This window comes from Oncorhynchus clarkii, chromosome 17 (assembly GCF_045791955.1).
Source record: "Oncorhynchus clarkii lewisi isolate Uvic-CL-2024 chromosome 17, UVic_Ocla_1.0, whole genome shotgun sequence".
NCBI lineage: Eukaryota > Metazoa > Chordata > Actinopteri > Salmoniformes > Salmonidae > Oncorhynchus > Oncorhynchus clarkii.
The window spans coordinates 39,304,012-39,448,190 of record NC_092163.1 but is presented as its reverse complement, the minus strand read 5'-3'; the positions used below and the strand labels follow the sequence as shown (position 1 = coordinate 39,448,190).

The 144,179-nt window shown below is 41.8% G+C and overlaps 4 protein-coding genes across 8 annotated transcripts in view; all 4 read left to right on the top strand.

Moving 5' to 3' along the window:
• The window catches only part of LOC139370810 (WNK lysine deficient protein kinase 2), a 68,930-nt gene extending 46,539 nt beyond the window's left edge, over positions 1 to 22,391 (top strand). Inside the window, exons 18-28 of one of the 2 annotated variants that reach the window (XM_071110592.1) lie at positions 4,937 to 5,137; positions 5,516 to 6,429; positions 6,782 to 6,839; positions 6,995 to 7,062; positions 8,432 to 9,036; positions 9,555 to 9,781; positions 11,380 to 11,598; positions 12,122 to 12,196; positions 13,876 to 13,920; positions 15,589 to 15,932; positions 21,816 to 22,391. In XM_071110592.1, coding sequence (XP_070966693.1) covers positions 4,937 to 5,137; positions 5,516 to 6,429; positions 6,782 to 6,839; positions 6,995 to 7,062; positions 8,432 to 9,036; positions 9,555 to 9,781; positions 11,380 to 11,598; positions 12,122 to 12,196; positions 13,876 to 13,920; positions 15,589 to 15,932; positions 21,816 to 22,154 — 3,095 coding nt within the window. In that variant the 3' untranslated portion in view covers positions 22,155 to 22,391. Of the gene's footprint in view, positions 1 to 4,936; positions 5,138 to 5,515; positions 6,430 to 6,781; positions 6,840 to 6,994; positions 7,063 to 8,431; positions 9,037 to 9,554; positions 9,782 to 11,379; positions 11,599 to 12,121; positions 12,221 to 13,875; positions 13,921 to 15,588; positions 15,933 to 21,815 lie in introns of both variants that reach the window. The other variant, XM_071110590.1, reaches the window with a different exon arrangement.
• Positions 22,392 to 38,832: 16,441 nt separating this feature from the next.
• On the top strand, positions 38,833 to 73,851 carry LOC139370809 (inter-alpha-trypsin inhibitor heavy chain H3-like). Of its 2 annotated transcripts, XM_071110588.1 has the most exons (24): positions 38,867 to 39,517; positions 43,211 to 43,327; positions 49,759 to 49,922; positions 50,079 to 50,183; positions 50,535 to 50,697; positions 50,875 to 50,985; positions 51,256 to 51,384; positions 51,468 to 51,584; positions 51,753 to 51,921; positions 53,965 to 54,075; positions 54,964 to 55,145; positions 56,346 to 56,525; positions 56,754 to 56,875; positions 64,419 to 64,639; positions 65,861 to 65,893; positions 69,543 to 69,572; positions 69,697 to 69,747; positions 69,831 to 69,905; positions 70,040 to 70,111; positions 70,310 to 70,417; positions 70,572 to 70,746; positions 71,079 to 71,227; positions 72,727 to 72,808; positions 73,560 to 73,851. In XM_071110588.1, the coding sequence occupies exons 2-24, from the start codon at positions 43,250 to 43,252 to the stop codon at positions 73,672 to 73,674; spliced, it is 2,742 nt and encodes a 913-aa protein (XP_070966689.1). In that variant the 5' UTR covers positions 38,867 to 39,517; positions 43,211 to 43,249; the 3' UTR covers positions 73,675 to 73,851. The 2 variants fall into 2 exon arrangements, with proteins under 2 accessions (XP_070966690.1, XP_070966689.1); XM_071110589.1 differs by lacking the exon at positions 69,831 to 69,905 and having other exon boundaries at positions 38,833 to 39,517.
• Positions 73,852 to 75,507: 1,656 nt separating this feature from the next.
• Positions 75,508 to 85,125, top strand: LOC139370808 (interleukin-17 receptor C-like). Of its 2 annotated transcripts, none has more exons than XM_071110586.1 (14): positions 75,508 to 75,763; positions 79,700 to 79,868; positions 80,055 to 80,164; positions 80,250 to 80,361; positions 80,485 to 80,526; positions 81,165 to 81,298; positions 81,409 to 81,465; positions 81,661 to 81,727; positions 81,867 to 82,099; positions 82,283 to 82,336; positions 82,486 to 82,537; positions 82,815 to 82,916; positions 83,450 to 83,488; positions 83,661 to 85,125. In XM_071110586.1, the coding sequence occupies exons 1-14, from the start codon at positions 75,647 to 75,649 to the stop codon at positions 84,257 to 84,259; spliced, it is 1,887 nt and encodes a 628-aa protein (XP_070966687.1). In that variant the 5' UTR covers positions 75,508 to 75,646; the 3' UTR covers positions 84,260 to 85,125. The 2 variants fall into 2 exon arrangements, with proteins under 2 accessions (XP_070966687.1, XP_070966688.1); XM_071110587.1 differs by having other exon boundaries at positions 75,517 to 75,763; positions 80,253 to 80,361.
• Positions 85,126 to 89,142: 4,017 nt separating this feature from the next.
• LOC139370806 (protein disulfide isomerase CRELD1) lies at positions 89,143 to 116,818 on the top strand. 2 transcript variants are annotated; one of them, XM_071110580.1, is made up of 7 exons: positions 89,143 to 89,363; positions 110,517 to 110,744; positions 110,974 to 111,057; positions 112,109 to 112,204; positions 112,453 to 112,596; positions 114,540 to 114,800; positions 115,899 to 116,818. In XM_071110580.1, the coding sequence occupies exons 2-6, from the start codon at positions 110,579 to 110,581 to the stop codon at positions 114,758 to 114,760; spliced, it is 711 nt and encodes a 236-aa protein (XP_070966681.1). In that variant the 5' UTR covers positions 89,143 to 89,363; positions 110,517 to 110,578; the 3' UTR covers positions 114,761 to 114,800; positions 115,899 to 116,818. The 2 variants fall into 2 exon arrangements, with proteins under 2 accessions (XP_070966681.1, XP_070966682.1); XM_071110581.1 differs by having other exon boundaries at positions 89,252 to 89,363; positions 110,555 to 110,744; positions 115,899 to 116,259.
• The last annotated feature ends 27,361 nt before the right edge of the window (positions 116,819 to 144,179 follow it).

Genomic DNA, 144,179 nt, shown 5'->3' with positions numbered 1-144,179 from the left:
TGATAAAGTAGTCTACAGTACTACTGCCAAGAGATGAGCTATAGGTGTACCTACCATAGGAGTCCCCTCAAAGCCTACCGTTGACTATGTACATACCCAGCGTGCGACAGAGCTGCAGGAGTTGTGACCCGTTTTTGTTGGTTATGTTGTCATAGTTGTGCCTAGGGGGGCATATGTGGGAGGGAATGCTGTCACCTCCAGGCAGGTGTTTGTCCCCCTGTGTGCTGAGGGTGTCAGGTTCTTGTCCGGTTCTGGCATTTAGGTCGCCACAGGCTAGTACATGTCCCTGTGCCTGGAAATTATTGATTATTGATCCCCTCCAGGATGGAGAAGCTGTCTTCATTAAAATATGGGGATTCTAGTGGGGGGATATAGGTAGCACACAGGAGGACATTTTTCTCTGTTAGGATCATTTCCTTTTGAATTTCTAGCCAAATGTAGAATGTTCCTGTTTTGATTAATTTAATGGAGTGAGTTAGGTCTGCTCTATACCAAATTAGCATACCCCCTGAGTCCCTTCCCTGTTTCACATCTCTATCTCTATCTCTCTCTCTCTCTCTCTCTCTATCTCTCTCTCTCTCTCTCTCTCTCTCTCTCTCTCTCTCTATCTCTCTCTCTCTCTCTCTCTCTCTCTATCTCTCTATCTCTCTCTCTCTCTCTCTATCTCCATCTATTCTATAGTGGATACTATTCAACTTGTTACAAATGGTGCTATATATTTTGGAACATATATAGTAATGAAACTTAGCATTTTGAGCCTGGGACACGGTTCACGACTAAACTGTTGTCATCTGCCTACAGTTCTAAGATCAGTAAAGCTTATGGTCGATGTGTATTGTCCAATCACTGTTGTAACCTTTTCGCACCTTCTGATATTTCATGGTTTGAACAATTGAATATGTGAATTTTCAGGATGAATCAAACCACTGTATTTTTGATTTACCAATATATTTTTTTATGATTCATAAACACTTTTCTAATCCTAAAAAATCTACAAGGTCAGAGTGTTTTTAAATCTATTGGTGCTAAAAAGGATGGCTTTCTTTAGTTTTTCGTTATTGTTCGTAACCCGTTTTCTCTCGATAGCCTATATGCTAATTAATTCTGTTGTGAAAATTCAAATTAAAAGGTACAACGTATTTAAAACCTTTAAGATGTAAAGACCTGCGCGTTTCTGGTACCAGTTCAGACATATTCGCTGTAGATCGATTTAGACCCCTGAAAAGGTTTGCACTGAGTGGTAGCCCTGATTCTCACGGACAGAGGACTATGTCCACAGTTAGAATAACGAGACAGATATTTCACCGGATGTATAAATGTGAAGCATCCAAATATGGTAGTGAGAGGAAGCCCAGTGGCCAGCATTGGCAGAAGATGGAAGGAGTTGGATTTTGGCAGACATTCTGCAAATTTTGTCATCGATTAAACATTTGATCTCAATACAGTTTTCAGTTCCCAAAACTAGAATCTGTTTTGAACAGAGCAGATTACATTTTTTTAGACTTTACCCTTTGCCAAAGTTTTTAAAAATCATGTCATTCAGAAGGAGTGCACTGGCAAATTTAGTTATTGCACACACGCACTTCACAGAGTAGGCTTTCCCTAACATAAATATGCAGATTCATGCTAGAACAGGAAAATAGGATCTCGCTGGCTTGTGCTTGGCTCTGCCCACCTCCTGCCCACTATGACTCTTTTGTTTCCATTGGAAGCGACTGGCGGTGGTCTATCTTAGTTTAGTTTAAAAAATCTTTGCTATGTCTCTTTTGCCTCTTTAAAGCAGGATGTGAATCTGACACCACTTGAAGCTGGGATGTCCCTCCTATCATTTCATTCGCTCTTCCGACTGTCCATCAACCTCTGACTGAACCATAATTCACAGACACCAACATGCCAGGAATCCTTACATCATAGCGCAAGTGGTTTCATCGTCTACCACATTCAGAAATTGATGTATAGCCAGTAATCTAAAATAATTCATACAAAAACACACTTTCTGTTTGTCATAGACGGACAAGAATAATATGAGATGAAAGGCGAGTTCCTAACGAGTTCAGAAAGCCGAGTTCCTAACGAGTTCAGGAAGCCAAGCTAGGGCTCTGTGAGACGTTTTGATCAAGCGAGACCTTAAAGAAAATATGCACATTTACTCTGCCACTAAACAAACAAATACATTTTTTTTTACAGTTATAAGGAAGGTGAAATCTTATAGTTAGTCATTTTATAATTTGATAATACTGTATTTAGAAAGCATGTATGTCATTTCAAGCCTTATTCATACAGTTTTGTTGAATAGGAAATGCATCATATATAATATTATTTTCATATTTTTATTATATGAGTACTGTGTACATGAGCTCTTGCCCTCAAAGTGATAACACATCAGCAACTTTTTTTTTTTTACCAGAAAGTTGAGATGCAGTATTACTAGTTATTGTTTATGGCCCTCTCATAATAAATAATACTTTTTGGGGAGTACTTAGATTACATTTTCAATTACATTTAGTTACGTTTCACTGTTTTTTAAAGACCTCCTCTGAAACTCGGGGGACTAGTAAGTATTTTTTAAACCTCCATTTGGGCTGGATGTGGCAATGTGTAGTTCTACATCCATAATCTATGAGCAAAATTACTGTTTTACCCCAATTAGCCAACAAATCCCTAATTTGGGCCCTAGCAATTTGTGTTTCAGCCAATTAACTTTAGCCCCTCACCATTTGAGTGACAGCTAGCAAGATGCACACATAGCAAAGCGAGAGAGAGAGAGAGCAATGATGTGGTGCACATATAGTATGTGAGGTAGTATGCAATTTTCGGGGACCAGTTCTGGCTTTTGAGTACTACTTTCAGAAGTACTGGCTAAAAATTATAGAAAAGGATGGTTGAATTAAATGTATTCAGAGTGCGCAAGGAAGCAACTCCTCCAAAACCTGTTATGCACCTTGGTTATTCCATGTCGTTTCAGCAAGCCACGACACCCACCAACCTCAGTTTTTTCTGAAAACTTTTTTGTAATTAGAAAAAGCATTCCTGTAACATAATTTTGTTTAAGTTTTATTCGATTTTTTATAAATTAAGCTAATTGATTGCAGCCAAATTGGCCCTTTTTAATTGACATAATATTGAAATAAATAACCACCCACGGACCCCCACACCAATCCCACCCCAACAACCAGTATATATTATCAGTTCTCTGTGTCTGAAATATAGAGCTGCAGCTTGGAGTATTGCTTCTTCATCCCTTGTAATGTATTCTGTGTGAATCTGGTGATGTTTTGTCCCCGTTTGGAGAAATTAGCCAGTGAAACTTGCACCAACTTTTGCGACTTCGCTTGCATTATTTACCAATAAATTTATGTGAAAGTTGCAGATTTTTCCCACTAGATGCCGCTGCTCCTGCTACTGCCAGCACACCTTGTTGTCCATTTTGCTGGTCTCTTGTGTTTAATAAATGGATCAACTTTGGGTAGGAAACCAATAGCTTTTACTCATGATGAATATAAATTGTGTGGTCAAGCCATTCCTCCATGAAAGCAATTACATTTGTCCTTCTCTTAGCAACCTTTTGCTTCAACTCAACACCCCTTGAATAGTCCTATAAATGGCAGCTCTCTGAGCTCTGGTGCAATTCTCATAAAACGTCCAAAACTTTGATGGAGAAATGGGCTAGTGTCTAAAATGTTGTGACAACCGTAATAAAATAATACAGTTATAAACAATTATTTGCCCACTAGATGCATGGCAGGTGTATGTTTGTCAATATAATTATTAGAAAACATCTATATACAGTATGTAGTGTGATTAGTGACATATACCATTAAATCCAACCCAAATCCATTACCATTGCAAAACACTGTGTAGGGACTTTTTTTTTGAAGCCCGTTAGAGACTATAACATTGAAACTATTAGAACTACTTTAGCGTAATGGTTGCTTGTTCACCAGGAATGGTCTAACTAATCCAGACCTTTTTGAAGGGAGTAAACCACACACAGAGGGGCCATTTCCTGGACACAAATCAAGCCTAAGAGATGGACAAACGGAATTGCTTTCATGAAAGACTGGCTTGAATTGTAAAGATGACCATACCATTTGTTTTTCATCATGAGCAAAAGCTATTGGTGGTTTTCTGGCTAAAGTTGGGAAAAACATTTGTGGTCCATTTAATTAACAAAAGAGACCAGCAGCAGGAATATCGGACAAAACTTGGTACTACCATACTCATTTATGGTAAATAATGCTAGCGACTTCAATGGCTAATTTCTCTGAACAGCGGAAAAAAAACATCACCAGATTCACAGGGAATACATTACAAAGGATGAAGAAGCAATACTCTTAAGCAGCAGCTCCATATGACTTGTCAGACATAGAGAACTGATACTGTGTACTGGTTGTTGGGTGCTGGGATTGGCGTGGGATGTGGGGGGGTCCGTGAGTGGTTTTTGATCATTGTATTGGATTCCTCATGTCTTAGTCATTGTTAGGAAGAGGTATGTTCCAAATCGGATGTTAGGTACTATATTTATGGACGATTATATGAATCATATCGATTAAAATGGCCAATTTGGGCACCATCAATTAGCTTCATTTTGCAAATATCAAATAATTTTTTAGGACTGTTAAACTTATCATTTTCTAACTACAGAAACGATTCCAGAACAATCTGAGATGGTGGGTGTCAAAATCATCTTTCTTGTGTTTTTTGAGGTGGAATGACTCACCTGCAAAAGGTAAGTCTGAACTACTGAGAAGTGCTTAAATCAAAACGATTAAAAAAGGCATAGAATTTCTAAGTCTGAATCGGCCCCATAGAGAGTGGGATGTCTGTGGAGGAAGTTTTTTAAAGGAGGGCTGTGTGGGTGGGCTGAGTAAATTTGGTTGCTATTTCTGTTTGACTGGCCTTTCTCTTCCACTCTCTTTCTCTATCTTTCTCTCAGTGCTCCACACAGGGAAGAGATGGTTCATCATCTGCCCAGTGGAGGAGCCTCCTACCTCCAGCCAGGATGGAATTACAAACGTAACTGCTGATGGGACTACAACTGCTCAGCCTGACAGGACTACAATTGCACAGCCTGATGGGATTACAGTGCCTGGCCAGTCTGCTGAGGGTGGAACTGCAGGGACTGCTTCAGGCAGAGGTGACTTTGTTTCCATGTGACCGTTTGAACATGAAGCCATCCTGGTCGAGCCATGCTACCATGCTGCCCTCTAGTGCTCAATGAATGAACAACGTTCTGTCAACATCTGTAGTCAGCCAATTGTACAATTGTAAAAGAAGGTTCAGGACAGCATCTTAGAGAGTGTTGTTTTTTGCTGTTGCATTTCTGTGCAAGCTCTTTTGTCAAACCACTTTTGCAACACTGTCATAATGCCACAAATACAATATTGAGTTGTTAAGTTGAAATATTTGTATGTCTTTGCATGTGGTCCTGTTGTAGAATGGTTGATTAAGAGGATGCTAGTCCTATTGCCTTTCTGTCTATAATCTTCTGTCTTCTTTTGCTTTTGTCCTGCAGTATCAGCGTCGTCCTCCATAGCTAACTCAGTTTCTGGGGGGAGTGGAGGCTTCGCCTATGAGGGCTATGGCCTCTGTAGCCCTCCCATCCTGTCCTCCACAGACCCTCTCCTCCTGGCCATGTCCCATGTCCCAGCCCCCTCTGGCCCTCCATCTGTCCACCCAGGACCTCCTCCAGAGGGCCAGACCCACAGTTCTACCCTTCCCAGGGTGCATCACACCCAGCCAGCCTCGGCTCCTCCAGTGGCCCCCTCTGGAGGTCGCCGCAGCTTCCTGTCCGGAGAGGAGCACCAGGGAGGAGGGCGTCTGGGTGCCATCTCTCCCATCCATGCTGCCCAGCAGATGGCAGAGATGGCGTGCACTGCCTCCATGGTGGAGGAGGTGCCCTGTTGCCCGCTGGTCATGCCCCTGTCCCTGAACGTGAGTTGTGATGCCCAAGGGAGCTCAACTCCCCTCACCCCTCTGCCCCCCCAAGACCCCACTACTTCCTCAGCCAGAGAGTCCCTACAACTCTCCTACCCCTCTGTTTCCCGCGGCGACCGCTCCCAGCAGCCCGTGGTGCTCCATCAGCCTTTCTCTTCAGTGGGTGGAGCCAAGGCCCCCTCGTTGCCCCAGAGCCCGGCTCCCCACCAGCACACGGCAGGGGGGCCCAGTGAGTCGGACGCGGAGGGTCGAGGGGTGGGAGGTCGGGGGGGCTTTGTGGACAGCACCATCAAGACTCTGGACGAGAAGCTGAGGAACCTGCTGTACCAGGAGTACGCTCCTATGTACCCATCAGGCACTGCCGCGGAGACACCAGGCTCGGGGACAGAGTACGTCCAGTCCCCTCCCGGGCCCGACAGTGCCACCTTGGGGTCAGGAAACAGCACACCTGGACCCATGGGGGAAGGGCGCTACCGGACAGGGGAACAGCTGGTAAACATAGAACATGTCATACATAGAACTCATAGAATGCATCCCAAATGGCACCATATTTCCTGAATAGTGCACTACTTTTGACAAGAGCCCTATGGGCTCCATTTGGGACTCAAACATACTTTCCTTTCTGAGATTAGAATTGTTTTCTTTACCCACACCCCAGACAACATGTAAAGTACATGCAATCTATCCATGCCATTCATCCTTACGTGTTGGCCATTCTCCCTTTCAGAAACGACTGCATTATATTACCCTCATACATTATATTACCCTCATACCCTCTCTTTCTCTGCTCCAATATTTTACCGTTTCTCTTTTCTCAACCCTCCCTCACCACTTTTTCTTTCAGCCTCAGATTCCAGAGAGGATGGACAGTTTAAGCGCGTTGAGTGATTCTGCCATGGGTGGTATGTACACTCTACTGTGTTGTATGTAGGCTACAACATTACAGTTGCAATTATTTTCTTTTAACTTGTAGAACAGCTGTTGTGAAAAATCAAAATCAAGTTATTGTAGTTATTTAGATACACTATGTCATCTCTCTCATTCTCTCTGTCTGCAGCCCCCATGTCTAGGAGAAAGAACATACTCCACTCTACCTCCTGCTCGGGCTCCAGTGGCCGGTCTAAGGTACTTTACTGTATTACATACTACACAGATCACACACGTCGTTAGCTAGCAAGCAAACGAGCTAACGTTTGCTAGCTAACCAACAGTATGCTTTAACTTGCAATAAAAAAGGACTTTCTGACTAAATTAGAAACTTTATATCTGAATATGGAGCTCGACTCTTACCCGTATACATGGATGAACGCTTCACGGCGGACGGTAACCATTTAACTCTATTTTGTTTGTAGCTACATCTTGTTTGTGTCAAGTCACTCCGGTTCACACTGACTGTGGTGTGTGCAGAAAGTAGCCCATCACGTTTTCGATAGCGCCTGCTAAATTCAGGGCATCAATGTTGAGAAAAGTAGCACAACTTTTGTAGATCGATGGCTAACGTTATATATTTCAAAAACGGCGCGGTAGAAAGGACTGTTAACACATACTGAGCAGCTCACGTTATAAACAGAAGCATGCTACATTGCAGACGAATCCAAACTCATCTCCCGGCATGTCCAGCCCATCCGTTATCTCAGCCAATCATGGCTAAAAGGAAGGTTCCTGTCTTTTCCGTAGCTAAACCAGCTAGGCACCTAATTTAACAATTTTATCCGTATTTATGGATGGAATACAAGTTTGTTATTAAGGCATATGGAAGTTCACATGTTCCAAAAGGCATTTCAGCTCAAAAATGCAGTATATGTTCAAATGGCGCTCCTGTGAAGTAGTGAATTGCAATATACGGCTAGTTTTTTTTATAAACAAGTCACATATGTCTGAGTGTAGTGGGTGAGGAGTCAGGCGCAGGAAGCAGAGAGTTCAGGGGAGTGCTATTTTAATGCACAGAGAAACGGCGAACATAAGCCAACCCTCACGAAAACACAGGGCGTAAATGAACAAACAAATGCCCCAAACAGGGGGACTTAAACTGTCCAGAAAAACCCCACAAAATGGGAAAACACAAAACCCATAGACGTGCACACAAGTACACCAAACCGACGGTCACAATAATTAATCCCGCACAAGGAACCCTGCGGGCCGGCTGACTAATAAAGCCTACTACTAACTACCTAACTCAAAACAGGTGCACTCAATAAACACATAAGGAGGGGGAGGAAATAATCAGTGGCAGCTAGTAGGCCGGCGACGACGACCGCCGAGCGCCACCCGAACGGGAAGGGGAGTGTCCCTCGGTCGGAGTCGTGACAACATATTTGTTCCCAATAGTCATTTCCACTACTACCTCTAGAGGTGCAATACCTAGTTAGTTTTGTAGAGGAAACGGTGAATGCAGTATTTTAGACCAATATCATAATTACCTGCAAAGGTATTAACTTGGAAGTGGCTCTTTAAACAATAACTTTATCATTGCTGTTGTCATCCGTGTCTGTAGATTATCATAGGCCCTCCTGACATGGTGACACGAGGAGAGCTGAAGCAGAGGAGTTGGAGCAGTGCTGCCTCCCCAGCACATCCTGCTGGCCACTCAGACCACCGCAGTGCCCAGGCAATGGCCATGGCCCCCTCCACCACCATCGGACGCTTCTCCGTGGTCAGCACCGAGGACGACGTCACCCTGAGGACCCGCAGCAGCCGCTACTCTGCGCCGCCCGATTTCTACCTGGATACACCCCCCTCCATGGCCAAACGGGGGTCACTGCCGCGCGCCTCCACTACCACTTCCATGTCTGTTGATGTTACGGTCCACGCACACCCACGCTTCCTGTCATCAGACTCGGGGGCGGAGAGTAGTCCCGCCAAGCTGGCTCCGGCCACACCTTCACGGCACGGCCACTCGGGGGAGCGGAGAGGAAGTGACCTCATGAAGAGGGCGGTGGCCTTCTTGCGCCGTTCGGGCCGCCGCAGTAGTAGTGTGCAGAGCTCTGATTCGCCGAGCCGGCAGGGGGGCGTGCACGGCTCGGCCTATGTCAGTAGTGACAACGACTCCGAGATGGAGGACTCGGATATGAAGAGAGAGCTTACCAGACTCAAGGAGAAGTAAGTTGTGTGTGTTTAGAACAGGGGTTCCCAAACCCACCAATTTAGTGTCTTTTGAGTCGCAAACCACCATAAGGGTAGAGCGGTGAAGAAAAATACACAGACCAAATAATATATATTTTTTAATTGCAGTTTGAAAGCTAATCTCTTGCAATTCCACACAATTCTATAAATGGCTAATGCTGTGTTCTTATTCTTAAACATTATAACAAAATCAATGAGGGACTGATTGTTTAGCTTTTACTTTGTTGATTGTAAATTCTCATGATCTTTTCTACATACTTTCTATTAGATTATAGTCATTTATGTTTACACTGAAAGTGTTTTTCTTTCACTTATTTTAATTACATTTTTTGGGGCAATTTCATCTCGCGACCAACTTGGACATCTGCCGTGACCCAGAAGTGCATCCCGACCCATAGTTTGGGAACCACTGGTCTAGAAGACCATTATCTGGAGGAATCAGGCACCTTAACCTTTTTCTAAACCTATCTCTCCTCCCGCTCCCCACCACCCAGGCATTTGAAGGAGATTTCGGAGCTGCAGGCCCACCAGAGAGGGGAAATAGAGTTGCTGTACCGAAGGCTGGGTAAAGCCACTCCACCCCCCCTAGGTTTCTCCCACACAGCTCCCCCCAAGCGGAAGAGCAAGCACAAGCACAAACTGAAGGCTGGCAAACTCCTCAGTCCTCTGGTACAACAGCTGAGGAACGTTACCACCAAAACCAGTGATTCTAGCAAAACCAGTGAGTATGAGGGCACTGAAACCAGTCACTCCACTGATGTTGTTGAACTGAGAGATACACCTGGGATTGAAACCAGCTTGCAACCAGCTTGCAACTTAAGATTGCATCAGCCCACTAAAGCCTGGGCAGGTCATCAGGTCTGAGGCAAGGTAGCAGGTTTAAATGATAATATATGGGCCGTGGTCAAAATAATTGACCTAAATAGGGAACAGGGTGCCATTTGTGATGCACTTTGTCTATCTGTCCAGGTTTCTGTGTGTAATATTTACAGTTGAAATCGGAAGTTTACATACATCTTAGCCAAATACATTTGAACTCAGTTTTTCACAATTCCTGACGTTTAATCCCAGCAAAGATTCCCTGTTTTAGGTCAGTTAGGATCACCACTTTATTGTAAGAATGTGAAATGTCAGAATAATAGTAAAGAGAATGATTTGTTTCAGCGTTTATTTCTTTCATCACATTCCCAGTGGGTCAGAAGTTTACATACACTCAATGAGTACTTGGTAGCATTACCTTTAAATTGTTTAACTTGGGTCAAACGGTTCGGGTAGCCTTCCACAAGCTTCCCACAATAAGTTGGGGGAATTTTGGCCCATTCCTCTTGACAGAGCTGGTGTAACTGAGTCAAGTTTGTAGGCCTCCTTGCTCGCACACTCTTTTTCAGTTCTGCCCACAAATGTTCTATAGGATTGAGGTCAGGGCTTTGTAATGGCCACTCCAACACATTGACTTTGTTGTTCATCAGACCAGAGGACATTTCTCCAAAAAGTATGATCTTTGTCCCCATGTGCAGTTGCAAACCGTAGTCTGGTTTTTTATGGTGGTTTTGGAGCACTGGCTTCTTCATTGCTGAGCGACCTTTCAGGTTATATCGATATAGGACTCGTTTTACTGTGGATATAGATACTTTTGTACCTGTTTATTCCAGCATCTTCACAAGGTCCTTTGCTGTTGTTCTGGGATTGATTTGCACTTTTCGCACCAAAGTATGTTCATCTCTAGGAGACAGAATGCGTCTTCTTCCTGAGTGGTATGACGGCTGCATGGTCCCATGGTGTTTATACTTGCGTACTCTTGTTTGTACAGATGAATGTGGTACCTTCAGGCATTTGGAAATTCCTCCTAAGGATGAACCAGACATGTGGAGGTCTACAATCTTTTTTTCTGAGGTTGTGGCTGATTTCTTTTGATTTTCCCATGATGTCAAGCATAGAAGCACTGAGTTTGAAGGTAGTCCTTGAAATACATCCACAGGTACACCTCCAATAGACTCAAATTATGTCAATTGGCCTATCAGAAGCTTCTAAAGCCATGGCATCATTTTCCGAAATTTTCCAAACTGTTTAAAGGCACAGTCAACTTAGTGTATGTAAACTTCTGACCCACTGGAATTGTGATACAATCTGAAATAATCTGTCTGTAAACAATTGTTGGGAAAAATGCTTGTGTCATGCACAAAGTAGATGTCCTATCCGACTTGCCAAAACTGTAGTTTGTTAACAAGAACTTTGTGGAGTGGTTGAAAAACGAGTTTTAATGACTCCAACCTAAGTGTATGTAAACTTCCGACTTCAACTGTATATTGGTCTGTGTAGGTGAGCCTACAGTGAGTCTGAACGGGTCTCCAGCAAAAGCTCCAGTTCAGTCAGACAGCCGAGCCCATTCAGGTACCAGTCACCTGGTTACCTCCACCTCTGAGCCCGTCCAGACCCAGCAGCCCTGCTCCCTCAAGGGTTCCCTCTCCTCAGACAACATTTACGCTGGAGCTGGACTACACGGAGAAGGGACAGGTCCACAGACTCCACCAAGCCAAGGTGACCCACAAACTACATGTCCCAACATGCAAAAGGAGACACTATCAGAGTTTCCAAATTCCGGTAACTTTCCAAAAAATTGCCAGGTTTTCCAGAAATCCTGGGTTGAGAATATCAGATTTCCTGCTTTATTGCCTCCTAATTCTGTGAATATTCCAACTTGGATTTCTGGAAAACCTGAGAATGTGGGGAATGTAATTGGAATTTTGCAACCCTAACTGTCTGTTTTATTACTTTATTACATTCGTTTCACCCAAATGACAAGCAACAGATACAGATCAATATTGTGGGTCATACTCATGTTTAGAGGAAGTGCTGCAATAGGATGCCTTAGAAAATATGTTTTAAATGATGGAACACAAAGTTACCTTCATTGGGCATCTGTAGCCTTTAACATATGGCTCTGACAGAGGTTGCTGTTCAAACTCATTTCTCAAGCGGGTTCTGGTCAGAGCTGTGTGCTCTTCTTACCCTGATGTTCTGTGTCTCCTCTCCTCCTTTCCTCTCCTCCTCCTCTCCACAGGCTGGCCTGCTTACCCTCCACCACCTGAGAGAGTGACCTATAAAACCAGTAGCAAACCACGCGCTAGATTCCTCAGTGGGCCTGTGTCTCTGTCTATCTGTTTGTATCTCCTCCTCTCCTCCATTGCTCCACCACTCCCCACTCACTCTGCTTCTTGTCCTCCTCCACTGCTCTCCTTCCTCCCCTCCATTCTCCTCTTTTCATGTCTTCCTCTTCTTCTCGCCTCCTCGCCTCTCCTCCTCTTTACCCAGGGAGCCAAATTACTTTGAAAAGATGTAAAGATGATGTTGAGATTACGTTCATTTTCTGTTCTGAACAAAAGTAGAAAAGACACATTTTCCCGGATGTTGAAATTACATTTATCCAGACATAAAAAATACATATTTTTGGTGTTATTGTTTCTATGGTCTAATTTCAACCCTACATAATTGAACATATAATTCTTACTTCATTAACATTTAAATATATCAGATTACAGGAAAATTGAGCAAAATGAAGATTGCAGTATAGAATATTTATTATTACTCCCATCTGTCACCTTTTCAAAAGCTTCAGAACTGGATGTGATCATGTTTTCTGACAACCAACAGAAAGAACAGTTCAACCACGACAACATTATCAGTAACCGTTACAGAAATTCTTTACTTGCTATGACTGTGATATGTTTGTCGACCTTAGTTGAATACACTGACTGTAAGTTGCTCTGGATAAGAGTGTCTGCTCAATGAACTAAATGTAAAAATGAACACACAACTGGGTATTATTCAAATGAGCTCCGGTCGTTCCGGACTCTAATGTGCAGTCCAAACCTGTGAAACATATACGTCTATGATTGGTTCAGATTTGGTACTAAAAATCAACGTCTATGGATGTTGAAATCAAGACTGGTTCTGGGCCGGATCAAAAAACGACGTCTGTGGACGTTGAAGTACTGACCATTTTTAAACTATGTCCGGATATCCTCATCCTGTAGCTCTTTTATTTTTTTTCTCCCCCTCTTTTTCCTTCCTCCATCCCATCCTCTCCCCTGTGTCTCTCTGATTCTCTGAACTACAGTGAAATGTCTCTCTCTGTCTGTTGTGCTTGGCTGATGAGTAGTGGATGCAGTAGTAATAGTAGTAATGCACTGCAGCAGTACTGTGTACTCAGCTCACTCTCTGCTCCTGTCTGTCTGTCTGTCTGTCTGTGTAACTCTGCCTCTCTGCCCCTGCAGTCCTGCCTAGTGGACCCTGTCTGCATGGCTACACACAGCCACTGTTATTTTGCGCCATGTTGGTTACGAGCTCTCTCTCTCTCTCTCTCTCTCTCTCTCTCTCTCTCTCTCTCTCTCTCTCTCTCTCTCTCCCTCTCTCTCCTCTCTCTCTCTCTCTCTCTCTCTCTCTCTCTCTCTCTCTCTCTCTCTCTCTCCTCTCTCTCTCTCTCAGACCTCTCTCTCTCTCTCAGACCTCTCTCTCTCAGACCTCTCTCTCAGACCTCTCTCTCTCTCAGACCTCTCTCTCTCTCAGACCTCTCTCTCTCTCAGACCTCTCACAGTTCTGTGGCTCACTTCTTGAGGGACTGCATGATTGGCCTGTCCATCTGTATTCAGATAGTTGTCTGAACCGTGCTTTCCCACGGTGTTATGTGTGTGATGATGCTGCATCTGGCTTTTGAGCAGATCTTTGTAGCAGTGTGACTGTATGTTTTTAGACGTACGTCTATGTGTGTTTATGTTTTCCGTGTTGCTTGGAGTCCTAACTCTGTTTATCTCCTAGGGTCAACTCTGAAACGTCTCTGCCTTGGTAAAGAGCGTGGTAGGGGTAAGTATAATTTGCAGAAAAGACATTAGCCATTTAGAGAAACCCAAACTATTTATTGTATTTATCTATTCATGAATTCATTGATTTTATTATCGTATCTACTCATGTACCTTGTTTTCTTTCCCCAAAAGCTCCTCTCATGAGTAAGAGTAGAAGTACATTTCATTAGATTAGAATGCATTTTACAAACAAGAGGGGCCTGAGAGTGTTCATTTGAACTACATTTACTTAGATAACACGTTTCAGCAACTGAGCTAGTTGGGACCGGAGTATGTAAGCGGAGTTCAGCGGTCGGAAATCCCACTCTTTCCTCAGCTCCACATCCTTTCCAACCACTTCCAACCAGTTCGTTAAAAAAACACTCCTTCCTCACAGGAATAAAAAAAAAAAAAAAAAATTTTGCTCCATTCATTAAAATCACCATTGAACCAACAACCATCTATTTCTGTCCCTACCTGGACCATTTGGTTTTGAAGTACTGAAACCAAACCATATGGTTTGAATTGAAAATGATTTTAATAAACAACATGAAAAGGTGACTGTAAGAAGCGCTAATCATTTGAATTAGGCTACATGTCGTATTAAACGGCATATACACACTCTAAATAGGTCAGGAGTCAGACAAGTATTGTATTATTTAGGCTATATTATTAGCCATTTATTTCAATTATTTCAAGGCCATACCCTACAAAGAAATACATTGTGAAGCATTTGCAAGTGCAACACACTAGGCTTGGCAGGAACACTATAGCGCTCAGCGTTTAAACAACATTTTGTTGTATTAAATCATTTTAGTCAATTCATTTCCCATATAGTCTGACTTAGAATTAGATACAAATGAAACTAAAAATGCCTTATTAGGCTCAGTCTACAGTGCCTTTGAATTCATTTTTAGAAACATGAAGCCAGAGTCTGGCTTCAGGCTCATGCGATGGTGCCTGGAGAGCAGGTCAGCAGCGGAGAATATCCTCTTTGCGTTTGCAGAGCCACTGTGGATGCTAAACACCCCTAAGGCTACTCTTGCTTGGCAGGGATGCAGAGTTTTTATTTTTCTATAGGTAGGTCTAAAGATTTTTAGGCAAAATAACCCTATTAAAACAGAAAGCTCCTTGAACGGGTAATGTAATATGTCAGGCCTATTGGGCAAAAATGTATTAGACCCCATTGTATAGATAATATAACATTTAAGAGATCACATTTTTTTGTTTATAAATCATTTGCTACAATGACACACTTAGCTCGCTACCCACCTCATTCCTTTCTGTTAGCATGTGCATGTAGTAAGTACACCATCATGCTTTTGGGATAGGTGTCTTTTCAGATTCCAAAATGATTATTTATCTGTGGACACTACATCACTGCATTCCCTCTCTTGCTCTTGGTTTCTTTATGAAAATATTCAGCCAACTCCATGACAGCAGCTAAAGCAAGGGGCAGTAGCAGCACACAATTAGCCTACAAATACATGCTGGGCCGGGCATTTCCTGAGCTCCTGAAGTGAGTGGTACTGGAGCGAAATTGGAGCAGGTGAGAAGGCCGAGGCTCCAGCCTTTGGGAATCTTGCTCAGCACTCCAGTCAAATTGGGCACTCCTCGCTCTGCTCCAGCTCCGCTCACATACTCTGTTTGGAACTTGAGGCAGGGTCTGAACAGTATGTCCATCTCCCAGGGACTGGATCAGGCTCAGGTGCATCCAACCAGCCATCCCAGCAACAGACAGCCAGCTCCACCCCTCCTCCCCACCAGCCAATAGCAGGGTTGGCCCAAGCCCAGGCCAACAACAGCAACAACAAGACAGGCACCTTCACTGGCACTTACCCTGGCGCCTACATAGGCTCCTATGCAGGGTCCTTCACAGACGACCTCCACAGACTGGTGGATGACTGGGCCATGGAGGCTCTGGCTGTCTCCTGGCGGCCGCGGCCCAGTTCCCTCAGCCTCAGTGGGCAGCCGCGCTGGAACGACGACCCCATGGGGCCCAGAACCAGAGCCAGACTGGCCAGCGCTCCAGATGTGAGTAGTTGTTGGATACGGTATGTATCTGTGTTTAACTGTTTATGTACTATGCACTATTTATTAGTAGGGGTGTAGCTAAATGGGTTCAACTAGTGTTTGTTTTCTTAAAAATTATATATTGATTTTTCTGCACTTGATTGATCATTTCTGGCACAATAGAACCAGGGTGGGAAATTGACTTTTTGGTCCACCAGCCACTGTGGTAGGTAGATCAAAAAAATCTACTAGCCAATCAGATCTTTCAAAAGCCAAAATATTTTCCTTTACTTACACTCCGAAAAAGTTCCTTTTCATACGCAAAAAAATCACTAATAACTGATTATTTATTTGACCAAGAAATATATTACTAGAAATAAGTAATGTGGTATATTGCTCAATTTAATGAAATGTGTGTGACCTGAATCTTTTATCCAATGTACAGTATGTTAAAATGAATCATTTAGATAAAATAGTACAAACAGATTAACAGTTCTATAACTGAGTATTAAGCATCGAGTCATGCAGTTTATTTGATTGATTGTTATAAACTGGGTGGTTCGAGCCCTGAATTCTGATTGGCTGGCAGCATTGGTATTTCAGACTGTATACCACAAGTACGACAAAACATGTATTTTTACTGCTCTAATTACGTTGGTAACCAGTTTATAATAGTAATAAGGCACCTCAGGGGTTTGTGGTAAATGGCCAATATACCACACCCCCTCGGTCCATATTGCGTAATTATAGTCCAGGGCTCTAAACTGACATTTGTTACACGGGGTACATAAATTGACATTTAGAAGCACACAGATAGGTGTAGGAGCACAATATAATAATTTGGGTGTTTTAGTGATAAGAATTAATAAGAGTTTATGAATAAAAGTTGTTTTGAGTCTTCAATACTCAGTTAAGCACAATGTACCCCCAAATATTTGAGTCATTAGGGGTGTGTTCATAAATTCACTCTGGAGTGTCCCTTAGTAAATAATGCGTTTCGTCTTTGCTGTTCTGCCGCCATAGGCAAGCCAAAAAATATCGCCCCTCCCCCCACATAACTAGTATAGTCCCAGTAAGCAAAATTATGTTGAAGATACGTTTAAAATATGTATTTTCCAGACGTTGAAGTTAGGTTCAATTTAGGTTCTGAATGAAAGGTGAAAATGTATTTTCCAGATGTTGAAATCATGCACATTTGTGGTTCTGAATGAAAATGGAAATAAGTCATTTATAGATGTCTATGTTTGGGTCAAATCAAGGCTGGTCCAGACCAGACAAAATCTGAACCAAACATAGACTTCTGTGATTGGTTCAGATTTGGTCCGGACCAGAAACCAATGTCCGTGGATGTGGAAATCAAGGCCTGTCTGGATCTGCACCAAAACAAGACCAAAAGTCCAAAAGCTTCTGCGTCAGTCCGTGCTTACTGAGGTGTAGCCTACAGTGTTGCTTGAAATTGAATTTTATGAGTGCCCATCTATGTGGTAAGCTTACCATTTGTAAAACACCAAAACTCTACTTCCGGACAGGACCAGAAAAAGATGTCCAAAAGACGTCAGCTCATGCTTACTGGGGTGTAGCCTAACATGCCATTGCATTGACTTAGTTAGTCTTGATTCCTGTGACTAATCAGTTTGGCTATTTAAGCTCTGAATATCAGCTACCCAACTTGCCTATTTGCAATGTGTTTACACAGTGGGAAATTCAGAAGTATTTTCTTTTTAAATATGATCAGCTTGTCAAACAATGTATGGATACAAACTTGAAACCACTGATCATGACAATGCAACTCCTGGACAACAGTTGTGATTGTTCATTCCATATTGTCCATTTTACTTTGACTTGTCCTGTTTTTAGGACATGTTCTTTGTTGACATGACAGCATATTTTCTATTTGATTGAGCGCCATTCAGGTTAGGCTATTAGTTTGGAGAAAACTTCATGATGTAAAAAGTGTCCTTCTCATTACATTGTAATACATTTTATCTCTAGCCTGAAGGCTACAGAAAAGACCACATAGTCTTTCTACCATATCCTATATCTTCTACATGTTTTATGTTAGATTATTTTTGACCCAAACTTTGGTGGAGCGCTGCAGAGATGCTTCTCTCCAACAGCACCCTGGGAATGGACAAGTAAAATATTTTGCACCCCTGCCTTTGACAAAGTGGACACTGCTTATCAAAGGGTGTAGTCAGCGCTCACCTAAAGAGCCCATATTAAAATCATATCAAATCAACATTTATTGGTCACACACATGTTTAGCAGATGTTATTGAGGGTGTTGTGAAATGCCACTGGTTTGGGAAAAAATGTCATTGTTTTTGGGCAGAATTATGTGAGGTTTTATGTGTTGTTGTTGGAGGTGTGCCTTGGTCACTTTAGCTCAGAAAATGCCGCCTTCCTCAATCTACCACTATGGGCGGCTACCTAATCCTGCCTAATGAGTGGGCCGGCCATGGCGTTTCGCTCTCGCGTTCAGAGCGCACACTGGACACTGGCCGAGGAGGAGTAGTGTTGATCTGAGTGTTCTGACCTCACAACATGAGTCAAGCACCCAAGCTAACTGGCTAAAGTTGGCTAGCTTGCTTTATTATTTCACCTTTATTTAACCAGGTAGGCTAGTTGAGAACAAGTTCTCACTTGCAACTGCGACCTGGCCAAAATAAATAAGAGAACACCTCACTCTGACCATTTACTCACCCCAGCAGATTAGGCTGTTTTCATGTTATCTAGAGCGTTGGTGACTGTAACTGTGCTGCTGGCAACCACTACATTTTTTTTCTTTTTTGCTGTTTACTGACAGCGGTGTTGCTCGTCAACGGGTGTTGCTCGTTCGTATATTCATCAGTTATTCTGCACTCTGGCACACTCAGAAGGGAGTGCTCTGAAATCGGAGTAGATAGTGTGAATTTACGAACGCACTCAGTGAGACAAACAAAATTGTTATCTGCCCCTTTAAAAACTTCTTATGGCGGCAATCCCGTTAACGGGATCATTTTCATCAACAACCGCTGAATTGCATAGCGCCACATTCAAATAATATTACTAAAAATATTTATATTCATAAAATCACAAGTGAGATATAGCAAAACACAGCTTAGCCTTTTGTTAATCCACCTGTCGTTTCAGATTTTGAAAATATGTTTTACAGCGAAAGCAATCCAAGCTTTTGTGTAAGTTTATCGACCGCTCGACAAAACATTATGAACACCTAGCATCAAGTAGCTTGGTCACAAAAATCAGAAAAGCAATAAAATTAATCGTTTACCTTTGATGATCTTTGTATGTTTTCACTCACGAGACTCCCAGTTACACAATAAATGTTCCTTTTGTTCCATAAAGATTATTTTTATATCCAAAATACCTCCGTTTTTTGGCGCGTTATGTTCTGAAATCCACAGGAAAGAGCGGTCACGACAATGCAGACAAATTCCAAATAGTATCCGTAATGTCCACAGAAACATGCAACATTTTTATAATCATCCTCAGGTTGTTTTTAAAATATATAATCGATAATATATCAACTGCAGCTGTCTTTTTCAGTAGGAGAGGGAAAGGCCATGGCTGCCCAAACTCTGTTGCACATACAAAATGCTGCTGGCACCCGGCCATACAATGACGTGATGTTATCGTTCTCGCTCATTTTTCAAAATAAAAGCCTGAAACTATGTCTGAAGACTGTTGACACCTTGAGGAAGCGAAAGGAAACGGAATCTGGTTGATATTCCTTTAAATGGAGCAAAGGTAGGCTATGGAACATGAAGTTTTCAAAATATAAGCCACTTCCTGGTTTGATTTTCCTAGGGGTTTCGCCTGCATTATCAGTTCTGTTATACTCACAGACAATATTTTGACAGTTTTGGAAACTTTAGAGTGTTTTCTATCCAATACTAATAACAATATGCATATATTAGCAACTGAGACTGAGGAGCAGGCCGTTTACTTTGGGCAACTTATTCATCCAAGCTACTTAATACTGCCCCCCAGCCATAAGAAGTTAAGGGGTGGGCTGTTACCGTAGTAACGGCCACTCGATGTCTGTCAGAGATGAGAATCTCTGTCTAGTCCCAGTCAGGGTTGCAGTTTTTGCGGGTTTGCAGTCAAATTGGGTTACATTGACAAAAACATGTATTGGTTGCGGGTGGCGCATTTTTGGGCTACTCCTAAATTGAACCGCTGCCACCATGGCATTTGTCTTTAAAAATATATATATTGCCTTATTGTTTAATCATAGCAGTCAAAACAAGTTAAATTGACATCCATTGATAGAAAATTATCTGGAGAGATTAATAAGGGCAATTTATCTTTTCTCTCGATAATGTTATGGGAAAAGGGTTTATTGGATAAATGCTGTGGTAAAAACATGTTGGGATAGTTTTCAGGCCTTGTGGGCAAGTTTTCAGAGGTCAATGGGCTCTAAATTTTAGCTGGACCTGGCAACCCTGGTCCCATTTGGTATTATATTGAACATCCTGGCCCTGCCCGCCTGTGGGGAAAACATGTGGTTACCTAGGTTACCCCATTGACTCACAGCAGAAACTTGACTTTTTTCAAAGACAATTTTCTTGTTGTCTGCTTGTTTTAGTCATTTACAAAACTACATTTAAGAAAAGTACAACATGTCTAAAGATTAATTTTCAACATTGCCTGCTCCCGAGAAATCTTACTACTTACTACTATGTAATATTGAAGAGCTTCCCCCGAATTTGTTCTTAAATGACTTGCCTAGTTAAGTAAAGGTAAATAAAATGTCCCTTTTCATGAAGGTGCTAGCAGCCACGTCAGTGCTAGCTAGCTAACGACCGGAACATTATGTTCGCCAAGAGCAACTTCAAACAAACTGACTATACAGCTACAAGGAGTGAGTGGACTTACAAATGAACTATACTAAACAAGTTATATGTCTTACATTGTAGAATAAAAGTGAAGACATTAAAACTATGAAATAACACATATGGAATGATGTAGTACCAAATGATAAATTATTTTCCCCTAACCCTATCATCCCTCCCCTAATTGGAGTAAACTAATGGACAACAATACTTAGACTTCTACGTCCAGCTTATACACATTTATATATGATATATACGATATATATATCATATATGTATATACATTTTACAGACACAGTATACTTTACATTAGTTATCTTTTGTTTGTTTTTAGTCCCATCCTTCAGCTACCCTCAACCCCTCCCATCTATCTCTGAAGACCATCCAGTTTTGATTTCTAGCTGCCATATATTTTTTAACTGTGCTGTGATGTTTCACAACATTTCTGAAACGTTCTATTCTCATCGTTTCTACAGATTCTAAATTAAAGATAAACATTTGTGCGAAGAGTATTATTATATTATTATATCAATTGACTATGACATTTCAAATCACCCAGTAGGGCTATTTGCAGAGTTAGCTCCAAGCAAATGTTGCAATTTTTCAGCCATTTGGACTATCTTATTGCTAGCAGCAGACAGTTGCAGAAAACTCAAACCAATATTGAAAAACAACATAGCGTGTTAACAAAGTACTGTAACTAGCCATGAACATGATGACAAAGTCACACTTTAGTAGCCTTTCGGGTCAATTTGACTTTTCATTGGAAAAAACTGTTGTCAAATGCTCTGTGTGACAACCTGCCAATATGGCTGGTGAAATAGGCGTTCTTACCTGCCAATGCCAAAATGTCCCTGCATTTGACAGCTGGTGGGTGTTCATTTCCCACCCAGAATAGAAACAATGGACTAGTCCCAAAGTGCAAAACCTACCAGCTGGCACTCCAGACAGACCTAATCACAGGTTGAATTCATTTGAAAGAAAACAATTACTATTTGAAGCCAGGTTTGGAATTGTTAAGATGAAAGCCTGTGGTGACTGAAAGCTCACCTATATATCTTTCTCCTCAGACACCTGCCAGGACAGCCCCTGGCTTTGAAGGCCCCCAACTCTCCCTGTCATGGCCGATGATTGACAGCCAGGCCCAGGGGTCAGTGATGAGGACCAGCTCCCCGGGACAAGCAGGGTTCCATCCTAGCTATCTGGTGGCCCATCCAGCCCCAGACCTGTTTGGGGGGCTGCCACCTTCGCCCCTCTCACCCTTCTGTGTAAGCCAGTGGCCTGAGCTGCTGTCCTCCTTGGGTTCAGGGGTGTTTGCTTTCCCTATCATGCCCCCAGCCTGGGGCACCCCCACCTCCGCCCCTGCTCCACCCTACGAGCCCCCCGACCCCAAAACCAGGACCCTCTAATCCTCTAACCCCTGTAGCATCATGTCTTCCAACTATGTTACCAAAAAATAAGTCATATGTAGTTAGAGCTGTGGTCTACTCTACGCACAGTATGTAAACTGTATATATTTAACCAGCATGTATGTATATAGTAAGCATTTGTATATATAGCCCATATATGTTGTTATCAATGTGTGTGACATTATCAACCTCAATTTACATACCTCATATGTATGTACATAAGGGACATATGTATATTTTATCACCTGTGTGAATGTGTTGTACTGTATTTAAGGTGTGTAATACATTCATTATATTTGCATAATCCATTCATTTGTTTGCGCATATAAGCTTTCTGTGTATTTAAATGATCTATTCCTATATCATTCATTGCTACTGTAAGCCTTTGTACATAAACTGTTTATGTTTGTGTGTTTATCACCCATATGTGTGTATGTGTACCCCTGTGTGTGTGTGTGTTTTTGTGAGACAGTGTGTGTCCAACATGTTATCCATATGTACAGTAGGGCCTGCAGGGCTCTATCCTAACCCAGACGAGAGCCATTCACCATCTTGCCGTCACTGTGAAGCCTCGTCTACCTGGTTACCAGCCTGGTCTCCCTGGTTACGAGCCTTGTTACCCAGGTCACCAGCTGTGTCACCCTGGTTAACAGCCTGGTCACACTGTTGGTTTCCCTGGTTACCAGCCGTGTCACCCTGGTTAACAGCCTGGTCACACTGTTGGTTTCCCTGGTTACCAGCCGTGTCACCCTGGTTACCAGGACCGCCTGCTTTATTACTCTGACATTTATGTTGTAATATACTTCCTTCATTTTCATTGAAACTCTTACAACGCTAGTGCTTGAAATAGTACTAGGAAATGTGGAAGAACTTGAACTTAACCTTCAGGAGAAATATCCTGCAAGAGTGCCTTGAACAGTAGTTTCAGTTAATTCTGGAGACAAGCATGAGGCCATTTGAGATAAGTCAGGATAATGGGGTCATATTATGTGTGTGGTTTTGTCTTTAAAGGTACTAGGTATATTTGTGTGAATGTTATATTTAGGAAAAAAACAGGTTGGTTATATTCAGGTTGCCAATTTAGAATGTTGGGAGTATGACCATGGTATTGGTTGTTTTGTGAATATTATAGTAACAGATGGGACATTATCTAATGTACTACTGTAAGATTCACACAGTGCACTGAAGCTATGTGTTGGCCTCTTTGTCCAGAGGCTTCTACAAAGCAGTAGCTATATACGATTTTGCTCCACTGAACACGGCCTGCATGAACACACACTAAAGCTTGCACGGGATAAGTGCAAGAGTTGGGGGCATTGTCTGGGTGAGAGCTAGTGTTACTTGGCCATCACAAAACGGGATATTTCGTACTGTACTGTACAGTATGAGTAGAACTGAAGGGTTTCTCAGTATGGACATTCCTACAGTATGCCTTATTGTAGGTTTGAATCATTCACCCGTGTGGTTTCAGTATTAAGTGGGTCATTCCACGAATAGTGCCTTTCATGGCCTTGTGACGTTGTGTGTGTGTGTACATTTTTATAAAACACGTAATTTAACCGTTAGTTCACATACTTCTCCGCTCTTACTGAGCTAAGCACTCAATTTAACAGTCGGTTCACAGAAGTCCAATAGTAGCGTGTTTTCATCAAAGTAAATTCCCATTTTGGCATGTCCCACATCCTGTTTGACAATTTTAACCCGCTTCACCACAAACATTCCCAAAGTTTTCACCATCGTTGTAAAGCCGTAGTTCTTTTCTTGCTTTGACCAAGTACCAATGGGTCCCTCAGGTTTAAGGTCAGCCCTGTGACATGAACTGAACTCTCCTTTAAAAAGAAAAATGTAACATCTAATAGTCAAAGCATAGTGTAAAAGCAGGTGAGCTGGTGCCCCTCTTTTTGTCCATTTCCAGTGTTTTGTGGTGGAAAACTGAGCGATTCGATCATAACACGTCAGCCTCGTTACCCCTAGACAGATAGGCGACACATGATTTAACAAGTTCGCAAGTTTGGTTAATCTTGCATTGAATTGCGCCTCTCTGTTCCATACCCCCTAAGTTATGGCTTAAGTAAGATGAAATCGTCAATGCTGTTACTTTAATTGGCACTTTTACAGCCATTTCTTTTCTGAGATGGGAAAACATGTTTTTATGTAGTTTAACATTTACTCTTTATGACGGAAATAAATGTGTATTTGTGTTATTAGACTACCGACAAGGCACTCTATTCGTGGAATGACACAAGTATGGGTTTTGTTCATGCACAGTACCTTATGACATATATGAATGTTAGAGGCCGGTATGATATATAAGGATTTGTAATTTATCGCATGACCTAAACAAGTTGACTCGTCTAAAGCCCATGTAGTAACCAACGGATAAAATGTGCATATCATACGGTATCTGTGGAGGTTGTTGGTTAAAAAAAAGTCATAATGTTCAATAAGGAGTTTGATCATTGACGTAAGATCAGTCATAATCTGTATCATAAGGATAATAAGTATGCAGTTATACAGTGACTAATGTAGTGCTGTGTGTTGATGACAGAGAAGGGGCTATGTCTTCTAACTGCGCAGTTCTTCCACTTTAGTCTTCTGAGATGGTCAGAATCACAAGACCAGCCCAGTGTATATCAATCAATACTTCTTTCATTTTGGTTTTGGGTTGTATGACGCAATCATTTAAATCCAGTATAACACACATCATCTTGTACAATAATATCTATCAACAAAGATCAGAAATCACATGACCCAAACAATCCCAGCAAAGGCTCCATACCCGGGATGTGAGATAAATAGTGTCTGTCACTACTACACCCATTCAGCCAATAGCTTCCTTTGCCAACCAGTTGGCAATTCTTGCAAATAAATAATTTACTTGTTATGGTTTGAAGCGTTTCCTAACTGTACAGTCCTTCAGTCAGTTCAGTTTGAATTGAACTTTTGTAGACGAATAGTGCAGAATGTTCTGCTCTGAATCCAATCTCCATCCCATGCAAAGCGAGACTTGTGTTCTCTGTAAACAGCACCTGGCCTATGTAGCTATTGACAGGACTCATCATGCGCTCACTATACACAGCAAGGCTTTCTCTGAACTCTGATCTGTGATGCTTGCAGTAGAAGCTCTGCTCTCTGTACGATTGCTTTTGCCTAGCTTATACTCTCCCTTCACTTTCCTGACACACTGGTCAGTAACGCTCATCTCGCTCACAAAGATTGTACATATTTGAAGACAGAAATAAATAATAAACTTGTTTTTGCTTGACAACATGTTTTCTCTGCGTCTGTTATATTCAGTAGCGGTGCGTGGGTAAAATCACTGGGTGAAGGTTCTGATTTCTCTGTGTGTGTGTGCCTTTGTGAAAGCAGAAAAACATGTTGACTCAACCTACTTGTAGAGAAACGCCAATGCCATCCTCCTCTCATGTTGACAAAATGGTATATCACTATGTTATACACTCTACAAATAAAAGTTTCCTAGAATATCCTTTAGGGCAGTGGTTCCCAAACTTTTTATATGCCCGTACTCCTTCAATCATTCACCCTCCAGCTGCATACCCCCTCTAGCACCAGGGTCAGCACACTCTCAAATGTTGTTTTTTTGCCATTACTATAAGCCTGCATTTATTAAACATAAGAATGAGTGAGTGGGAAGTGACAAAGAGCTCTTATAGGACCAGGGCACAAATAATAATATAATTCACAATAATTTTGCTCTTTATTTAGCCATCTTACATATAAAACCATATTTGTTCAACAGAAATTGTGAATAACTCACCACAGGTTAATGAGAAGGGTGTGCTTGAAAGGATGCGCATAACTCTGAAATGTTCGGTTGTATTGGAGAGAGTCTGCCTTAAATCATTTTCCACCCAGTTTGTGCCTGTATTTCGTTTTCATGCTTTTTTTTCAGGCAGGGGATGAAAGGGATAACAGATCCAGTTGTTTGTGTCGTCCGTTTCGTAAAAGTAACTGCGTAATTGCGCACCCAGCTCACTCAGGTGCTTCGCTATATCACATTTGACATTGTCCGTAAGCTTGAGTTTATTTGCACTCAAAAATCATACAAATCATACAATGATGGAAAGACCTGTGTGTTGTCCTTGTTAATGCAGACAGAGAAGAGCTCCAACTTCTTAATCATAGTCTCAATTTTGTCCCGCACATTGAATATAGTTGCAGAGAGTCCCTGTAATCCTAGAATCAGATCATTCATGCGAGAAAAAAACATCACCCAGATAGGCCAGTCGTATGAGAAACTCATCCTCATGCAAGCGGTCAGACAAGTTAAAATTATGGTCAATAAAGAAAACTTTAAGCTCGTCTCTCAATTTAAAAAAAATGTGTCAATACTTTGCCCCTTGATAACCAGCGCAGTTCTGTATGGTGTAAAAGCGTTACATGGTCGCTGCCCATATCATTGCATAATGCAAAAAATACACAAGAGTTTTAGGGGCCTTGCTTTAACAAAGTGAACCATTTTCTCTGTAGTGTCCACAAATTCTTTCAAGCTGTCAGGCATTCCCTTGGCAGCAAGAGGCTCTCAGTGGATGCTGCAGTGTACCCAAGTGACGTCGGGAGCAACTGCTTGCACGTGCGTTACCACTCCACTATGTCTCCCTGTCATGGCTTTTGCGCCATCAGTACAGATAGCAACACATCTTGACCACCAAAGTCGATTTGATGTCACAAAGCTGTCCAGTACTTTAAAAATATCCTCTCCTGTTGTCCTGGTTTCCAGTGTTTTGCAGAAGAGCATGTCTTCCTTAATTGACCCCCCATAAACTAACGGACATTTACCAGGATCTGTGCCAGGCCCGCCAGGTCTGTTGACTCATCCAGCTGTAACGCATAGAATTCACTGGCTTGTATGCGAAGCAGTAATCATCTCCTGCCATGTCACTGATGCATCATGAAACAGTGTTGTTTGATGAAGGCATTGTCTGTCTAGTTTTTTGGGCTTCTTCTCCCAGCATTTTCCCAGCCATATCCACAGCAGCAGCAGAAAGAAATAAGTCCTCCACAATAATCTGGGGCTTGCCTGTCCTAACCACTCGGTAGCTCACCGTATAAGACGCTTCTACCCCTTCTTATTAATGGTATCCGTTGCCTTAATACATGTCTTACTACTCGAAAGTCCTCTTTACTCTTGCTCCAAAAACTCTGGTGGCTTATTTTTCAAATTCTCATGTTTCGTTTCTAAATGTCTGCGCAAGAGTGAAGGTTTCCTGCGAGAGAGTAACGGTTAATGTGATTGGAGTTTAATTATTTGACTAGGCTACCTGTATTTGACATTGTGTTGTTATTTTGCTTAACACTGATGGTTTAATAAAATGTTGGGCAGTGAAACGAGGCTACTCAGGCAAGAAAAAACCTCACCCAAATGAATAGCCCCGTTGGATGGTATGGTTTGACAACCATCTAGTGGACGGAATTGCAGAAAATCCACCTGAGACCTGGATGGAGTCTGGGGACAAAGTGAGGGAAATTATCTCTGAGAAATTGAAGATAAACCACAGGAAGATTGAGGTGGCGCGTGTTCACAGGACTGTAAAACCCACCACCGGCCCAGGTGATAGGCCCAGGCTGATAGTGGTCAAGTTCCTGAGGTTCAAGGACAAGGTAGCTGTTCTGGAAAGAGCCAAGAACTTGAGAGGAACGTATATCTTCCCCAACGAGGACTATCCTGAAGCTATGCGCCGGAGGAGGACAGAACTGATCCCAGCCGTGAAAGCTGCCAGGGGGGGTGGGGACATTGCTTACATCCGCTGTGACAGGCTCATTGTCCACCCTCCCTCGCAGAAGCCTGGAAGGGATGAGAGAGCCAAGCCTATGGGTTCGTAGCTTCAACCCTGCAGGGCACACACACCAATTGATTAATGGACTGCTGAATGCATGTTTTTTTCTCTAGCTTTTTTGCTCTTTTCAGTATTATGTCTTTCTCTGATAAACTACCCAGGACAGGGCTGAAAATAGCACATATTAATATATGTAGCCTAAGAAATAAGGTTAATGAAATCAATATCTTGCTAACGTTCATATATTAGCCATTTCTGAAACTCGCTTAGATAATTCATTTGATGATACATCAGTAGCAATACAAGGATATAACATCTATAGAAGACACAGAAATGCTTAATGGGGAGGTGTTGCTTTATATATTCAGAGCCATATCCCTGTAATGCTTAGAGTAGATCTTATTATGTCAAGTGTTATTGAAGTGTTGTGGTTGCAGGTTCACTTGGCACATCTAAAGCCTTTTCTTTTGGGGTGTTGATATAGTCCGCCAAGTGCTAACAGTCAGTATCTAAATAATATGTGTGAAATGCTTGACAGTGTATGTGATGTAAACAGAGAGGTCCACTTTCTTGGGGAACTGAATATTGACTTGTTTTCATCAAGCTGTCCTCTCTTGAGGAAGCTTCTTACTGTAAGCAGTGCCTGTAATCTGGTTCAGGTTATTAACCAACCTACCAGGGATTTAGCAAACACTACAGGAACAAGACCATCCACATGTATCGATCACATTTGTACTAATGCTGGAGAACTTTGTTCTAAAGCTGTATCTGTACCCATTGGATGCAGTGATCACAATATTGTGGCCATATCCAGGAAAGCCAAAGTTCCAACAACTGGGCCTAAAATAGTGTATAAGAGATAATACAAAAGCTGTGACTCTTATGTGGATGATGTTACAAATATTTGTTGGTCTGATGTGATTAAGGAGGAGCATCCAGACGCTGCACTTGATGAATATATTAAATTGCTTCTTCCAATTATTGATCAACATGCACCTGTTAAGAAACTGACTGTTAGAACTGTTAAGGCTCCATGGATTGATGAGGAATTGAAAAACTGTATGGCTGAAAGAGATGGGGCAAAAGAAGTGGCTAATAAGTCTGGCTGCATATCTGACTGGCTTACTTACTGCAAATTGAGAAATTATGTGACTAAACTCAACAAAAAGAAGAAGAAACTTTATTATGAAGTTCAGACCAATGATAAATAGAATGATGGGGAAAAAACGTGAGTACTTTAAATTAAATTAATGGCAGAAAGTCTAATTCAATTCCATCTTTCATCAAATCAGATGGCTTATTCATCACAAAACCATTTGATGTTGGCAATTATTTGAATGATTACTTCATTGGCAAAGTGGGCGAACTTAGGCAGGAAATGCCAACAACGAACAGTGAGCAATTGTATTCATGCGTAACAAAAACAAGTAATGAAAGAAAAGCATTGCAAGTTGGAATTTTATAAAGTTCATGTTGGAGAGGTGGAAAAATTATTGTTATCGATCAATAATGACAAACCTCCTGGCATTGAAAACTTAGATGGGAAGCTACTGAGGATGGTAGCTGACTCTATAGCCACTCCTATTTGTCATATTTTTAATCTGAGCCTAGAGATATCTATCTAATAGAACTGAAAGGGTTTTCTTTAATGGAAGCTTCTCTAATGTCAAACATGTAAAGTGTGGTGTATCGCAGGGCGGCTCTCTAGGCTCTCTACATAGCCAGAATGATATTGCATTGCATGGGGATCAAACATGTTTCCTGTTATAGTCATCAGAGGTGTAGGGAGTGTGAATCCAAAACATTTTTAATTATACAGATGAATAACAAAACATGCCCACGACACAAATTATTTTGATAATGGTTTTCATACACATACCGGTTGTAGTAAAACGCCAAATGGATCTACCTCCTGGTCCTCTTCCCCTGTCTCACCCACCAAGGGTAGAGACAGAGATGACCTCGCCTACTGAAATACCAGATTGGGCAAAGCCACCAGAAGACGACTCAAGCCAACCAACTACTGAACCTGACTGGTGTCAGGAAGAATCACCCTCTGCCTCAAGTGACACCTCTGAATGGGAACAGCTGATAGACTCATTGCTGATAGAGTAAGGGCACTGTAAGAAATATGCGCACTGTAAGAAAAGTATTTCCTCATTGTTGCTAGAGTAATAGGCTCTGTCATAACCAGAGGCCCATATATGCACTGTAAGAAAAGTATTTCCTGTTGTAAGATATGTCATCACCCTCTCTGCTCTGAGGCAATGGGAGGAGCAGCGGATCGGGTGCAGAGAATCAAAAGGTATATAAAGAGACATTTGCCATTACTTTGGCGCTGACTTCTTGAATTCTGAATTCATTTAGACAACCATTTGACTTTGGGTAAATTGACACCTGACTCAAATTACTTAAAAGATTCTAACTTGTTGGATCTGAGAAGTAACTCTCCGTTATACCGTTTAACTATCGAACAGCTGTTTTGTCGCTTTGCGCCAGGTACGTGGGTGCTGATGCAAATATATCCAGAGAGTTCTCTGTAGCCTCTCGATTGAGCTCAGCATCTCGACCTCGTTGCGAGCCACTGACACTGCGGTAGTTCAACAGGGTTGAGAGGCACTCTAGTCCTTAAGGTTATCCCTTGCTTTCTCTTATGGATGTCTGAATTGACCCTGTGGTTTTGCGCCAGGTACGTGGGTGCTGATGCAAATATATCCAGAGAGTTCTCTGTAGCCTCTCGATTGAGCTCAGTATCGCGACCTCGTTGCGGACACAGACTTTTTGGTATTCCATTTGGGGCAGAGAATCACCAGCGGGTTCTCCCATCCGAGCCAAACTTGAATCTCTCAATTTAGTAAAGCACCGACTCCAATTCAACCTCTCAGCCAGTAGAGGGGAGTCGCTACCTATCTAAATTCTTAACAGAACTCTGACCGATTGAAACTCTGCTCCTGATCTCGTGGGTCTCCTCGTCATCTCTCAAAGGTAATTAAATAACTATTATAAGTATTTAAATATAGAGATAAGTGTTATCATTGTACCAGGCATTTTATAAGAGCATTAAGTAATTTGCATGTTTTTGATTAATGCTGTTTTTTTTAAAAAAAAATTTATTTCACCTTTATTTAACCAGGTAGGCTAGTTGAGAACAAGTTCTCATTTGCAACTGCGACCTGGCCAAGATAAGGCATAGCAGTGTGAACAGACAACACAGAGTTACACATGGAGTAAACAATTAACAAGTCAATAACACAGTAGAAAAAAGGGGAGTCTATATATACATTGTGTGCAAAAGGCATGAGAAGGTAGGCAAATAATTACAAATATGCAGATTAACACTGGAGTGATAAATTATCAGATGGTTATGTACAGGTTGGTGTGCAAAAGAGCAGAAAAATAAATAAATAAAAACAGTATGGGGATGAGGTAGGTGAAAATGGGTGGGCTATTTACCAGTAGACTATGTACAGCTGCAGCGATCGGTTAGCTGCTCAGATAGCAGATGTTTGAAGTTGGTGAGGGAGATAAAAGTCTCCAACTTCAGCGATTTTTGCAATTCGTTCCAGTCACAGGCAGCAGAGAACTGGAACGAAAGGCAGCCAAATGAGGTGTTGGCTTTAGGGATGATCAGTGAGATACACCTGCTGGAGCGCGTGCTACGGATGGGTGTTGCCATCGTAACCAGTGAACTGAGATAAGGCGGAGCTTTACCTAGCATGGACTTGTAGATGACCTGGAGCCAGTGGGTCTGGCGACGAATATGTAGCGAGGGCCAGCCGACTAGAGCATACAAGTCGCAGTGGTGGGTGGTATAAGGTGCTTTAGTGACAAAACGGATGGCACTGTGATAAACTGCATCCAGTTTGCTGAGTAGAGTGTTGGAAGCAATTTTGTAGATGACATCGCCGAAGTCGAGGATCGGTAGGATAGTCAGTTTTACTAGGGTAAGTGGGTGTGACCAAGTAACAAATGGTGTATTTTGAAGTGTGTTTGATTGTAAAAGACAAAAAACAGAGTGTTTTCAAAAATAAACGGTAGCCTCATTTTGTCTCGAGTAAAAGGTTCTCTCAAAGACAGTTAACGGCACGGGAGATAACAACTCTGACACTCCCCGCTACCGGGGCACTGGAAACGGGGATCAATGCTCTATGACAGAATGAGTTACCATTAAAAGACAAGGAGGAAGGTGTGTCCAGTAGTGATTCATTTAATTGTCTTATCGATCTATCTAAGTTTTATTTTCCAAGCGATACATAGCCGACGGGCAGAGTAGTGAGACTAAGTTGACTAAAGGTCTTCATACTTTAAACTAGATACATCACATAGGGGAAATACTCAACCACAGGGAAATCATATAGAGACTGGTAGGACTAGTGCTTAATAACAACTCAAGGACCAATTAGTGGTGAAGCAAAGAGTCTAGAGGCTAAAGGTGGGGTTCACACATCCCAGCTAGAGCTAGACCGTTGAGAGTGACAAGGCAAAAGACCTCTCTACGCGGACAACGCTTCGATATAGAAAGAGAGGCAGGGCTACGCGAGTGGTCCTGGTTATACCGAGATAACCTGAAGTATCTATAGTGCCCTGTCCAATCCAGGGAACGGGACGCTAACCATCTCTATAGCACCCCGCTGCCGGCCAAGGGGCGGGGCTGAAGGTTTCGTATCGCGACACTTGGCGCCCAACACCTCTATTTAATACTCTACTACTACCTGAGTTAACGGCCCCTACCAGCGCTCTATTTCCAAACCATTACTAAAGTAGGTATCTTTAAAGAGTCAGAGATATGGCTACGGCAGTACCAACCTACCCAGACGCAGAGAGAGCATGGGCTCTCCCTGCGGATGAGGAGGAATTACAAAAAAATAGGCGAGCTAGTGCTCTACCTTGCAAACCATTAGGATGTTTCGTCTTACCGGGTTTACCATGGGGTAAACTGAGAACGGTAGACCAGACAGCCATAAAACATCTTCTGGGAATAGAAGGAAGGCAAACTTTCTGGGATGATAAAAAATTCCAGAAAATAACCCTAAATGGCAACTACCATAGATACTACGGCAGCTCATGAGGAGCAAAGTAGGGTAGAAAATAATGGTACAGAACAGGAAATGATACGCAGGCAAAAGGCAGTTCTGCTCAGCACTAGGCTCGCAATGTGCGTACCAGGAATACCCTGGGGCCGCTGACCAAGAGGGAACAGACGGCCCCTCCAATTACAGGATTAGGCAAATAGCCCTGAATCCTAAGAATTTCCCGTGAAGACTGATCAACTTCACTAGAAATTGTTGGAACAGGTGGAAATTAATTATAAAATGATTAAGGAACACCAGTCTCTATTCAAAGTGTATAACTACTTTGAAATTGTATTATTTCCTTGGGAAAGTAAAGCTAACATAGTGCCTAAGTGTCACTATGGGCGTTGTATGAGGAAAAATCCCTGAGAAATAAGAAAGTACTATAGAGTTTATAACTAAATAGGAAATCTAAATTAAATCTTGAGGTAAAGAGCAATGGCGGGTTAGAGTCTACTCTTTGAGAAAAAAAAATCCCTGAGGAAACTAGAAAATATTATAGAGTTTATAACTAAATAGGAAATTTATACAAACCTCAAGGTGAAGATATGTTAATTAACAGGAGTGAATTTCTTTCAGCGCCGTCAAGGCAGGCAGACCTCGTAGTAATACGAAATTGGGTTCTAATAAAAGTCATCCCAGAAAAAGAAGGTATGGTAGGGGTAGGTCCTCGTTTTGCGGCAGCCAACCTAAATGCCCCTAGGCCAAGTGCATTTGGTAGCGTTAAATATTGCCCTCAAAGAAAATTAGCGGTAGGATCCGTACGCAGTCCAAGAAATATAGATCCTGAGTATTTTATGGAACCAGTGAACTTCCATGGCTATAGTTTCCCTGCCATAGGACAGGTAAATAACGATACTTTTGTATGGATGCACGGTTTAACCTTGCAAAAATGGAACACCACGGGCACAGTAATGAAAAGGGCCAAGATAGATCTACAAGAAGCTCTAGTGTCTACTAACACAACCACACTTAAACCCAGCAGTACAGTTGTAACGGCTCTGTATGACCCGGACAGTCTAGGGTGGCATAAGAGGCCCTTAGACCCCACTCCCTCCACCGGAGGGTACGTACAGCTAGCCTGTTATGTAGGATTAAAATTCCATGTCAACCCAGGAGACATACCCGGTACTAGAGACCAAGCACTGAGAACCAATGCGGCCTTAGCAAGGCACTCCAGATTCATGATGAAGACGAGCAGTAGGAAATGGTTTATGAAGGCTTACCAAAACTGGGCCACAAAGTTAATGTGGTCCCCGGCAGAAACTCAGTGGGCTGATAAATGGAGTACTAGCTCCGATTGGAATAATAACCTAACTATGGTGTGGAATAAATCTAGCTGCGGGGAACAAGAGAGTAAAAATAATATCTCTCAAGGATGTCAGACAATAAAAAATAGTGTTTCTCTTTTAAGGAATGGAGGTCAGGACAACTTAATATCCTAGGAGAAAACTTCTGGACAGAAGGTGTAAATGGGATACAATGGTATTTGGATGAAGAAAAAACTCAAGGGGCCTATGGGAACTGGATAGCAAAAGCCTGGGGAGGTTTCACTACTGGATTGACAAGAGCAGCTAAAGATATCATTGAAAAACCATTCAACCAAGTTAAACAAGCAATTGGTTGAGACATGGTCTGGGGTAGTAACCTGGTGGGGTCAGGTGAAAGCCAAGTTCATGTTAGGGTTATACATCGGTATGGGCATAATCATGGTCATAGTGATAATGACAGCGTTAGGGTACGCCAAAAAAATGGGCATACCTATAGACAAAGTGTTCAAGAGAATATGGAGAGGGCTGTTTAAACTGATGGGCAAAATAAGTAAACTGGCCCTAAAAATCATCTGGTCAACCTTTAAGGGGATCAGATGGTTGATAAAGGGACTGATCATCTGGAGCATGGTATATGAGAGAGTGCACCCTCTTAGAAGACAGGAACCAGCAGTCCCTGTTGAGCAAGACGTACTGCTCATGACCCCGAGAGGAACGGCTGTGACTCAAGTTTAAGGGGCAGGAAGGTGAATATATAAGAGAGCCCCCAATAGCTCAGACCACAAACACTTCCCTGCTCGGAGACACAGAAGCATCCTGCTCTTCACACAACGCAACTCAACAACCAGATTAACTTTAGGCCGTGAAACTTAAAGATATCCTCTACCATGACTTCCAACGAAACTGACCATGACAACTCGACTGAGGCATACAGTCCCTTCTCGGACCAGGTATGGGAAAACATCTGTTGTCAAATATTAATTCTCGTAATTTTTTGGAAAATAGCATGGGAAAATAGGCATAATAATGGCTTAGTAACTTGGGTTACTCTATTTATCAATTCATTAGTGGCCATTGCTAGACTAGGGTTAACGATGGGACAAAGAATAATGTTGTCCGTAGTACCAATAATACTAATACAGAGAATGTACACAATATTAGGAAAATATTATTTGGTCTGTCTATGCTTAGAAGCTTTAGCAGCAGCTATGACTGTAGTAAGTGAAATAGGTGCAATAGAGAAAAACGGAACAGACGGTAAACTGAAACCTGTGTGTGCTACCATAATTGGAATAGACTATGTGGCACGGGTCATTGAAGTAGGCCTAGTTGGCGTGCTATGTGTCCAAATAGTCAAATTAATGAGAAAACTGAAACCAAAAGATCAGCTGAACACAGCCTTAAAGGCCGTCCCACTGGTCCTCTGGGTGACTGTCCTATTGACCCTAAGTTGTGGAGAAGAAATGGGGTGGCCCACAAACATTTTGAAAGTAGTTTGGGGATTGTGTTTACCCATCTTTTTCCCCCCTACTCCCAGCAGGGCCAGGAGGAATACGCCGAGCCCTGGGATGGGGTAAGGATGGCTAAAATCATAGCGCCCCCCCCCCCCCCCCAGTGACAGAAACCATAGGGGAAGCAGGGGTGTTAATAGAGGTAGAGGAGAGTAGGATATGGTTCATAGACCTGTGGGTAAGACAGTTATATGCCCTTAAGGCATATACAAATTGTGGGGGTTGTGGCCAATTGGAACCATTGCCACTAGGGATAGACTCTACCAACGGGGTAGTGTTAGGCGGAACCACCTTCATATGTGCTCATTGTTACCAAGGGGGTGTAGCATACCGCATTAGGCGTAACCATGACCCCATTGGTACTTATGCGGGCCCAGTGACTTCGTGGGGAGCCACGGGGCCAGTAACAGAGGAGGGGGACAGATGGTTCAGGAAGTTGAGTCCCAACGGAGCCAACCTGAATCTCTGGAAAAGCGAATCATGGCCCAGAAAGGCATGGAGAAAGCCGGGATACCGAACCTTGACCCTTAACCACCGGAGGGTGGCTGGGGATATAGGAAATGGTACGCTGACCGGGCAGTGGGACGAGGCTCTGGTAGTCAAAGACCTGGAAGCCCATTGGTCTCAGGAAGACCTCACCATGCTAAAACAGAGCCCATGGTTCATGTACGAGAGTGCTGGACCACTACTGAGTTGCCAAATCTTCCCACCAAAATGGGAAAGACTCAGCTGTGACCAGTGGAACCTAAGCAATTATGTGGCCATAAAGGACCACTGGTTCCCTAGCGCAGACGATAAAATAGCCATTAGAAAGGCTAGGAGAGAGCCAATGTCCAAAGTGATTGGGTTTACTGAGACAGGGGGAAGTGAAACCCTGGCTGACTTCAGTAGGAAGCACAGAAGAGGAACCCAAAGAGGCCTTAGGAGGCAAAATGGGTTCAGGCTTAGGGAGCCAGGGAATCATAGACATTCTTACGGGCACACTTGTATTACCTCAGTGCCCCCCAGACCCCAGCAAAGAGGGCCTGAAAGGAATGGTCCAGACACAAAGTTAGAGCTAAGATATAGGGAGAACCTCGCAGTCTTAGGCCATAGACTGGCCGACTTGACCCTGGCCGCAGAAAAAGCTGTAGGAGCTCTGACCCAGAATGAACCCCAGGGGAACGATGGGCCTCAAAGTCGCAGGGACAAAAAGAGAACCAGGAAGGGGCAAGGTAGACAATAGGAGAATAACCTTTCTTTCTCCAGGGCCCCATGCAAGACATCCAGTGCGGGGGAGAAGATTGGGAAGAAGAAGAAGTTAATAGGCCAATAGGGCACAGAGTAATGACCCGATGGCAAGAATTAGAACGTAAGGTTATGACTGAGTTACCAGACACTAGCGATTATCCTGTAGGGTGGATAGCACCAGTAATAATAATTCCTCACCCTGCCGCTCTTAAAACACGTGGCTCATGTGATAGAAGTACTGAAGGGGTACTCAGCGGGAGATTAATGTTAAGAGGACGGATATTAGACAACGTATGTATGTTATGTCTAGCCCGCAGAGATAAGTGGCCAAAACTAAAACCCATGGTAAACAAGGGAGACAAATGGGGGCATGTAGAAGAGCCAGAAGAGTTAAATTTAACAATGGTTTACAAGGGACAAGAAGTAGACTGGGATAAGAGAACTGGCACTGTTGAATTGCATGGAATGGCTTATGAGACCTATTCAACAGGTTGGAGAAGAAGGACAACAGAGACGGGTTCAAAGATGCACAGGCTGTGAATCAGGAACCAGAGGAAAGTACACCTGCCAGTGGGGCAATAAGGATGGTGTTAGTGTTATGCCACTTTGCAAGAGATGCTTATGTTGTCAGAGTTGCGCTAGAAAAAGGCAGGAGTGGTATAGCGAGGACGAAGATGAGGTTTGGCCTATGGAGAGAGAATATGCTAGTATATTTAAACATGGTAGAATAGCTACTAGAAGTAGACATATAGATGGTGTATATTTGAGAATGAGGGTCAGAGCTGACCCTGAAGGAACCATGCCGGGACATAGTAGCTGGGCAACAGTATGGGGAATAACGGCTAGGTCAGACGGACTAGTGCTAGGAATTACCAGAGTTGATCAGAGTCCGGTTAAGGGCACTAAGAGAAGAGGGACCGGGGTAGATCCTGGAGAGGGTGTAGTAAAACGCCAAATGGATCTACCTCCTGGTCCTCTTCACCTGTCTCACCCACCAAGGGTAGAGACAGAGATGACCTCGCCTACTGAAATACCGGATTGGGCAAAGCCACCAGAAGACGACTCAAGCCAACCAACTCTCTGGATATATTTGCATCAGCACCCACGTACCTGGCGCAAAGCGACAAAACAGCTGTTCGATAGTTAAACGGTATATCGGAGAGTTACTTCTCAGATCCAACAAGTTAGAATATTTTAAGTAATTTGAGTCAGGTGTCAATTTACCCGAAGTCAAATGGTTGTCTAAATGAATTCAGAATTCAAGAAGTCAGCGCCAAAGTAATGGCAAATGTCTCTTATATACCTTTTGATTCTCTGCACCCGATCCGCTGCTCCTCCCATTGCCTTAGAGCAGAGAGGGTGATGACATATCTTACAACAGGAAATACTTTTCTTACAGTGCATATATGGGCCTCTGGTTATGACAGAGCCTATTACTCTAGCAACAATGAGGAAATACTTTTCTTACAGTGCGCATATGGGCCTCTGTTTGACTGGTGTCAAACAGAGGCCAGTCTGACTGGTGTCAGGAAGAATCACCCTCTGCCTCAAGTGACACCTCTGAATGGGAACAGCTGATAGACTCATTGCTGATAGAGTAAGGGCACTGTCATAAACAGAGGCCCATATGCGCACTGTAAGAAAAGTATTTCCTCATTGTTGCTAGAGTAATAGGCTCTGTCATAACCAGAGGCCCATATATGCACTGTAAGAAAAGTATTTCCTGTTGTAAGATATGTCATCACCCTCTCTGCTCTGAGGCAATGGGAGGAGCAGCGTATCGGGTGCAGAGAATCAAAAGGTATATAAAGAGACATTTGCCATTACTTTGGCGCTGACTTCTTGAATTCTGAATTCATTTAGACAACCATTTGACTTCGGGTAAATTGACACCTGACTCAAATTACTTAAAAGATTCTAACTTGTTGGATCTGAGAAGTAACTCTCCGATATACCGTTTAACTATCGAACAGCTGTTTTGTCGCTTTGCGCCAGGTACGTGGGTGCTGATGCAAATATATCCAGAGAGTTCTCTGTAGCCTCTCGATTGAGCTCAGCATCTCGACCTCGTTGCGAGCCACTGACACTGCGGTAGTTCAACAGGGTTGAGAGGCACTCTAGTCCTTAAGGTTATCCCTTGCTTTCCCTCATGGATGTCTGAATTGACCCTGTGGTTTTGCGCCAGGTACGTGGGTGCTGATGCAAATATATCCAGAGAGTTCTCTGTAGCCTCTCGATTGAGCTCAGTATCGCGACCTCGTTGCGGACACAGACTTTTTGGTATTCCATTTGGGGCAGAGAATCACCAGCGGGTTCTCCCATCCGAGCCAAACTTGAATCTCTCAATTTAGTAAAGCACCGACTCCAATTCAACCTCTCAGCCAGTAGAGGGGAGTCGCTACCTATCTAAATTCTTAACAGAACTCTGACCGATTGAAACTCTGCTCCTGATCTCGTGGGTCTCCTCGTCATCTCTCAAAGGTAATTAAATAACTATTATAAGTATTTAAATATAGAGATAAGTGTTATCATTGTACCAGGCATTTTATAAGAGCATTAAGTCATTTGCATGTTTTTGATTAACGCTGTGTGTGACCGAGTAACAAATTGTGTATTTTGAAGTGTGTTTGATTGTAAAAGACAAAAAACAGAGTGTTTTCAAAAATAAACGGTAGCCTCATTTTGTCTCGAGTAAAAGGTTCTCTCAAAGACAGTTAACGGCATGGGAGATAACAACTCTGACACTCCCCGCTACCGGGGCACTGGAAACGGGGATCAATGCTCTATGACAGAATGAGTTACCATTAAAAGACAAGGAGGAAGGTGTGTCCAGTAGTGATTCATTTAATTGTCTTATCGATCTATCTAAGTTTTATTTTCCAAGCGATACATAGCCGACGGATAGAGTAGTGAGACTAAGTTGACTAAAGGTCTTCATACTTTAAACTAGATACATCACATAGGGGAAATACTCAACCACAGGGAAATCATATAGAGACTGGTAGGACTAGTGCTTAATAACAACTAAAGGACCAATTAGTGGTGAAGCAAAGAGTCTAGAGGCTAAAGGTGGGGTTCACACATCCCAGCTAGAGCTAGACCGTTGAGAGTGACAAGGCAAAAGACCTCTCTACGCGGACAACGCTTCGATATAGAAAGAGAGGCAGGGCTACGCGAGCGGTCCTGGTTATACCGAGATAACCTGAAGTATCTATAGTGCCCTGTCCAATCCAGGGAACGGGACGCTAACCATCTCTATAGCACCCCGCTGCCGGCCAAGGGGCGGGGCTGAAGGTTTCGTATCGCGACAGTGTCCATAATGTAGAGAGGCCTATGGGATATTCATTGAAGAGGTAAGGGAGGAGGATGGTAAATGTGATCTGCATAACATACCAATACCAATTGACATACATGTGTATGTCTCCTCCTCTGTATACCTGCAACCACAAAAGTGAGCAGTTCAGTCATCTGCACCCAATACAGCTAGCCTTCAACATATTATTATAGCCTACATATTTGTACCTCTTTGTTGATTGATATCCAATGAATTGTGTCTATTTTCTGTTTAGAAAGATTTGCACAAATATAAAAAAATAGATGCTATCATCATAAAACAATATACATTTCGATCATACAAGGGACAAACCTTACCCTAAATTGAGGAGGTCTTTACATTTTTCAGTTAAGTGCCTGCACCTGCGGTTCTTTCAAATCCAAATATATCAGTTGGGCAGTTAAGTTCCTGCAAGAACCCCACCAACTAAGGGTGTTCCTTGAGGAACCCCACCTCCTATGCGGTTCTTGAAATAAACTTTTGGGGGCAATTTTCAGTGCCAAGAACTTTCAGGATCTTAGAAGAACCCTTGTTGAACCCCTAATTTTTTATAGTGTACAGTACACTCCTTTATTTTGTGTTGTCCTAGGCTACCTGGCTAAAATGCTTGCTCACTAGCCTAACTTGCATTTATGGGCAATGTTAGCCTTCTATATCTAGGTACGTATTCAAACTTCCATCCTCTCAGGCCAGGGGCACAACAATGTATGAATTAATGGTTGGATCAGAATCGCCGTTATAATCATTAGCCAGTACGGAGAATTAAGTAAAACGAAGGACAGCAACACAACGAGATGCAACAATTCAAGTCGTTTCGGTCAATGATGTATACTCAATGCGATTTGATAGGAGAGACGCCAAATCCAAGCTGGCTTTCCTTGACACTTTTTTTTTGGTGCGCCAGTACCATTCATATTTGAGCTTGCTCAGTTTAGCTTAAAGCTGATTGGCTATTGTTTTATACTTTTTTGTCAAGGGAGGGCAAATGGTCTATGGCTTCTCTCGTAATAAATGCTACGGGCGGTAACAATGTCATACTCATTTGGACCAGACAGCCTCAGATAATTGGCCTACACGTAGAGAGACAGAGGGGAGCAGTTTCGCACACTCTGATGTTTTCTCCTGTGAGATACATTCAGCCTCTTGCGAATTGAAGGACAATTATGAAACACAGAGAGATAAATGATGAATGATTGTATGTTTTCATAAAATGTTTCTTGGTACATTTTTGGGGGAAGCCTGACATCCCTTCCCAAGCCACTGGTTGTATTACTTCTGTAGTCCAAGTTTACACCCCAAATGGCACCCTATTACCTAAAGTACTGCACTATATGAGTCATTTTACCAAAGTGGTTCAAATTGTGGTTTGGAAAAAAATGAATGTTGTGTTCTATTTTTACCAAACTTTCAGCACGTCCTACAACATATGTCAGATAGACATACTGTATCTACTACTCACACACTTTCTTTGTATTGCATATTTTTTTAAAATATTTTACTGAATTCCTTACCAGGCACAAAATTTGTCTCTACCAAAAAAATTGTCAAAGAAGTTGCAGTAAAGGGTGAAGCATGTACATATATAAATAAGCATGTACATATATAAATAAGCATGCACATATATAAATAAGCATGCACATATATAAATAAGCATGTACATATATAAATAAGCATGCACATATATAAATAAGCATGTACATATATAAATAAGCATGCACATATATAAATAAGCATGTACATATATAAATAAGCATGCACATATATACATAAGCATGTACATATATAAATAAGCATGCACATATATACATAAGCATGTACATACTTATATTACAAATTAATTTGGGACATTTTATCTGCTTTCAAAATGTACAAAAAACATAATTTAAAAACATGATTTCTTTCCCTGATTATCAAAACCTTTAAACTGAATTTAGAGAAATATAATCTCTATTGTTCTCTGTAAAATGTTCAATGTTGATTGTATGATTCTGAAATGTATTGATTGATGTAATTTCTTATGTATGTTATAAATTATGTTGTTTGTTAGATGTTTAAATTGTCTCTTTTCCTATCTTTGTTTTGGCAAAATAAGAGGAGTTTCCGTAGTGACCTGGTATGCTGTACACATTGTGAACTTAGTTGCTGACTTAATTGATACCATAACTAATGTGGCACATGTGATTGACATACTATCACAATCAATAGGATCCAAAATATAAACACTTATCTATGTGTTTAATGTAGATTATCATATCAGATGTTTTTTCATTTCAATAAATGTAAAGAAAGTCAATTAACAATCAAGTGTCAATAGCAAAACAAAGCAAATTGTTTTGGTTGTGACTGTTTTGTGTTGGACTTTAGACTTATTTTGGTCTTTAACGAATCCCCATAGCTAGCATATGGCTAGCTATCTATCCTGTCCCACAACCATTATTTTCACATTTTCTGAAATATATGTTTAGTATTGAATAGGGCTGTTACGGTGAACGTATTAATGCCACACTGGCGATCATGAGTCATGACGGCAGTCAAATTTCACGTGACCATTAGCTGAAGGTAAGGTGACACAGTGTGTGGCACTGCAATGGATTATAATGATTTCTTACAAATCTCAACATAAATAATTTGAGTCTAACAAATACAATTTTTTAAAATCCCAACTGAGCTTCATTAGCTGGAATATAAAAGTGCTGAACCAACCTTTAGGACGTTATTTTAAGATGTTACTTCTACAATTCAACACGAGCACGTCATAGTCAGTAAATGGTGGATGAATGACTGACTGCTGTGTACTCTCTGTTTACTGGCCAATAATATCCTGTGCTCTTCTTTAAAAGGCTGGGTAGGTTTTGTGGGACTTCATTTCTGCGGAGGTCATGATGAAGGGAGTCTCTGTAGGAGTCGGCCTCCTTGGGCTGCTGCTGGCCTGCGTTACCACAGCACCAACCGATAAGGTAGGGTCACACACAGGTAACAGTGGGGAAGGTACTCTACCTAGCAGTTTATTTTTTAAATTTTATTTCACCTTTATTTAACCAGGTAGGCAAGTTGAGAACAACATATACGATGTGAGCTAATGAGGTAAAGGCAAAAAAATGCCATGGTGGCAAAGTAAATACAATATAGCAAGTAAAACACTGGAATGGTAGATTTGCAGTGGAAGAATGTGCAAAGTACAAATAAAAATAATGGGGTGCAAAGGAGCAAAATAAATAAATAAATAAAATAAATAGAGTAGGGAAAGAGGTAGTTGTTTGGGCTAAATTATAGGTGGGCTAAGTACAGGTGCAGTAATATGTGAGCTGCTCTGACAGTTGGTGCTTAAAGCTAGTGAGGGAGATGAGTGTTTCCAGTTTCAGAGATTTTTGTAGTTCGTTTCAGTTAAGAGCATTGGGCCAGTAACCCAAACTTTGCTGGTTCGAATCCCTGAGCCGACTAGATGAACAATTTGTCGACGTGCCCTTGAGCAAGGCACTTAACCCTAATTGCTCTTGTAAGTCGCTCTGGATAAGAGCATCTGCTAAATGACTAAAATGTCAATGTAAATTGTTTTCGATTGTGTGGATTTGCCTGCATGTAAATGTGACCGTGTATGTTTGATTAGTTACATCAGCTCAGATGTGTCTTTTGATCGCAGCTTTGGGTGCACAGAAAGCACAAAATAGATCAGTTCAAGATACCTCATGTTGAAGGGGTCAGATTGAGCGAGACAGTTAGACTAAGTGAAGTCTATAGCTGTCCTGGTTGCTCTGCTACTTTACCCTTTCCAGTCCCTTGAAAAGACTGTGCGCCATGTCTCCTAGCTAGACAAACAAATGCCAGGGGTGAAAGAACGACTGGTCAATGCTTTTTCTCATTTGAGAGTATGTTGGCGTGTAGAGGGCAGTCAAACAAAAAGTAGGTGTAGTCAGTGCGAAACCAATCAGGTTTCAGATAACCTAATCGTGAGTTCTGCTGGTTATTATGTATTTGTAAATGGTGGGATTGCTCATCAACTAGCTCGCACAGTCTCATTTCAGAATTAGACGTTCAGACATGCTTCTCAAACGTCAAATTACGAAGTTGTTGCAAACGTCACATTTCGAAGTGTTTAAGTGTAAGCATTAACTCATGATTTCTCAGGTTAGGGTTAAGGTTTGGGATAGGCAAAAAAAAAATATATATATATATATACATATATATATATATCACTGGATTGGAAATTGCAACCTTTATTATCAGAGGCAGATGCTTACGCCTATTCGCTATCCCTGTCCACAACGCCCTATTAAAACCAAAACCTATTTGAAGGTAAGAGGTCTGGAAAGACAGAGGTTAGTTGGATGGCAGACTGTACAGGGCCCATCACCTGCTCCCTTGTTTACATACTGTAGATCCAGAACACTCTGAAAACACTCCACATGGCCGGCATAGCTGAACCTACTTGTATGATCACAGTGACAACAGCCAGGTCACCCGTGATACAAGTCAGTATTTGACGTCCATCAATGTCTGAGGACATCAGGTGATGATTTAGAAACCGACCACTAGGGGCAACAGTGCTCACTGTTGAGACTCATACATGCCCACATACTCTCAAATGAGAAAAAGCATTGACCAGTCGTTCTTTCACCCCAGGCGTTTGTTTGTCTAGAAAGGACAACAGTGCCCACTGTTGCCCCTAGTATGTTCTGGATCTACAGTATGTAAACAACAGAGCAGGTGATGGGCACTGTCTGCCATCCAACTAACCTCTGTCTTTCCAGACTCACATACCATCCCCCACCCCACACACACACACACACGCCACGCCCATCCCCCTTCGCCCCTGACCCTCATGGACGATCCCTAGGTCACTTAGGGCCTGTGACAGCTAGGGAGAGAGAGTATTGACCAGGGTGGGGGGTGAAAAGGAAAGTAAATAGGGAGAGTAAAGGGTAGAGAAAGATTGAGTGATAAAGTAAGGAGAGAGCGAGAGAGAGGTGGAGTGGGCCCACTGAAGGCTGGGAGCTGGGGCGGTGGAGGAAGAAGGGGAGGGGAGTAATTATCCGAGTGGGGGGGGTCAGGGGCTGAATAGTGGAAGTGGAGAGTGACAGGGCCGCCGATAAGCCCTTGTTCACACAGACAGAAAGAGTACAAGGAGAGAGAAGGGGACGGAGAGAGAAACACTGGCATCCATTACTGAGGAGGTGGGAATAATGTTAAAAGGAATGAAAGGCATGAGAGTAAACAAAGAAAGGAATGAAGGGGGAGACCCTTTTTATAGACCACCATGGCTGGACATACAGTACTAGTACTGTTACGCCAGCCACACACACACACACACACACACACTTAATGCATATGGAGTGGGATGGCATTGTGAATCAAGGGACGTTTAATCAATTTCAGAGCTCAATCAATATGAATCCCATGTGACAGTGTTCTCCTCTGCTGCACTCGTCTCACCTTCCCCATGTTGACCCTAAGATATGTCCTCACCAAAGATCCTATAACACAAGAAATCCAGTCACTGTCTACATAGTTTTGTTTACAGGGTATATTTCGTACGTAATACCCTCTCTGTGTGTGTAAGTGCAAGCTTATATCCCTGTGTGTGAGAAACATTAGGCTCTGCCTGCTTGCCCAGGTCCTCTTAATTACAAACATACAGGAGATGTTTGTTAAACAGACACCCTCTCCTGGCTCCTCACTGTAATATTCATATGTGTAATTGGATGCATTTTACCGCCATATCATACTGTGCTATGATTATTTAAGACCACCCAAATGGTTAGGTCATGGGCAGTTTGATCCTGGTTGGCGATACGTGAACATGCCAGTTATAGCTAGCTAATAAAGAGCTACGTTAAGGAATAACCTGTAGTAGTGCATTTTATTATTTTGTACAAAGTGTGCAAAACAAGACGCTCACGCGTACACATTCACACGCGAGTGAGTGTACAGATGTAGACCTTTTTGTTGTGCGTGTCAGTGTCAAGCAGCAGCATGCCAACATATTATAGAGGGTTATCAGTGCTAATTCTACAATGCAATCTCTAAATCCTAAATCAGGACGCAAAAATTATAAATGCAGTCATTAAATGCTAATTTGTAATGGTAATTGGTAAATGTAATGCTTAAAAACTACATTGGAATTCCAACTAAGCATTTCGTTTTTTTTATTTTTATAATACTGTGACACACACAAGAAAAAGACTGCATATGTATTCATATGTTGAGAGAGTAAACAGTGTGCCCACTAGGAACAACCTGGTTGAATCAACGTTGTTTCAACGTAGTTTGTCAATGTGTTGTGACATGGAATCTACATGGAAAATACATTGGATTTGAAAAAAAAGTAATCCACGTACACTGTTTTGAGAGGGAAATTTCAACCGCAGGATTATGTCATCATGGCAACCAAATTTCAGACCCCCAAAAAATGTTGAATTTGTACCTTTAAAACAACGCCAGCTCTTCAACGTTCAATCAACTGTCAGAACAAAAACTATAGGCTGGGCAGCACCTCCTACTGGCGAATTTATCTGTATCTACAGCTCTCCTTTGGTCTCCCATCCAGGGTTTTATCCAAGCCCAGCGATGATATTTGTCAATGACTGTTACCAATATTCCATCGTGCGAATAATCGATGAGATATCTCCACTTAACAATGAAACAGATTCACTGGTGCTATTGAAGTCGTTCCAAAGGGTAGGTTTAATAGAGACCAGTTAAATGTCACCATACTTTATCACTCATTTAACATCAATGATACAGTGCTGTGAAAAAGTATTTCCCTCTTCCTGATTTCTTATTTTTTCTTCACATTTGTCACACTTAAATGTTTCAGATCAAACAAATTTAAATGTTACACAAAGATAACCAAAATGCCGTTTGAGTGATGATTTTATTTATTAAGGGAAAAAAGCTATCTGAACCTTCATGGCCCTATGTGAAAAAGTAATTGCCCCCTAAACCAAATAACTGGTTGTGCCACCCCCAGCAGCAACAACTGCAATCAAGCATTTGCGATAACTGGCAATGAGTCTTTCACATCGCTGTGGAGGAATTTTGACCCACTCTTTGCAGAATTGTTCTAATTCAGCCACATTGGAGGGTTTTCGAGCATGAACTGCCTTTTTAAGGTCACGCCACAGCATCTCAATTGGATTCAAGTCCGGACTTTGACTAGGCCACTCCAAAACCGTAATTTAGTTTTTTTTAAGTCATTCAGAGGTGGATTTGCTGTTGTGTTTTGGATCATTGTCCTGCTGCAGAACCCAAGTGCGCTTCGGCTTGAGGTCACAAACTGATGACATTCTCCCTCAGGATTTTTTGGTAGAGAGCAGAATTCATGTTTCCATCAATCACAGCAAGTCATCCACGTCCTGAAGCAGCAACGCAGCCCCAGACCATCACACTACCACCACCATATTTGACTGTTGGTATGATGTTCTTTTTCTGAAATGCTGTGTTACTTTTACACCAGATGTAACGGGATGCACACCTTCCAAAAACTTCAACTTTTGTCTCGTTTGTCCACAGACTATTTCCCCAAAAGTTTTGAGAAAGAGACTGGGCAAAAATGGCATCCATGGCAGAGTTCCAAGGAGAAAACCACTGTTAACCAAAAAGAACATAAAGGCTCGTCTCAACATCAAGATTTTTTTTGCCAAAAGTGAGACGAGCGTTTGTTCTTTTTGTGGTCAACAGTGGTTTTCGCCTTGGAACTCTGCCATGGATGCCATTTTTTGCCCAGTCTCTTTCTTATGGTTGAGTCATGAACACTGACCTTAAAACCTCTCTGGAATATGTGGGACGCTAACACCGGTTCCAACTTGCGCAACGTGACTACAAAATATCTCAAAAGTTACCTGTAAACTTTGGCAAAACATTTCAAACTACTTTTGTAATACAACTTCAGGTGTTTTTGTAAGTGAATAATCAATAAAATTGAAGACGGGATGATCTGTATTCAATACAGGAAGAAAACAAACTGACACTACCTTTCTGGTCACGTGCCAGAAAGTACACTTGAAGTGACCCTCGTTTTGAACAGGGCTACTTCTTCATTACACAAAGGAAAAACCTCAACCAATTTCTAAAGACTGGTGACATCCAGTGGAAGCGGTAGAAACTGCAAGAAAGTCCCTTAGAAATCTGGATTCCCAATGAAAAACTATTGAAAAAAGAGAGTGACCTCAAAAAAAAAATCTGAATGGTTTGTCCTCGGGGTTTCGCCTGCTAGTTAAGTTCTGTTATACTCACAGACATGATTCAAACAGTTTTAGAAACTTCAGAGTGTTTTCTATCCAAATCGACTAATAATATGCATATCTTATCTTCTGGGGATGATTAGCAGGCAGTTGAATTTCGGCATGCATTTCATCCGGACGTGAAAATACTGCCCCTTGTCACCAAGTTTAACTGAGGCAAGTGAGGGCTGGAGTTCTTTAGATGTTGTTGTGGGTTCTTTTGTGACCTCTTGGATGAGTCGTCGCTGCGCTCTTGGGGCCACTCCTGGGAAGGTTCATCACTGTTCCAAATTTTCTCCATTTGTGAATAATGGCTCTCACGTGGTTCGCTGTGGTCCCAAAACTTTAGAAATGGCTTTGTAACCCTTTCCAGACTGATAGATGTCAATTACTTTGTTTCTCATCTGTTTCTGAATTTCTTTGGATCGCGGCATGTCGCCTTGCTTTTTGAGATCTTTGGGCCTACTTCACAAGTTCTGTTTAAGTGATTTCTTGATTCAACAGGTCTGGCAGTAATCACGCCTGGGTGTGGCTAGTGAAATTGAACTCAGCTTTGCAAAAAATGTGATTAACCACAGTAAATTAATGATTTAACAAGGGGGAACAATTACTTTGTCACATATGGCCATGAAGGTTCGGATAGCTTTTTTCCTTTAATAAATAAAATGATCACTTAGAAACTGCATTTTGTGTTTACTTGGGTTATCTTTTTGTAATATAACAATTTGTTTGATGATCTGAAACATTTAAGTGTGACAAATGTGCAATAAGAAATCAGGAAGGGGGCAAATACTTTATATCATCAACAACTATTGTTTCAATTCAACCCTGAATTAAATAAAAATAGATAATACAATATGCATTGGGTTTCAAGCGCTGATTGATTTAAAATGTTATATTTAGTGATATCAAATTGTGTTTGGTTGTCAACTTAACCACATATCGACATTTGAAGGAGATGTATCTTCTGCATGGATGGTTCCATCCAGCTTTAATTCCAGTTTGTCTATAAATTAATAATTGATATGTTGGAAATTGCGTCTCCAACTCAACCAAAACTCAAACGGTATTGAATGTGCTCTTAAAAGTTTGTATTTGATTTAGTCCTATCCATTAAGTTAACATTTTTGGTATGCCGCGGGTTGATGGTGCTTCATTTTCCTTTATAGAAAAGGGACTGGGACATCTACAGCTTTCACATCAACTCCACAGTGACCAGTCGCTATGCAACCACTATCATCACCAGCCGGGTTGCCAATCGGATCAACCAGTCACAGGAAATAGAATTCCATGTCAAGATCCCCAAGAATGCTTTCATCAGTAAATTCAAAATGTAGGTCTACATGAATGTTTCACTGTCTAAGATGAGTTTACACACGTATTACACAAATATTACAAAAATGCTCACACATACAGTAACCCTGCCTCCTCTCTCTCTCTCTCTCTCTCTCTCTCTCTCTCTCTCTTCCGCCGTTCTTGTCTTTCTCAGGACCATTGAGGGGCAGACGTATGATGGGATTGTGAAACAGAAGGAGGAGGCTCAGCAGCAGTACACTCAGGCAGTGTCTCGTGGTCAAAGCGCTGGCATAGTCAGGTGTGTGTGGGTGTGTGCAGGACCATCTAAACCTTGTAGTACTGTAATCATGGTCAAATTATTGACCAGGCACCCAGGGCACATGTCCAGGGGCCCTGACCTCCACCATTGACTTTGTTAGTCACTCTACACATTTTGCCATGACTAATGCCATGTTCAAATGTATGGACATGGCATTAGTCATGGCAAAATGTGTAGAGTTGTAGGAAATTAGCATTAAACATTTTAGCATTTTCTCTCCACCCCATTACACAAAAAAATGGCAAAAAAGGCTAGTGTGTCTGTGTATCTGTGTCTACAGTATGCATGTGTTGTTTTGCATTAGACGGTACCCCTTTTTGTCTCCTAAAGTTCAGTGGGGAGGACCCTTGAGGAGTTTAAGACATCTGTGACTGTGGCCGCGCTCAGTAAGGTGACCTTTGAACTGACCTATGAGGAGCTGCTGAAACGCCGACTGGGCAAGTACGAGCTGCTGATCCATGCTCGAACCATGCAACCTGTTGCTGACTTCAAGGTGAGAGAGAGAGAGAGAGAGAGAGAGAGAGAGAGAGAGAGAGACAGAGAGAGAGAGAGAGAGAGAGAGAGAGAGAAGAGAGAGAGAGAGCATTGATCAATGATTGATGAGTCATTTGATATTGGGGTTGATGTTGTATTTTCTTGCTCCTTTTTTCTGTCTCTTCCTTATGGCCAGATTGACGTGTACATCAATGAGCGACCAGGCATTAACTTCCTGGAGGTAACAGGAGGGCTGAGCACCGAAGCACTGGCAAATGCCATCACCAAAACCCTTGCTTCTAGAGAGGTAATGTCCAAAACAGGGTAATGTAGAGCTAACCAATAGAAAAGTCCAGACCCCAATACATTACATGGTAAAGAAAATCTGTCTATGAGCCCTTGAGCAAGGCACTGAACCCTACGTTGCTCTGGATAAATAAATTACATACAGTAAATGTACATTTTCACACCTCTGGTCATGTTAATGCTAATACGAATTAGCTCATTCTAACAGGGTAGGGTAAAGCAGGGTGTGTTTTTAAAAAGCAGAACCTGTAAACTACCAACCCCTCCCCAGGCCTGGGTACATTTCTACCCCAGCAAGGAGCAGCAGAGCCAGTGTGAAAGCTGTGGAGAGCAGGGCCTGAATGGAGACCTGGTCATCACCTATGATGTCCACAGGAAAACATCCATGGGAGATCTCAATGTACACTTCTTCCATCCTCTTTCTGGCATTACTCCTTCATCTCTACCCCATCCTTTAATCACTGTCTCTCATTCCCTCTTCAGGAGGCAGAGGGGTATTTTGTCCATCACTTTGCCCCCAGTAACCTACCACGCATTCCAAAGAATGTGGTCTTCATCATTGATCGGAGTGGCTCCATGCATGGCAGGAAAATGGAGCAGGTTTGTGTGTGTGTGTGTGTTGCCTGTTGTAATGCAGCTTAAGGCTTAGCGATTAAGCAATGTACACATACACCACATATTTATATTCAATGAAGGGGACAATGCACATTGATTGAGTGGTTAATTGGTTGCATTTGATTGTATTTTGATTGCACTGCGATCTGTCAGACCCGTGAGGCCTTGTTGAAGATCCTGGGAGACCTGGCGGAGGATGACCACTTTGGCCTGATCACGTTCGACAGCTCAGTGTCTACCTGGAGGAAGGAGCTGCTGCCGGCCAACCAGGACAACCTGGAGGCTGCCAAGAGCTTCGCACGACACATCCATGAAAGAGGAGGTACAATTATTACTTACAGACAAGGCCTCAACCACAAGCAGCTGCAGCCAAAGTGTGGCAGGACCCAGTCAAAGGCAGAGAAGAAATGACCGGTGCGGGTAGACTGTATGCAGATGTTCCTCTGCCGGAAGGCGGAGGTTCATCTTATATGGCGAAATCCACGTCAGATCTCGGCCCTGGGATGGAGTTGGTAGAATTGCCTGATGGCATGTGGGTCATGAAGCAGATGACACCACAGATTGTCATCACCTACAAAGCATGTGTTACCTATGTGTTACCTGACTCTGTGTAGACGTCACGTGTAAAGGAGACAATGCGTTATGTAACTTTGCTTAAGGGAGAGGATGTCTTGTGTGGCTGTAGTCAAAGGAGGCATGGGCTTGGATATTAAGGGGTATAATTACCAATGTAAACGATAGGGAAAGAGCGGAAAGGAGATTCTGGGGAAGACGGATCAGGAGCTGATTGATGTATTAGAAGTTAAACGACTTATGGTGTAAGGTCAGAACAGAACTTAGAAGCTTTTGCATTATAATTGCCATATAAAAAAACTATGAAATCCATCATTTGTGAAACTGTGGAACCAAAAGAGAAGTGTTACTGGTTTTCATTAACTGATTAAATTGCTAATTGAATAAAATGCTGAAGAAGAAGAGTAGCGTTGTAACAACTACAGGCTCAGGGGGTTCACCTTAGATGTCCCCAGACCATATCGTGGGCTCGAACAGGAAACCACAGGGGGTAACTGTGTAAAAGACACAAAAGGAGCACTGGGTATCTATAGTTTGTCGTTACTCAGACGAAGTGAGTAAGGACAAACTTTCATCTAATAAATGATTTCAAGAAATTAGTCTTAGCTGAAACCCTATACCCGGGACAGCGAGTGTGACTCACCCGGGAGGGTAAACTAGAAAGAGAAGACCAGCCGCTAGCAGGAATGTCTAAGACTATGCCGTGCTTATAAAAATTGTTTAGCCCTGTGGTTGCGTGAAAGGCGGGATGACACGTAGTTAGCCGGACCATGGCGCAGAGCGGACTATAAGTAAATATAGGATTATCCCGAGTGGCGCAGCGGTCTAAGGCACTGCACCTCAGTGCTTGAGGCGTCACTTCAGACACCCTGGTTTGATTCCAGGCTGTTTCACAACCGGCCGTAATTGGGTATCCCACAGGGCGGCGCACAATTGACCCAGAGTCGTCCGGGTTTGGCCGGTGTAGGCCGTTATTGTAAAGAAGAATTTGTTCTTAACTGACTTGCCAAGTTAAATAAAGGTTGGTGTTGTACACAAAAATAGCCCCAGCTCGCGCGTAATATACTGTGACACAAACTACCCTTGAAGTGTTAACAGTAGGAAGGGCTGAGCTAACCTCCGGCAGGCAGAGATAGACCAAGAGGGGTGACCGGGGTTAATAAAGTGGAGCCTAGAGCTTCTCTGCTAACTCAGCCTAGGATGGGAAGAGGGAGTCCCGCTCACTGGGAAAGAGGCTCATACCACAGAATAATCCAGGCCTACAGCATAGTGGTAGTTGACCCACTCTGTGTGGTCAAGAGAAGATCCACAGGCAAAGACTACCGGTGCGTTTGTGACCCTAGTATGACCCGTAGTAGGCACCACATTACCTACTTACTTATTTTCAAAGATTTACATAGCTGACAGCAGAGTTACGATATAGCAGAATTTTGTAGCACTTAAAGGGATAGTGAGATTTTGGCAAGGTGAACTCATGAGTCAGATGAACTCATGGATACCATTTTTCTGTCTCTGCGTCCAGTATTAAGGATGTTGAAGGTAGTTTCGCAAGTCAATTCCAACTAGCGCAATGACTAGAAGTAAACTGGAACAGCTAGCATGCATGAGTCATTAAAATGGTATCCATGAGTTTATCTGACTGGTTAAGTAGATAAAGGGCTTAAATGACAAAGGCTCTCACCAACCCTTTAAACGGCACACAGGGTAAAGTAATGGAAGATATGAACAACAGCCTGGTTGGTGACAATAGCAGCTAATCCATAATGTGTTTTCCTCTCTCTTCTCTTCTTAGCCACGGACATCAATGCTGCTGTGTTGGAGGGCACAGCCATGCTGAAACGACACCCACAAGAGGGCTCAGCCTCCCTTCTTATACTGCTCACTGATGGAGACCCAACCACAGGTACACACACACACAGTTTTGTATTGCTATCCTTGTGGGGACCAAATAATTGATTCCCATCCTAACCCTCCTTAACCCTTAACCTAACCATAACTTTAACCCTAAGCCTAACCTTGGGCGTCCCGAGTGTCACAGCGGTCTATGGCACTGCATCATAGTGCTAGAGAAGTCACTACAGATCCGGGTTCGATCCCGGGCTGTGTCGCAGCAGTGACTGGGTGACCCATGAGGCGGCTCACAATTGGCCCAGTGTCATCAGAGTTAGGGGAGGGTTTGGCCAGCTGGGATGTCCTTGTTCCATTGCGCTCTAGCGACTCCTGTGGCTGGCCGGGGAACATGCACAATGACACGGTCACCAGTTGGACGATGTTTCCTCTGACACATTGGTGTGGCTGGCTTTCGGGTTAAGTGAGCAGTGTGTCAAGAAGCAGTGCGGCTTGGCAGGGTTGTGTTTCGGAGGACGCATGACTCTCGACCTTCGCCTCTCCCGAGTCCGTACGGGAGTTGTAGCGATGGGACAAGACTGCAACTACATATTGGATATCATGACATTTGGGAGAAAAAGGGAGGTAAAATGTTTTATCAAAACCAAAAACCTTAACCCCAAACCCCTAACCCTAACCCAAATTCTAAACCTAACCCCAATTGTAACCATTAACCTAACCCATAAGTCTAAAATAGCATTTCTCCTTGTGGGGACTGGTAAAATGTCTTTGTTTTACTATCCATGTGAGGACCTCTGGTACCCACAAGGATAATTAAAAAAAACACACACACACACACACACACACACACACACACACACACACACACACACACACACACACACACACACACACACACACACACACACACACACACAATGAAAGCCAATCTCACTTTCCTCAGGTGAGACCAACCTGGAAAAGATTCATGAGAACATAAAGGAGGCTATTGGTAAGAAATTCCCTCTTTACTGTCTCGGCTTTGGAATGGATGTCAACTTTGACTTCCTGGAGAAGATGGCGCTGGAGAACGGAGGTGTGGGACGCAGAATATATACAGACTCTGATGCTGCTCTGCAGCTGCAGGTAAGGTAACACACAGTGTGTGGCACTGCAATGGACTGTAATTCTTTCTTACAAATCTCAACATAAAAATTTGAGCCTGTAACAAACAAACAAAAACTATTTAAAAAAATTCCCAACTGAGCTTCGTTAGCTAGAATACAAAAGTGCTGAACCAACCTTTAAGGCTTTATTTTAACAAACCTAATGCAATTTTAATCTAAGTCCTAGTGGTAGCGCTATAAGTTCGGAGGCGTGTCAGAAATATTTTTGCTATTTTCACAACCGGAATTATGAGCCCAGTAGCTGGTGGTGGCACGAAAAGGCTGGGTTTTTATGAATAAACAAGTTGAAGGTGTGTAGAGGCTTGATCCCTCACTGGCCAATCAGAACATGCCCCATGGCTAAATACTGTAAGTGGTTGCTTCAAGTTTCGTATTTGCGGTCTTTTATGTATTGTAATGAACTCTAACTAGACTGTTAGTCCGTTATAGGCAAGTCTGTTAAATAGCCTACGGAAACAACATTTTCAAAAATGTAGACCTATCGCATATTTGCTAAATTGAACTTGTTTTTGAACAGTAATTACATGGGTTCAATATGGAAATATATGGAAATATATTGTTAACATTCACACTGATAATGGCTTAGTGTAAAATGCACCACGTCTGAGCCATGGACAAACGTTGTCAATGAGAAAGATTCAATTCATTATTGATAAGAGCTAAAAAGACAGAGTGAATCATTTGAATCAAATTCGAATAAAACGAAACAACAACTTGTTTTAAATATGCTATGTCTAAACACAGTTACAGGTAGGGCTGTTATGGTGACTGTATTACCGCCACGCCGGGGGTCAGGAGTCAGGGCACCATCCAGTGTAATTAATAACTTCACCATATAATGTCAGATATTTTTACCCATACCTTTATTACCATGCAACTTATGAGACTTTGATGTTTACTCCTGGTCTTATTTAGGCCATAACAAAGGGATTGAATACTAGTGCGACAGTTTTGACATGACAAAATTGCAAACTAATGTTTAACACTTTCACCTCCTTACCGCCAGTTGAATAAAGTGTAATAAAGTGTAATAAATTCCTATCTCATCTAAGCAGGCTTAAACGGTTGTTTTCCGTTTATCTGACTGTAGTTGACTTGGGAGGGAACAAGAAGGAGCAAGGGGGTGGGACTAATGGCTACTGTACTGTACGATTGACAGGGCTTTTATGAAGAGGTGGCTACACCCCTATTGACGGACGTGCAGATGGTATATCTGGGTGGGGCTAACCTGACCCAAACCAACTTCAGCCAGTATTACAACGGCTCTGAGATTGTGGTGGCTGGCCAGATCCCCGACAACAACATAGAGATGTTTACCGCAGAAGTCATAGCCATATCGGTGAGGTCACCTCTGCTCTACCCCCCCTTTACAAGACCATAGGTCAGATCACTCCATACTGTCCTGTTCTTTGTTTAGTATGTTCTTTTGTTTTTTTTTAAATATACAAAATGTTGATTTAAAAAATTGCTCCGTATCAGTACTTTAGAGACATCTCAGTCAAACGTCAATATATACAATAAAGTCAATGTTTAGTATTGTGATGTGAGGATGTCTTGATTATTTCAGAAAAGCAATAGGGTGATGTACTCTGACACATTACCAACGAAGGAGCCCATTGAAGCCAGGTCTGACAGCCACATCCAGAGGCTGTGGGCCTACCTCACTGTAAAGCAGCTCCTGGACAAAGAGTGAGTTTGCTTTGCATGACATTGTCTGTGTTTGGGTATGTTTGCACCTGTGTCTATGAAGAGGGGTATCCTACAAAGCAAGCCAGATTTACTCAGGGTTTTCTAAAGCCAACCAGTTTCAGTTAGCTTCACACACCAGCTCAGGCTTCATTTGTATTACAACGGTGGATATTGTTAATCCGCCTGCTGCTAACTCTAGCAGGTTTGTAACTGCACGAGCATAAGTCAAATGCCAAGCTCCACATTGAGACAATGCTGAAACTTCCATTCATGGGCGAGTCAGTGCCACATTTTCATTTGTGCCAACTACAAAAAACTATTCTATAAAAATCGAGCAAATTCAGCAGGCTATGGTCTGAAATAGTCTTTTAGGAGTGCAGTTATTTTTATTACTTATCGTTAATACCATCTTTGGTCTGCTTATTAATGCAGAAGCACCTTTTTTCCCATTCCTGTCAATATTTCTAATATTATTTCTAATATTAATATCTAATAATAAGTCATACAAAAGTGTTACATTGAGTGAAGTTTAAAATTAATTCTGTGATGTATTTTAACATGAAATGTTTACAAAAGCAAATAAACATTTAATTAATAAAATATGTAATCAGTCATCTTCAAAAATAGATTTGTAGACATTTTTCAAATGTATATAAAAAAAAATGGAAATATCATGTTTACTTTGTTGAAGCACCTTTGACAGCAAATACATCCTAGAGCAGGTGTTCTTCAACCTTTTTCAGCCTGGGACCCAAATGAGAAATTCTGTTTTCCTGGGACCCAAGCTTACGAAAACATGCAACTATACGTACATATTGGTACATTTCATTGCACTTATGTCCATTAACAAATGCAACATAGACAAATAACAATTCAATGAAATACCCATATAAATAGCTGTTCATGTTTATTTTCCCCCTTAAAACACTTGCATATCTGTCTAGGTTGGAACTGTTGCTGTTCAAATACAAGTCAGAATTTTGAACTCTTTGATAACAGAACACACACACATGCTCAGTACAACCTTAAGTAACAGTACAGATGAAAAATGATCAGGCCTACTGTACATCTTACCGTAGAAATTATTGTTGCTGTTAAAATACAATAAATCATTTTTATTCTGAACTGGAATAAACTGATTGATCACATCACACACACACACACACACACACACACACACACACACACACACACACACACACATACACACACACACACACACACACACTGCAGGTCTATTCTGGACATTTTGACAGTGCAACCCTGAGGTTATGCTCAGTATTGAGTCTGTTTCTTTACTTGTTTCTTAACTATGCCAGATTTGAGAACCCTGACTCGCATAGGTAACTTTATATAGTGCCAAACTGGATCAGAACATCTGTACTGCTTTCTCTGCCAGGCAGGAGATCGCTATGCATAATCACTTTAACTCTACCTACGTGTACATATTACCTCAAAATAACTCCACATCGACTACTATGAGATAGCACTCCCTTATTTCTGCTTATCATCTGTTATAAAATGACAACAATGCCTTGCTTGTTGACTTACCACTGTCGGAGCACTGTTTCCTGAGGCATACTGCCCTGTTCTGAAATAACTTCCTGGGTTTACCGTCATGCTGTGGCTGTTTGGTCAGGACCTGTCGTTTTAATTAGTTTGTTTTGAGACTCTTTACTAAGCACTTCACTGCACAAAACACATTGTGGGCACTCCTCATTATTTCTCAAAGTTTTTATTAAACCAAGGGAGAAAAACTCATTGCTGTATTTGCGTTTCATGACAATCGAGCTCAGTCAGAACCTGCTGTGGCTAGCTTGAGTACATTTGATGACAAGCCGGTGCAGTGGCTGACAGCGCATCAACTTCTGCTAAACAACAGCACTGCAGCGTGTGGGTCACGGAGTGATCTTCAAGAAAACTGCAGAGAGTGCCCTGAACAGACCGTATCAATTTACTCTGACAGGTCGCGACCCACCATTAACAGATCCGCGACCCGCTTTGGTTTCATCAGACCAGTGAATCTTGTTTCTCATGGTCTGAGAGTCCTTTAGGTGCCTTTTGGCAAACTCCAAGAGGACTGTTGTTTGCCTTTTACTGAGGAGTGGCTTCCGTCTGGCCAATCCACCTTGATGGTTCCAAACTTCTTCCTTACCAAATGATGTCCAATTAATTGAATTTACCACAGGTGGACTCCAATCAAGTTGACATGCACCCACATCAACTGTGGGACCTTATATAGACATGTGTGTGCCTTTCCAAATCATGTCCAATATTGAATTTACCACAGGTGGACTCCAGTCAAGTTGTAGAAACATCTCAAGGATGATCAATTGAAACAGGATGCACCTGAGCTCCATTTTGAGTCTCATACTAAAAGGTCTGAATACTTACAGTTGAAGTCGGAAGTTTACATATACAGTACCTTAGACAAATACAATTAAACTCAGACTTCACAATTCTTGACATTTAATCCTAGTAAAAATCCCCTGTTTTAGGTCAGTTAGGATTACCACTTTATTTTAAGATTGTGAAATGTCAGAATAATAGTAGAGAGAATGAATTATTTCAGCTTTTATTTCTTTCATCACATTCCCAGTGGGTCAGAAGTTTACACACACTCAATGAGTATTTGGTAGCATTACCTTTATATTGTTTAACTTGGGTCAAACGTTTCAGGTAGCCTTCCACAAGCTTTCCGCAATACATTGGGTGAATTTTGGCCCATTCCTCCTGACAGAGCTGGTGTAACTCAGTCAGGTTTGTAGGCCTCCTTCCTCTCACACGCCTTTTCAGTTCTGCCCACAAATTTTCTATAGGATTGAGGTCAGGGCTTTGTGATGACCACTCCAATACCTTGACGTTGTTGTCCTTAAGCCATTTTGCCACAAATTTGGAAGTATGCTTGGGGTCATTGTCCATTTGGAAGACCCATTTGCGACCAAGCTTTAACTTCCTGACTGATGTCTTGAGATGTTGCTTCAATATATCCACATAATTTTCCATCCTCATGATGCCATCTATTTTGTGAAGTGCACCAGTCCCTCCTGCAGCAAAGCATTCCCACAACATGATGATGCCACCCCCATGCTTCATGGTTTGGATGGTGTTCTTCGGCTTGCAAGCCTCCCCCGTTTTCCTCCAAACATAACGATGGTCATTATGGCCAAACAGTTCTATTTTTGTTTCATCAGACCATAGGACATTTCTCCAAAAAGTACGATCTTTGTCCCCATGTGCAGTTGCAAACCGTAGTCTGGCTTTATTATGGAGGTTTTGGAGCAGTGGCTTCTTCCTTGCTGAGCGGCCTTTCAGGTTTTGTCGATATAAGACTTGTTTTATTGTGGATATAGATACTTTTTTAGCTGTTTCCTCCAGCATCTTCACAAGGTCCTTTGCTGTTGTTCTGGGATTGATTTGCACTTTTCGCACCAAAGTTTGTTCATATCTAGGAGACAGAACGTGTCTCCTTCCTGAGCGGTATGATGGTGTTTATACTTGCGTGCTATTGTTGATACAGATGAATGTGATACCATCAGGCATTTGGAAATTGCTCCCAAGGATGAACCAGACTTGTGAAGGTCTACAATTATTTTTCTGAGGTCTTGGCTGATTTCTTTTGATTTTCCCAAAGAGGCACTGAGTTCGAAGGTAGGCCTTGTAATACATCCACAGGTACACCTCCAATTGACTCAAATGATGTCAATTAGCCTATCAGAAGCTTCTAAATCCATGACATATTTTTCTGGAATTTTCCAAGCTGTTTAAAGGCATCGTCAACTTAGTGTATGTAATCTTCTGACCCACTGGAATTGTGATACAGTGAATTCTAAGTGAAATAATCTGTCTGTAAACAATTGTTGGAAAAATTACTTGCGTCATGCACAAAGTAGATGTCCTAACCGACTTGCCAAAACTATAGTTTGTTAACAAGAAACTTACGATTTCAACTGGATGTAAATAAGATATACAGTGCCTTGCGAAAGTATTCGCCCCCCTTGAACTTTGCGACCTTTTGCCACATTTCAGGCTTCAAACATAAAGATATAAAACTGTATTTTTTTGTGAAGAATCAACAACAAGTGGGACACAATCACGAAGTGGAACGACATTTATTGGATATTTCAAACTTTTTTAACAAATCAAAAACTGAAAAATTGGGCGTGCAAAATTATTCAGCCCCCTTAAGTTAATACTTTGTAGCGCCACCTTTTGCTGCGATTACAGCTGTAAGTCGCTTGGGGTATGTCTCTATCAGTTTTGCACATCGAGAGACTGAAATTTTTTACCATTCCTCCTTGCAAAACAGCTCGAGCTCAGTGAGGTTGGATGGAGAGCATTTGTGAACAGCAGTTTTCAGTTCTTTCCACAGATTCTCGATTGGATTCAGGTCTGGACTTTGACTTGGCCATTCTAACACCTGGATATGTTTATTTTTGAACCATTCCATTGTAGATGTTGCTTTATGTTTTGGATCATTGTCTTGTTGGAAGACAAATCTCCGTCCCAGTCTCAGGTCTTTTGCAGACTCCATCAGGTTTTCTTCCAGAATGGTCCTGTATTTGGCTCCATCCATCTTCCCATCAATTTTAACCATCTTCCCTGTCCCTGCTGAAGAAAAGCAGGCCCAAACCATGATGCTGCCACCACCATGTTTGACAGTGGGGATGGTGTGTTCAGCTGTGTTGCTTTTACGCCAAACATAACGTTTTGCATTGTTGCCAAAAAGTTCAATTTTGGTTTCATCTGACCAGAGCACCTTCTTCCACATGTTTGGTGTGTCTCCCAGGTGGCTTGTGGCAAACTTTAAACAACACTTTTTTATGGATATCTTTAAGAAATGGCTTTCTTCTTGCCACTCTTCCATAAAGGCCAGATTTGTGCAATATACGAATGATTGTTGTTCTATGGACAGAGTCTCCCACCTCAGCTGTAGATCTCTGCAGTTCATCCAGAGTGATCATGGGCCTCTTGGCTGCATCTATGATCAGTCTTCTCCTTGTATGAGCTGAAAGTTTAGAGGGACGGCCAGGTCTTGGTAGATTTGCAGTGGTCTGATACTCCTTCCATTTCAATATTATTGCTTGCACAGTGCTCCTTGGGATGTTTAAAGCTTGGGAAATCTTTTTGTATCCAAATCCGGCTTTAAACTTCTTCACAACAGTATCTCGGACCTGCCTGGTGTGTTCCTTGTTCTTCATGATGCTCTCTGCGCTTTTAACGTACCTCTGAGACTATCACAGTGCAGGTGCATTTATACGGAGACTTGATTACACACAGGTGGATTGTATTTATCATCATTGGATCGTTCAGAGATCCTCACTGAACTTCTGGAGAGAGTTTGCTGCACTGAAAGTAAAGGGGCTGAATAATTTTGCACGCCCAATTTTTCAGTTTTTGATTTGTTAAAAAAGTTTGAAATATCCAATAAATGTCGTTCCACTTCATGATTGTGTCCCACTTGTTGTTGATTCTTCACAAAAAAATACAGTTTTATATCTTTATGTTTGAAGCCTGAAATGTGGCAAAAGTTCGCAAAGTTCAAGGGGGCCGAATACTTTCGCAAGTCACTGTATATGTATATACATATTTAATTTTTTTGCAAACATTTCTGTTTTCGCTTTGTCATTATGGGATACTGTGTATAGATTGCTGAGTATTTTTTTTATTTAATCCATTTTAGAATAAGGCTGCAACGTAACAAAATGTGGAAAAAGTCAAGGGATCTGAATACTTTCCGAAGGCACCTTATATGCCAGGTCACAACCGAAACGATGATGTCACTACCAAAACGCTTGTTATTTTGACCAAAAATGAAGATAGTAAAAGTAACAAGTAAATCAATCAATATGTTTCAGATTCATACATTAATCACTGGACATTATTCAGAGAATAATAGAGATGATATTTCTTTCAATTAAATTTAAAGGAATAATACACCTGTCGTGGAAATTCTACACGGGGACACTCAAAGTAAATTTTAAATGAATCTTCCTTTATTCTCAACGCGCTGGAGAGGTTCGAACCAACTCCAATGCACCATGTACACATGTCGATCAGGAGCTCCAACAGAGAAGTCTCATTAGTTCTCTTATATACGTACACAGAAAGTAATAATGACATGTTTTAGCTTATTCATTATTCATAATTAAGTCATCATTAACATTTGCTTCATTCATGTGACCGACCAATACTGGTTCATGCATGTGACAGACCAATACCTCACGAGGCTTTCTTCTCTCCCAGCTGAGACCTTGAAACTGAGATATAGTTCTCAAAACAAGGGTCTGGGCGTACTGCCAAATTGCAGATACCACAGTGAGGAATTCTCCCAGGCATGTCCAATCAGTCACTTACATGAACACAGAAATTGGTTATTAGAAAAGCACAAACGTAAACATTCAGAGTTCATTACACCCAAACCATTCATTCCTATGCTTTACAGTGTTAAATAACACAAATATATGATAACAATATTGTTTGTGAACAAATGTTTCATTTTGTCATTTTAATAAGGTTATTAAGAGCAACGTGAAAATCGTTGTGGAAATCTGATGCAGCTCAAGTCGACTACAAAACCCACGATGCAATGCTCTCTCTCTTTCTCTCTGCGCATGCTTTCTAGCTAGCTAGTGTAGCTAATGTACACACAATAATACCAAAGATAGTACAAGGTGCCAGATGTTTCACCGGATGTATAAATCTGAAGCATCCAAATACGGTGAGGCGATGAAGCCCAGTGGGAGAATATGGAGTGAGATGGAACTGGGCCTACATTCTGCATATTTTCTCACTGAAGAAAAGCCCGATCTCAATACAGTCTTCTGTTACCATAACTAGAATCTGTTACAGATAGAGTGCATTAAGTTTTGCAGGTTCAAGTCCCGTACTTTTTCTGAATGTCCTCTCCCGATATGATCAAATTCATGAAAATGTAAAATTGTATTCAAATTCGTTGGTTAATTTACCATCATCCAATACACGCACGCATGCACACACACACACACACACACACACACACACACACACACACACACACACACACACACACAGGGCAAGGGAGGAGAATAGAAAATTGCGTTGCGTGATGGACGTCGAAAGAAAAACTGAGTTGAATATTTGGTCCACTGTTTAGTTTGACCACATCTTAGCAAAATACATACCTTGTCATGACGATATAAAAGGATGTATGTGTTCTAGACAAGTATGCCCATACCATATATTGGCTGATATGGCAATCAGGAGTAGAGGTAATGTTTTAAAAACCATTATGAAATGTGTATTACTCCATTGACAAGAACCTTATTGTGAGAACGTGGCACAATGCAATTTCCTGAATTCACTGACGGTCCACTTATCTTAGATGTTAAATCACGGTGAAAATACATGTTTTACCCAACTCATAGAACATAGACTATCACCAAATTAACAAGAGTTTCATTCGGTAATGGATTATCTATTTACATTTTTTGAAAATCGTATTTTGTAATTTTTTTAATGCAAATACAGTTATTATACCTGTGTTTGTGTGTGTTTGTTTCAGGGTGCAGTTGAGCGGGACGGCAAAGGAGAAGGTGAAGAAGGAGGCCCTGGATCTTTGTCTGAAGTACGGCTTTGTGACTCCTTTCACCTCAATGGTGGTCACCAAGCCCCAGGGAGAGGACTCACAGGTGGCCCACAAGCCCAAGGAGGGGAAGAAACGGATACAATCTAGTCAAGTCGACTACGGGTTATCATTACATTTATTGAACCACCAAGTCTACGGTGAGCAAAACTACCATCATCATCATCACCACACACACACACACACACACACACACACACACACACACACACACACACACACACACACGCACACACCACCCCCCACAGGCACACACAGTGTGGCAATTAACTTCTTATGGCTGGGGGCAGTATTGAGTAATTTGGATGAATAAGGTGCCCAGAGTAAAATGCCTGCTACTCAGTCCCAGTTGCTAATATATGCATATTATTAGCATGTTTGGATAGAACACACTCTGAAGTTTCTAAAACTGTTTGAATGATGTCTGTGAGTATAACAGAACTCATATGGCAGGCAAAACCCGAGAAAAAAATCCAACCAGGAAGTGGGAAATCTGAAGTTGGTCCGTTTTTCAACTCATTCCCTATTGAAGATACAGTGGGATATTGGTCATGTTGCGGGGAATGAGTCAGAGGTCTGCCAAAATGCCTTGAGCTCGTGACGCTCGTTCATGTGAGAGTTGGCTTGAGTTCCATTGCATTTCTGAAGACAAAGGAATTCTCCGGTTGGAACATTATTGAAGATTTATGTTAAAAACATCCTAAAGATTGATTCTATACTACGTTTGACATGTTTCTACGGACTGTAACGGAACGTTTTGACTTTTTGTCTGCTCCTAGTGAACGCGCTTCGTGAGTTTGGATTTGTTTACCAAAGGAGCTATTTGGACATAAATTATGGACATTATCGAACAAAACAAACATTTATTGTGGAACTGGGATTCCTAGGAGTGCATTCTGATGAAGATCATCAAAGGTAAGTGGTCTGTTATACTCACAGACATGATTCAAACAGTTTTAGAAACTTCAGAGTGTTTTCTATCCAATAGTAATAATAATATGCATATATTAGCATCTGGGACAGAGTAGGAGGCAGTTTACTATGGGCACGCAATTCATCCAAAGTGAAAATGCTGCCCCCTATCCCTAAAAAGTTAACAAGAAGTGTATCTTTAAAATGGTTTGAAATACTTGTATGTTTGAGGAATTTTAATGATGGGATTTCTGTTGTTTTGAATTGGCGCCCTGCACTTTCACTGGCTGTTGTCGTATCGATCCCGTTACCGGGATCTCAGGCCTAAGAAGTTTTAATGTATGGTGTGAGTCAATGGCGTACATAAAAGACCAAAGGCTGTCAATCTACAGTATAAACTTTACATTATAAACTGTATATGAACATTAAATATATGTTATGTTTACCAGGATCGCCTGCATTGTCAGCCCGAAACATTCCTGGTAAGACAAATACCTTACCCCTAATTTTACTCAATCTTCTATTTTGGCCAGGATTAAATTCAAAACTGCGATAAAGCGAACTTGAAGAGCGATTGGATTGAATCCTGGCCCTTGTCTAGGTTAAATTCAGAAGTCACTACTGACTCTACTAAAAAATGTTCTCTCTATTTTTATCCCTCTCTCTCTTTCACTCTCATCCTCTCATCTATTCTCCGGTTACTTGACTCTATTTTTTCCTCAGATGTTTTGGTGAAATACACGTTTGTCTGTGCAGTATGTGTGTTTGTGGTTGGACAGAATGTAAAGAAAATAACTACAGTAAAAATATACACTCACCGGCCAGTTTATTAGGTAACAACCCTGTTCACGAAAATGGATCGCTCCTACAGACAGTGAGTCTCGTGGCCGTGGCTTGCTATATAAAGCAGGCAGACAGGCATCAAGGCATTCAGTTACTGTTCAATTGAATGTTAGGATGGGCAAAACGAGTGACCTAAGAGACTTTGAGCACGGTATGACCACCGGTGTCAGGTATGCCGGATCCAGAATCTCATAAACATTGCCTTCCTGGGCTTTTCGCACACGGCAGTGTCCAGAGTTTACCGAGAATGGTGTGACAAACAAAAAACATCCAGTCAGCAGCAGTCCTGTGGGCAAAAACAGTTAGTCGATGAGAAAGGTATATGGAGAGTGACCAGAAAGGTCAAAGGAGAATGGCAAGAATGGCAACAGGTGGGCCACAAACAGGAAATAATGGTGAAGTACAACAGTGGGGTGCAGAACGGCATCTCGGAATGCACAACTCATCAATCCTTGTCACGGATTTGCTATTGCAGCAGACGACCACACCGGGTTCCACTCCTACAGCTAAAAACAAGAAGTGGATCCAGTGGGCACACGGTCACCAACACTGGACAGTCGACGAATGCTGTTGCATCACAATGATGGCAGAGTCAGGATTTGGCATAAGCAGCATGAGTCAATGGCCCCATCCTGCCTGGTGTAAACTGTACAGCCTAGAGGCGGTGGTGTGGGGAATGTTTTCCTGTCACACGCTAGGTCCCTTGATACCAATTGAGCATTGAATGTTTCAGACACCTTGTAGAATCAATGCCCCAAATATTTCAAGCTGTTATGGAGGCAAAGGTGGGTCTGACCCAATAGTAGATGAGTGTTCCCTAATAAACTGTCCATGACTGTATGTGAACATATACAAACACTAAAACCTGAATAAATAGCATCAAGATCAGTGGGATCAGGTTAAGATTAGTACAGTTGAAGACGGAAGTTTACACACCTTAGCCAAATACATTTAAACTCGGTTTTTCACAATTCATGACATTTAATCATGGTAAAAATTCCCTCTCTTAGGTCAGTTAGGATCACCACTTTATTTTAGAATGTGAAATGTCAGAATAATAGTAGAGAGAATGAATTATTTCAGCTTTTATTTATTTCATCACATTCCCAATTGGTCAGAAGTTTACATACACTCAATTAGTATTTGGTAGCATTGTCTTTAAATTGTTTAACTTGGGTCAAACGTTTCGAGTAGCCTTCCACAAGCTTCCCAAAACACGTTGGGTGAATTTTGGCCCATTCCTCCTGACAGAGCTGGTGTAACTGAGTCAGGTTTGTAGGCCTCCTTGCTCACACACGCATTTTCAGTTTTGGCAGCAAATTTTCTATAGGATTGAGGTCAGGGCTTGGCCACTCCAATACCTTGACTTTGTTGTCCATTTGGAAGACCCATTTGCGACCAAGTTTTAACTTCCTGACTGGTGTCTTGAGATGTTGCTTCAATATATCCACATAATTTTCCTACCTCATGATGCCATCTATTTTGTGAAGTGCACTAGTCCCTCCTGCAGCAAAGCACCCCCACAACATGATGTGGCGGTTTATGGCGGTTTTGGAGCAGTGACTTCTTCCTTGCTGAGCGGCCTTTCAGGTTTTGTCAATATAGGACTCGTTTTACTGTGGATATAGATACGTTTGTAGATGTTTCCTCCAGCATATTCACAAGGTCCTTTGCTGTTGTTCTGGGATGGATTTGCACTTTTCACACCAAAGTAGGTTTATCTCTAGGAGACAGAATGCATCTCCTTCCTGAGCGGTATGACGGCTGCGCGGTCCCATGGTGTTTATACTTGCGTACTATTGTTTGTACAGATGAACGTGGTACCTTCAGGTATTTGGAAATTGCTCCCAAGGATGAACCAGACTTGTGGACGTCTGCAATTTTTTTCTGAGGTCTTGGCTGATTTCTTTTGATTTTCCCATGATGTCAAGCAATGAGGCACTGACTTTGAAGGTAGTTATTGAAATACATCCACAGGTACCCCTCCAATTGACTCAAATGATGTCAATAAGCCTATCGAAAGCTTCTAAAGCCATGGCGTAGTTTTCTGAAATTTTCCAAGCTGTTTAAAGGCACAGTCAACTTAGTGTATGTAAACTTCTGACCCACTGGAATTGTGGTACAGTGAATTATAAGTGAAATAATCTGCCTGTAAACAATTGTTGGAAAAAATGACTATAGTTTGTTGACAAGAAATGTGTGGAGTTGTCAGAGTCGTGTATATAGGTGGCAGGGAAGTCAGGCGCAGGAGAATCGGACTTGGTGGAATGGAGTAGTTTAATAACTTAAAAAAACATAACTCCAAAACCATGAATACAATAAAATAAAGTGGGTACGAGGACCCGTTGCGCACCAATACAAACAACACGAATACTGAACAACAAACAATCTCTAACAAAGACATGAGGGGAAACAGAGGGTTAAATACACAACAGGTAATGGATGGGAATGAAACCAGTTGTGTAGAAGACAAGACAAAACCAATGGAAAATGAAAAATGGATCAATGATGGCTAGAAGACTGGTGACGTCGACCGCCGAGCACCGCCCAAACAAGGAGAGGCATCGCCTTCGGCAGAAGTCGTTACAGGAGTGTGTCAGAGTCCTTTAAGAACAGTGGGTTTGGAGTCAGGCGCAGATAGCAGAGGGTTCGAATAAATGTATATTTTCTTACCGGAAAAAATGGTCACGCCAAAAACACAAGGCGCATCAACTGATCGGCCCATACACAGGACCCAAAATGTCCGGAAAAATAAAATACAAGCGAGCATCCACAACCTAACAGTATAACAATCCCGCACAAACCTAGGCAGGCCTAACAGGCTTAAATAGACAAAAATCATTAAACACAATAAGGTACAGGTGCAACTAATGTGACCAAACGAACAGAAAAGGAAAAAGGGATCGGTGGCGACTAGTAGGCCGGTGACGACGACCGCCGAGCACCGCCCGAACAGGCAGGGGAGACACCTTCGGTGGGAGTCGTGGCAGAGGGGTTGAAAAACGAGTTTTAATGACTCCAACCTAAGTGTATGTAAACTTCCGACTTCAACTGTATATATGAAATGATTTAATGAAATTAAATGGTCATTAATACATAGTTTAATTTTACAAACAATTTCGTCACAATACACTTCACAAACAAAACAAAAATGATAGAGGTGAGGAGAGAAAAAAGGATGGAAAACCGTCAAATCAAAAGGAATGACAACAACAATAAAGAGATGCTATATCAGTGGATTCCCCCAGCACTATTAACTCAATCAACTTTCCTCCTGTCATTCCCTAGCTGGTGCTCTCCCAGAACAAGGACTAAGAGGCAAGTGATTCCATTTCAACTGCTGTTAAAGTGTAGTGCAGAAGAAAACAATTTCCGCAATGGTTGAATTCTGACCAATTCCCAAAATTCGGTGATGAGTTTTACAACTGCCCCTGCTTTACAGGAAATGCCAACAAAAGGGGAGGGGGAGGAAGAGGAATCATGTCAAGTGGCGGCAAGTGACTACCTTTTCCCTCTATCACAGCTAAACTTGTTGAACATCAGCTTACATGTGCTCATTTTGTGTTGTTGTCATAGGCTTGATGAGTCGTACTGATTATGATTATGATGTTGGTCATGCTGTCCAGCAGTCATTTCCTGACTTTGCCATGGGTAATTCTTCCACATAAAAAAATATATTATTTGATATTTTGTGTGTGTGTATCTGTGTGTAGGATTCTTTGTGTTCATGTTCTGACTGTATGTCGGGTTCTCTCTGTGAGTGTTCTCTCATGTTACACTTTCAGGTTTTCTTGATTTTAATGATCCTCTGCGAGCTCACCCAACTAAAACTACAAGGAGAACTACAACTACAACTGGTACTGCAATATTTGTCGTCCTCAAAATGTATTTTTTTGTATATTTAAGATGTTGTCTAATGTTATTGCTGTTTTTTCTCACAAAGTATCTTAAGCACCCTTCTGCATTCTCTCTGTCTGTCCCTCTCTCTATCCCTTTCTCGATTTTCCTCGCTCTCTCTCTCTCTCTCTCTCTCTCTCTCTCTCTCTCTCTCTCAGTGAGTCCTCTCCGGAGGTTCCTGTTGCCCGCTGAGGGCCAGGCTCTGCCACTGTGCTATGACATTCCTGTGGCTCTCTCTCTCAGACTCCTAATAGACCCCAACAATGGTGACTTGACCTTTAGAATTTGATTATAATTTTGAATTCTGATTTTGATTACAAATAGTCATTTAATTATTTCATTCAATTATTCATTGTCCTTTCCACATCATCCACTCACTCCTCAAACATCGTCGAATGAACCGTGTCCGTCTTTCACCAGATTTGGCTATGAATGGTCAGCTTGGACAATCACCCAGTGCAGGCTACCAGAAGATTGTGATCCATTACAGAAGCGATCAACATATTGAGTTAGACACTACTGGCATCACCTTCAACGACGGGCAGAATACAACATACTTCTCCTGGAGCCTGAAAATCAACCACGAAACGGACAGGTGCTGAATCATATACCAACTACGCACTTTCGAATAAAAGTCCTTTTGTGCTATTGTTTTGTTTTTGTGATGAGAATTCTGATTAAGCCTTTTGTGCAGTGCAAGGTGTTTTATGTATAGCCTGGTTAACCCAAGTGAAGTGAGCCAATGTTCAGTCTTGTTCAGTATTTAGTATTGTGTGGAGACATAAAGAGCTCTAGAATGTATTTTACTAAAGTGGCATAATGACAGGAAATGTTATACGGTAGCTATATAGGGTACTTTATAGCGTGCCGTTTTTTTGTTGTTGATTGAATTGATACATCTTGGTCTTGTTATGTCTCTTCCTGCAGTGTGTCTCTGATCCTAAGGGACAAGGAGATGGATGTCACCATAGCATCAACACGGGTCGTCATCATGCTCTACAGGAGGAATGGAATCAAGTTCCTGTGGCCCGTCCTGAGGCAGCGCCCGACAGGAGACAATATAATCGGGATCATGGGTGAGTGAAACCTTATCAGTCACTCCACTTCATATCCTTCTGGCCTAGTCAATAGTCATGACACATTCTCTTTGTTTCTATATGTGGTGAGACGCTTTTGAAAACAATATTTGTTTCAATTTTTGACATGACTTGTTTTGTGTTGACAGATGAAAATATGTTACTTAGTGACACGGTATAATATAATTCATGATAACATATACCATTTAGCAGATGCTTTTATCCAAAGCAACTAATAGTCATTTTACATATGGGTGGTCCCGGGAATCAAAACCCATAATTCTGACGTTGCAAGGGTCATGCTCCACCTACTAATCTACATAGGACAACTCCTGAGCTACAGAGGACCACCTCTTTATAATGGCCTTTTTGATTTATGGTGACAGATCAATCGAGTACAGGCGTAACTGAATGACAACAGAATATAATAAGGAATTTGATTGAATAGTTTGGGGTAGGCTTCATCTCCGAGGAATGCTCCTCAGAGCCAGACGCTGATGACAGGTTGCCCTATGCTGAGCACTTGGCATCGAACCCCCCCGCTGAGGGAAAGGAGCTCCAATGACGGGCCTTAAGGTTATTATGCTGTTGATGGTGGGGAGGTGGAAAGTCATTGGAAGACTGTTGCTGACGTATAAATATTCCCCTAGTTTCATGCCCATTGGTTGAAAGAAAGGATAGCGATTATTGCACAAGTGAGCCAATAGGTTAATCAGCAGCTGTGGTGGAATTGCCATAGTGTGCCGTGATTATAGGTTGAAGCTTAATAGGTGGATGACAATCCGCACGCTTGCTAATTGGAAAGGAGGAAGAGAGACGTGACGCTATGCTGACAAGGCGACGTTATAGACACTACCATATAAAACACCTACTATGCTGATGAGTGAGATAGGAAGCGATGTGAATTATGAGTTAACTAGATTAATGACAAGTGAGGATCCATTCAGACCTGCCTTTCTGATTGAACTTTCGTAACTAACTAACTTGCCAGCAGCATACCACCCTACGTACCACTGTTGGCTTGCTTCTGAAGCTAAGCAGGGTTGGTCCTGGTCAGTTCCTGGATGGGAGACCAGATGCTGCTGGAAGTGGTGTTGGAGGGCCAGTAGGAGGCACTCTTTCCTCTGGTCTAAAAAAATATATATCCCAATGCCCCAGGGCAGTGATTGGGGACACTGCCCTGTGTAGGGTGCTGTCTTTCGGATGGGACGTTAAATGGGTTTCCTGACTCTCTGAGGTCATTAAAGATCCCATGGCACTTATCGTAAGAGTAGGGGTGTTAACCCCGGTGTCCTGGCTAATTTCCCAATCTGGCCCTCAAACCATCACGGTCACCTAATAATCCCCAGTTGACAATTGGCTCATTCATCCCCCTCCTCTCCCCTGTAACTATTCCCCAGGTCGTTGCTGCAAATGAGAACGTGTTCTCAGTCAACTTACCTGGTAAAATAACGGGTAAATAAATAAAAAAACAACATTATTTGTACTGTGTGTTGCAGCTCTTCCACCTGTTGCCTATGAGGAGGTCCAGGGAATAACAATGAAACTTAAGATACAGGACAAAGAAGTAGATGTCTCCAGGTAAGTAGTGGTGGAAAAAGTACCCAACTGTCATACTTGAGTAAAAGATACCTTTAATAGAAAATGACTCAAATAAAAGTGAAAGTCACCCAGTGAAAATCTACTTGAGTAACAGTCTAAAAGTATTTGGTTTAAAATATACTGAAGTATCAAAAGTGAAAGTATAAATCCTTATATACATCCACATTCCTTATATTAATCAAAACCAGATGGCACCGTTTTCTTGTTTTTGTTCATCTATGGAAAGCCAGGGGCACACTCCAACACTCAGACATAACTTACAAACAAAGCATGTCGGTTTAGTGAGTCCGCCAGATCAGAGGCAATAGGGATGATGAGGGAAGTTCGGTTGATAAGTGGCGTGATTTGGACTATTTCCCTGTCTTGCTAAGCATTCAAAATGTAACGACTCCTTTTGGGTGTCAAGGAAAATGTATGGAGTAAAAAGTACAATATTTTCTTAAGGAATGTAGTGAAGTAAAAGTAGTCAAATATAAATAGTACATTTATAAATAGTAAAGTACAGATACCCCCAAAAACGACTTAAGTACTACTTTAAAGTATTTTTACTTCATCACTTTACACCACTGCAGGTAAGTTTAACTGTCTATCAGACACAGGCTGTGTAGAGATCTGACTGTTCATATGTTGTCTGTGATACTACTGTGTATCTATATCAAGGATGCATATTTGGTATTCTGTTTATGCTATTACATTAAGAACCTTGCTGTGGATTGTGTGTGCATTGTAGGGACTCTGCTGTGGATCTCAGTGTTCGCTCTGCTCCCAAGGTGGCATGCTGGTTGATGCCTCTTCAGTCTGCCCTACTGGGGGGTCTAGCTGACTTCACCGTCACACAACTCTAACTGACCATGTAGTTGCTCCCACCGCCAACTCATAGACATTAAACATACAATAATTATGTTCCAGAATTAAGAAGAACAACCATTAAGACTGAGGTTTCTAGGAGTTCACTTAGTAACGCAACTCAAATCTCCTGTGACAAATTCATTGTGGAATAAATATAATTTTTGGGAACAGTTTGACGACTTTTTGTGTTTGCATTCCACCCTCTTCAATAATCGCTGTCTTTCTGACGAAACTCAAGCTGACAGAGGATCCTCTAACTGCCATCATGAACACACAATCTCTCTCGCTTTCTCTCTCTCTCTCTCTCTCTCTCTCTCTCTCTCTCACTCTCTCACTCTCTCACTCACCTATTGTGTACCTGTGTTTACATTCAGGTTTGACTCTCTGACCACCATCTACAAGGCAAAGGCTGTTTGCACTTGGTGGTTCTGGGAGGTGATTGTTACCAAGTGGGCCACCAAGTACAGAACATGGAAATAATCAAACATTCTCTATTTATATACAACTAACCATAATTTTATCAGAGTTGTGTGTATGTGAGTCGTGCTTCGATCCGTGTGTATTATCCCTACCAGGGGAAAAAAATCTATTACGCAATCCAGGAATGCATTTCTGTAATAGTTCACATGAACTGAGGTGACTAACTTGTTTTACCGGACACGTTGCTGAATGAAACAGACTGAAAAGGGAAGCTGACATTTACGTGGACTCAACCATTGAACTCAAACTAGTATCACTGACATTTTCAGTAAATCTACAATCTAATTGTCCCAAGGCTCTTCAGTGGGTCTTGACATGACTATGCTTATGTAAATAGACAGACATGTGCTATTTAGGTTTTACATTTGCTTTATGCTTTACTGATAACAAACAAAGCCCAAGGATCTAGACTTTGATCCGCCTGAGTGCTTTGGGTATACTTTTACCATAACACACGTTCAGGGTTCTTGGATATTACTTATGTAATACCTTGTGATTTGCGTCACTGTGTTTTTTTTTGTTTGTTTGTGGCTGCGTGTGTGTGTGTGTGTGTGTGTGTGTGTGTGTGTGTGTGTGTGTGTGTGTGTGTGTGTGTGTGTGAGAGAGAGATGGGGAGAGACAGACAGAGAGGGGAGAGAGTGTGTGGGTGGGACAAGGACACAGAAGGGAGGGATCATGCCATGGTTGAGACATTCACATGACTCAACCTACCATATACCAGTTACCTAGTAATGACAGAACACACTAACAACAAAACTGTTGGATTTCACTGGATACTTAATTACCATATTCCCTAACTGCCGGAGAGTTGTAGCTTTTTCAACCAAGGGAACTCTGACAGATGGATGTGAAGATGAAATATCAATGACAGAACACACTGGCCACAAAACTGTTGGATTTCACTGGATACTTAATTACCATATTCCCTAACTGTGGAGACTTGTAGCTTTTTCAACCAATGAAACTCTGACAGATGGGTGTGAAGATGAAATATCGATGTTGTAAGTATTTCACATGTATGCTCATGTAACCACTGATCAGAATAGTATACAGAAAATCACATACGTTATCTGAAGTTACATGGTTAGGCTATTCTACCATGGCTATAATTCATTTTCACTCTACCAGTTGAAATTGAGCAAGGCATGTCACAAATGTCTTATCTAATCGTAGCTATAATAGGCAGCACCTTGCACTCTAACCATAAGCCTAACCCTCAGGTATTCATCTCCATTCCTTGATATTGCCTACAGTCTGATATCAGGGCATTGGTTTCAGTCCAGACTTCTACCGAAGCGCAATGAAAGAAAATAGGACTCGCTCAACTTGTTTTCCATGTGTCACCAGAAATACGCAGGCGTAATGGTGGGGTTGTGTGTGGATTCATCTGACAGCAGTTGGCACATCATACTAACAGAAGAAAGAAACACTAGTGCTTGAGGATCCAAATGGTACAAACCCCTGGATGTGGCTAATTTGAGGACAATTATGAAAGTGATGTTTTTTGAGTGGTCGCTTGCAATCCTGCTCTCCATACAGCTTTTGGTTTTAGCATCGGAGCTGGAGATGATTGACTATGAGAGTCAACACATCACCTGCTCAAAGGTAATATATGCTAACGATCCTAATAACAAGAGAGGTCATCAATCATGGAGTGTGTGTGTGTGTGTGTGTGTGCCTGTGTGTGTGAGAGAGAGAGAGAGAGAGGGACAAAGAGAGAGGATGCAGAGGGGAGAGAAAGATAGACATCAACATTCATGGTTTATTGTCACATCATACATTCAATTTCCTTTATGTACTGTATGCCACGATCTGTTAATAATTGAATTTAAAAATAATAATAATATGAAATGAAAAAGAACTTGCACGTCACTTATTTAATGTATTCAAATATTTGAATATCGTTTGTTTATTGTACAAATATTTAATGACTATGTAATGAGATCACAACCTGGCAATAAGGTCTGCATACTACAGAGCACACTTTGTCAAAAGACGTGTCATATTTACTGTTGCATGTATTGTCATAACAGCACACAAGGAAATCAAACAAATTGGTGGAAAAAAACTATAAGACTATAAATCCATGGCTCACCGATACCTGTCACCTCAACAACATCCTGTTTCCACAAGTAGGCCTACACAGCTCTAGACTCTAGGGCCTTGGGAACTAAGGAGCATTGTGTGTGTGTGTGTATGTATGCATGTATATATATATATATATATATATATATATATATATATATATATATACACTGCTCAAAAAAATAAAGGGAACACTAAAATAACACATCCTAGATCTGAATGAATGAAATATTCTTATTAAATACTTTTTTCTTTACATAGTTGAATGTGCTGACAACAAAATCACACAAAAATGATCAATGGAAATCAAATGTATTAACCCATGGAGGTCTGGATTTGGAGTCACACTCAAAATTAAAGTGGAAAACCACACTACAGGCTGATCCAACTTTGATGTAATGTCCTTAAAAGAAGTCAAAATGAGGCTCAGTAGTGTGTGTGGCCTCCACGTGCCTGTATGACCTGCCTACAACGCTTGGGCATGTTCCTGATGAGGAGCATGAGGAGCCAACTCCTGGACAGTCTGTGGTGCAACGTGGCATTGGTGGATGGAGCGAGACATGATGTCCCAGATGTGCTCAATTGGATTCAGGTCTGTGGAACGGGCGGGCCAGTCCATAGCATCAATGCCTTCCTCTTGCAGGAACTGCTGACACACTCCAGCCACATGAGGTCTAGCATTGTCTTGCATTAGGAGGAACCCAGGGCCAACCGCACCAGCATATGGTCTCACAAGGGGTCTGAGGATCTCATCTCGGTACCTAATGGCAGTCAGGCTACCTCTGGCGAGCATATGGAGGGCTGTGCGGCCCCCCAAAGAAATGCCACCCCACACCATGACTGACCTACCGCCAAACCGGTCATGCTGGAGGATGTTGCAGGCAGCAGAACATACTCCACGCCGTCTCCGGACTGTCACATTTGCTCAGTGTGAACCTGCTTTCATCTGTGAAGAGCACAGGGCGCCAGTGGCGAATTTGCCAATCTTGGTGTTCTCTGGCAAATGCCAAATGTCCTGCACGGTGTTGGGCTGTAAGCACAACCCCCACCTGTGGACGTCTGGCCCTCATACCACCCTCATGGAGCCTGTTTCTGACCGTTTGAGCAGACACGTGCACATTTGTGGCCTGCTGGAGGTCATTTTGCAGGGCTCTGGCAGTGCTCCTCCTTGCACAAAGGCGGAGGTAGCGGTCCTGCTGCTGGGTTGTTGCCCTCCTACAGCCTCCTCCACGTCTCCTAATGTACTGGCCTGTCTCCTGGTAGCGCCTCCATGCTCTGGACACTACGCTGACAGACACAGCAAACCTTCTTGCCACAGCTCGCATTGATATGTCATCCTGGATGAGCTGCACTACCTGAGCCACTTGTGTGGGTTGTAGACTCCGTCTCATGCTACCACTAGAGTGAAAGCACCGCCAGCATTCAAAAGTGACCAAAACATCAGCCAGGAAGCATAGGAACTGAGAAGTGGTCTGTGGTCACCACCTGCAGAACCACTCCTTTATTGGGGGTGTCTTGCTAAATGCCTATAATTTCCACCTGTTGTCTATTGCATTTGCACAAGAGCATGTGAAATCAGTGTTGCTTCCTAAGTGGACAGTTTGATTTCACAGAAGTGTATTTGACTTGGAGTTACATTGTGTTGTTTAAGTGTTCCATTTATTTTTTTGAGCAGTGTATTTACTGTATATATATATATATAGAGAGAGAGGGAGAGAGAGAATGTCAGTCATGATTAAAACTGATCCCACAACAGGTGAGTTTGTAGTTGTATAGTCACATATATGTATATGTATATGTATATGTATGTATGGACACACCTACTCATTAAAGGGTTTTTCTTTACTTTTACAATTTCCTACATTGTAGAATAATTGTGAAGACATCAAAACTATGAAATAACACATATGGAATCATGTAGTAACCAAAAAAGTGTTAAACAAATCAAAATATATTTTTGATTCTTCAAAGAAGCCACCCTTTGCCTTGACAGCTTTGCACACCCTTGGCATTCTCTCAAACAGCCAGCTTCAACTGGAATGCTTTTTCATTGTGGAGGCCAGCTCATCTGATGCAGCACTCCATCACTCTCCTTCTTGGTCAAATAGCCCTTACACAGCCTGGAGGTGTGTTTTGGGTCATTGTTCTGTTGAAAAACAAATGATAGTCCCACAAGCGCAAACCAGATAGGATGGCGTATCGCTGCAGGATGCTGTGGTAGCCATGCTGGTTAAGTGTGCCTTGAATTCTAAATAAATCACAGACAGTGTCACCAGCAAAGCACCCCCACACCATCACACCTCCTCCTCCATGCTTTACGGTGGGAAATACATACATGCGGAGATCATCCGTTCACCTACTTTACATTTCACAAAGAGAATGCGGTTGGAACCAAAAATCTCAAATTTGGACTCATCAGACGAAAGGACACATTTCCACCAGTCTAATATCCATTGCTCGTGTTTCTTGGCCCAAGCAAGTCTCTTCTTCTTATTAGTGTCCTTTAGTAGTTGTTTCTTTGCAGCAATTCAACCATGAAGACCTGATTCACACAGTCTCCTCTGAACAGTTGATGTTGAGATGTGTCTGTTACTTGAACTCTCTGAAGCATTGATTTGGGCTGCAATTTCTGGCTGGTAACCCATATGAACTTATCCTCTGCAGCAGAGGTAACTCTGGGTCTTCTTTTCCTGTGGTGGTCCTCATGAGAGCCAGTTTCATCAAAGCACTTCATGGTTTTTGCCACTGCACTTGAAGAAACATTCAAAGTTCCTGAAATGTTGATGGACGGTCATTTCTCTTTGCTTATTTGAGCTCTACTTTTACCAAATAGGGCTATCTTCTGTATACCATCCCTACCTAGTCACAACACAACTGATTGGCCTAAATGCAATAAGAAGGAATGCTTTTCCACAAATAAACTTTTAACAGGGCACACCTGTTAATTGAAATGCATTCCAGGTGACTACCTCATGAAGCTGGTTGAGAGAATACCAAGAGTGTGCAAAGCTGTCAAAGGCAAAGAGTGGCTACTTTGATAAATTTCAAATATAAAATATATTTTGATTTATTTAACTTTTTTAATTACTACATGATTCCATATGTGTTATTTCATAGTGTTGATGTCTTCACTATGATTCTACGGTGTAGAAAATAGTAAAAAATCTGAAATTTCAAATTGGAAATTGCAAACTTTAGAAGCCTTTTTGGAACTCAAATGCACTACAAGTTTGCATTTACTGCGGTGCGGGAAGATTCTCAGCAACAAAATAGTGATTAAATTAAGATCTTACATCTGTAGTACTTATCAGTAGTTATTTAGTGACCTTGTATGTATGGATTACTACACTACAGCATAATACTTTTCGTTGGGTGGTCATCACTGTGTCTGTATAGATAAACACGGCGTAGTACTTACGTACAACGGTATAAACTGTTTACCTTGTATCTCACCAGGGTCTCTCGAACTGCACAGTGAAGGCATGTGCTGGGATTCCGATCCAAAAGTGTCCTGTGGATGTAAAGGGGCTGGCGGTGCAGCCTGTGCTGTGCTGCAGACAGGACACGGCATGCAGACCTTGCCTACACATTCGCCTTGACATCCAGCCCAGAAACGACCAGACAGGTGTCTGAACAACCTACACACTCTTTTTGTCCATTTCTACCTCTGCGATTACAATGTGAAACACAATGTGGAAAGTGTACCAATATTAGCTTCTAATGCATGGTTTATTGCTCAACCCCTTACGTTGTGTCAGTAAGTCATGTCGTCGTCACTCCTGCGGTCAACTGGGCTCTCTCTGTGTTTCAGCATCGTATGTGAGTGTGCGTTACACTGTGCCACAGCTAATAATGCCTCTGTGCAAAAAGTTCGAGTTCACAGTGATCCCTGCTGCTCCGGATGAGCAGGCTTCATCAAAGGTATGTTCCATATGAATTCACGTGTGAGTGTGTGAGTGTGTGAGCATGTTTTGTGATTCATCTCCATGCTCTCCTGTATACCCAGCAGGCATGGCTGTCACTGCTGCTTGAGTCTAATGCCCTGTCCTTCAGCAGTCAGGTGACTGTGTATGCTTGCAACCTTCACTCGACTGTGATGCTTCCGTCAGTGGATGAAGGTACGGTCTTGGAATTCCCGTAGTGTTCAAACAGGTTATGCCAACACATATTTGTTTGCTAATGATCCTCTGAGGCTCCTACTGATTAGCATCTGATAGTCAGTTGTCCCTATCTGTCCTTAGTGTGTTCATCCGCCTCACAGGGAGTTGTAGAGGAATGTGAAGGTGAGTCACATGTTCTATGTTCCTTTGTTTCCATGATGTTATTGCCATAGAAATATAAGTACTAGAATGGTTGTACCTATTCAGGAGTATACCCACAGGACTAAAGCAGGAAGTTAAAGCAGGATGTATCGCATTCAATCTGGTGTAAATCCCATTCTAATCATTCTAATTCTATGATTCTTGCACCTCCTGAGTCCTGTGTGCAGACATATTGGTCTTACTTTAATGGATAGTCCCCAATAGAGGATCTATTGATGCTCAGACGTTCAACACACTATCAATTGCGTCCCTGTTGAAATACAACAGCTTTCCTAGGGTTAGGGGTAGGGTCAAGGCTCGGCAAAGGGTTAGGGTTATGGTTCAGGCTAGAGTTAGGGTCAGGGTTAGGGTTAAGACTAATGTTAGGGCTAGTGGATAGTTGAACATTTGTTGATAGTCAGATGGGCCTATATATTAACCATCTGTAGGGGACTATGCAAATTCCAAACCAATATATATTTTATTCATGACCATTTGTTCTGTTTTTCCGTAATGACTCTGGTTTATGAAGTGAGATACATGGTTAGACATGTGCAACTCTGAGATTAGAGTAAATGGCTGGGATTTGCTGCTATCTAATTTGCCGGTGTGTCTGTCAGTCCCCAGTTTCAGCACTCTAATTGATCCGGAGAGACGTGAGGTGATGCTGCAAGTTGCAAGGAAGGAAGAGGAAGAGGACAGCCCCTACCAACTAGAAATGTGCCTACAACATGAACATAATGGAATGTGCAGGGTCCGTGTTGTACTTGGCTTTCCTCCCAACTCAGTTATTTCTATGCAATCTTTTTCTCAGATCTGCACTCTTCCCTCTTCGATGATAACATGTTGTCTGTTGTCCTACAGACCTGGAAAGAGAAGTCCCTTCCACTGCACTCTGTCACCCCCTGCATGTGCTTCCAGGTACTGTTGCTATTTCCCCCTTAGTTATTATCAATCTTTATCGGGCCTACTTTTGTCAGTTGTGATATTACTACACCCTCACACATCCAACTCAGTCTAACTGACAACATTATCCCCTTTGTGTTGCTCACTCGAGTTCTCCGGTTTTGTGTGTAATTGGTGTGTGTGTGTGTGTGTGTGTTGTGTGTGTTTCAGTTGTGGTGGGATAAAGGAGACGAGAGGTCTCGTCGATCTAGGAGCTGTCCTTTTAGGAACAACACCGGTAAGAGATGAACCATGCAGCGTCCTCCTTGTTACACGTGTTTCACTATGGCAGTCATGAATGTGGGTCATGGAGTTGATTCCCATTGCGTCTGTAACTCCCCTATAAAGTATCTTATACCTGTATCGCTCTCTTCCAGAGCTGTTCCAGAGGAACCTATGGGAGAATGTGTCAGTATCTGTGGTGCGGGGCCAGATGAACAGTGGTGGTGCAATGCTGTCCTGGAACCTGACTGCCCCCTGTAGGGTAGAGGCTGAAGTGTGGCCCTGCCAGAGAGATGCAGGCTTGGACAAGGACAGATGCAGAGAGCTGGGGGACATTAGGCAGCATCTGTCAAATGACATATGGAGGGAAATTGACAGGGGACACTGGGTGTGTATACTGGAGCATTTGATTGGTGCCTCACATTTTTTATTGGTGCATCTTTAGTGTCATTTTTGTCATGGGGATGTGCTCTCATCATTTGTATAAATTGGTTTTGTGTTTTTATGGTCTGGTGATATATGGATAAAACAGATAACTTTTGATTTAATTATTTTTTCCCTTCTGTTTCAGCTGATGCCAGGTGTGTTTGAGGATGTCAAACCTGGCCTTGATCTCTGTGTGATGGTAAGACACTTCTACTGGTTGACTCTGTAGGGGACTTGACTCTAATATTGAACTTGAATCCTGCTGTAGCATGATGGGGACTCATCTTATAGTAAATGTGTGTGTGTGTGTGTGTGTGTGTGTGTGTGTGTGTGTCTCCATCCTTGCAGGTGAAGGTCAAAGGGAAGAACAGTGAGCTTGGCCCCTTCTGTCCCATTGACTGTGAGTATTTTAGGAGAGGGCTGAATTATCAAAGTTGATATGAACCCTACTGAAACTGATCCATGTACCATTTCCTGAACACTTCTCTGATTGTATGCGTGTGAAAAGAAGGCAGTTATGTTTAAATCTTCATCATCAATCAAGTATTTACTTGTGTGCTTTATAAAAACAAATGTTCACAAAAATGTGATTGTTCTGTTTTGCCTACCTGTAGGGACTGATAACAAGACATTCTGAGGATTGGGAAATAATTCATATCTGTACTTCTCCCTCTCAGCCAGATGGTGGCACTGGCGCTGGGGTCTGCTTGTCCTGGTCACCCTGATGCTCGTAGGCCTAGCAGGAATTTGTCTCTATTTCCTGCATGGCAAACTGAAACGTAAGTAATTCTGGTTAGATCTCCCTCAACTAAACACCAGCAAAGGCACTGTGTGTGGAGACAAAAAAAAGTCCAAAAGTGTTACATTTGTGTTAGTATTGTGTTATTGCCCTACTCTGTGGTGAAGTGAGGGGTAAGCTATTCTCACCACAAATATGCTCTCTGCCTCCCGCCAATTAATTATTAATAGTGGAGAAAGGGGGAACTTTAAAGGAGATCAATATGTAGAGAAAGACAATAAATCCGATATCTTTTCCATTGTGCGTATTCTTCAGTCTCCCACTTCTCTCAATAGCACTATTCAATCTGTTTTCTTTTTTATAGCTCTATTCATGTTTCTCTCCGACTGACTTTTTTTTCTGATGGGTGTTGTTTACTACAGTCAGGAATTTGGGGTGGGGGTGGGGGGGGACAATGGTCAAAGGTTTTTTTTGTAAAGGACAAAAAAAACTCTCACTGAAAATGACACAAGGGCCTCTGTGTTACAGAACCATGTCAGGGTATATCATATTACATTTCTGTCTCTCCAACAGGGTGGGCATGGGAATGGCACCAGAAGGAGTGTGATCAACGTAAGCAGGTTTCTCATAATCCAAATGTACAACATGTAAAATAAAGAAGATACATATTTATCTAGCAATAATCCTTGACAAAACAATGGAAAATGAATGTATTTAACCCCCCATGCCCTTCGCCTCCCTTCCTTCCTTCTTTCCTTACTTCCTTACTTCCTTCCCTCCGTAGTACCTATAAGGGGCCACGTGGTGCTGCTGAGCCCGCCGGATGTGGATAGCTCTGTGTCAGAGCTGGTATGTGAGCTTGGCTCCTCTCTGCGTGCCAGGGGCCTCAGTGTGTCCGTGGACCTGTGGAGTCGGGCTGAGTTGTGCTCTCTGGGGCCCCTGCCCTGGCTGCACTCCCAGCTGCAACCCCTGGACAGCCAGGGGGGCCGGGCCTTACTGGTACTGACGCAGGCAGCCTGGAAGAAGGCAGAGGACTGGGGCCAACAGTGGGACCAGCGTGGCCAACAGCGAAGGGACATAGCCCAGGGAGTGGAGGAGGAGGGGGAGTATAAGAGGCTTCTCCAGGGCTTGTCCTCCCCATACGCGGACGTGTTCAGTGCCGCTCTGAGCTGCATCAAGGTGGACCACCAGCAAGGGCGCGCTGGAAAGCGCTTCCTCCTGGTCCACTTTGAGGCCCATTCTGCCAAGCCCCTCAGCAGTGAAAGGGGTCTCCCAGAGCTGTTCCAAGGGCTGCCCTTGTTTCACCTGCCCTCCCAGGGACAGGAGCTCCTCGTTCAGCTGGCCATAGGGTCTAAAGGGCCCAGGGCTGGTATAGGTGGATAGAGGGGCTGAAGGACGCTCTATTTACGGACTGTCTAAGGGGACTCCAGGGTTTGAGGAGAGACAGTGGGATACCTGATGAAGGGGTTTCCCCATAAGTATGTTGTCATTGGAGTGGAGAACAGCTGGGAGACTGTGCCCTTACAGCAGAGCAGTCACCCTGAGGCCTAATTCCTCCCAACCATCCAAGCCTGCTCACATCATCACCCCAACACCCCCGGCCACTCACTTTACATTAGCACTGCAATACACTGGACGCAACTTGTTGGATGCAGAACCCTTGGATTATACTGTATGTGGTGATGTTATTAATTGGGCTAGAGTTATTGAGAGTGTATGAAACAACAACACAGCTGTCACCTTCCGTACACCTTGAGGATGGACTTCTATGTGTGACACTATTATTTATATAAGTTAGGGGAGACCAGGGAACAAAGTAACAGTTTAAGCTTTTGTTTAGTATGAAAATAATATTTGATGTAGATTCATTATCTTTTTATACAAACACACATATCTTAGCTACCATTATACACTGTAACGAAGTTTACAATCTGTATAAATCATGAGAATAGAAAGGTCATCACACAGAACAGTATATGGCAACTAGAAATCAAAACTGGATGGTCTTCAGAGATAGATGGGAGGGGTTGAGGGTAGCTGAAGGATGGGACTAAAAACAAACAAAAGATAACTAATGTAAAGTATACTGTGTCTGTAAAATGTATATACATATATGATATATATGTCGTATATATCATATATAAATGTGTATAAGCTGGACATAGAAGTCTAAGTATTGTTGTCCATTAGTTTACTCCAATTAGGGGATGGGTGGTATGGTTAGGGGAAAATAATAAATAAAGAAAAAATATTTATGAAAAAATACATATACAGTACAAGTCAAATGTTTGGACACACTTATTCATTAAAGGGGTTTTCTTTATTTTAATGTTCTATATTGTAGAATAATAGTGAAGACATCAAAACTATAAAATAACACATATGGAATCATGTAGTATCCAAAAAAAGTGTTAAACAAATCAAAATATATTTTATACTTGAGATTCTTCAACGTAGCCACCCATTTGCCTTGATGACAGCTTTACACACTCTTGGCATTCTCTCAACCAGCTTCATGAGGTAGTCACATGGAATGCATTTCAAATAACAGGTGCACCTTGTTAAAAGTTTGTTTGTGGAATGTCTTTCCTTCTTAATGCGTTTGAGCCAATCAGTTGTGTTGTGACAAGGTAGAGGTGATATATAGAACATAGCCCTATTTGGTAAAAGACCAAGTCCATATTATGGCAAGAACAGCTCAAATAAGTAAAGAGAAACAACAGTTAAGACATGAAGGTCAGTCAATGCAGAACCTTTCGAGAACTTTGAACGTTTCTTCAAGTGCAGTCGCATAAAACCATCAAGCACTATGATGAAACTGTCTCTCATGAGGACCACCACAGGAAAGGAAGACCAAAAGTTCCCTCTGAGGCAGAGGATAAATTCATTAGACTTACCAGCCTCAGATATTGCAGCCCAAATAAATGCTTCAGAGAGTTCAAGTAACAGACACATCTTAACATCAACTGTTCAGAGGAGACTGCGTGAATCAGGCATTCATGGTCGAAATGCTGCAAAGAAACCACTACTAAACCTCTATTTTCTTATTCTTATTTTTTTAGGCATAATTTTTGGGGGTATTTTAGTTTTTTTTTATATATATTTTTTTTTCATTATATTCTTATTTTGTTTTCTTTATTTTAATTTAATTTTAGAATTAGTTTAAAAATGAACTGCCTTGTTGTTTAGGGCTGTTGTATTCGACGCATGTGACAAATAAGATTTGATTTGATTTAAAGAAGTGACTTGCTTGGGCCAATAAACATGAGCAATGGACTTTAGACCGGTGGAGTCCAAAGTTGCAATTTTTGCTTCCAACTGACGTGTCTTTGTGAGATGCAGAGTAGGTGAACGGATGATCTCTGCATGTGTGGTTCCCACCATGAAGCATGGAGGAGGAGGTGTGGTGGAGCTTTGCTGTTTACACATTCAGTGATTTATGTAGAATTCAAGGCACACCTAACCAGCATGGCTTCCACAGCATTCTGCAGCGATATGACATCCCATCTGGTTTGTGCTTAGTGGGACTTTCATTTGTTTTTCAACAGAACAATGACCCAAAACACACCTCCAGGCTGTGTAAGGGCTATTTGACCAAGATGGAGAGTGATGGTTCTGCATCAGATGACCTCCCCCGACCTCCACCCAATTGAGATGGTTTGGGTTTGAGTTGGACCGCAGAGTGAAGGAAAAGTAGCCAACAAGTGCTCAGCAACTCCTTCAAGACTGTTGGAAAAGCATTCCTCATGACGTTGGTTGAGAGAATGCCAAGAGTGTGCGAAGCTGTCATTAAGGCAAAAGGTGGCTACTTTGAAGAATCTAAAATCTAAAATATATTTTGATATGTAAAACACTTTTTTGGTTACTAAATTATTCCATATGTGTTATTTCATAGTTTTGATGTCTTCACTATTATTCTACAATGTAGAAAATGGTAAAAGTAAAGAAAATCCCCTTGAATAAGTAGGTGTATCCAAACTTTTGACTGGTACATGTGTGTGTGTATATATATATATATACACACACATTTTTTATTATTTATTTAATTTATTTTTTACAAAAAAATAAATGGGGGATTGCAATTACACTCATAGCTCATAGAAGCCACAATCTATCTGCAATATTAAAGTTGATATACCACCTGTGTATATATATATAACAATATGTTACTAGAACAAGACGAGTTGTTTACAATTCAACCAAAAGTGGTGGAAGTGAAATGTCGCTCTTGTATTTTTCACAGCTAAAAGTATTTTATATAAAATGTATAAACTTTGGCTACTCTGTTTTTACTAATCTGAGTCTAATCTGAGTCTTGTGTGAAAATACAACAATAACTAGAGAAGTACATATCCTGAAGAAAATGTGGTGTGCATGCTAGCTTGTGAATGATCAATTGACTGGTAGGATAGGATAAGCTGAACATGTAAAAGTTGGTTTGGTGTCTCCAGCTTGAACGGATCAAGAGTGACTGTTGGTGGGTTATTTTATGCCAATGTATGGAAATGTATACAGCTAACGTTATAAAAAATATTTAAGAATTTGAAGTAGGGATAGCCTGAACATGTGAAAGTTGCTTGGTGTTTATAGTGTGAATGATTCAAGAGTTACTGTTGGTGAGTTATTTTATGCTAATTTATGCACATACATGGAATTATAGTTCATACAAGTTTGAAATAATTTAAATTTAGGATAGCCTGAACATGAGAAAGTTAGTTTGATGTCTCTAGCTTGAACGATTCAAGAGTCACTGTTGTTGAGTTATTTTATGCAAATATATGCAACTGTGAATAGTTATAATACATGTTTTAACATTATTGAATTGGATATTAGGATAGCCTGAACATGTGAAAGTTGGTTTGGTGTCTCTAATTTGAACAGTTTAAGAGTTACTGTTGGTGAGCTATTTTATCCTAATTTATGCACATTTATGTAGTTATAATTGATAACGATCTGAACTCATTTGAAGTTTAGGATGCCCTGAATGGTTTACAGTTGGTCTTACAGCTTAAATGGCCTAGTAGGAAGACCATTTTAAATAGTCACCACTGTATTACTGTGGTTCTAATTCAAACCCATGTTATTTATGTAAATGTTAAATGCATATAGTTTAAAAAGTTAACAAGGCTATGGAGCTTTTATTAACATTTAAAACAGTTACACTTCAAAAAGTATAAATGATCCAAATGTGAAATCCAATCAATTTAAGTTGGGTCAGTTTGAACATCTCGACGTTGGTTTGGCATTGATAGCTTAAGTGGTGTAAGAGGAGATAAGTGTCACATTAAGATTTTTTTTTACCATTCAAGTCCGTGTACCATTTTCAGTTAAAAATAATAAAATGCTATAAAAAAGATTTCCTCAACAATCTAAGTTGGAGTATTCTGCACATCTGGAAGTTGGTTTCGTGTTAATAGCTTAAATCATTTAAAGGCTACAGAGCAAGCCGAAGAAATTAAACAAGGAGTATGTAAGAAATCTGGAGTTGTACATTATTTTGGATGCATAATTAATTATTGTCATCAACTATACCAATCAAAATACATTTTTACTGATAAAAATGATATATGAATGGATTACTTGGGGAATGTTCCGCAGGTCAATAATCAAGAAAGAGAAGAGGCAAGACTATTTCGAATTCGACCTGAAAAATATATTTTTTGTAAATACAACACAAAATAATTTATGGGTTTAAGATAAACTTCCTCGGCATGTAGATAACCAAACATTAGCACATTTAATAACAGCTTTCTAAGTTATTCCTAATTGTATAAATAGTGTTAGTGTTACTTTGTTACCTGGTCCCTCCTACATACAATGTTCAACAATTGCTCTTTATCTTACTCTTAAGTCTTTTTTGTTGTTGTAGATTTCTGAAAGGTATTTTGAAATATTAGCTGGATCAAAATATGACAAACCTAAATGCCATGCTCCTTCTTATCAGTTTATGCATTGGAGTAAGCCTTTGTAAAATACCTAAATGTCTTTGACCAAAACAATATCTCTATCATGTAATGTATAATATATTCTATTTTTCTATGTGCAAGATGAAAAATACATGTATTTCAATACAAACAAATAGTACTTTTAGTTTTTAAAAACTTTACAGAATTGACAGACAACAAATATCCATGGGAAACAGCCGCGGGGGTGGGGGGGTGGTCCCACAAAGGACAGAATGCAGCCCTTCGCTCACGCAGTTATAAATAACATTGCTTCTTTGTGTGGTGGTGCGCTTGGTGCTCTGATTGACCGACTTGTACAGTAGTCCCGGACCCTTTTGCCCCTCAAGAGGTTGTGATTGGTCAAGGGCTAGCCTGTCTGAACGCAAACCAGATCCGATGAGCAACAAGAAAGACGACAGCTGAACTCAACAGAGTAGAAAGACAGCAGTCCCACACAGACTTGCACAGTTCAGTCATTCATTTGAAGGGTGCCTTCGGACAAAACCGTTTGCTGTTCACGCTCAGCGTCGAAAAACTTAGAGGTAAATATAGTGTGAACTTTTCAAGGTAATTTACAAAAAATAGTCCATGTGTTCTACAGTGTTGTCAAGTTGCACAGAATTGCATGGAGCTTTTTTCCTTAGTTGTTTGTGGTTACTGACAATAACACTCATTATACTTTCTACAGCAGGGTTGGGGAGTAACTGATTACATTTGGAAAAACTACATGATTTCTTCTTAGATACTTTTAAATTCAGAAAGGATGTTTGCTGAACAAAATTATAACACTTTCAGTATTCTCAATTACATTCAATTCAGCATTGAAAAAAGGTGCAAGGTTAAAGTGCCAATCAGCAGTCGAAACAATAACAAACTGAACTCCCTGTGCCTGTTTTGGTAAAAAGCTGAGGGATGGTGCTGGAGAAATGTAACCACTCTCAATTTTATAGACAGAGCTATGAATTTACTCATTCCAATTGGCTCATTCATCCTCCTTCTCTCCCCTGTAATTATTACGTAGGTCGTTGCTGTAAATTTTACCTGGTAAAATAAGAAAAATAAATACAAATAAATTAATGCAAAGGCTGACCATCCATGATATCAAAATTATGGTTTTGTTTTTAGGCCATACAGTGTTTGTTTACATTTACTTTTACTGACAAGCATTGGAGTAAAACAATTCAATATTTTGGGTTCTTATGGAGTACGACAGTTGAACTTAGTTCATGAGGCATTTACAAGATATATTCTTCAATTATCAGTTGGTACATATCATTAACTCACAAGTCCAAAAATGAATGTAGCAACTGCAGATTGCCCCTTTAAGGCCTAGATTCAATCAGTTGAAGTGTTTAAGGGCAATAACCGACAACCGCATCGCTGACGTTTTGGCAGTATCGGAGGTAGAATAGAGCTCGGCTACATGATCCGAGCCCGACGGGCCCTGACATTATACATCGGGTTAGGGCGGGGTAGGGCCTGTTTTTCCATCAATAACTAAAGTACGGGCAGGCCTCAGGTATCACTAAATTGATCACAAAAATGTTTAAGCTGAGCCATTTGCTCGTGCTTTGCTGCACAGTACAGTCACATCTGGGTAATATCATAACATTGTGTCAGATGTGCTCCAATCTCATCAAATATAAAACAGGAGAGATTATTTTACAGAAAATAATCATGTTCCTTGTGTTTTGTCAGAGTTTAGAGCGATGAAAAGTAGCTAACAGCTAACTACTCTCTCGTGTCTTTTCATTGAGCAGAGCAACCCAAGAAGAGCAATTACCATGGTTACTCAGTTTCAGAGCCACAATAAACAGATCAAGCTGTGCGCAAGGAGCGAGTGACAGACAGAGAGAAGCAGCTAATAGATTTACTAAGGAGGCAGTTATTTTGGGTTTCGGGGAGGGCCAGCCTGAGCTTTGGGGGCATGGTTAGGGCTCAGGCTTTAAATTCATGCCTGTGCAGTGCTCTGAGTTGGAGCTATCAAATCGCTGCTCTTGTGATCATCACGAAGCCACAGCCCTCCCACTTGATAGACATTCAGAACGAGAAAGTGCCTTAATCGATGTCCATGTCATCGGTGCCTGGGGAGCAGGTGTTGTTGGGGTGTTAACTTACTTGCTCAAGGGCAGAACGGAGGATTTTTCCACCTTGCCAGCTCAGGAATTCAAACCAGCGACCTTACAGTTACTAGCAGCCAATGACAATGTCTGCTTTAGGTAAAATGCCAGGAGCTCTAACGCAGTTCCACCTCTGACACCGTCAAAACATCAGCTATGTGGATGTCGGCTAAAGAAGATCTGATTGAATCGGGCCCTAAGTTTGTTCCACCTGAGCAAGTCTGACCACAAGTCAAAGACCACTATGACACACCAGGTGCATTTGATGGATGCTTCTTGTATTCTTCTAATGCCTCTGAAGGGGAAAGTAATCAGATTATGTTACTAATTACCATTTTGGAGAGGTAACTAGTAACTGTAATGGATTACATTTAAAAAGTAACCTACCCAACCCTGATCTACAGTAACATCAAATTAATTCAAATTAAAAAAGCAATAACTCCACTTTAGAGGGGAAATCTGCAGTAAAAAATGTAACCACTCTCAAATTCGTATGTACATACCCCAACCAGTAGCCATGGATTACAGGCAACATACTCACTGGAATAAAGGGTAGAGGTGCCGCTTTCAAGGAGCGGGACTCTAACCCGGAAGCTTATAAGAAATCCCGCTATGCCCTCCGACGAACAATCAAACAGGCAAAGCGTCAATACAGGACTAAGATTGAATCATACTACACCGACTCCAACGCTCATCGCGATGTGGCAGGGCTTGCAAACTATTACAGACTACAAAGCGAAGCACAGCCACGAGCTGCCCATTGACACGAGCCTACCAAACAAGCTAAATTACGTCTATGCTCGCTTTGAGGCAAGTAACACTGAAACATGCATTAGAGCATCAGTTGTTCCATATGACTGGGTGATCACGCTCTCCCTAGCCGATGTGAGTAAGACCTTTAAACAGGTCAACATTCACAAGGGCGCAGGGCCAGATGGATTACCAGGACGTGTACTCTGAGCACGCGCTGACCAACTGGCAAGTGTCTTCACTAACTTGTTCAACTGTTGCTGACTGAGTCTGTAATACCAACATGTTTCAAGCAGACCACCATAGTCCCTGTGCCCAAGAACGCTAAGGTAACCTGCCTAAATGACTACCGACCAGTAGCACTCATGTCTGTAGCCATGAAGTGCTTTGAAAGGCTGGTCATGGCTCACATCAACACCATTATCCCAGAAACCGTAGACCCACTCCAATTTGCATACTGCCCCAACAGATCCACAGATGATGCAAGCTATATTGCAATCAACACTGCCTTTCCTATCTGGACAAAAGGAAAACCTATGTGAGAATGTCATTCATTGACTACAGCTCAACATTCAACACCATAGTATCCTCAAAGCTCATCACTAAGCTAAGGTCCCTGGGACTAAACACCTCCCTCTGCAACTGGATCCTGGACTTGACGGGCCGCCCCCAGGTGGTAAGGGTAGGTAACAACACATTCGCCACACTGATCCTCAACACGAGGGCCCCTGAGGGGTGTGTGCTCAGTCCCCTCCTGTACTCCCTGTTTACTCATGACTGCATGGCCAAGCACCACTCCAACACCATCATCAAGTTTGCCAAAGACACAACAGTGGTAGGCCTGATCACCGACAACGATGAGACAGCCTGTAGGAAGGAGATCAGAGACCTGGCAATGTGGTGCCAGGACAACAACCTCTCCCTCAACGTGATCAAGACAAAGGAGATGATTGTGGACAACAGGAAAAGGAGGACTGAACACGCCCCCATTCTCATCGACGAGGCTGTAATGGAGCAGGTTGAGAGCTTCAAGTTCCTTGGTGTCCACATCACCAACAAACTATCTTGGTCCAAAGACCCCAAGACAAATGTGAAGAGGGCACAAAAACATCTATTCCCCCTCAGGAGACTGAATTTTTAAGTAATTAATTTGCATTTTATTGCATGACATAAGTATTTGATACATCAGAAAAGCATACCTTAATATTTGGTACAGAAACCTTTGTTTGCAATTACAGAGATCATACGTTTCCTGTAGTTCTTGACCAGGTTTGCACACACTGCAGCAGGGATTTTGGCCCACTCCTCCATGCAGACCTTCTCCAGATCCTTCAGGTTTCGGGGCTGTCACTGGGCAATATGGACTTTCAGCTCCCTCCAAAGATTTTCTATTGGGTTCAGGTCTGGAGACTGGCTAGGCCACTCCAGGACCTTGAGATGCTTCTTACGGAGCCACTCCTTAGTTGCTCTGGCTGTGTGTTTCAGGCCGTTGTTATGCTGGAAGACCCAGCCACGACCCATCTTCAATGCTCTTACTGAGGGAAGGAGGTTGCTGGCCAAGATCTCGCGATCCATCCTCCCCTCAATACGGTGCAGTCGTCCTGTCCCCTTTGCAGAAAAGCATCCCCAAAGAAGGATGTTTCCACCTCCATGCTTCACGGTTGGGATAGTGTTATTGGGGTTGTACTCATCCTTCTTTTTCCTCCAAACACGGCGAGTGGAGTTTAGACCAAAAAGCTCTATTTTTGTCTCATCAGACCACCTTCTCCCATTCCTCCTCTGGATCATCCAGATGGTCATTGGCAAACTTCAGATGGGCCTCGACATGCGCTGGCTTGAACAATGGGACCTTGTTTGATTGAGTGGGAGTCTGTTTGGGAGTCTGTTTGATTGAGTGTGTGGACAGGTGTCTTTTATACAGGTAACGAGTTCAAACAGGTGCAGTTAATACAGGTGGAGAACAGGAGGGTTTCTTAAAGAAAAACTAACAGGTCTGTGAGAGCCGGAATTCTTACTGGTTGGTAGGTGATCAAATACTTATGTCATGCAATAAAATGCAAATTAATTGCTTAAAAATCATACAATGTGATTTTCTGGATTTTTGTTTTAGATTCCGTCTCTCACAGTTGAAGTGTACATATGATAAAAAATGACAGACCTCTACATGCTTTGTAAGTAGGAAAACCTGCAAAATCGGCAGTGTATCAAATACATGTTCTCCCCACTGTATGTCATGGGTCCTCAGATCCTCAAAAGGTTCTACAGTATCCTGACTAGTTGCATCACTGCCTGGTATGGCAACTGCTCAGCCTCCGACCGCAAGGCACTACAGAGGGTAGTGCATACGGCCCAGTACATCACTAGGGCCAAGCTTCCTGCCATCCAGGACCTTGATACAAGGCTGTGTCATAGGAAGGCCCTAAAAATTGTCAAAGATTCCAGCCACCATAGTCATAAACTGTTCTCTCTGCTACCACACGACAAGTGGTACTGGAGAGCCATGTTTAGGTTCAAAAGGCTTCTTAACAGCTTCTACGCCAAAGCCATAAGACTCCTGAACAGCTCATCAAAGGGCCTCACAGACCCCTCTTTTACTCTACTGCTACTCTCTGTTTATTATCTATGCATAGTCACCTTAACCGTACCTACATGTACATATTACCTCCATTACCTCGACTAACAGGTGCCCCTCACATTGACTCGGTACCGGTACCCCCTGTATCTAGCCTCGCTATTGTTATTCTACTGCTGATGTTTAATTATTTGTTACTTCTCTTTTTTCACGTCTATTTTTTACTCAACACCTATATTTCTTAAAACTTCTCAAAGCATTGTGGGTTAAGGATTTGTAAGTAAGCGTTTCGCATGTGACAAATACAATTTGATTTGATTTTGATTTGAAATTCATAGACACACACTAACTGTCCAAAAACTAAAGTTTTAGAAAAACCTACTCATTCAAGGGTTTTTCTTTATTTTTACTTTTTTCTACATTGTAGAATAATAGTGTAGACATCACAACTATGAAATAACACATGGAATCATGTATTAACCAAAAGTGTTCAAAAAAAGTGTTTTTATATTTGAGATTCTTCAAAGTAGCCACCCTTTGCCTTGATAACAGCTTTGCACACTGTTTTGGGTCATTGTCCTGTTGAAAAACAAATGATAGTCCCACTAAGCCTAAACCAGCTGGGATGACATATTGCTGCATAACGCTGTGGTTGCCATTCCGGTTAAGTGTGCCTTGAATTCTAAATAAATCACAGACAGTGTCACCAGCAAAGCACCCCCTCACCATAACACCTCCTCCTTCAAGCTTTACGGTGGGAACAACACATGCGGAGATCATCCGTTCACCCACACCGCGTCTCACAAAGACACATCGGTTGGAACCTGAAATCTCCAATTTGGACTCCAGACGAAAGGACAATGTCCACCGGTCTAATGTCCGTTGCTCGTGTTTCTTGGCGCAAGCAAGTCTCTTCTTCTTATTGGTGTCCTTTCTTAGTGGTCTCTTTGCATCAATTCGACCATGAAGGCCTGATTCACACAGTCTCCTCTGAACCATTGATGTTGAGATGTGTCTGTAACTTGAAATCTGCAAAACATTAATTTGGGTTGCAATTTATGAGGCTGGTAACTAATTAACTTATCCTCTGCAGCAGAGGCTCAATCAGAAATCAACTTTACGTTTCTATCGCGCAATCTCTAATGCTTCAGTGATTAAGATTGAATAGAGTCTTGAACTCATGAGGCATTAAAATTAGGAGTTGTTCCATGAAATGAGTGCCTTTTTGTTTCCCTTTGATATTTTAAAACTTCTTATGGAGGTGGTCCCTGCACAGGGACCGCTCAGCGGAAATTTCAGAGCGCCACCTATAGTACTTGAGTATAGTACTCGATAAATCTCAAACTTTCATAAAAATACACATGCAAGGTACTGAATTAAAGCTACACTCATTGTGAATCTAGCCACCAAGTCAGATTTGTAAAATGCTTTTCGGCGAAAGCATGAGAAGCTATTATCTGATAGCATGCACCCCCCAAAATACCAGCACGACACGTAAACAACAGATTTTGCGGTAGCCGGCGCTACCCAAAACGCAGAAATAAAATATAAAACATTCATTACCTTGGACGAGCTTCTTTGTTGGCACTCCTATATGTCCCATAAACATCACAATTGGGTCTTTTTCCCGATTAAATCCGTCATTGTATACCCAAAATGTCATTTGCTGAAGGCCAGTCTGATGCTGCAAAAAGTCCATTTACAAGACGCAACGTCACTTTTTAAAATGACAAAAGTCGCCTATAAACTTTTACAAATCACTTCAAACGACTTTTCTTAACCAACTTTAGGTATTAATAAACGTTAATGATGTATCAAATTGATCACGGGGCGATCTGTATTCGATAGCAGCAAGTCTGGAAATCATCTATTTTTTCAGTTTCACAACATACTGTGGTGCGCCTCAAGAAAGGAGGGGTCTATTCGTGTTGTAACCAAGGATAAATGATTCAGATATTGATAGCAATGGCGACATCGTGTGAAAGCTGTAGGCGTTTACAGGGGATTCGCATACATTTTCTGTCGTCTTAAACAATACATTGAATGGCGGACAAATATTTTTTTTGTGTTTTTGGTAAACAGTTTTACCAGGGATTTTTACTCCTAAACACGTTCTGTTATAGCCACAGACCCGATTTAACCAGTTTTAGAGACTTCAGAGTGTTTTCTATACACACATACTTATCATATGCATATACTATATTCCTGGCATGAGTAGCAGGACTTTGAAATGTTGCGCGATTTTTTACAAAAAGCTGCGAAAATTCGCATCATCCATAAGAGGTTTTAAGTAGAAATTGTGTCACAAATTCCGGACTTGTCTCCGTGCTGCTGTGCTGTTTGATGCTACTTGGCTACTTTTCAGATTTAATTTAAATTTGCATTTAACACATTTATGTACACTTAGTTTTTCCCTTGCTCAACGTTTTTAATTCAACTATTTCACACCGGATGCTTTATCTGGACATGGTTCTACAGGACCTACACCAGCCGAAAAAGCTAAGTAGTAACATTAACACTACGCCATCTAATTGCAGTCCATGTACTCATAATATACAGGAGAACTATCGCCTTATGGTGAGGATAGCTGTGTTGAAAGCCCAGCTTCAAATGCAATCGTTAGGCAAGTGTCATTTAAGTGTAGGAAAGGATGAAACAGCTTGTTATCTGAAAAAGTAGAGATATTACTTTAAATCCCCCCCCGCACAGTCCCCGCAGACGGACAATTTTCTCAAGGCTTCTTGAAAGAAATGCTGTCGGCATGCTCAGCCAACATAAACTTTCAACCGCCGAAGCCTCCCACCATTAGCTCTGACAAATGGAAAACCCTAGTCATTGGCGACTCCATTTCCCGCAATATTAGACTTTAAAAAGTCATCCAGCAATCACACACTGTTTACCAGGGGGCAGGGCTACCGACGTTAAGGCTAATCTGAAGATGGTGCTGGCTAAGGCTAAAACTGGCGAGTGTAGAGAGTATGGGGATATTGTTATCCACGTCGGCACCAACGATGTTAGGATTACAAAAAGAAAACCAGACCCGTCACAGACCAGGATGTCTTGCTCCCAGGCAGACTAAATAACTTTTTTGCCCGCTTTGAGGACAATACAGTGCCACTGACACGGCCCGCAACCAAAACATGCAGACTCCCTTCACTGCAGCCGACGTGAGTAAAACATTTAAATGTGTTAACCCTCGCAAGGCTGCAGGCCCAGACGGCATCCCCAGCCGCGTCCTCAGAGCATGCGCAGACCAGCTGGCTGGTGTGTTTACAGACATATTCAATCAATCCTTATCCCAGTCTGCTGTTCACACATGCTTCAAGAGGGCCACCATTGTCCCTGTTCCCAAGAAAGCTAAGGTAACTGAGCTAAACGACTACCGCCCCGTAGCACTCACTTCCGTCATCATGAAGTGCTTTGAGAGACTAGTCAAGGACCATATCACCTCCACCCTACCTGACACCCTAGACCCACTCCAATTTGCTTAATGCCCAAATAGGTCCACAGACGATGCAATCTCAACCACACTGCACACTGCCCTAACCCATCTGGACAAGAGGAATACCTATGTGAGAATGCTGTTCATCGACTACAGCTCAGCATTTAACACTATAGTATCCTCCAAACTCGTCATCAAGCTTGAGACCCTGGGTCTCGACCCCGCCCTGTGCAACTGGGTACTGGACTTCCTGACGGGCCGCCCCCAGGTGGTGAGGGAGGGTAACAACATCTCCACCCCGAGATCCTCAACACTGGGGCCCCACAAGGGTGCGTTCTGAGCCCTCTCCTGTACTCCCTGTTCACCCACGACTGCGTGGCCATGCACGTCTCCAACCCAATCATCAAGTTTGCGGACTACAGTGGTAAGCTTGATTACCAACAACGACGAGACGGCCTACAGGGAGGAGGTGAGGGCCCTCGGAGTGTGGTGTCAGGAAAATAACCTCACACTCAACGTCAACAAAACTAAGGAGATGATTGTGGACTTCAGGAAACAGCAGATGGAGCACCCCCCTATCCACATCGATGGGACAGTAGTGGAGAGGGTAGAAAGTTTTAAGTTCCTCGGCGTACACATCACAGACAAACTGAATTGGTCCACTCACACAGACAGCGATGTGAAGAAGGCGCAGCTGAAGAAGACTGAAGAAATCCGACTTGTCACCAAAGGCACTCAGGACACCTACACCACCCGATGTCACAGGAAGGCCATAAAGATCATCAAGGACAACAACCACCCGAGCCACTGCCTGTTCACCCCGCTACCATCCAGAAGGCGAGGTCAGTACAGGTGCATCAAAGCAGGGACCGAGAGACTGAAAAACAGCTTCTATCTCAAGGCCATCAGACTCTGAAACAGCCACCACTAACATTGAGTGGCTGCTGCCAACATACTGACTCAACTCCAGCCACTTTAATAATGGGAATTGATGGAAATTGATGGAAAATATCACTAGCCACTTTAAACAATGCTACTTAATATAACGTTTACATACCCTACATTACTCATCTCATATGTCTATGTATATACTGTACTCTATATCATCTACTGCATCTTTATGTAAAACATGTATCACTAGCCACTTTAAACTATGCCACTTTGTTTACATACCCTACATTACTCATCTCATATGTATATACTGTACTCGATACCATCTACTGCATCTTGCCTATGCCGTTCTGTACCATCACTCATTCATATATCCTTATGTACATATTCTTTATCCCTTTACACTTGTGTGTATAAGGTAGTAGTTGTGGAATTGTTAGGTTAGATTACTCGTTGGTTATTACTGCATTGTCGGAACTAGAAGCACAAGCATTTCGCTACACTCGCATTAACATCTGCTAACCATGTGTATGTGACAAATAAATTAGATTTTGATTTGATTTGATTTGATTGAAACAGTCAGAAGTCACCATGCGCAACATAGCTTCAGCGTTTAAATTTGATAAAAAAAGATGTCAGCTTCAAGTAATTGTCTCTGGCCTCCTCCCAGTTAAGGGGGGTGACGAGCTCTACAGCAGCCTCAAAATGTATTCTGCCCCTCCCAAAATATAGAATTTGTGGATAATTGGCCCTCTTCCTGGGACTCATACAAAAACAGGACCAAGCCTGGCCTGCTGAGAAGTGACAGACTCCATTTTAGCTGGAGGGGTGTTCTCATTTTATATATATATCTAAAAAATAAAAATACACTTTATTTAACTAGGCAAGTCAGTTAAGAACAAATTCTTATTTCTTATATCTATCAACATAGACAGGGCTCAAACTCCTCTAGCTTCACAATGAGATAGGATGCCAGGTTAGTGGTGTCTGCCACTAGAACAGTCAGTTTAGTCAGCTCACCTATCCCCATTGAAACCGTTTCTGTGCCTCGACCAAGGTTGAGCAAAACTAAACATGGCGGTGTTCTCCTTAGCAATCTCACTGGAATAAAGACCTCCTCCATTCCTGTCATTATTGAAAGCGATTGTGATCTCTCACATCTCAAAATAGGACTAATTAATGTTAGATCCCTCACTTCCAAGGCAGTTAAAGTCAGTGAACTAATCACTGATCATAATCTTGATGTGATTGGCCTGACTGAAACATGGCTCAAATCTGATGAATTTACTGTGTTAACCTCTCTAGGGTAGGGGGCAGCATTCGGAATTTTTGATGAAAAGCATGCCCAAATTAAACGGCCTGCTACTCGGGCCCAGAAGATATGCTATGCATATAACTGGTAGATCTGGATAGAAAACACTCTAAAGTTTCCAAAATGTTAAAATAATGTCTGTGAGTATAACAGAACTGATTTAGCAGGCGAAAATCTGAGAAAAATCGATTCAGGAAGTTGGTTTTTGTTTTGTTTTGTAGTTTTCTATTCAATGCCATTATAGTATCCATTGATGTAGGACTCCATTTGCAGTTCCTATGCCTTCCACTAGATGTCCATAGATGTCCTATGCCTTCCACTAGACTACAGTCTTTAGAAATCGTTTCAGGCTTGTATTCTTATAAATGAGGGAGTAAGACCAGTCTGAACGAGTGGACCCTAACGTGACAAGTTTTTTCAGGCGCATGTGCATTTCTTGTTTACCTTTTATATTGATGACGTTATTGTCCGGCTGAAATATTATAGATCATTTAAGCTAAAAAACAACCTGAGGATTGAATATAAACATCGTTTGACATGTTTCTATGAACCTTACAGATACAATTTGGATTTTTTTGTCTAATTGTTTTGACTGAGTTTGAGCCTGTGGATTACTGGTTTTTGGATATAAAGAGACTTCATCGAACAAAAGGAACATTTATTGAGTAAATGAATGTCTTCTGATTGCCACCATATGAAGATCCTCAAAGGTAAGGGATTAATTTCTATTTCTGAGTTTTGTAATGCTTCTGCTTGGCTGGTTACTGTTTGTAATAATTTGTCAACTGGGCTATGTTTTGGGCTAGGTATGTTCTGGGCTAGGTATGCTTTCGCCGAAAAGCATTTTATAAATATGACACTGTGGTTGGTTTAACAAGAAGTTAATCTTTAAACCTATGTAAAATATGTTTTGTTTTCTGAATTTTTATAATGAGCATTTCTGTAATTGAATTTGGCGCTCTGCAACCTCACTGGATGTTGGCCAGATGGGACGCTAGCGTCCCACATACCCTAGAGAGGTTAAATGAGGCCTCCTGGTTACACTAGTGACCATATCCCCTGCGTATCCCGTAAAGGCGGAGGTGTTGCTAACATTTAAGACAGAACATTTACCATTTTCCCCCCAAAAAGATGACTGCGTTTTTGTATTTTTAGCTTCTAGTCATGAAATATATGCAGCCTACTCAATCAATTTTTATAGCTACTGTTTAGAGGCCTTCTGGGCCATATACAGTGTTCCTCACTGAGTTCCCTGAATTCCTATCAGACCCTGTTGTCATGGCAGATAATATAAAACATTTTGGTGACTTTGGAAAAGTCCAGAGACCCACTCCAAAAGGCTTTCGGAGCCATCATCGACTCGAGTAGGTTTTGTCCAACATGTCTCTGGACCTACTTATTGCCACAGTCAAAACCTGTGTCTAGTATTGTCCCATGGAATAAATATTGTGGATCTAAATGTTTTTCCTCATAATCCTGGACTATCGGACCCCACTCTTATTACGTTTGCAATCACAACAAATAATCTGCTCAGACCCCAACCAAGGATCAACAAAAGCTGTGCTATAAATTCTCAGACAACCAAAGGATTCCTAGATGCCCTTACAGACTCCCTCCACCTACCCAAGGATGTCAAAGTACAAAAATCGGTTAACCACCTAACTGAGGATCTAAATTGAACCTTGTGTAATACCCTAGATGCAGTCGCATCCCTAAAAACATAAATAATTTGTCACAAGAAATTTGATCCCTGGTCTACAGAAAATGCACGAGCCCTGAAGCATTCTTCCAGAAAATTGGAACGGAAATGGTGCTCCACCAAACTGGAAGTCTTCCGTCTAGCTTGGAAAGACAGTACAATGCGATATTAAAGAGCCCTCACTGCTGCTCGATCATCCTATTTTTCCAAACTAATTGAGGAGAATAAGAACAATATAACATTTATTTTTTGATACTGTCGCAAAACTACAGTGCCTTGCGAAAGTATTCGGCCCCCTTGAACTTTGCGACCTTTTGCCACATTTCAGGCTTCAAACATAAAGATATAAAACTGTATTTTTTTGTGAAGAATCAACAACAAGTGGGACACAATCATGAAGTGGAACAACATTTATTGGATATTTCAAAAAATTTTAACAAATCAAAAACTGAAAAATTGGGCGTGCAAAATTATTCAGCCCCTTTACTTTCAGTGCAGCAAACTCTCTCCAGAAGTTCAGTGAGGATCTCTGAATGATCCAATGTTGACCTAAATGACTAATGATGATAAATACAATCCACCTGTGTGTAATCAAGTCTCCGTATAAATGCACCTGCACTGTGATAGTCTCAGAGGTCCGTTAAAAGCGCAGAGAGCATCATGAAGAACAAGGAAAACACCAGGCAGGTCCGAGATACTGTTGTGAATAAGTTTAAAGCCGGATTTGGATACAAAAAGATTTCCCAAGCTTTAAACATCCCAAGGAGCACTGTGCAAGCAATAATATTGAAATGGAAGGAGTATCAGACCACTGCAAATCTACCAAGACCTGGCCGTCCCTCTAAACTTTCAGCTCATACAAGGAGAAGACTGATCAGAGATGCAGCCAAGAGGCCCATGATCACTCTGGATGAACTGCAGAGATCTACAGCTGAGGTGGGAGACTCTGTCCATAGGACAACAATCAGTCGTATATTGCACAAATCTGGCCTTTATGGAAGAGTGGCAAGAAGAAAGCCATTTCTTAAAGATATCCATAAAAAGTGTTGTTTAAAGTTTGCCACAAGCCACCTGGGAGACACACCAAACATGTGGAAGAAGGTGCTCTGGTCAGATGAAACCAAAATTGAACTTTTTGGCAACAATGCAAAACGTTATGTTTGGCGTAAAAGCAACACAGCTGAACACACCATCCCCACTGTCAAACATGGTGGTGGCAGCATCATGGTTTGGGCCTGCTTTTCTTCAGCAGGGACAGGGAAGATGGTTAAAATTGATGGGAAGATGGATGGAGCCAAATACAGAACCATTCTGGAAGAAAACCTGATGGAGTCTGCAAAAGACCTGAGACTGGGACGGAGATTTGTCTTCCAACAAGACAATGATCCAAAACATAAAGCAAAATCTACAATGGAATGGTTCAAAAATAAAAGAAAGAACTGAAAACTGCTGTTCACAAATGTTCTCCATCCAACCTCACTGAGCTCGAGCTGTTTTGCAAGGAGGAATGGGAAAAAATTTCAGTCTCTTGATGTGAAAAACTGATAGAGACATACCCCAAGCGACTTACAGCTGTAATCGCAGCAAAAGGTGACGCTACAAAGTATTAAGTTAAGGGGGTTGAATAATTTTGCACGCCCAATTTTTCAGTTTTTGATTTGTTAAAAAAGTTTGAAATATCCAATAAATGTCGTTCCACTTCATGATTGTGTCCCACTTGTTGTTGATTCTTCACAAAAAAAATACAGTTTTATATCTTTATGTTTGAAGCCTGAAATGTGGCAAAAGGTCGCAAAGTTCAAGGGGGCCGAATACTTTCGCAAGGCACTGTAAATCATAAGCAGGATTCCCCAAGAGAGGATGCCTTTCACTTCAGCAGTGATGAATTTATGAACTTCTTCGATGAAAAGATCACGATCATTAGAAAGCTAATTTCGGACTCCTCTTTGAATCTGTGTATTTCTCCAAAACTCAGGTGTCCTGAGTGTACAGAACTGCCAGGACCTAGGATCAATGGAGACACAAACGTTTTTTTAATTTTTTTATCTCTAAACACATTTATGAAAATAGTTATGGCCTCTAAACTTTCAAGCTGCATTCTGGACCCTATAACAACTAAACCACTGAAAGAGCTACTTCCTTTAATAAATGTCTCCCTATCCACCGGATATGTACCAAACTCACTAATAGTGACAGTAACAAAGCCTCTCTTGAACAAGTCAAACCAAATGTACAAATCTTTCGGCCTATATTTCATCTCCCATTCCTCTCAAACATTTTTGAAAAAGCTGTTACGCAGCAACTCACAGCCTTCCTGAAGACAAATAATGTATGCGTAACACTTCAGTCTGGTATTAGACCCCATCAGAGCACTGAGACTGCACTCGCGAAGGTGGTAAATTACATTTTAATGGCGTCAGACCAGTGGTCTGCATCTTTGCTCGAGCTCCTAGACCTTAGTGCTGCTGTTGACACCATCGATCACCACATTATTTTGGAGAGATTGGAAACACTTATTGGTCTACATGGACAAGTTCTTGCCTCGTTTGGATCTTATCTGTTGAAAAGATATCAGTTTGTCTCTGTGGATGGTTTGTCCTCGGACAAATCAATTGTAAGTTTCGACGCCCCTGAAGGTTCTGTTTTTGGACCAATATTGTTTTCACTATATATTCTACCTCTTGGTGACGTCTGTCCTGACAGTCATAAATACCTCTTCCTGCCTTTTTCCTCTCTCTACCCTACTGATGTGACATTTGAAAATCCCTTGGTTAACATAGAGATTCTGGGAACTTCAGAAGGTGGGGGGAAATGAACTATATTCTGGTAATCCGACCAATTGAACATGTGTGGTGGTACTTAATGACTATGATGTCAGTTCGGTTGTCATCTGAGACATCAATGATAGGATGACATAAACTCTACAGTGGAAAGTCTGCACATTGTAGTTATCAGATTCACATGGACTTGTTGTTCAATTTAAATGTTTGTTTTTTTGTGTGTAACCAGCTGTCATATCTGTTCTGCCCGCTAGGGACGTTTCCCTTTATCACACAATTTGTAATCAAGGTATGATTCATTCTGTGTTTATGTAATTTTGTGTGATAAGTTAGGCATTTAGTAAATCAATAATTAAACCCAATTTTGTATTGCTGATTCAACTTGTAGCCAGGGTTCGTGAAGATAACCAAGAATTTACAACTTTCAGATGAGACTGAATTAAGGTGACGATTAATATTGACTGCTATTGATGTAAAATATGACTAGGTCTTTAAGAGTTTATTTGGAAGATAACAGCTCTATAAATATTATTTTGTGGTGCCCCGGCTCTCTAGTTCGTTACATTTACATGATTAGCTCAATCAGGTAATATTAATTACGGAGAAAGGATTTTATAGAATAGCATGTCATATCACTTAATCCTGCATAGCCAAAGACACAACACGTAATTCGGAAACACAATGTCAACTTTCACTGCTATGCGAATAACACACAGCTGTTTATTTCGATGAAACATGGTGAAGCCCCAAAATTGCCTACCCCGGAAGCCTGTGTTTCAGACATAAGGAAGTAGATGGCGGCAAAATTTTACTTTTAAACTCGGACAAACAGAGATGGTAGTTCTAGGTCCCAAGAAACAAAGAGATCTTCTGTTGGACCTGACAATTAATCTTGATGGTTGAACAGTCATCTAAAATAAAACTGTGAAGGACCTCAGCGTTACTCTGGACCCTGATCTCTCTTTTGACGAAAATATCAAGAATATTTCAAAGACAGCTTTTTTCTATCTTCATAACAAAAATCACAAACTAAACTAACATAAAAGCTAATCCATGCTTTTGTCACTTCTAGATTAGACTACTGCAATGCTCTACTCTCCGGCTACCCGGATAGAGCACCAAATACATTTCAGTTAGTGCTAAACACGGCTGAGCCAGTGCCTTGCTGTTCACCTTCGCACCCCTGGGCCAGATTACACTCAGATTACACTCATCGGACCTACTGGCTATGGAACCCTGACGTTCACCGGACGTGCTACAGTACCTTGTCCCGGACCTTCTGTTTCTGACTCTCTCTCTCTCTCTTCCGCACCTACTGTCTCAACCTCTGAGTGACCCTGCTGGTCATCTATGAACGTTTGAACATCTTGAAGAACAATCTGGCCTTAATGGCCATGTACTATCTCCACCCGGCACAGACAGAAGAGGACTGGCCACACCCCTCAGAGTCTGGTTCCTCTCTAGGTTTCTTCCTAGGTTCCTGCCTTTCTAGGAGGTTTTTCCTTGACACTGTGATTCTACATCTGCATTACTTGCTGTTTGGAGTTTTAGGCTGGGTTTTTGTGTAGCACTTTGTGACATCTGCTGATGTAAAAAGGGCTTTATAAATACTTTTGATTGATTGGTTTTAAAAGCCTTTTATATTAAATGAAGTGCCCTTTAATAATGTGACTCACCACCTGGATTCTGTCTTATGTAGCAACATTTGAATTTCTGATTTTACATTGGATAAAAGTAGAGACCGCGCTACAAAATTATATTTCATACACTGCATTTGAGGAAACAATGGGAAAGTAATTCTGCTTTGAAAGTTGATCAACTTGTAAACTCACTTTTGATAAAATTGCCTTTGTTTTACCAATGTTTTGGTACTACCATTGGAGAGCCCTTCTTTGTCTATAACAGTGGTTCTTAACCTTGTTGGAGGTACTGAACCCCACCAGTTTCATATGCGCATTCACCGAACCCTTCTTAATTGGAAAAATAAAATATGATTTTTTTCAAATTCAAAACATAGGTATATATTTGACTGGTGCACAAAATGAACCGTGCATCAACATCACTGTGTTCAAAGAGCAAAATCATCAAAACATTTTCACACAGATGATCATTTTCACACAAAAACAAAAACATAATAATGAATATTTACTGCAAATCAGTGTGACTTCTGCTGTTGCCTTTTAGAGACCAGTTCAGAAATGCGAGGCTTCACCTTGGCAAGTGCCACTCTCATGTCATTTTCGCAACAAAGTCTGTTCCTTTTCTTCGTTTTTATGTCCAGCATCCTCGAAAAGGATTGCTCGCAAAGATATGTTGTAACAAACGGTATGAAAATCTCCAGAGCTTTCTTAGCAATAACAGGGTACGTTACCATTTGTTGACACCAAAACGTTGAAAGTGTTGTTGTTCTGAAGAGTTGCTGTTGAACCTGGCTCTGCTGCATTTCAATGATTTCATCGAGGTATTCATCATTGACATCTGTTGTCTCAACACTAAACGTGAACAGCTGTCTCACCCATGCTGGATATGACTCTCTTGTAGGGAAGTATCCGTCGAGAGACTTTGCAAGCTCATCTAAGTGCATGGCAATTGCTTGCTTCAGTTCCGCGGGTACAGAAATGTCTCCGATTCCAGATACATCTTCGATCTTACTTACACAGTCGTCCAGCAGGGGAAAGTTTGCGAAGTTATCGTTCTCTGTTCGTCGTTTCCATAACGGTAGCTTTTTTTTGAAAAGCCTTCAGGTTTTCCCCCGCTTCGATGATGTTGACTCCACCGCCCTGCATCTTTTGATTCAGATGATTGAGAGCTGCGAAGATATCCGCCATGTACGCTAAAATGAGAAGGACCTCAGAATTTTTGAAGCAATCTGCATGACAATGTTGGTGCTCTTGCAAAAACAGGGCTAATTCCACACGCACGGCAAAAACACGATTCAGCACCTGTCCCCGGGATAACCACCGAACGTTAGAATGGTACAGAAGTGCCTCGAATTCAGAGCCCATTTCTTTACACAGCTCACTGAAGATGCGGTGCCTCAGAGCACTAGTTGGCACATAGTTCACGCATTCCACTACAATTTTTAATACTTCTGCCAGTTTTGGAGGCAAGGTTTTTGTTGCCAACGCATGCCTGTGCAGAATACAATGCGTAACAATGATGTGTGGTGCATCGGCTTTCACTAGCGCACCAAAATCTGTTTCTTCACATCGGCTGCCTTAGTTGTTGTTGTAAGAGGCTTACAAAATAAAGAAATCTTCCTTTATCACGTCGTCTTTCACATAGCTTGCTGTATTTGTGTGCTGGCTTAGAATGGAAACGTCTGTGGTCTCGTCGAGTTGAAGGCTGAATTTTGCCGGGCTTGAAATCAGATCTGCAACTACTTGAGCCAAGATGTCTTTGCTCATGTCCTCTATTCTGTCGCTTATGGTGTCATTTGAAAGAGGAATTTGGGATAGACTAGAATTGCTCAACTTGGCATTGCAAATCATGCAGTTAGGACGCTGACTCCCATCACGTTCCGTTATACATGTGAATCCATATTGTACATATTCGTCTGACTACTTTCTTTTTTTGCTAGACATAGTAAGTATGAAGGGATTAAAATATTAAGAAAGAAATCCCAAGACGTACCATCACGACAGTCACAAGTCGACTACTGAGCGCACCAAATTCCCTGCAGCACAGATAGGCCAAGCGATGTAGCATGATCACCTGCAGCCAATGATGGCCAAGCGGGGCATGTCATCACAAATCATATGAGTCGGATGTCTGTCTTGACCTCCGCCGAACCCCTGAGAATGACTCACCGAACACCTGGGGTTCGATCGAACCCAGGTTAAGAACCACTGGTCTATAACCATTCAGCCTTGTTCACACCCTCTAAGCCTTAGCCCCACCTATCTCTTTAAGGGTTGATCCAAGCATTCTGTACTAACTTGCCAGCTACTTCCAGACATCTAACAGAGAGAGAACAGCTCATTGAACATTACTCGTTCTAGCAGAGCTGGTTAAGCTGTTATGTTTTCCAGGGTGTTGGTGACATTAACTATGCTGTCAGATTGTCCGTTCATAAATTCAGAGCGCACACTGGAAGCTCTGGCCAATAAGAGGGTTGTTCCGAAAGCTCTGACCTCACAACGACAGACAAGCACCCAAGCTAACTGGCTAACATTGGCTAGCTACTTCCAGAAACATAATGAGAGAACACCACCTTCTGACCATTTTACTCCCCCTAGCAGAGCTGGTTAGGCAGTTTTCATGTTATACAAAGCGTTAGTGACTGTAACTGTGCTGCTGGCAACAATTTAATTACGCTTTGTTGCCGACTTTTACTGACACCGAACATATTTAACGGGCGAGGTAAACAATGAATCCAGCCAGTACACTAACTTGAAATGAAAATACTTTGTCAAAATTAGAGTGGAGTCTTGTGTTAATAAGAAATGTAGCTAGCTAAACAATGGACCATAATCACAACTCATGATGTTACAACCCTGCATGAATCTGCAGGTAGCTAACCAACCAGATTATATGGCTATAACTAGTCAAGCAAATGTGTCTGAGATGCAAAGAATAAGATTATGCACATAATGTTAGCTAGCGACCCAGCCAGCTAGTGTTAGCTAGCTAACAGTACACTTGAAATGAAACCACTTGCTGTCAAAATGAGAAACGTGCAATATCTGAAAATGTAGCTAGCTAGACTATCTTACCAGTATACATCACGGTTGGACGCATCTCCTGTCTGATGCCATCCATAGTTGCCCTTAGTTTGACGACATAATCCAAACTGGTGTTTTCTCCATCTCCTTAGCTATCATACTCGAATTCCACCGATTTCAAAACTCACTACTCCAGAAAGGGGAGAGCATACACATAACATTAGCTTGCTAACAGTACACTTTCACTTGACATTAGGTTTATGCAGTTTTACGATGCGATGCATTTGAAAAAAAGCTGGGTTTAACACGATTACCTAGCCATACTGACAAGCACCAATAGACAGATGCGTACTATATGGCAGACCAATCCAAACTAATTTCTCGGCATGTCCAGCCCACTCATTATCTCAGCCAATCATGGCTAGCGGGAAGGTTGCTCTTTTTCTGTGGCTAAACCAACTAGGCTCATAATCTAACAATTTTATCTGTATTTACAGATGGCATACAGGTTTGATATTAAGGCACATGAAACTTCACATGTTCGAGAAGACATTTCTGCCAAAAAATGCATTTAGATTTATTTTGTTCAATTCACGTTCAAACAGCTCTCCTGTGAAGTCTTGACTTGTGACATAATGCCTAATTTCCTGAAGCGGGTCACTAATATAGACCACATGGAAAATTCAATAAATACATTTTTGAAATGAATGAAGACTTGCTAAAAGTGCAAAAATTCTGATTTTCACATGTCCCTTTTGTGGATCCTCTGTAACTTCTAGGAAGATTTTAACCCGCTTAACCACAACATTTATCCACATTTTCACCATAATTGTTAACCCGTAGTTATTTTGTTGCTTTTACAAAGTATTTTCTGAGGATTTGTATTTATTTCAGTTGATTAGAGATTCATTTTAAGGTTAAAAAGAAAACCTGTTCCTCATTTTAAGGTCAACCCTGTTGGACGAACTGAACTCTCATTAAAAGAAAATTCTAAAGAAACAACGAACATCTAATAGTGAAACTATAGTGTAAAAGCTAGTGAGCAGGTTATACTCTTTTTGGCCATTTTCTAGTGTTTTGTTGTGGAGCAGGTCAACCCTGTTACCTATAGATAGACAGGCTATAATTTTTTTAACAATTACATTTTTGGGGTGAAACTTGCATTCAATTGCCCCTTCTTGTTGCAGACAACAAGCTTCCACCCCCCTGTCACAAGGGGATTTATGGATATCATATTACAAATAGGTGAAATAAAAGCAAGTTACACTACTCAAAAGGCTCCAAAAGGTGCAATTACCTATTCTACAACAATCAATGGGTAGACCTATGCATAATTCATTTAAATGTCCAAAAAATGTATGTATCATTTGCAGACTTGCCCTTTAATTATCTAAATGATTAAAGTAAGCGTTCAACCTAATACAGAACTGTATACTATCCTGTCTGTGTCCCCTGGTTCCTATAGAACTCGGTGGTCCAATCCACTCTCTCATACTGTCTCAGTGGCTGCTTGATAGGGAGGGTGTGATGAGGACTGGCTGGCCCCTCCTTGCTGCAGGGCTGTACTCAGTGCTGTCCCAGGTAGTTCTGGTCCGAGGCTGTATGGACTCCTGTAAGGAATGCTCAGGGCCTCAGAATGACCTGTGTCTGGAGTGCAGAACAGGCTGGACCCTCCATGACAACACATGTGTAGGTAAGCGGGACTGTGTGTGTGTGTGTGTGTGTAGAGAGAGAGAGAGATATATTATGTGTGTGTGTGTCTCAGATAAATGAAGAGATGCATAAACATCTAATATCTTTCTAAATGTTGGTGTTTGTGTTTATAATGTAAAATGCTTCAATGTACAATCTTACTGTTCTGTACTTTATACAAAACCTGTTCTGTTGTGTTGCTATTAATATCTGTTGCTGTTGTGTTCCAGACATAGATGAGTGTGGCACAGAGCTGGGCCAGTGTCCCCCCAACACCTACTGCTTCAACACAGAGGGCAACTATCGGTGCAAAGGTCAGTGCTGCTACCAGAGCTCACTTCTTCCTCTTCAACAGCCAATCAGAAGTTGATTGGCTGTCGGTCGAAGGCCGAGCAGTTGGTCGGCCTCCGACCGCAAGGCACTACAGAGGGTAGTGCGAAGGGCTAGTAAATCACTGGGCCAAGCTTACTGCCATCCAGGACCTCTATACCAGGCGGTGTCAGAGGAAGGCCCTAAAAATGATCAAACACTCCAGCCACCCTAGTCATAGACTGTTCTCTCTGCTACCGCACGGCAAGTGGTACCGAAGCGCCAAGTCTAGGTCCAAGAGGCTTCTAAACAGCTTCTACCCCCAAGCCATAAGACTCCTGAACATCTAGTCAAATGGCTACCCAGACAATGTGCAGTGCCCCTCCTCCCCCTCACCCCCTCTTTACACCACTGCTACTCTCTGTTGTCATCTGTGCATAATCACTTTAGTAACTCTACCTACATGCACATACTACCTCAAATAACCGTTGGCCCCGTCGGTCGGAGGCCGAGCAGAGTGGTACCGACTCTGTATCGGTACCCCCCGGTATCCTGTATATAGTCTCGCAATTGTTATTTTTATCTCTTGTCTCTTATTCTTATCTGTATTATTTTTGAAACTGCATTGTTGGTTAGGGGCTCGTAAGTAAGCATTTCACTGTAAGGTCTACACCTGTTGTATTCGGCGCATGTGACAAATACAATTTGATTTGATTTGATTTGAAACACTCTATGGGGCGAATCCTAACTTCCCCTTGAGTAAACTTTTTGTTTCCAAATTAAATAATTTTAAAAAAGGTGAAAATTTGTCATAAGACTATCAAGAGCTTCATTGAATAGATAAGAGTTGTCTTGAATACCACAGAGATCCTATTCAATTTAATGTGTAATTCTATGTTCAATACAATTTCATTCAGAATCCATACGATTTCTTCAGTTTGCTGAATACAATTCTATTATAATCTCTGAAACAGAATCTCCTCTCCCATTAGTGTGAAATGTGAGCTGTGTATGAGTGTTATGAGTTCATGCAGATGGTTTGTGGTCTTCCAACAGGCTGTGACCAGGCCTGTGTAGGCTGTATGGGTGCTGGGCCAGCTCGCTGCAGGAAGTGTGCTGCTGGCTACAGACTAACCGGAGCAAAGTGTTTAGGTAAGTGGCCTATTTTGTGTATGAGAATGTGTAAAGTATGTATAAGGATGAGTGTGTGTGTGTTTGTCTGTCTCTCTGTCTGGATGTTTGTCAGTCTGTCTGATTCTTAGTCCAGAAGTATTTCTCTCTCTCTCTCTCTCTCTCTCTCTCTCTCTCTCTCTCTCTCTCTCTCTCTGTCTCTCTCTCTTTATCTCTCTCTCTCTCTCTCTCTCTCTCTCTCTCTCTCTTTCCCTCCCTCCCTCCCTCAGATATAGATGAATGCAGTGAGCGGGTTCTGGCGTGTTCAGGGCTGGATGAGATCTGTACCAATTTGGATGGTTCTTTCCACTGTGACTGTGCTGAAGGCTTCACACGCAAAAACAATGTCTGTGTGCAGAAAAAGCTACCCAGTGGTAAGTGTTCTAACTACACATGCTCACACCACGCACTGACGCGCGCACGCACACACACACACACACACACACACACACACACACACACACACACACACACACACACACACACACACACACACACACACACACACACACACACACACACACACACACACATCTCTTTCCCACACTCCTTCTAGGTGTATTTATTTAATTTAATTATTTTAGAGATTATAAAACATACATTGAACACCGAAGAGAAGCCGCACCGAAACACCCAAAGTACTCCGGTTGTAGGTTGTAGGGTGTAGGGTGTAGGTTGTAGGGTGTAGGGTGTAGTATGTGTGCACCTGGCTTGAGCGTTCCACATCTGGATTGTGCAACTTTTGCCCATTACTATTTTCAACATTTTTCAAGCTTTGTCAAATTGGTTGTTGATCATTGCTAGACAACCAACAGATGAGAAAGTATGAATTTGTTTATAGAGATGAAAATATCAACGAAAATAATGTATTTATACCGGTAAATGTGTGCTTTCCTGTTGATAATTAAATTTCCCGGGGGCACGGACATCGACTCTAGGGGGTTAAAGATACATATTTTTGCTAAGAGTATTATTATACTGTTGATTGATTGACTGTTTTTCCAAATCTCCCAACAGTTGTATTTGTAGGGTTAATTTTAAACGAATGTTGTGATTTTTCAGCCATTCCTTAATCTATAACCAGGAACAAGCTATCTGTGGGCAATACCAGAATAAATGGTCTGATGATTCTGTCTCTTAACAGCAAAACCTGCAGAGCTAAGATGTTCGTAGCAAGAATTTTATACAGTACTTTAAATTGAAAAACTCAAAGTGTTGAATCTTGCGTCGTTTTGTATATCAGCTCATAAACCTTGTACCCTGGAATCGGTACATCAAAAATTTCTTCCCAGCTATTTTGCAACCTGCATGGCACAGCTGTCAACATTTTGGTTCTCAAATGAAACTGGTATATTTTTCTATTTTTGCAAATGTTTTTCACCAGTTTTGTTCCTTAACATAGGGCAAACAGACCAGTTTCCTACTTCCTCCCCCATCTACTCTCCTCCTCCATTTCTGCTGTAGTGCTGCAATCCATTTGTTGTAACTTTAGATTGAGCAAACATTCTCATATATTTCCAATAGCTGCAAGTGTGACATAACTCTACCATTCCTATTCATAATGTCATAAATATAATACCCTCTTTAATATTTTTAAATCAATGAGTATATTTGTGTATAACTATAATATTTGTCATAATGTACTTTGAACAAGGTTTAATTTTCAGTTAACCAAAAATGAGAAGTAGCGTGGCAGGTAGCCTAGTGACTAGAGCATTGGGCCAGTAACCGAAAGGTTGGTAGATCAAATCCCCTAAAAATCTGTCATTCTGCCCCTGAACAAGGCGGTTAACCCAATGTTCCTAGGCCGTCATTGTAAATAAGAATTTGTTCTTAACTGACTTGAATAGTTAAATGAAGGTTAAATAAAAATAAAATAAAAAGTAGCTGTATTAAGGCAAAAAATTAATATTTTGAACAAGATATGATCCTTATGAATCTACTGAAGAACAAGTTTGGGTTTATGTTAAGCTTTAGAATGAGCAAGATTTTCAGTGAGAGGTTTAGTGCTTTAATATTTAATAATTGCAGCCCCTCAAACTGATATTCATTATAGAAATAGGCATGTTTAATCTTGTCTGGCTTAGTGTTCCAGAAATATGTTTTGCTCATATGATTTGAAAAACAAATCACCTGGAGCAGGCAACTCTATAAGTAAGTAAGTAAACTGTGATATAAGTTTAACAGTGTAGTTGTTACCTCTAAGTCGTTGCAGGATCTTGTTTATTTTTGTTAATAACTTTCTATTGAAAAGTAATGTTGAAAATTAATTAATTCATCTCTCTCTCTCTCTGTCTCTCTCCCTCTCTCCCTGCAGGTGTGGGTGAGAAGGGTCTGTTTGAGGACGTCCAGGATGAAGAGGTTGAGGTTCTACAGCAGATGTTCTTTGGGGTGCTGCTCTGTGCTCTGGCCACCCTGGCTGCTAAAGGAGACATGGTCTTCACCTCCATCTTCATGGGTGGAGTGGCGGCCATGGCTGGATACTGGCTCATAGACAGGGGAGACCGCGTACTGGACAGCTTTCTGAAGGGACGCTAGAACTACACTGCTATCAAGGACTTATTACTATAACCTGTTGGTGGGTATATGTATATAGGACATTTATAATTGACATTGACACCAAGCAGACACTAGCCTGGGTGCCAGTCTGTTAATGCTCTCTTGCCAACTCCTTATGAAATTTTGTCAACATGGCAATTACATAAGGAGTTGTCAAGAGAGTAGAAACAGACTGGCACCCAGGCTAAACAGACTATTACATGTTATTTGCAAAGAAATAATGATCCCTGAGACAAAGTGTTAGTTGAAAAGCTTTAATAATTAACATTGCTGTGTGCAACTTGCCTTTAACACTATCATGCAGTCAATTTCAACAAAGATAATAGAAAGGAAACCTGATCACATAAAACAGTGTTAAATAAAACATTTAAAATAAAGTGTGTGTGTGTGTGTGTGTGTGTGTGTGTGTGTGTGTGTGTGTGTGTGTGTGTGTGTGTGTGTGTGTGTGTGTGTGTGTGTGTGTGTGTACACTGAGTGTTCAAAATGTTATGAAAACTTGCTCTTTCCATGACATAGACTGAACAAGTAAATTCAGGTGAAAGCTATGATCCATTATTGATGTCACTTGTTAAATCCACTTCAAGCATTGTAGATGTAGGGGAGGAGACAGGTTAAAGAATACTTTTAAAGCCTTGAGACAATTGAGACATCGATTGTGCATGTGTGCCACTCAGAGGGTGTATGGGAAAGACAAAATATGTAAGTGTCTTTGAATGGGGTATGGTAGTAGGTGCCAGGGGCACCGGTTTGTGTCAATAACTCCAACGCTGCTGGGTTTTTCACGCTCAACAGTTTCCCGTGTGTATCAAGAATGGTCCACCACCCAAAGGACATCCATCCAACTTGAAACAACTGTGGGAAACCTTGGAGTCATCATCCCTGTGGAACACTTTCAACACCTTGTAGAATCCATGCCCCTAATGTTAGTTAGTAACTTACTTCAAACTGGGGGGAGGGGTGTACTTAATGTTTTGTACAGTCAAAGTATGTTTGTACACTATGCATATTAAGTTATCAATTTCAAAAGAAAAATGACAGAAGCCTCAAAGATGCATTAAATGTTAAAATACAATGTGTGTGTGTGTCTGTATGTGTGTGTGTGCGTGCGTGTTTGTAGGTATACACAGTGATATAGCAAACTGTCAACGAAAAGTCTTCATTACTCTGGTCCACCCTCCTGCTTCTCGTCGGAACTCCTTCAAGACTGTTGGAAAAGCATTCCTCATGAAGCTGGTCGAGAGAATGCCAAGAGTGTGCAAAGCTGTCATCAATGCAAAGGGTGGCTACTTTCAAGAATCTCAAATATAAAATATTTTTTGATTTGTTTAACACTTTTTTGGTTACTACATAATGCCAAATGTGTTATTTCATAGTTTTGATGTCTTCACTATTATTCTACAATGTAGAACGTAGTAAAAATAAAGAAAAAGCCTGGAATGAGTAGGTGTGTCCAGACCTTTGACTGGTTCTGAACTTTGGCTTTGATCATCCTGTCTGGCTGTAGGTCTGTACAACATAAAAGTATCAGAAGGTTGTGGTAAGAACATCTCATCATGGACAATACAGAACTAAAGGTTGATACAATCTGCATCATATTCACAAGGGCAATTCTTTCCCATCAGGAACACACCCACTCCAGAAGCCATACCCACTGCTGTCTGCCATAGTTGCACCTCTGTTTGGTGACACGATGACATCAGGAGAGGTCATTAGCTCTTAATCCAAATGTAAATACTTCAATGGTAGACAGGTGTTAGAATACCACTTTATTTAGTCTGAGAAATTGTTTCCGTTTTCATGTGTGAGAAAGACAACTAACCAGTTAAACAATTGACATTTAATTAATTTAGCAGACGCTCTTGTCCAGAGTGACTTACATCAGTTAATTCATCTTAAGACAGCAAGGTGAGACAACAACATATCACAATCATAGCAAGTACATTTTGACTCAACAAGGTAGTTATCAGCAAAGTTAGTGCAGTAGGAAAAGGCAAGTGTATTTTTGCCGTGGGATTAATAAAAAGGATACTTAACCCATTTTTTTTGGAGAGTTTGTGTTCATAACACTGTCTGTGGAGCTTTGACCTCCTGTGTGTACATTTGTGAGAAAAAAAAAACATATATATACAGTGCCTTGCGAAAGTATTCGGCCCCCTTGAACTTTGCTACCTTTTGTCACATTTCAGGATTCAAACATAAAGATATAAAACTGTATTTTTTTGTGAAGAATCAACAACAAGTGGGACACAATCATGAAGTGGAACGACATTTATTGGATATTTCAAACTTTTTTAACAAATCAAAAACTGAAAAATTGGGCGTGCAAAATTATTCAGCCCCCTTAAGTTAATACTTTGTAGCGCCACCTTTTGCTGCGATTACAGCTGTAAGTCGCTTGGGGTATGTCTCTATCAGTTTTGCACATCGAGAGACTGCATTTTTTTCCCATTCCTCCTTGCAAAACAGCTCGAGCTCAGTGAGGTTGGATGGAGAGCATTTGTGAACAGCAGTTTTCAGTTCTTTCCACAGATTCTCGATTGGATTCAGGTCTGGACTTTGACTTGGCCATTCTAACACCTGGATATGTTTATTTTTGAACCATTCCATTGTAGATTTTGCTTTATGTTTTGGATCATTGTCTTGTTGGAAGACAAATCTCCGTCCCAGTCTCAGGTCTTTTGCAGACTCCATCAGGTTTTCTTCCAGAATGGTCCTGTATTTGGCTCCATCCATCTTCCCATCAATTTTAACCATCTTCCCTGTCCCTGCTGAAGAAAAGCAGGCCCAAACCATGATGCTGCCACCACCATGTTTGACAGTGGGGATGGTGTGTTCAGCTGTGTTGCTTTTACGCCAAACATAACGTTTTGCATTGTTGCCAAAAAGTTCAATTTTGGTTTCATCTGACCAGAGCACCTTCTTCCACATGTTTGGTGTGTCTCCCAGGTGGCTTGTGGCAAACTTTAAACTCCCACCTCAGCTGTAGATCTCTGCAGTTCATCCAGAGTGATCATGGGCCTCTTGGCTGCATCTCTGATCAGTCTTCTCCTTGTATGAGCTGAAAGTTTAGAGGGACGGCCAGGTCTTGGTAGATTTGCAGTGGTCTGATACTCCTTCCATTTCAATATTATCGCTTGCACAGTGCTCCTTGGGATGTTTAAAGCTTGGGAAATCTTTTTGTATCCAAATCCGGCTTTAAACTTCTTCACAACAGTATCTCGGACCTGCCTGGTGTGTTCCTTGTTCTTCATGATGCTCTCTGCGCTTTTAACGGACCTCTGAGACTATCACAGTGCAGGTGCATTTATACGGAGACTTGATTACACACAGGTGGAATGTATTTATCATCATTAGTCATTTAGGTCAACATTGGATCATTCAGAGATCCTCACTGAACTTCTGGAGAGAGTTTGCTGCACTGAAAGTAAAGGGGGCTGAATAATTTTGCACGCCCAATTTTTCAGTTTTTGATTTGTTAAAAAAGTTTGAAATATCCAATAAATGTCGTTCCACTTCATGATTGTGTCCCACTTGTTGTTGATTCTTCACAAAAAAATACAGTTTTATATCTTTATGTTTGAAGCCTGAAATGTGGCAAAAGGTCGCAAAGTTCAAGGGGGCCGAATACTTTCGCAAGGCACTGTATATATATATATATATATATATATATATATATATATATATATATATATATATATATATATATATATATATATATATATATATATATAAACCCGGGTAAGATAAATGTAGTCTATTTGTTTCAGTTTGCTAACTAAAGAGGACCAACACACCTGATGTAGGAGAAGAAACATTATGAGACGAAAAATGTACATTTGTTTCATATCTAAGAAAAGTACTACCAACATAGAGTGAAAGTACAAGCAGATATGAATAGGTTAATGCGTAAACCACAGTCAAACCTGGTGCAAGGAAAGTCATTCTAATTATACAAAAAGATTGTATCTAAATGGGTTGATTAAATTCATCAAGTATCGCCTTTTTTTGTAATTAAGCAAATTTCTAATGATAAAAAACATACAAAAACCTGGAGAACATAAAGCAATTCTATTTGTTTAGGTTCTATCTCCTAACTAGGTAAAGATGACTAACACACCTGAAGTAGGATTCAGTGCTGTACTAGGGGTCAAAGGAGAGGTCGAACCTGGTGAGAAGAGAACTCATATTACACAAGAAAGTCTTTCATTAAACAAAATTACCTACAAATCAGATGGACTTAAAGTACACAAATCTGGACTGAAATTACAAGCAGCTATGAATACATCTATTAGTAAACCGTTCAGAGCTTCAGTGAATTAATGTGAACAGAAAAATGTCAACTGTAAACTAAGTTACATTTAGTGAGCCTATTTGTAGTTGGTCTCTGTAATGTATCGACGTGACTCAGACTCTTGAGGATCATTCACTTGTACTTTATTCCTGGTCCACCAAGCATAGCCTCCCTCCTTTCTCACGTGACCCATAGTGTACCACTGGTATTGCACCACTAGGTGTCGCTAGTACACTACATCCATCCTCTTCTCAGATGTTTGACTAACATTTATAACAACATTATGATCTCCAAACTGCAGATCTATGCATTATAACGTAACAAAACATTATCTAGTGCTCAAAATAAAGTATCTCTGGTACAAAGGTAGCTGACAATTTGTTTTGCTTTGGTTGCTGTAGCAGAAGCATGTTACCTTGTTGGATTGTGCTTTCAGTTGCTCTCCTAGATCTGTCTGCGTTCTGTCAGCTCGTCTCCTTCCTTTCAGCATCAGCAAGCCCAATGGTGTTCTCTTGTGGTGCAGCTCCTGGCTGCATGACGGCTGACAGCTCTGGCTGTTTGGTTCTAATTTGGCGGTTGAACAACAGTTCAGCTGGACTGCGGCCTGTGACATAGTGTGGAGTACTCCTGTAGGCCATGGGAAACATCTGTAGTTCTGTGCACCAATCCTTCCCTTCTGATTGAGTGGTGTGAATTGCTTTGGCAAGCGTCCTGTTCTGTCTTTCGCTCGGAAATCACTTGCAGTGAGAGGAGCACCATTATCCGTCACAATAGACTCAGGATACCCATGGACTGCAAACGTCGCCCTTTTGATTATATTGGCGGTGGTGATGCAGTTTAGGATGCTCACATCAACCCACCTTGAGTAGTAGTCTGTTGTTACAAGGTGTTCTCCTGTTGGAAACAGCCCACACATGTCAATGGCTAGGATATGCCATGGTTTAGCTGGTACTGTAGCTCTGTTCTGACTGTGTGGACCTGCTTTGGTGGTGTGTCATTGACTTGACATGCTGGACAGGACTTCACGAGCAGTTCAACCTCTTTACCAATGTTTGGCCACCACACTTTTGTGCGCAGTCTCTGTTTTGTTTTTACTATCCCTTGATGCCCTTCGTGGGCTAACATCAAAGTCAGATTCTGAGCTGCTCGTGGCATAATAATGTGGTTGCCTCGTTGAACTATCTGCCCAGCAATAGAGAGTTTTTCTTGAACACGTCGGTATGCAGTGTAACATGCTCTAATCACCCTGTCTGATGCTTGTTGGTAGAGTAGCTAGTACGAAATCCTTTGCTGACATTTATTCCAGCTCTGGTGGGGTGAATGGGTATGGCACTGCGTGTTTGGCTACGTTGTAGAAGTGGTCGTTCCCATAGTGTAGAGATGCCGGAGGGTTCAGAGTCAACCGTGACAGTGAGTCGGCTGCATTCTGAGGCCCAGGCTTGTATACAACCTTGAATCTGTAAGGCTGCATTCTCAGTGCCCATTTCTTGTTCCTCTCTGGTGGTTTGGATTTTGGAGAATACATTGTCTCTAAAAGCTTGCGGTCGGTTACCATTACAAAGTCTTTGCAATAGAAAAACACATCTCTGCATCTTGATTAAAGTAGGTCATGTCGTGTGAACTGGCCAGTACGTTCTTCAGCGCGTTGAATGATTATTCTTGTTCATCTCTTCATGTCCATTTGCTTGACGCTTTTGATAGTCTTCTCAGATGTGGTTGCCAGATTTGTGATAAATCTGCCGCAGTAGTTTACAAGTCCAAAGAAACTCTTTACTTCAGCAGCATTTGTCGGTCTGCGTGTGTTCTGCACCACTTCCACCTTTGACTGTACTGCTCCGACACCGTTCTTCAAGAGAACGTGGCCCATGAACTCCATCACCGCCAGTTGGAATTCACATTTGTCACTGCTGAGGGTGAGACCCCTCTCCTGCAGTCATCTCAATACTTGGTGTAGTTGTTTGTTGTGTTCTTGTGTGTTCTTCCCAAACACAATGACAACATCTGAGATGTTGTGGACCCCCTCAATGCCTTGTAGGACTTGACGGATGATGTGCTGTTATGTTTCTTGAGCAGAGGAGAGACCGAACATTAGTCTCTTGTAGCACCACAAACCTGTGTGAGTCATAAATGTGGTCAAGGAACGAGACTCAGTTCGATCTGATGATATCCCCACTTTAGGTCTAGTTTTGAGAAGACCATGGCTCCTGACATGTCCTCCAGGATCTCTTCGGGGGTGGGGATGGGGTGTTGCTCCCGCGCAACAGCTTCATTTGCTCTAATCATGTAAACACAAACTCTGATGTCACCAGTTTTCTTGTGTACTACAACTAATGGGGACACCCATGCTGTAGGCCCATTCACTTTCTCAATAAAATCCATGTCCTCTAGCTCGTTCGTCTTCTCTTCAACCAGCTTACTGACACTGAATGGTATTCTGCATACCGGCTGTGCAAAAGGTGTGTCTGTCTCATCTAAATGAATTCCTAACTGGGAGTCTTCAGATTTCCAAGCCCTGTGAAACAGTCGTTGTATTCCTCCTGAAGTGCAACTTTGAATGTCTGTGTGTCATCATCTCGGACTGAGTTTGTGTGCCTCTGGCCCTATGTGCAATATGCCAAGAGCAACTGAAGATTTCTTTCCCAGTACAGATGTCTGTGCATCTTTCACGGCTAAAATGTCTGCAGTACCGACTCAGAAATAACAACAGCTGTAATGTGGGCAGTGAACAGGCCCTCAACTGCTAATGGTTGTGTTGAACCATACAGGTAGTCTCTTGGATGTTAGTTTCAATTAAACTTGCATTCGGTCTGCAAATGACTGAATGTTGCTGTGCCCACAATATTACACCTTGCCCCAGAGAAAATTAACATGTTAACTGGCTGGCCATTGATTAATAACTGCATTTAAGCATAATCAGTACTGCTGGTAAGTGTGAACACATGTTCATCATTGTCATTGTCTGTTTTGTCATTTTGTGTAGCAGGTGTGTTTGTGACTTGATTTACATTCAGTTTTGACTTTGTCCTGCACGTTTTGGAGAAATGTCCGTCTTTGTTGCATCGTTTACCTTATTTGATGGAGCATGATGGCCCTCCTGACCACACGTAACAGCTTTGCCATCATTAGACGGCTTGCCTTTGTTGTATGAAGAAAATATTGCTTTACTTTTTTCAATTTTGTTCCATTCCCCTCCATCTGGGTTGTTCTTGTTCAATTCTCCCTGTTGAATTGTGGTTAGAGTGAGGTCCATCTGGCGCAGAAACCGTTAACGCAACACATTTCAGTGACACTTGTCAATCCCTTAAAAAAATCATCCTTGAAATCTCCATAATCACATGTAGCAGCCAACTGTTTCAGTCTGCTCACAAACGTGTCTACTGATTACTAAACAAATGTCTCTCGTAGAGAATGTTTTTTTTTTTGTGTGGAGTGAAGCACTCGTTTAGCTTTGTCAACGCAATCTCATAGTCCTTGTCTATCCCCGTGTCATCTAACGTGGTGAATATATCCTGCACATCCGAACCTCCCAAGTGCAATAAAAAAGCTAGTTTTAGTGCCGCATTTTTTACTCCTGAAGCAGTGATGAACAGTTTGAAACTATTAATACATTTCGCCCATTACAAAACAACACTGGCTAAATAAAGAGAAAAATGATTGATTATTATTGTTATTTGTGCCCTGGTCCTATAAGAGCTCTTTGTGACTTCCACGTGCTGGTTTGTGACAACTGACACTCATTCTTATGTTTAATAAATGTATAGTGTAATGTGTGTGCTTACAATGGTGGCAAAAAACAACATTTGAGAGTGAGCTGACGCTGGTGCTAGAGGGGGTATTCAGTTGGAGGTTGAATGTTGAAAGGGGTACGGGACTATGACAAGTTTGGGAACCACTGCCTTAGATGACCAATACACTTGTTGTACGACTCACTGTCATGCTGAGGGGCAAAGTAGAACCAGGGCCTTTCTTACTGTTGTAACGAGCTCTGCTATAAAATAACAGTAGTTTGTGGGTCAGAATGAATATATTAATACTAAGAATATGCTAAAATACAAGTGAGTCAGATCATGAAGACCTGCAGCCCTGATAGATTTGTTTAGATAATGACTCACCTGGAAAAGTGTACCCATCACTGTGTGGAGAGAGAGTTTGGTCCTGAGCTCACTCCGTCATCACAGCTCATCACCTCCTTTTGCCTCACTGACTGTAGACGTCTGAAAAGATCACTCTCAGTTAAAATGAGTCTACAGAACCACTGTTTGGAAGCTTTGGTTAATTTTTTCCAGATTTGTTCTGTCAATAATAGCTGACTCACCTCTCCAACATACAGGTTACAGTTGGTGTCATTACCAGCAGGGCCAGGAATCAAATCAAGTCAAATGTTGTTTGTCACATGCGCCGAACACAACAGGTGTAGTAGATCTTTCCGTTCAATGCTTACTTAGAAGCCCTTAACCAATAATGCAGTTCAAGAAATAGAGTTAAAGATGATGATGTTAAATAAAACAGATGATGATGAAATCCTCCTCATGACTGGCAGTAATGACTGGTTTCTGAACTGTGAAGTAGAACACACATCTATGCATATTATTCTGTATATTATATTGTATAAGTTCCAATTTCACAAAATCTACAATGTAGATGTTCATTCAAATTATAGATCTATAGTTTCTATAAGAATTACAAGACGCAAAAGTGACACATTTAACTTGTTTCTCTAACTACAAGGCAACATAAAAATGTAACTGTTGTTACTGACAAATAAGATCAATTAATATTGTTGTGATGCTATTAATTACTAGATTGGCTGATTCTACTCATGTGGTACACAGCGAGGGAGAGCTGTGACACACTGGTCTGGACAGGAGTCCGTTGTTAGAGCAGAATTCGCACAGAAGTTGGCTTGAGCTTTGATTGATTCTCTCAAAGTTTCTGGAGACCTCTCCTTGTTTGGATTTGCAAATCCAACGGGGCAGTGCTCGGGTCTGTGTATGACTGTCCATGTGGGTGTTTGAGTGAGAAAAACGCATCGTCCCGACAACATCAAAATAGCCTTTCACGAGTCTGAAGTCAGGACTTTGAATTAGGTGTCAGCCAGACTAATTAATGAGTCCCTTACATGTAAAGTTATATAGATCACTGTGTGGAGAGAGAGAGAGATAAATCCTGTGTTCTCTCTGTAGTCACAGCTCACATCTCTCCTCTCCTGCAGACGACTGAACAGATTCTTATTAAACACACTGAAGGTACAGAGTATTCTCACGGATGACTTCCACCTCATCCTAATGGCCTGAGCCTCTTTGTAAGCCTGAGGCTGGTCTCCAGTGTACAGGTTGCAGCTACTACCATCTCTGACAAACGCAGGAAGTACACAAATAATGGTGATGTCATGAGACATCATGCGAAATGCGACATCATTGATATGAATATCTGGTTTCTGTAGTTCACCAGTGAGGAGAAAACAATTTTACTGTCGATAGCATACATTGTTTAATTTGACGTAATGCTGGCATGATGACATAATTACTGATTTTAAATCTGATCATAGTTAGTCATAGTCATAGTTAGTTAGTTAACTTGCATTATCCATTTGAACAGTCTTCTCTTACCAACAATATTGACAGAAGTAGTGTCATTGTACGTTGATAGATAGATCTCCCTTTGACCTCAGCAGGTGAATTTTGACCTGCCCACTTCACCAGCTCAGTCCGTGTGAGAGTCTGCTGACAGGGTGAGGGTTTAGGACCTCTCCCATCCATGCAGAAGTTACAGTGAGGCACAGAGACAGATGGAGGTCTTTGACAGCCCAGCTGAACTGAGTCTCTTTCTCTATGATGACTGTCGGCCAGGGAGGAGGTGGGTCTGTGAGGTCAGAAGAATAGTGTCTCTTTGAAAGTTACATTTTAACAAATTTACAGGCATTTATGTTTGCACAAAGTACAGTAATTTCTATCATTATGTGAAATGCGACATTTTAAGATCTCATTTTCAGAACAAGCATAATGAATATGATATAACAATGTATTATGGTGTATTATACTATAGGTATACTATAGTATACTATTGTATTTTAGTGTATTTTATTGTATTATAAGTGTGTAATTGTATTAACCACCAGTGACTTAGACAGGGTATGTGAGACTTCTCTACAGCATAGTAACATTTCACGTTGACCACATCTGGAAACGTTTGATCTGCCCTCTTGAGCAGCTCCACCGTTATTTATATTGTGTAGCTGGGACTCTTGTGACTGCAACCAGATGAAGATCTTCGAAGGTAAGTGATTCATTTTAACGCTATTTCGGACTTTCATGACTCCTCTACTTGGTTGGAAAATGTTTGTATGCTTTTGTGAGCGGGGCGCTTTCCTCAGATGATCGCATGGTATGCTTTCGCCGTAAAGACTTTTTGAAATCTGACAAAGCGGCTGGACTCCACACTGCCCTTTCCCACCTAGACAAAAAGGAACACCTATGTGAGAATGCTATTCATTGACTACAGCTCAGCATTCAACACCACAGTGCCATCAAAGCTCATCAATAAGCTTAGGACCCTGGGATAAACACCTCCCTCTGCAACTGGATCCTGGACTTCCTGATGGGCCGCCCTAAGGTGATAAAGGTAGGTAAAAACACATCTGCCACGCTGATCCTTAACACATGGGCCCCTCAGGGGTGTGTGCTAAGTCCCCTCCTGTACTCCGTGTTCACTCATGATTGCACTGCCAGGCATGACTCCAACATCATCATTAAATTTGCCGATGACACAACAGTGGTAGATCTGATCACTGGCAACGATGAGACAGCCTGTAGGGAGGAGGTCAGAGACCTGGCCGTGTGATGCCAGGACAACAACCTCTCCTTCAACGTGATTAAGACATGATCACGTGATTGTGGACTACAGGAAAAAGAGGACTGAGCACACCCCCATTCTCATCGACGGGGCTGCAGTGGAGCAGGTTGAGAGGTTCAAGTTTCTTGGTGTCCACATCATCAACAAACTATCATAGTCCAAGCACACCAAGACAGTTGTGATGAGGGCACGACAAAACCTATTCCCCCTCAGGAGACTGAAAAGATTTGTCATGGGTCCTCAGAACCTCAAAAGGTTCTACAGCTGCACCATCGAGAGCGTCACTGCCTGGTCTGGCAACTGCTTGGCCTCCGACCACAAGGCATTACAGAGGGTAGTACGAATGGCCCAGTACATCACTGGGGCCAAGCTTCCTACCATCCAGGACCTCTATACCAGGCGGTGTATGAGAAAGACCCTAAAGATTGTTAAAGACTCCAGCCACCTTCGGTAGAAGTCATGACAAACATAAATACTGACATAGTTGAACATTTTAAATAACAATGTATTATGGTGTATTATACTATAGATGTACTATATTATACAGTATATTAAAGTGTGTTATATTGTATTATCAGTGTATGATTTTATGAACCACCTACTTACCCTGAACAGTGACTGAGACAGGGTTACATAAAAGAGAAGTGTGAGACATCCCTACATCAAAGTAACACTTCACTTTGACCACATCTGGAAACGTTTGATCTGCCCTCTTGAGCAGCTCTGTTCCTGTGAGTGTCTGAGTACAGGATGAGTCTGGAAGATTCTTCCTCCCGTCTATGTAGAAGTAACAGTGAGACACATGGAGAGATGGAGGCGTCTCACAACTCAGTCTCTCTCTTTGATGACTGCAGGCCTCACTATCAGACTGGGAGGAGGAAGATCTGTGAGGTCAGAGGGGTGATGGAGTGTGTCACTTTTAATTTAATTATACATTTGTTTTCAATGTTTAAGTACTCATAGATATTGTACCACTTGATATACGTTTGAAAAATAAAAACAAATAAGTCACTGTTGTCTATGAGATGATATCAGTGCATCTAAAATGATGTAGTTTAGGTTAACACGATAACTTGAATTGATTGATGGTAAAATGATTTAGTAAAAATAGTTAGACAAAAATAAGGTAAATTATTCCAGTTTTAAACACTCACAATGACCTTGGTAATGACCTTAGGCTTCAATGTTTTGGAAGTTGTCTTGAAATAACAAAATTGGTCTTGAGCAGTAAAATGTACCATTCTAAATAAGAAATAAACAAGAGAGACAGGAACACTTTGCGCAAGTTGGTAAAGTATCATGTTATCAAGCAGTAGTCATTCTGATCTGAACAAAATATAATGATAGAGAAAAATCTATCAAGAAAATGATCAACGGAATAAGACACTTATTACAGCCATAATTTTCAGAAATATATAAAGAGTTCCTGAAGTAGTAACAAGTCACTTTGATCCCAGCTGGAAATGCTTGACCTGACCAAAAGAGCAGCTCTGTTCCCGTGAGTGTCTGCGTACCGGATGAGCCTGGCAGATTAAATTACCCCTCTTTATAGAAGTAACAGTGAGACACATGGAGAGATGGAGGAGTGTGACAGCTCAGTTGAACTGAGTCTCTCTTTCTCTGATGACTCCAGAACACACTTTCCTCTGAGGAAGTTCTGTGAGAACAGTATAATAGAGCGGTTAGCATTTTGTATTTTGTGGTTTTGAGAAATTTACTGACAGCCTAATCGCTCCTTGTTATTTCAGACAATCTCAGTTAACCCAGAACTAAAGTATTTCGAAATTGGTCAGATTCTTGATTACGTTCCGTGTCTATGTGTAAGAGAAGAGAACAGAACGAGGATCAGAACCGGAACAAAGAGCTCCACCCTTTGTCCTTGCAATTTACCTGCAAGTCTATGGGCCAAATGTCCCCTACCCTTGTTCTACTTACCCAGAGTCAGATCAACTCATGGATACCATTTTTATGTCTCTGCGTGCATATTGAAGCAATTTGCTAACTAGCATTAGCACAATTGCTTACTAGCGTTAGCACAAGCAACACCTTCAACTTCCTTCAAAATCCACGCATAGACAGAAAAATGAGATGAACTCCATGAGTTCATCTGACTCTGGCTAAGTAGAAAAAGGGATTAATTACCAAAATCTTGAACTATCCATTTAAGGATCTGGAGCCCATTACCTCATGTAGCGACAGTATGGGAAATGAACCTGTTAGGCCTCAGCAGAATACTGCCCCCTTTGGATAAATTGCGTGCCCATAGTAAACTGAAAAAAAATCTCTCCAAAATTGCTAATATATGCATATAATAATAATTATTGAATAGAAAACACTCTAAAGCTTCTAAAACCGTTTGAATTATGTCTGTAAGTATAGCAGAACTCACAGGGCAGGCAATCTCCCAAACTATTTTTGGGAGCCTGAAATTTGGGGCAACTTTGACGTCATCGCCCCCACCCTTCCCAACCAGCTATGGATCTGGAGACACTTTCTATGTCTTCCACTAGATGTCCTCATTCAGTACAGCGTTTAATTGTGCAAATCGTTTTGACCCTTTGGGAGGTGAAAGAGTGGATGTCGGGAGAAAATACAAGGTCACGAGAGCGCTTATTTTGAGAGACGTTCCTTTGTTCCAGATTGCCTGAGAAGAGGCACGTTTCTCCAATAGATTAGATAATTGTTTTGTACGTTTAGAACATCCTAAAGCTTGATTCTGCACTTAGTTTGACCAGTTTAATCGACATATAATATGTAATTTTGAAGTTTTGATGCGCAACTGTCCGGGACCAGAAGTTATTTTGGGTGCATTTCAGCTGAAACTGCTAGCAGATGCTACTGTAAGAACACACGAAGTGAAACAAAACGATGTATTGGGTAAGTATGACTCCTTCCACTACATTCTGATCGAAGACCATCAAAGGTAAGGGAATATTTATGTTGTAATTTTGTATTTCTGTTGACTCCAACATAGCGGAGAAATATCGCTTACGTCTGAGCGCCGTCTCAGGTTATTAGATAGTGAACTAATTCTGTAACGTTAAAAATAAATGTGACACAGCGGTTGCATTAAGAACCAGTGTATCTTTCTAACTATATGTAGAACATGTATATTTAGTCAAAGTTTATGATGTCTATTTATGTTATCTGGCGACACTATGTATAATTTCTCCGGACATTTTTGAGTATTTTCTGAACATGAAGTCAATGTAAATGGAGATTTATGGATATAAATGGCATATTATTGAAAAAAACATAAATGTACTGTGTAACATGTCCTATTACTGTCATCTGATGAAGATTTTCAAAAGGTTAGTGAATGATTTATTTTTTAATCCTGCTTTTATAATTTTATATTTTCTGGGACAAAATGGCTGCCTCTTGTCTTTGTTTCGGTGGTGGTCTAATATAAATATGTGGAGTGTTTTCGCCGTAAAACATTTTAGAAATCTGACTCGCTGGGTAAATGAACAAGGTGTTTATCTTTCATTTGAGCTATTGGACTTGTTAATGTGTGGAGGTTAAATATTTCTAAGAATATTTTTGCATTCTGTGCTCCATCTTTTGAGTTGAGCGTGGGGGGGGGGGGGGGGGTGCCTTGGGGAACGTTTAGCGTGAACACGGTAAGGAGATAATATATTCCTTGATGGTTTCATGTAATAGCTTATGACAACAAACAGTATGAGAACATATCCCAAGAGGAACATGGTAATGATGGCACAACAGTACATTGTTGACAAACATTACAATAGTCTTACCCTGCATTGTGACTGTAGAAGGTTCACTGTATATGGATCTAAACTGCTAACCTTTAGCACTGTACTGCCATTGTAGTACAGTACTGTACTGCCAAAGTATTTTTGACCTCAGCTCCTGTGAGTGTATGTCTACAGAGCGAAGCTAGTGTAAATTCACTCTAGGCTGAGGAAAGTCTGTAAGATCAGAGGAAAATTATATTTCACACTAAAATCAATGTGTTAAATCTCCAATATTGTCTAAGTATTGTTTTCTCTTCGTTAATATCTTTGTACCCACAATCAGAGAACACAGAGAGACAGTGAATGACATTTCCATATTAAACCTTCTTCGGGATAGAGGGCAGTATTTTCATATCCGGATGAAAAGCGTGCCCAAAGTAAACTGCCTGTTACTCAGGCCCAGAAGCTGGGATATGCATATGCATGCTAGTATTGGATAGAAAACACTCTAAAGTTTCTAAAACTGTTACAGTGCCTTGCGAAAGTATTCGGCCCCCTTGAACTTTGCGACCTTTTGCCACATTTCAGGCTTCAAACATAAAGATATAAAACTGTATTTTTTTGTGAAGAATCAACAACAAGTGGGACACAATCATGAAGTGGAACGACATTTATTGGATATTTCAAACTTTTTTAACAAATCAAAAACTGAAAAATTGGGCGTGCAAAATTATTCAGCCCCTTTACTTTCAGTGCAGCAAACTCTCTCCTGAAGTTCAGTGAGGATCTCTGAATGATCCAATGTTGACCTAAATGACTAATGATGATAAATACAATGCACCTGTGTGTAATCAAGTCTCCGTATAAATGCACCTGCACTGTGATAGTCTCAGAGGTCCGTTAAAAGCGCAGAGAGCATCATGAAGAACAAGGAACACACCAGGCAGGTCCGAGATACTGTTGTGAAGAAGTTTAAAGCCGGATTTGGATACAAAAATATTTCCCAAGCTTTAAACATCCCAAGGAGCACTGTGCAAGCGATAATATTGAAATGGAAGGAGTATCAGACCACTGCAAATCTACCAAGACCTGGCCGTCCCTCTAAACTTTCAGCTCATACAAGGAGAAGACTGATCAGAGATGCAGCCAAGAGACCCATGATCACTCTGGATGAACTGCAGAGATCTACAGCTGAGGTGGGAGACCACTTCATGATTGTGTCCCACTTGTTGTTGATTCTTCACAAAAAAATACAGTTTTATATCTTTATGTTTGAAACCTGAAATGTGGCAAAAGGTCGCAAAGTTCAAGGGGGCCGAATACTTTCGCAAGGCACTGTACATACAAGCAGCGATGAATAGGTTTATGAGTAAACTAGTTGGAGCTTCAGTGAATTCGAGTGAATAAAAATGAAATCGCAAACTAAGCGATACTTACAAGTTGTTGTCACTGTGATGCCAGGGGTCAAAGTAGAAGTAACAGTCAAACCTGCTGGAAAGTAATAAAAGTTAATTCTGTATCTGATTACACAAGACAAACAGTGTTCATTATTTCTGAGTCAGTAGAACACAACTGATTCAGTAGAAATATGACATGTTCACCATTTTAACATCTGTTAAAACCTTGACTGAATGTACAATTTGAATCAGTATTTGAATGACCACTCCAGAAGCCACACCCACTGCTGCCTGCCATATTTGCACAGCTGTTTGGTGACATTGGGATGGTCATTAGCTTGTGTTCCCAGGGTCAATACTACATCACAAGAGTTGATCAACATTTTAATTGTGAGGTTGTATGTCTCAGTTGTTTGATTTGTGTAGGAAAAGACAGGTAGTCAGCTAGAGATGGATGCTTACCCAGAACGCTTTCTGTGGAGCTTTGACCTCCTGGGCACATGCAAGAGAGAGACTGTTTAATAACAGTTAACACACAACACAACTTATTACGCCACTAAACTAAAATCGTGTGGACCCTTAGGGGTGTCAGTTGTCAAAGTAGAACTAGTAGTTGAACCTGGTGCAAAGCAAAGTCACTGGATCTGATCATACAAAATAAAGGTATCTAAATGGGTTGATTTAATTAATTAAATACCAACTTCATTTTTTTAAATCAGGGGAAGGGTGTGAGTCTTGGCCTTGATCAGGAAAATGTGCCATTCTAAATAATAAATAAACATGAGAGACAGGAACACAAGTTGGTAAAGTATCATATACTACAATGGATCCATGGGCATGTTATCAAGCAGTAGTCATTCTGATCTGAACAAAATATAATGATATAGAAAAATACATCAAGATGATCAATGGAATAAGACACAATTATTACAGCCATGAGATTCTGAAATATATAAAGAGTTCCTGAAGTAAAATATTAAAAGAGGAGAGAGAATCCTGAAGAACTAACAGATGATGGAACTTGGAATGGAGGAATAACTCACTGAAAAGGAGGATGACCAGAAACAGATTACCAGCCATATCAAGGATGAACAACGACATTTATCACACATCTACAGACTGTTAGTGTGACTTCACAGAAGATGGTGACTGTGTCAGAGAGGGTTGATTGAATGGAGAAGTTAATGTGGAGCTTGTTCACAGGAAAACCACAGATAGCAGAAACCAGTCTTATACGGAAATTGTGGCTAACGTTGCAGAGGAACAGAGGAACATTTCATTTCTCTGTCACTACTTTTGTTGTCTGTAGCTTTTGTCTTTAACAGCTGATATGTTGCATAATTATATGGCTTCAATTACATTTTCAAAACCAATAAACTAACTTGTCTGTCTGAGTAAAATATTTGTATTTGACTTTTTAGTTTTACGTTTTAATTTTTTTGTTTTGATGTTTTATGTGTCTTCTGTTGTCCATTTACAGTGCATTTATACAGATGCAGTAAATTAGTAAAATGGAGACTGATCATTAGCAGTATCAACTCAGTCACTCAGCACATAACTACTTACATTCCACAGGCTGATCATGTAATTGTTTTATATACAGTACCATGAATGCACATTTGGACAGCATGGTCAACCAACCAGCAGGTTAGTTTTCTGAGGTGACGAGAGGTGGTTATAACACTGTAGGAGAGGTATCATAGCTATGATACATAGTGAAAATATGCATGTGTTCTCAGTTCTTCATGTGTAGTTTATAACCAGACATACAGTACTATATACATAGAGACCAGCCCTCATACACGTCTGAAAGAAAGTCACCTTTATTGAATGAATATAAACAAGCTGGCCAACACTCATTAGTAATATTCTGATACAGCACATACAATAGCAAATGTCTGGGGCAGTGGACACAGCCTCCTACAGTAGGTTTTAAAACACAGTATCCATGCTGAACAGAACATTCTCTCTCTTTCTCTCAGGGGGTTTCCTTCAACAGAGTGCTTTGATTCTCTCGCGCTCTTTCTTTGTCTCTTACACATGCGTGCACACACACACCCACAGCACACATACACACGTATGCTTGCGCGCACACACACACACACACACACACACACGTGCGTAACACCCCAAAAATGTGCCGCCTCTCTCATAACACTGCACAGGTTGTCTACAAGCATTTTGCTACACTTGCATTAACATCTGCTAACCATGTGTATGTGACAAATACAATTTGATTTGATTTACTAGGTGGACACAACAGGTGAGGAGACACACACCACTCTCAAACACAACATCACACTGTCACGATGCAGAGGCAATTCATGTATGAGGACTGGAGCATCATGGGAAATAAGCCCACGTTTACACAAGTAATCGTTCAGCATGCTGGACACACATTTAAATTGTTCCTAAATCTTTACTGTACAGCAGAAAACATTTACTATTACAAATAGTACAGTCCCAAACTGACATATTCAATGAGCCAAACTGATAATTTTTTAATTGTGAGGTGACAGCTTTGAGATTGGCCTATAATTATTTAAAGAGTTGGATCTCCCCCTTTTAAAAGTGGTAGGGCAAATGCTGATTTCCAGATCTTTGGAATTTCATTACATTCCAGGGTTAGATTGAACAGATATTTAAGTGGTTCAGCTATGAAATCAGCTGCCAGATTTAAAAAGCAGGGATCCAGAAGATCAGGACCTGCAGGCTGTCTCTGATCTAAGGATTTCAGGGCTTTATGTACCACCTGCACTGAGAATGGCAAAAAGCTAAAAGTTTGACCAGCTCTCACTGGTTCATCCACACAGGGTTGTACAGAGACAGAGGACACTGAAACAAACAGCCTACCAGATGATACAAAGTGCTCATTGAAACAATTCAGACCTAAATGAGACACAGATGAGACATAGACAAATCCATGTTAATATGTTCAGAAATGACTCACAGGTTTAGGCAGCAAGAGTTAGAATTGGATGGGGGTAGTTGCATCTCTCAGGTGGAGGAATGGAGGTGGTGGGTGTTGGTGGGGAGGGGAGGGGAGGGGGGGTGGCATGCCAAAACGGTTTCGCTACTTACCTGGGAGCTAGGCTGCAAGCGGAGGAGGAGGAAGAGGAGGAAGGAGGGATGGCATGATAAGAGGAAGCAGCACCTCACACAGGAGACAGGAGGAAAAGAGGAGGAGAAGAGTAAAATAAACCATTGAAACGTTAGAATCATAACAGAAAAGCAGAACGACAACAGAGGACAGAACCAGAAAAGGTTGGTGTGTATTTAGAGACAGACAGGGAGATCATCATCATCAGAAGCACCAAATGAGAGTCAGTCACTGAAGGACACAGCAGGACACAAAGCTAATGCAGGATGCGCAGGATACACCTTCTCCTCTGACAGCCAGGTTAGAGCCCTGTATTAGCTGCTGGCTGCACAGCCTGTGAGTGCAGGCCGGGCATGCAGTCAGGACACCATCCGAGCTAGAGAGAGGGGGAGCGAGCGGGGGTAGGCTAGGAGGAGGGAGGGGGACAAGAGAGCTGGTATAGCTAGAAAGCAAGGCTGAGAGGAGCCCAAATGGGCAAGGCAGCAAGAGAACCAGTCAAGGGAGCCATGGCAGACAACCAGACAGAAGGGACCAACCAATTGACTGACACCCCTGTGGACCAAGCCAAACTCTGGGGGGGTTGAGTACAGCACATACAGACCCTACCTACTAAAGAATCTCACTCACTCAGCAGAGCACAGTTGACCTGGAGCACAGCACATTTAGTCATGTAGGCCAGACTACTAGGCCTTTACATCTGGCACAGCAAGCTGGGCAGGGGAGTGGGCAGGGGAGAGGGCAGGGCAGGGCCAGGCAGGGGAGACCAAGGGACAGCGATGGAGAGGTCAGTGTAGAGAGGATGGGTTTCACTGTGAGTAGTAGGGTGGAGGTATTGAAGTATAAAGGGTGAGCGTGGTTGTGGGGGAGGATGAGGGGGCAGGTGGGCAGATGGGGAGTTGGAATGAGCAGGGGAAGCAGCGTCCTCACGGCAGGAGAAGAACTCTCTTCTTACTGTACACAAGCTACACCAATCAGCCAACACACAAAAGGACACAGACAAAGGTGTGTGTTTGTGTAAATTACGTCTCGCATTCCAGTTTTCATAAATGGCTGAATGTGTTTCTCTTAATGTGGGAAAAGGGATACCTAATACCTCTCAAACAGAGAGGTGTCTGTGGGGCTGCTTTAATCGACATCCATGTCATGGGCGCCTGGGGGGTTAACTTCCTTGCTCAAGGGCAGAACAGAGGATTTATTCACCTTGCCGCTCGGAGATTCAAGCCAGCGACCTTTCAGTTACTAGCAGCCAATGGCAATGTCCACTTTAGGTATAATGCCAGGAGCTCTAACGCAGTTCCACCTCTGACACCGTCAAACATCAGCTATGTGGATGTCGGCTAAAGCAGATCTGATTGAATCGGGCCCTAAGTTTGTTCCACCTGAGCAAGTCTGACCACAAGTCAAAGACCACTATGACACACCAAATGCATTTGATGGATCCGTTTTGTCTTCTTCTAATGCCTCTTAAGGGAAAAGCATGGGAACCACACCTGTTGGCATTCTCACAAACAATCGCAACATTGTTTCAATAATAAATAGATATTTTCTCGCAGATCTCCTATATAAAGCTTTTTTGAGGCCTTGCTCATAATTCATTCTGTGGCAGCACAATGACCAAACGATATACTGTATGTGAGGCTCTTGATCATATCTTTGATCATGACACTGGTGAGGAGGAGAGATTCCTTGTTAAACTTTGACACAAAGTAGTCTGTGATAGATAGCACAATATGTTTAATCTGATTATTTGTTATAGTCAAAATAATCCACACATTATGCTTTTTTTAAACTCAAAAACGAGATGTATGAGCTCAGGTCAATGAGGTCTACAGGCCAAAAACAGCAAATAGAAGTACAAAACTTGTAAAACTTGTAATGTTCACAAGAACTTAAGTTGATGAAAAAATCGGACACAACATTAGGTGATAATATACAGTCAAAGTCAGAAGTTTACATACACTTCAGTTGGAGTCATTAAAACTCATTTATCAACCACTCCACAAATATCTTGTTAACAAACTATAGATTCAACAATTGTTTACAGACAGATTATTTCACTTATAATTAACTGTATCGGAATTCCATTGGGTCAAAAGTTTACATACACTAAGTTGACTGTGCCTTTAAACAGCTTGGAAAATTCCAGAAAATGATGTCATGGCTTTAGAAGCTTCTGATAGGCTAATTGACATTATTTGAGTCAATTGGAGGTGTTACTGTGGATGTATTTCAAGGCCTACCTTCAATCTCAGCGCCTCTTTGCTTGACATCATGGAAAAATCTAAAGAAATCAGCCTAGACCTCAGAAAACAAATTGTAGACCTCCGCAAGTCTGGTTCATCCTTGGGAGAAATTTCCAAATGCCTGAAGGTAGCACGTTCATCTGTACAAACAATAGTATGCAAGTATAAATCAAATCAAATCAAATCAAATCAAAATTTATTTTTATTTGTCACACATACACCTGGTTAGCAGATGTTAATGCGAGTGTAGCGAAATGCTTGTGCTTCTAGTTCCGACAATGCAGTAATAACAAGTAATCTAACTAACAATTCCAAAACTACTGTCTTGTACACAGTGTAAGGGGATAAAGAATATGTACATAAGGATATATGAATGAGTGATGGTACAGAGCAGCATAGGCAAGATACAGTAGATGGTATCGAGTACAGTATATACATATGAGATGAGTATGTAAACAAAGTGGCATAGTTAAAGTGGCTAGTGATACATGTATTACATAAGGATACAGTCGATGATATAGAGTACAGTATATACGTATGCATATGAGATGAATAATGTAGGGTAAGTAACATTATATAAGGTAGCATTGTTTAAAGTGGCTAGTGATATATTTACATCATTTCCCATCAATTCCCATTATTAAAGTGGCTGGAGTTGAGTCAGTGTCAGTGTGTTGGCAGCAGCCACTCAGTGTTAGTGGTGGCTGTTTAACAGTCTGATGGCCTTGAGATAGAAGCTGTTTTTCAGTCTCTCGGTCCCAGCTTTGATGCACCTGTACTGACCTCGCCTTCTGGATGATAGCGGGGTGAACAGGCAGTGGCTCGGGTGGTTGATGTCCTTGATGATCTTTATGGCCTTCCTGTGACATCGGGTGGTGTAGGTGTCCTGGAGGGCAGGTAGTTTTCCCCCGGTGATGCGTTGTGCAGACCTCACTACCCTCTGGAGAGCCTTACGGTTGAGGGCGGAGCAGTTGCCGTACCAGGCGGTGATACAGCCCGCCAGGATGCTCTCGATTGTGCATCTGTAGAAGTTTGTGAGTGCTTTTGGTGACAAGCCAAATTTCTTCAGCCTCCTGAGGTTGAAGAGGCGCTGCTGCGCCTTCTTCACAATGCTGTCTGTGTGAGTGGACCAATTCAGTTTGTCTGTGATGTGTATGCCGAGGAACTTAAAACTTGCTACCCTCTCCACTACTGTTCCATCGATGTGGATAGGGGGGTGTTCCCTCTGCTGTTTCCTGAAGTCCACAATCATCTCCTTAGTTTTGTTGACGTTGAGAGTGAGGTTATTTTCCTGACATCACACTCCGAGGGCCCTCACCTCCTCCCTGTAGGCCGTCTTGTCGTTGTTGGTAATCAAGCCTACCACTGTGTCGTCCGCAAACTTGATGATTGAGTTGGAGGCGTGCGTGGCCACGCAGTCGTGTGTGAACAGGGAGTACAGGAGAGGGCTCAGAACGCACCCTTGTGGGGCCCCAGTGTTGAGGATCAGCGGGGAGGAGATGTTGTTGCCTACCCTCACCACCTGGGGGCGGCCCGTCAGGAAGTCCAGTACCCAGTTGCATAGGGCGGGGTCGAGACCCAGGGTCTCGAGCTTGATGACGAGCTTGGAGGGTACTATGGTGTTGAATGCCGAGCTGTAGTCAATGAACAGCATTCTCACATAGGTATTCCTCTTGTCCAGATGGGTTAGGGCAGTGTGCAGTGTGGTTGAGATTGCATCGTCTGTGGACCTATTTGGGCGGTAAGCAAATTGGAGTGGGTCTAGGGTGTCAGGTAGGGTGGAGATGATATGGTCCTTGACTAGTCTCTCAAAGCACTTCATGATGACGGAAGTGAGTGCTACGGGGCGGTAGTCGTTTAGCTCAGTTACCTTAGCTTTCTTGGGAACAGGAACAATGGTGGCCCTCTTGAAGCATGTGGGAACAGCAGACTGGTATAGGGATTGATTGAATATGTCCGTAAACACACCAGCCAGCTGGTCTGCGCATGCTCTGAGGGCGCGGCTGGGGATGCCGTCTGGGCCTGCAGCCTTGCGAGGGTTAACAAGTTTAAATGTCTTACTCACCTCGGCTGCAGTGAAGGAGAGACCGCATGTTTTCGTTGCAGGCCGTGTCAGTGGCACTGTATTGTCCTCAAAGCGGGCAAAAAAGTTATTTAGTCTGCCTGGGAGCCGGACATCCTGGTCCGTGACTGGGCTGGATTTCTTCCTGTAGTCCGTGATTGACTGTAGACCCTGCCACATGCCTCTTGTGTCTGAGCCGTTGAATTGAGATTCTACTTTGTCTCTGTACTGACGCTTAGCTTGTTTGATAGCCTTGCGGAGGGAATAGCTGCACTGTTTGTATTCGGTCATGTTACCAGACACCTTTCCCTGATTAAAAGCAGTGGTTCGCGCTTTCAGTTTCACGCGAATGCTGCCATCAATCCACGGTTTCTGGTTAGGGAATGTTTTAATCGTTGCTATGGGAACGACATCTTCAACGCACGTTCTAATGAACTCGCACACCGAATCAGCGTATTCGTCAATGCTGTTGTCTGACGCAATACGAAACATGTCCCAGTCCACGTGATGGAAGCAGTCTTGGAGTGTGGAGTCAGCTTGGTCGGACCAGCGGTGGACAGACCTCAGCGTGGGAGCCTCTTGTTTTAGTTTCTGTCTGTAGGCAGGGATCAACAAAATGGAGTCGTGGTCAGCTTTTCCGAAAGGGGGGCGGGGCAGGGCCTTATATGCGTCGCGGAAGTTAGAGTAACAATGATCCAAGGTCTTTCCACCCCTGGTTGCGCAATCGATATGCTGATAAAATTTAGGGCGTCTTGTTTTCAGATTAGCCTTGTTAAAATCCCCAGCTACAATGAATGCAGCCTCCGGATAAATGGTTTCCAGTTTGCAAAGAGTCAAATAAAGTTAATTCAGAGCCATCGATGTGTCTGCTTGGGGGGGGATATATACGGCTGTGATTATAATCGAAGAGAATTCTCTTGGTAGATAAAGCAGTCTACATTTGATTGTGAGGAATTCTAAATCAGGTGAACAGAAGGATTTGAGTTCCTGTATGTTTCTTTCATCACACCATGTCACGTTAGCCATAAGGCATACGCCCCCGCCCCTCATCTTACCAGAAAGATGTTTGTTTCTGTCTGCGCGATGCGTGGAGAAACCCGTTGGCTGCACCGCCTCGGATAGCGTCTCTCCAGTGAGCCACGTTTCCGTGAAGCAAAGAACGTTACAGTCTCTGATGTCCCTCTGGAATGTTACCCTTGCTCGGATTTCATCAACCTTGTTGTCAAGAGACTGGACATTGGCAAGAAGAATGCTAGGGAGTGGTGCACGGTGTGCCCGTCTCCGGAGTCTGACCAGAAGACCGCCTCGTTTCCCTCTTTTTCGGAGTCATTTTTTTGGGTCGCTGCATGGGATCCGCTCCGTTGTCCTGTTTGTAAGGCAGAACACAGGATCCGCGTCGCAAAAAACATATTCTTGGTCGTACTGATGGTGAGTTGACGCTGATCTTATATTCAGTAGTTCTTCTCGACTGTATGTAATGAAACCTAAGATGACCTGGGGTACTAATGTAAGAAATAACACGTAAAAAAACAAAAAACTGCATAGTTTCCTAGGAACGCGAAGCGAGGTGGCCATCTCTGTCGGCGCCGGAAGTAGGAAACACAATGGGGCCACGCAGCCGTCATACTGCTTGGGAAGGAGATGCGTTCTGTCTCCTAGAAATGAATGTGCTTTGGTGCGAAAAGTGCAAATCAATCCCAGAACAACATCAAAGGACCTTGTGAAGATGTTGGAGGAAACAGGTACAAAAGTATCTGTATCCACAGGAAAACGAGTCATATATCGACATAACCTGGAAGGCCGCTCAGCAAAGAAGAAGCCACTGCTCCAAAACCGCCAAAAAACAGCCAGACTACGGTTTGTAACTGCACGTGGGGACAAAGATCGTGCTTTTTGGAGAAATGTCCTCTGATCGAATGAAACAAAAATTTAACTGTTTGACTGTTTGTGATGACCATCGTTATCTTTGGAGGAAAAAGGGGAAGGATTGCATGCTGAAGAATACCATCCCAACCATGAAGCACGGGGGCGGCAGCATCATGTTGTGGGGGTGCTTTGCTGCAGAAGGGACTGGTGCACTTCACAAAATAGATGGCATCATGTGGTAGAATTTTTTTGTGGATATATTGAAGCAACATCTCAAGACATCAGTCAGGAAATTAAAGCTTGGTCACAAATGGACAATGACCCCAAACATACTTCCAAAGTTGTGGCAAAATGGCTTAATGACAACAAAGTCAAGGTATTGGAGTGGCCATCATAACGTCCTGATCTCAATTCTATAGAAAATATGTAGGCAGAACTGAAAAAGTGTGCGCGAGCAAGGGGTTCTACACACCTGACTCAGTTACACCATCTCTGTCATGAATTAGGGGCCAAAATTCACCCAACTTATTGTGGGAAGCTTGTGGAAAGCTACCCAAAACGTTTGACCCATGTTAAACAATTTAATTAAAGGCAATGCTACCAAATACTAATTGAGTGTTTGTGAACTTCTGACCCACTGGGATTGTGACCCAAGAAATAAAAGCTGAAATAAATCATTCTCTCCACTATTATTCTGACATTTCACATTCTTAAAATAAAGTGGTGAACCGAACTGACCTAAGACAGAGAATTTATACTCGGATTAAATGTCAGGAATTGTGAAAAACTTAAGTTTAAATGTATTTGGCTAAGATGTATGTAAAGCTCCGACTTCAACTGTATGTATTATTCTGGATTTATAATCAGCTATAATGGGGCGGTCATTTTACGACTGGGAACACAGAATTCGTTAACATGAAATGAACACAACAGGAGGGTTAAGTGGCATTATTTAAAGTTGCATTGTTTAAAGTGACTAGTTATCCATTTATTAAAGTGTCCAGTGATGGGGACTCAGTGTAGGCAGCAGCCTCTATAAGTTAGTGATTGCTGTTTAGCAGTCTGATGGCCTTGAAATAAAAGCAGTTTTTCAATCTCTCAGTCCCATCTTTGATGCACCTGTACTGACCTCGCCTTCTGGATGATAAAGGTGTGAACAGGCAGTGGCTCGGTTGGCTATTGTCCTTGATCTTTTTGGCCTTCCTGTGACATCGGGGGCTGTATGTGTCATGGAGGGCAGGTAGTTTTCCCTTGGTGATACGTTGTGCAGACCACACCACCCTCTGGAGAGCCTTGCTGTTGAGGGTGGTGCAGTTGCCGTACCAGGCTGTGATACAGCCCGACATTATGCTCTCGATTGGATATCCATAAAATGTTATCAGGGTTTTGGGTGACAAGCCAAATTTCTTAAGCCTCCTGAGGTTGAAAAGGAGGTGTTACACCTTCTTCACCACACTGTTTGTGTGAGTGGACCATTTCAGTTTGTCTGTGATGTGTACGCTCAGGAACTTAAAACTTTCCACCTTCTCCACTGTTATCCCTTTGATGTGAATAAGTGGGTTCTCCCTCTGCTGTTTCTTGGAATCCATGATCATCTCCCTTGTTTTGTTGACGTTGAGTGGGAGGTTGTTTTCCTGACACCACACTCCGAGTGCCCTCACCTCCTCCTTGTAGGCTGTCTCGTTATTGTTGTTGATCAAGCCCACTACTTTTGTGTTGTCTGCAAACTTGACGATTGAGTTGGAGATGTGCATGGCCACGCAGTCATGGGTGAACAGGGAGTACAGGAGAGGGCTGATCACACACACTGGGGCCCCATTGTTGCGGAGATGTTATTTCCTACCTTCACCACCTGGGGGTGGTCCGTCAGAAAGACCAGGACCCAGTTGCACAGGGCAGGGTTGATACCCAGGGCCTCCAGCTTGATGATGAGCTTGGAGGGTACTAATGGTGTTGAGTGCTGAGCTGTAGTCACTGAACAGCATTCTTACATAGGTATTATTTTGTCCAGATGGGATAGGGCAGTGTGCAGTGTGATGGAAATTGCGTCATCTGAAGATCTGTTGGGGCGGTATGCAAACTGAAGTGGGTCTAGGGTGGCCGGTAAGGTGGCAGCGATATGATTCTTAACTAGACTCTCAAAGCACTTCATGATGACAGAATTAACTGCTACAGGGTGGTAGTCATTTCGTTCAGTTACCTTTACCTTCTTGGGTACTTGAACAATGGTAGCCATCTTGAAGCATGTGGGGACAACAGACTAGGATAGGGAGCGGTTGAATATATATGTAAACCCACTAGCCAGCTGGTCTGCGCAGGCTCTCAAGACGCGGCTAGGGATGCCGTCCGGGCCAGCAGCCCTGCGAGGTTTAACACATAATGTTTTACTCATGTCAGCCCCGGATGTTTTTGTTTTTGTAATCCATGATTTAGTGTAGACCCTGCCAAATATGTTATGTCTCATGTCTGAGCTGTCGAATTGCGACTCCATCTTGTCCCTGTACGGTAATTCACTTGTTTGATTGCCTTGCGGAGGGAATAACTACACGGTTTAAACTTAGACATATTTCCAGACCTCTTTTCATGTTTAAATGCGGTGGATCGCGCTTTCAGTTTTGCGTGATCTGGATGTTGGCAAATATTTTACTTTTAAAGAGATTGTCACACCCTGATCTGTTTCACCTGTCTTTGTGATTGTCTCCACCCCATCCCAAGTGTCGCCCAACTTCACCATTATCCCCTGTGTATTTATACCTGTTTTTTTCTGGCTGTCTGTGATCAAGTCAACCAGCATTTTGTGTCTTAGCGCCTGCTTTTTCTAGACTCTTTTTTTCTTGCCCACCCGGTTTTGACCCTTGCCTGTCCTGACTCTGAGCCCGCCTGCCTGACCACTCTCTCTGTCCCTGAGCCTGCCTGTACCTCTGCCCCCTTCTGGATTACCGACATCTGCCTTACCAAGACCCTAATCCTGCCTGCCATCCGGTACCGCTGAAAGACCTCTGTTTCTCTGACCCCTGCCTGCCTTGACCAGTCTATTGCCTGCCCTTGTTGGATTATTAAACCATTGTTAACTCGACATTGTCTGCATCTGGGTCTAACCTGCATACCTGATAAAATATGATTGTGGCTCAAAGCAGCCTAAAATGTTTTCGGTCAGACATTCACGCTTGCCATAAAGAGCTGAAATATCTAGCCAACATTTTAAATTACATAACATCATGAGTGAACTTCAGAGGTGTAACAATTTCATGCTTTGGCTTTGATTAAAGGCAAGTACAAACGCATACTAGTTGTAGTCATCACACCTTCTCGAGAGCCTAAACATTATAGGTGATGTGAAACAACGTCTTCATCTCACTGGATTCTTTTCTGGCGAGCTCTCATTGGTTATTGCTCATCACCATTTTAAAACTTGTCGTTCGTTGCACATCTCACACTACAAGAGCATTGCAGATTTTGTGCCGATAAAATATGGTGACGTCTGGTATTGCTCAAAGACAAGATCAGTAGCCCTCATCATACCCGCTTAGACTAAACGAGCCTCAGTGACGGCTGCGTGCCCCGAGTAGACAACGACATGGGGATTTTGTCTCCGATCTCAAAAATTTGTCTGGGACAGATTAATATGTAGCATGTGTGCACCTTGCTTGAGCTTTCAACACCTGGATTGTTCAACATCTGGCAATCAAAATTTGAGAAAGTATGAATTTGCTTATAGAAATTAAAAAATAAACAAATGTGTGCTTTCAGGTTGCTAATTAGATTTCCACAGGGGCACGGACATCGACTCTAGGGGGTTAAAGATACATATTTTTGCTAAGAGTATTATTATATTGTTGGTTGATTGATTGTCTTTCCAAATCTCTCAACAGTAGTATTTGTAGCGTTC

What these genes read in the sequence shown, in the direction of transcription:
- LOC139370809 (XM_071110588.1), top strand. Translation starts at nt 43,250, where the DNA reads ATGATGAAGGGAGTCTCTGTAGGAGTCGGCCTCCTTGGGCTGCTGCTG. An exon ending in CCACAGCACCAACCGATAAG is followed by an intron (nt 43,328 to 49,758) that starts GTAGGGTCACAC and finishes TTTCCTTTATAG; the next exon opens with AAAAGGGACTGGGACATCTA. An exon ending in AAAGAAGTAGATGTCTCCAG is followed by an intron (nt 72,809 to 73,559) that starts GTAAGTAGTGGT and finishes TGTGCATTGTAG; the next exon opens with GGACTCTGCTGTGGATCTCA.
- LOC139370808 (XM_071110586.1), top strand. Translation starts at nt 75,647, where the DNA reads ATGAAAGTGATGTTTTTTGAGTGGTCGCTTGCAATCCTGCTCTCCATA. An exon ending in CCCCCTGCATGTGCTTCCAG is followed by an intron (nt 81,466 to 81,660) that starts GTACTGTTGCTA and finishes TGTGTGTTTCAG; the next exon opens with TTGTGGTGGGATAAAGGAGA. An exon ending in CCAGAAGGAGTGTGATCAAC is followed by an intron (nt 83,489 to 83,660) that starts GTAAGCAGGTTT and finishes TTCCCTCCGTAG; the next exon opens with TACCTATAAGGGGCCACGTG.
- LOC139370806 (XM_071110580.1), top strand. Translation starts at nt 110,579, where the DNA reads ATGAGGACTGGCTGGCCCCTCCTTGCTGCAGGGCTGTACTCAGTGCTG. An exon ending in AACCGGAGCAAAGTGTTTAG is followed by an intron (nt 112,205 to 112,452) that starts GTAAGTGGCCTA and finishes TCCCTCCCTCAG; the next exon opens with ATATAGATGAATGCAGTGAG. An exon ending in GCAGAAAAAGCTACCCAGTG is followed by an intron (nt 112,597 to 114,539) that starts GTAAGTGTTCTA and finishes CTCTCCCTGCAG; the next exon opens with GTGTGGGTGAGAAGGGTCTG.